This window comes from Buteo buteo, chromosome 8 (assembly GCF_964188355.1).
Source record: "Buteo buteo chromosome 8, bButBut1.hap1.1, whole genome shotgun sequence".
Lineage (NCBI taxonomy): Eukaryota > Metazoa > Chordata > Aves > Accipitriformes > Accipitridae > Buteo > Buteo buteo.
In genome coordinates, this window is record NC_134178.1 from 8,882,681 (window position 1) to 9,022,684 (window position 140,004).

At 55.3% G+C, this 140,004-nt stretch overlaps 2 protein-coding genes and 2 long non-coding RNA genes across 12 annotated transcripts; 2 read left to right on the forward strand and 2 right to left on the reverse strand.

Annotated features, from left to right (window-relative positions):
* Positions 1-14,423: 14,423 nt before the first annotated feature.
* On the reverse strand, positions 14,424-72,843 carry BCOR (BCL6 corepressor). Of its 6 annotated transcripts, none has more exons than XM_075033564.1 (15): positions 72,781-72,842; positions 53,104-53,234; positions 51,503-51,581; positions 47,859-50,687; positions 47,106-47,159; positions 46,480-46,663; positions 38,197-38,478; positions 37,444-37,695; positions 31,635-31,963; positions 31,035-31,304; positions 25,277-25,443; positions 18,324-18,469; positions 17,050-17,127; positions 16,690-16,840; positions 14,424-15,543 (listed from the first exon to the last, which is right to left on the reverse strand). In XM_075033564.1, exons 2-15 carry the CDS (start codon positions 53,187-53,189, stop codon positions 15,249-15,251), a joined length of 5,202 nt encoding a protein of 1,733 aa, XP_074889665.1. In that variant the 5' UTR covers positions 53,190-53,234; positions 72,781-72,842; the 3' UTR covers positions 14,424-15,248. The 6 variants fall into 6 exon arrangements, with proteins under 6 accessions (XP_074889665.1, XP_074889662.1, XP_074889663.1 ...); XM_075033561.1 differs by having other exon boundaries at positions 37,444-37,797; positions 72,781-72,839; XM_075033562.1 differs by lacking the exon at positions 72,781-72,842 and adding an exon at positions 72,138-72,294 and having other exon boundaries at positions 37,444-37,797.
* Positions 72,844-81,155: 8,312 nt separating this feature from the next.
* On the forward strand, positions 81,156-92,229 carry LOC142033571 (uncharacterized). Of its 2 annotated transcripts, none has more exons than XR_012651251.1 (3): positions 81,156-81,503; positions 87,352-87,545; positions 91,985-92,229. It is a non-coding gene; the product is annotated as an uncharacterized LOC142033571 (long non-coding RNA). The 2 variants fall into 2 exon arrangements; XR_012651252.1 differs by lacking the exon at positions 81,156-81,503 and adding an exon at positions 82,275-82,309.
* Positions 92,230-101,658: 9,429 nt separating this feature from the next.
* On the reverse strand, positions 101,659-104,402 carry LOC142033572 (uncharacterized). Its single transcript, XR_012651253.1, has 3 exons — positions 104,318-104,402; positions 103,679-103,717; positions 101,659-102,739 (listed from the first exon to the last, which is right to left on the reverse strand). It is a non-coding gene; the product is annotated as an uncharacterized LOC142033572 (long non-coding RNA).
* Positions 104,403-105,250: 848 nt separating this feature from the next.
* Positions 105,251-125,872, forward strand: LOC142033570 (uncharacterized). 3 transcript variants are annotated; one of them, XR_012651250.1, is made up of 3 exons: positions 106,245-106,319; positions 117,753-117,808; positions 120,950-123,642. XR_012651250.1 is itself a non-coding variant. In XM_075033567.1 (2 exons), exons 1-2 carry the CDS (start codon positions 105,251-105,253, stop codon positions 125,410-125,412), a joined length of 1,221 nt encoding a protein of 406 aa, XP_074889668.1. In that variant the 3' UTR covers positions 125,413-125,872. The 3 variants fall into 3 exon arrangements, 2 of the variants coding, with proteins under 2 accessions (XP_074889668.1, XP_074889669.1); XM_075033567.1 differs by lacking the exons at positions 117,753-117,808; positions 120,950-123,642 and adding an exon at positions 125,261-125,872 and having other exon boundaries at positions 105,251-106,319; XM_075033568.1 differs by lacking the exons at positions 117,753-117,808; positions 120,950-123,642 and adding an exon at positions 114,576-115,406 and having other exon boundaries at positions 105,251-106,319.
* The last annotated feature ends 14,132 nt before the right edge of the window (positions 125,873-140,004 follow it).

Genomic DNA, 140,004 nt, shown 5'->3' on the forward strand with positions numbered 1-140,004 from the left:
TGTGGTTAAAGGCCGTCCGTACACAAAAGTTACCATCTGGCTTGTAAACCACAGCCCCCAGGATCAGAAGGGGACTTCCCTTGCAGCTTTTTTCAGAGCTCCAAGACGCCTTCCTCTGGACTGGGTCACAACTCTGAGCTGTTGTAATGTCATTACACATCTTTGTGCATTTCAGTAAAAATGACCAAAAGTTCACATCTTGGTCAAGAAAAGAAAGCAGCCGTTACAGTGTATCAACATAAGCAGATTACTTCTGTTGCATTGAGAGTGGTGTGACCAGCATGCATGTTATGTACATGAATGAAATGTTATACACGTGAAAGGATGTTCAACCACAGGCAGGAAAAATAAAAGTTCAAAAGAAATGCAAGATGTAGGCAGAGCAGGGTCCACAGAAGTGGACGATCAGAGATGGACAGCAGGTGAGAAGCAGGGATGACTCTGTGGGAAGTCCAAGAGTGTGCCAGGTTCTGTCCCTTTCATTGTAATTGTAATTTGCTCATGTGACAGGTCCCCTGGAGGAGGGGAAGTGACAAGAAAAATGGCTACATTCATTTTCACGGGTTTGGGCACTGAAAGGCGGAATCCAAATTTGCAGAATAGTTGCTGTCTTGTGGTATTTCATAGCGTAGGGCCGTCAGTAGGAATTTTTACTCCTTATCATCTTCAACATGAGGTGGACTCACCAGAAAATACCAGAGCGTGACTAGTACCAGAGGTGGACAAAGTGGTTACATTTTAGAAAACATGTCTTATTTGTGCTGCCGTGTACCTTGTCTGTCATCAGTCTGAGAGTTCGAGAGGGAGAGATGTACACGAATGCTCTTGACTAGTGGGTTGGTTCTGGACATACGTTTCTGGCCGTGCTTGTAACACAGGCTCATCGCTCCACGCTGCGTGTGTTGTTGCCTGGTCAGTCTCACACTGGACAACTGAACACTGACAAGTGAATTTTGGTCATTGGACAGGGCAAGATCCTAAACCACTGGTCTGTCTTCAGCGCCTCTCTTAGCAAGACCTACATTTCAAGCAGCAAGAGAAGCAAAATGTTTTTACACGGAGTGCACGTACAGAGTTCAGCTTTGCTTGTCAACCGATTGTGGCTATCTTAAACAATGCAATCACAGTCCCACTAGCAGCATTAATGGGAAAATGCTCCTGCAATCAGCTTTCTGAAGGTTACACTGGTAATCTTCCATCTTCTACCCAGCTATAGGTAAGCTGTGAGAGGGTGGGGGTCTATGTGTGCTGTGTGTATTTGCACCTGGGGACAGGGCTCTCCTTTAGCTTTTCTTCCTCAAGTACTCCCTTTTGGACATGAAGAATGTAATCAGAATCCTTTCCAGAGAAAAATTTTATTTATTTCTGGTGTCATAATGAAGTCATGAGGGAAAGCGTCTTCACCCCCACCTGCCAGTGCAGACAACACTCACAGATTGCTAGAAATAGCAATCCCTCCAATAATCCCTGGTGTTAAAATGTTACATAAAGCGCAATGATTGGCAGGATCCTCTCTTTGTGTTCCCCTTCTGCCTTTTCTTCCTGGTCTTCAGTTTCAGCTCTATCTCCATGGCGCTGCTCCAGCCCTTTGTGATTTTATTTTATCCTCTTTGCACAAAGACTGTTTTCTTTTAGGACTTGTCCCTGTTCCCTGAACTATTTTTACGAGTTCCACCTCAGTCTCTCCCCCCTCTGACTCACTGCTGGGAATCCTCTCTTGGATCATTCCTCCTTCCCTTGTCCCCACAGCGTCACTCCTCCTCTGCTAGAGGTCAGAGCACACTTCTTGATTCCTGGCCATAAAAAAAGGGACATCTTGGAAATCCAATGCCTGGGGGCGGATCGGTAGTTGCTCCTTCCAAAAGCAGAGCAAACAGGCTTCCCTGGCTTTCACAGGGCTTAGCCAAAGTTCCCATCACTCATGAGGTTTCTACACTGCGAGGGGAAGTGTCCTTAGTGTTTCTGCTTGGTCCCTCTGCACTGTCCTTCGGAATCCAGGCATCTGCCAAAAGGGACTGGGCACAGAGTGGAAGCTGGCATTCTGTTGACCCCTGCATGGTCAGAGACAGATTCTCCCTGGAGTCGACTGTGTTGAGAGGCAAAACTCTGTTTCTCGCCCCTGCCTCCTGGCCTTGCTCATGCAGAAAGTTGTTCTCCTTGTCCTGTTAATAAATTTTTTAAAGGCAATAAATCTCCACTTCTTTTAATAATTCATTTTCATCTGACCAATTCCAGGTGGGTGTTTAGGCTCACACTTTCTCCTGGGACTTGGTGGATGACAAGGAGCCGGTAAACCGCACCAGTTAAAAATACCCGTGCTCACACACCTGCCCTCAGCATCCCTCGCTGCCCGGGAATTGCTCCTTTGGCTGGCTGGCTCAGGCTGCCTGTCAGCAGAGGCGCTCGGTGAAGCTACGTCTTTAAGAGCTGCATCCTTTCCCAATGCCATGCCTTTGGGGTTGTGCTCTCCCTCCCCCAGACCTTAGATTCCCTCTCTGCAGGATGTCAGCTGTCCTCCTTGTCCCCTCCCTTCAGTGGGGTGGCTTCCTCTGCTCTTACTGTGATAAGAGTTTTTCTTTTCCAACATACCCTGGGCTACTGCCGCTCTCTGCATTTTTCTGCTTTGATACCTGCATTTATGTTCTGATTTCTCTCTCTCTCTCCTGGGGCCATACTGCTTTTCTTTTCTCACCCAAAGCAGCTCTGCCGTAAAGACAGGTATAACTAATAGCACTGGGCTTCATCAATGAAGCAGAGTTCAATTTACCCTTTGCAGACATCGTACGGAATCAGGCACAGGCAAGAAACATCGGGCTAAGATTTATATGGGACCGTTTGTCTAAATGGGTTCCCTACTTCCTTATTTCCATGGAGCGAGGAAGCTGCCGACATCTGCTCTGTGCCTGATACCGCCTCCGATTCCACTGGTAGAAAATTCTCCCAAGAGACAGGAGCAGGTAATTTCCCAGGCTGGCAGGGGTTTTTGTATCAAGGGCTCCATTTCCACTATGGAGATAGATAGGTGCGGAGTGTGGGTTTGCTCAGCAGCTCCTGGCCGTGTACAGCCTACATGAGCAGTGGAAATCCCTTGCTCCGGACCGCTTGTACACCACTTGCTCTCCGAAGGAAAAGGGAGACACGCAGCCTGAGGTCAGCCCTCTTAGAGCCTGCCTGCCCTGGGCATGAGGGCAGAGGAACTCTTGCTTTGCTCAGGCACCCTGCATTTCAGCGTGCCCCGTCCTCTCCAGAGAGAAACCCCGCTCTTGTTTCCACTGCTACCGTTGCGCGGGTCTGATGTGAGTTCTGATGCTTGTCCTGCCCGAGCTGCGGCAGCCCTGTCTCCTGCGGGACAGAGAACCAGCAGCAGGTCCAGGGCAGGCTGCCTGCCGCTGGGCACTCCCTGCCTTTGGGGCTGAAGGAAGACTCCAGTGAGCCAGAGACCCACAGAGACTCTTCTACACCCAGGCTTAAACCAGAGGGAAATTTGGGGTTATGCCTAAAAGTTACGTGTTTTATGGCTTTTGAAATGTGTGCTAAAGCTCTTATGTGTCGCATGTGGCCCCCTGCGCAGCTGTGCAAGCGTCCCGGGATTTTACTGCGCAGATCCTCCTGCCTTCAGATGGAAGGGGATGTTGAAACTAATGAAAAATAGGCTGACTTTATACTAGCCCTGTAACAAAATAAATTGAGGGGAATGTGTTAACTTTTGTTTTATTTAACTTTGCCAACTTTCAAGTCAGCTCTCAAGCACCCAGAAGGTTTTAGAAAATGTTTAATCTAGCTCAGACAATTTCCTGAACTCCCTAACTGGACCACCCCATTTCCTGAAACACTGCCAAAAGGCCTTAGTTACTCGCGGGCTCCGGCGTGCTGCTCTTTCACAACTTCTCGCTGTCCCCTCACCCCCACCCTCAAGCCGTTGTGAGCGCCTTAATATAGCCTGGAAAGAGGAACCTCCTAGACCTCGCTGTCAGTGCCTGATGAAGCAAGCCCTGCCGACAGCCACCGACGTGCCTGGCAAGCGACCGCCCCGGCGCGCTTCGAGGCCGTGCGCGGTGGGAGCGTGAGCGTGGAGCCTGCCTGCGGTAGCCTGCCTGCTCCAGGTGTGCCTTGCCCACCCTCCCAGCTCCCCCTGCCCGTGGCGTGAACCTCTGAGCTCGGCTCCTGTCCCTAGAGAGCCCGGGAACGCTCCCTGGCGTGGATGTACTGGAGAGTGGTGTAGTCTTTCTTCAACCTGGCTCATATGACCGGTTTGCTGTCCTGATGCCCCCGATGCCCTGTCGAGCAGCCACTGCCTGCGTTTAGCAAAAAGCAGCAGGGGCTGTATCGCAGGGTCAGGGGACAGCGAGTGTCACCTCTCTTCTCTCGCCTCCTTCACCACTGCGCGCTGTCTGTGCAGCTGTCCCAGGGCAGGGAGCAAGGAGGGGCACGCATGGCACACAAGGATGCCGTGCTGATGTCAGAGCCCTCAAAGGTGCATCTTTCAGACCTTAAAAATTATTTATTTTTCCAGCAGAGCTGGAGCGTAGCACAGTTTTAACAGAGGTGCAGCTTGCTGGGGGTTTTGTCACTCTCCCACTGGGCGATGCTTGCTGTTTGGGGGGTTATCACCGGGTGATAAAAGTTTCCTCCTGAAACTTCGTTTCCTGCTCTTCTCCTGTGCTTCCCTCTGTTGACCACCCACGGTGCTGGCTCCTAATAAGGGCAGCGAGCTCCCTAGAGCTCTCCACCACCTACTCATCACCCTGCTGTCCTTCCTCCCCTGCCCGCTTGCCCTGTCCCCTCTTGGTCACAGAGGAGGCGGGAGGAGGGGAAAAACCGGCTGGGCTTTTCCAGGGATTTCTGAAGGGATTTGCTGTCTTTCTCTCCCTGGACCTGGACCTGACTGGCCCATTTTTAGGATTTTTACTGGAAGAGATGTCATTCAGCCACAAACCCAAATGAAATAAGTTGGGGGGGGGAGAGGATAAAGAGAGCAGTAAGAAAAATGATTAATTAAACTGCTAGTGTCACACATCTGTCTGCAGCGTCCTGCTGGCTAAAACTGGCAGAGCTCATCAGAAGCCATCCGAAGCCCGTGGGGTCAGAGCTAGCCCTGCAGCACAGCCCTGCCATGGGATGCTCAGTCCCAGCATGTGGAGGAAAGGGGGGCTGGCGTTCCCATCTCCCCAGGCAGGGCTGGGGGGAGCGATGAAACCTCCAGGTTGCAGGGCTTTCCTCTCCTCTCCCCCAGAATGCAGCTTTGCTGCAGGGGAGATACTGCCGGTAGGGAACAGCAGTTTTCTCAAGGCAAACTTTTGCCAAGGGCAAGGGCTTTCCAGGGGGGAGAGCCATCCAGGACTGGCAGGGCTGGGTTTCATGTCCTCAAGGTGGCTGGCTTTCCTTGGGTCTTGTAGGTGTCATGCTGCTCTTAGGAGGTTAAACCTCCTGCTTCCACTTGCTGGAAGTCTCTGCCTTGAGCATGATGGCACGCAGGGTCTTCCACAGCTTCAGAGTCAAGGAATTATTGCTCAGATATAATTTCCCTATCCTTCACAGAATTATTGCAGGAGGGAGAGGATTAACGGGTATGCAAATCACAGTGGGTGGGGGAGGGAGGGAGGGCTATGCTAAAAAATTAATAAATGCCACGGTGGTATTGCTGTTCAAGCTCTCCGGTGCCTTTTTAGGAAAACTAATGTGTTTGCAGGGTGACTGCAGGCCTGACGGGAAGAGGGAGCCAACCTTGCCCCTCCCGGCTCCTGCGCTGGGTCAGATAACAGGATCTCCTGCACAGCTGGGGACAAGCGGCCAGAACCCCCCCTGCACGCACACGCCGTGCAGAACTGCAGTATCTCCCCGCATCGGATGCGTGGGGCTGCTGCACGCTGAGGAGAGGAGATGGCAGGAGCCCAGCAAAGGCTCCCTGTTCAGCCAGCGTCCGAGCGAGCGAGGGAAGGGACTCCCCGGCATGTCCGTCGCTGCTGGGACTGACTGTGATCCCTGATCCGCTGGGCTGCACTGAGACCTCATGTCATGCCGCAGCCACGCTGCACGCCGGCTCCTGCCGTCTGGCTGTCATCTGTCAGTGGCCAGCGCCAGGCAGCAACGCCGGGTGAGCGGGCAGCTCAGTCCCTCCTTCACCCTGGGGACCTCCCCAGTGGCCCCGTCCCAGCTCTCAGCCCCCTGCCCAGGTCTGATTGAAACGTGAAGCAGCTCATCTGCCCCCCCACCTCCCCTAACCCAAGAGAGTACGCACTGTTGGGGGGGAGTGGGTAGTGGCAAGCTAGAGGGATTTAAGTCCCTTAGTGCCTGATCTCAACTTCTAAATAAATCTGCTTTAAATTACATTGATTTTTGATTCACGTATTTTTATTTGATCAGTCAGCGGTACTCCAAAACCTTCAGGCACTTAAGGTGTTTCTAATCTCCCCATTCTGTCGATGGAGGCACCACTTGCAAAAGGCTTGGTTTTAACCCCTGAATCCACCAGCCACTCAGCCAGGACCGGCCAGAAGCCTGTCTCCTGCCCTCTTACTGAGGCCGTCTCTTTTCCTGGCTCTTGTATATCATGGTGGCCCAGTGTGATCACCGTGTAGATTACCCAGCATCTCCGGGGTCCCCAGCTGTCATGCCGGGACACTTAACGTGAATCCAGGTTGAGGATATTTTGGACACTGGCTGTGACAGTACACATCTCTGGGAGTTTACATTTTAACATTTGTACCAGGAAATCAGCTCTCTCAGTGTCACAGGGTTAGACAAATACCTGATAAAGAAATAAACCTGTCAAATAAATTTACTTTACAAAAAGACCAAGCCCTACAGAAGTCTCCGTTGTGTATTTTTAAAAATGCCTTACGCCTTCACAAACAGACTGCCTGGGATACAGCATTCCTCCGCGCTTGGGAGCCGCTGGCAGCAGAAGAGGGGTGCACGTACGGGAAAGTCCTTGGGGCTGTTCTGCTGCGATTTGGCACCAGCTGCCGAGCAGACTTGCTGTCCTCCTCCTTCTTCTCCGGGGCTGCCTCACCTTGCTCTGGCTCCAAAGCAATGCCGAGGGCCCCGCTGAGCACCGAGAGTTACCACAGGTGAAGTTAAGGCAAACACTGAGCGGGAAAGACTGTGACGTTGTCAGAAACTTAGCTGGATGTTTCAAGCCCTGGCAGGTCAAGCATGGGCTGAGCGCAAGGCTGCGTTTTCGAGATGACCTGTGGCTGTAGAAATAAACCTGGGAAGGGGCTTTCTGGATTTCTCCAGCCTGCGCTGCCCCTGCCACGGCTCCTGCTGTGCTCACAGAACAGCCCAAGCCCGAGTGCCTGGGCAGCAGTGGGTTGCTTTCCTCCTGACAGCACTTGTTTACTATTAAATAACCTTGAAGGTAGAGACGCTGCTTTGTGTCCGCAGAGCCACGAGCTGGTCTGAGCCACTGGTTTCTCCAGAATAACACACCCTCCCTTCTCTAATGTTTCCCAACAGCAAGAGCTGTTGCTTGCTACCCCGGGCATTGACTCCCAGACTAACAAGGCACCTTTTCGCTGCAGCGTATTTGCATCTCTTTGTTGACTTTGCTAATCAAGTTCACTCCTGAGCCTTTGAAAACGGGAATAGGTTCTTCGGGCATGGCAGCCATTTCAGGAGAGGTAACCCCCTGAGGACCAGGCACTTTTGGTCACTAGACTGTTAACGGCTTAGGGAGCTGGTGGATGTGCTGAGCATCCAGGCTCCCGAGGCTCACGCTCACCCATCTTTCTGAGCCAAGGTAATGCCACACTGCCACCAAAAGGGCAACGCTTCGTTGCCCATCCCTGACCCCTTGCCCTGCTCCCACGGCCAGGCAGCACAGCCTTGCAGGGGGCTGGGGTGCTCTCCCACCCTGTATCCCCCCCACCCCGAGGGTCTTCTGGGTCTGGTTTCTGCTGGTTTAGTGAGTGCAACCAGCCCATGGGAGGAGCAGGGGACGTTCCCAGAGGGGACCACCCCATCCAGCAGCAGGGATCCCTGAGCCGGACCCCGCTCTATCACGTAGCTGTCTGAGCTGGCCCTGCAGCAAGATGTCCCAAATCCCCAGGTGCTGGCAGCAGCCGGTGGGTAGCACAGGTAGGGAGGGTCCCTGGGCTGGGGAAGCCGAGTCGGCCAGGGCAGCCAGGCAGCTACAAAGTCACCGTCGGGACATGGAGCTGGGGGCAGAAGGATGAAATCCACTCTGCACCCAGCTCCCATCCTGTGCTTAACTCTGCCCATGGGCTGGCCCAATTCAGAAAGGAGATTTTTTTTTTTTTTTTTTTTTGTAGGCCGGCATAGCACAACGATACTTAAAAATGCTCTTTCCCCGAAGAGGTCACGGCGGGGAGGTAAGATATCCAGCTTCAAACTATTTGTTTCAGTTCCCTCGGTGCTTTATGCCACCAGTTTCAGCATCTCAGCAAGGGAGCCCGAGCCTGGCCCCACCGAGCGGTCAGGCACCAAACGCCCATTAGATTCCTGTGGTGGTGGAAGAACTTCTCCTCAACGAGCACCCACAGACCACTGACCTAACACGTGGCAGTCGCAGCCCAGGTCTCCCCGCTCCCAGCGCTGGGCTCTGTGATTAACAGCGGCGGTTTGAGAGCAGCCAGGCCAGGCTGTTAGAGAAGAGTCCCTTCGGCACATGTTGGCTCCAGTGCTAAATTTGCATACTGTATTTGCCAAGGGTTATTAGTGTTGATCAGCTGTTAAATAATCTGCCCTTTTCATTTCAGGAGACCTGTCAGGACTTGCCTTCTCATAGGCTTTGCTTAAACAGGAGTTTTATGCCATATCAGAAAAGGATTTTCTTTACAGAGCCTTTTCCTTGAAATTTCGACAGCTACAAATACTAAACACTGTCTCTGACATCATGAGCGTCTGGCACGTGTTGCCTAACCTTCTACGCCCTCAGCACGTGGAAATGGCTGCAGCCACGGAGCAATGGAAATCAGGCTACGGCCCTGCTGGCACCCCTCATTGTGCCAGGCAAGGACCCGAGAGAGGGGACGAAGGTAAGGACAGATCCCACATCAGAAAATGTAATTATTCCCTGTTGGAGAAGGGCACTGGGAGGTTGCTGTATACAGGTTTTAAAAAACAGCCTCACCCTGCGCTGCACCCGGAGGGATATCGTCTTTGGGGTGACTTACGGCTGTGTTGCACCATCCTCAGTTTGACCTGTGACTCTTCAGGGCCGTACACCCTTTGCAATTAGACAGCAACAGAAGCTCCTGAGCCTGGGGAGGCTGGGAGCACGGGCCAGCGGTTCAAAGGAGGTGGCTTGTGACTCATAAGGAAACAGCAGGATGGGGTAAGAACCGCATTTGGCCTCATGGTTAGGCAACGCCGTCAAAGGCCTCTGGAAAGTCAAGCCAGGAAAAAAAATAACTTGAGGACTGAGGGGAACTTTGCAATAACCAGCTGGTTCCCACACGTGTAATTATGCCCAGTACCCCACAAATTGTTAAAAGAGCCAGAAAGGAATGAAAAATATGGATGCAGCAGGGAGCCAAAGAGGGTTTTGATATGCATGCCAGCTAAGCTTGAATAGCCTGACAGAAAAAAGTTATGCTACTTTGTGGGCAAAGGACCTCACCGTTACCAGCAAGTGAACTAAAATACCTGCCTGCAGGACAGCCCCGCGCTCCGCATCTCCCATTCCTCCTACCTGCAGCTTTTGGGTGGCTGTTGAACCCCAAGGGCTTTTCCCCCCAGTTTCTTCAGCACAGGGATCCACCTTCCCCACCGTGCCGGGTGGGAGCGCGCTGCCCACCTCCTGCCTGCCATGCTGGAGGCCATCCTCCTCCTCCTCCTCCTCGGGGCTGAGCCGTAGCTGGTACCAAGGTGGTACCCGTGGGGATCACCTGCCAGCGGAGATAAGGGGGAGCGGTGGGGGGCTCCACGGAGCCGCGATGGCCACGTTTCCCTCAGCCGTGCCGGAGAGGTGCAAATAAGACAAGAGCTGCAGCTGGTACCGCACTGGGCACCGTCTTCGCTTTCTCTCCCACCACTCCTCTGGGGGCAGGGGAGAGAAACAAAAGCAAAGAAAACCAAACAATTTGACTGTAACGAACCATAAAACACGGAATCAGCTGTCTGCCCCTCGCTCACCTCGCGGGTACAGCAGCTCAGTTGTGCCTTGCTGGTACTGCCCGCGTTACGGTCATCAGGCGACAAAGCCAGCAGTTAGAATTGATTAATTGATTCGTACATTAAATAGGTATTCCCACTCAATTATTGGCAGGTTTGCTAATGGATTACTATTTAAACGATTCTGATATTTTAAATTACATGTTATTTTATAGATGCACATTTACTTAAAAAAAGAGCACCCCTTGCATCTATTAACATATTAAAGAGAAAATAAAACATCCAGGCTGATATAATGCACAATGTGGCATTACTCTGGGTGCTTCCTAAGGTAGGGAAATCTTATTTGTTTAATAATAAGTTGGTCATGAATATGCAAATCTGCATCAGTGCAGTACCTCACTGCTGTCACTATTAATGAGTTGCAAATTAATGTGACAACAAAAGGAAAATCTATTTAGTGGCAGATTTGTGGTTCATACCTGGCTCAAGAGAGCAACCATCTACAGTCACATCGGTCTGCTGGAGCAAAATGCGCTCATGGTGTGGACAAGGTTTGCTTCGGGGCTGGCAAGCCAGAAACAAGCAACGTGCTGCCTTCACCCCCAAGGGTAGAAGGCAGCGTTGCTCCTAATGATCCATCACGCTTAACTTGCAGGAAAACACAATCTCTTCACTCTGCAATCACAGTGAGCCCATACAAAGCACACTAACAGGTGAAACGCAGAACTAGCAAGAGCATCATAGGTGCAAAGACGGTGTGGACATCTAGACATGGTAGTTAAAGAGAACTTCATCTTCTTCAGATCTGTTTGGGGATTTTTTATTTTCCCCTGACAATGCTACAAGCTCACAAAGCGAAACTTGTTGGATTCCAGTCGCTTTCTTCTCCTCCCCCTCCTTCTAGCAGAAATGCGATGGTGAATAAGCACATTGAGAAAAGACCTAATACGTGTCTTCACGACTGTGGCATTCAACTCTTCTGTCTTGTGTAGTGGTGCCAAGCCCTCTCCTACCAACACTGGACCCATACTGAAGTGAAAATACGATGTTCTGCAAACAATTTTTTTTTTCAGTTAGCTTGCATCTGTACAAGTTTAAAGTAGCAATGTGTGCCTTTTTCCTGTATGAACTGAAGAAATGATGCTGAATATTTACCAGCAGCTCCGCAAAGCATGGGAATGGCAGCTTCCTGCATTTACCACTCCCTGACACCTTGTTCATATTAATGCACAAATGATGGGTCTCATCTATAGTTTTGTTATTTAGCACAGAAATGGAGGGAGGAGTCAGCTTCTAACTCTTTGATTCATGGAGTAAGCTTGGCCCCTGGGAGCAGTTTTTAAGACAATTTCCATTCTGCTCCTGTGATCCTGCAAACTAGAAGCCAGCTCGGCCTTCCCGTGGGCATCTGGGCTCTCCCTTTAGCAGATTGCTCCCCAAAAAGCACAAACAAGGACCAAACGCCTCTGGCTCTTGCTTGCCACTCACTGTATCAGTGTCTTTGGCTCAAGTCTCCAGCTAGGCCACCAGAGCAAAAGGGGGAGACAACAGCAAAGCAGAGGAAACGAGAAGAACATCTGGAGGGAGAAATCACCCAAATGGGAAACTCCCAGGGCTGACCCCACTGTGCAGAACCCAGTCCTTTTGGATAAGGCAAGAAGGCAAAGGAGTTGTTCAGTGTTTTGCAGACCTTAGCAGCATCACTTATCTCAGGGCAAACCTCCCAGCACTGCCAGCAGCCAGCCTGGAGTCCGGGATTTCCTGGGATTTCCCAGCCAGCACCAAGTAAAAGTTTGACAAAGGAAACTGCCTTCAGCGAGGCTCATCTGCCTGCTCTAGCTAGAGACATCGTTTTTCCCTATTGCACCAGTGGTTCTCCAACACCTCCACGGGGCAGCACAACCTCCCAGCCAGGCAAAGCCAAGTGATAAGCAGGGGAAATGCAAGGAAACACCTTGGCTTGGGCCCCAACAGCATCAACGCTGCACTTTCACCTTGCAAAAGGCAGGACACGGGACCAGCAGGGTTTTACCATCCCCAAAGGCTGCGTTTCTGTTTCCTTATTTTTTTATTAACCTGGAGCAATGCCAGCAGTGTGAAGCGAGTCTCTTTTGGCCCACGGAGGACGCACAGGAAAGTGCTTTAAAGGAGAGCAGCGCGAGTCCAGAAGCTGAAATGCTGAACATCAAGCCTGCCCTTCCGCGCTGGTTGGAGCTAGCTCAGTCCCCGGCTCTGCGCCGTGCAGGATCCAGCCAGTCCCGATGCTGGCAAGGCAGCCGGCGTTTTGACTCCCTGCCTACACTCGCTGTCACCGAGTTTGCTCCCTGCCGGCACGCTGCCATCTCTCCTCTCCCCAAGGTAACTATCCCCTGGGCTTGCCTACTGCAAAACTACGCGCGCAGCCAGCCTCTCCCGTGACAGCCTCTGCCAAACTGCCCAGGATAGGGTCAGCCAAGCCAGCCTCGCGCCCCCAGCAGCACGGGATGCTGCCCTCCTCCTTCGCCGAACCCTCCGTGCTCTCTCAAGCACCCTCGCGCAGCGAAGACCCTTTAAAAGAGCACATCCTCGAAGATAAAACGGTTGCGTTATGTCAAGAGGCAGCACTGCGATCAGGTGTTCCCCACCACGGCCCTATTTTTAGAGCGCAGACGGGCCCCGGGACAGGCACGCGCTTGCATTAGCACAGCATGAGGCTGTTACTGTATTTGAGCACAGATGCGAGCGCCAGCATGGAGAAGGCCCAACTGTACTCGGTGGAGATAGTGGAAAGCTGACTCAGCGGAGATGTTTGGGGAGCACATGCTCAGGACCATTTGAGGAGGAGCTGGCCAAAAGAGGAATCCACGTCAATCTTCTGTTTTGCCTGCAGGGCACGGCCAGAAGTGAGGTGTGTGCCATGCACCCCTGGAAGTGGTACAAAGCTGATTTATGCTCAGCTCAAACCATCCAAGCATTACGCAGCTGATCAGATAAAGGTGTCTGTAACAACTGCTTTTAACATTCTCCCTTGCCTTAGTTTTTCTGGCCCACCTCTGCTTTCCGGGAAAATCGGGGGTAAAAGCAGCCGGCACTGGAGAGGAGGGATGTCTCCGTTTCAGTTCCTTGCAAAGCTGGAGGCTGGCTTAAAAGGAAACCCAGGGTGTGCGCTTAAGCCGTACAGGAGAGACCATCATTGTCCTCATCCAAAGTCTGGAGAAAGATAGTGGTGGTTGTACTAGGACTAAAAATTTCCTGTCCCGTGCAGAAATGGGACTTCAGCTGCCAGCAGCAGACAGCTGTCGGGCTCCTCTCTCGCCTCTTGGCTCAGCTACAAAACCACCTTACCCCCAGAAGCAGCCCCACTGTAAGCCACACAATACAAACATCTGGCAAAAGACTAGATGGCAACACACCACGAGAGACATCAGCTCTGCTGTCTTTCCCTCTGGGACACCTTCAGGAATGAGGCATCATTCTCCCTTACCTTCAGGGCGAGGGTGATTCACTTCACACCCTTTCTTAAGCTCCTGCAAGAGCAAAGATTTAACCTGCGGCACACTGTCCATTGATCACAGCCTCTGAGCCTCACTGCTCCAGACAGAGAAACTTTTTCCCAGATGCTTTTCTCAGATGGACCAGGTGCTCTGCTCGAGACCCTTTTGGTGGGTGTCCTGGCCCCCCTCAGAAGAGCAGCGCCATTTAAACATGTCAGCTGAAGCATTTGGCTAGCATCGCAGGACATGCAACTGTTAAGAACAGCCCCAAAGCAAAACTCAAGAGTTTGGGTTCACAGCAAGAACTTCTTTCCCCAAGGGGAAGAGCAGACCCAGACCCTTAAGAGAGGGCCTGCCCAAGCCCAGGGCGCCTAGCCTTTTAGATGCAAGTTCCCAAGCTGTGTAAAAGTGACATTCTGGTCACCGTCCCTTTAGATCCCCCCCAAAGTGCGCGCCTAGCTTTAATGCTCCACATTAAAACTAAAGCATTTACCATGGTACTATTTTCCTCCCCTCTGCAGACACCACTGAAAAGAGAATTCAGTCAATTCAACTTAAAACGATGACAAAGGAGGGAAAATAATTGAACCTATTCACAATTCTTTAACTAAAAGGCGATGCAGAAAGTATTGTGAATACCGCTTTGAAACCTCTGTCCTACAAAAGGCGCCCGCCCGATGTTTTCTTGTAACTTTGAATTTAGAAAGCCAATGCAGATTCTACCTCAGACTTCATCAGCTGCTCGCCGGCACCTGTGCCAGCTCTGCTCCGCTTCAGGAACCGCACGCGGAGCCTCCTTTCATAAACGCTAATGAGTCGGAGCTCATTTCGCAACCAGGCACGGAATTAATGGGAGTCACTTTAGCCCCTTCATTTCTCAACAGTTTTATTGCCTTTAAGAAAATTTTTGTAAAATATAAATACAAAGGCAGGAGATTTACTTACAAAGTTAAAACACAGATCTCAAACATAAACACACAATTCAGAAAATTTAGTTTATGTACAGTTTCAAGCAACTTCAACATATGTTAGTTTTTCAATATTTTACAAGGTACAGAAAAAATAGTTCAAAGTCTTCTTTAAATAAAGAGCATAAAATGTTTAAACATATATAAACAATCCGGTTTGATGTGTGAAAACTAAATTTCACAGCTTTTAAATTAGGATATAAAAGTTCTTACAATTAGTTGATGCGTATGGATATGGTTTAATTTATATTACAAACTATTGAATTATATTCAATAGTGCTTACCTGGCCAAAGCAGGTAATTCTGTAAACAAAAAAACAAAAATAATATCACCAAGTGCCTTACCGAATTCTATCTCCCAAACAAGCCACACGACTTTGATCACATCACCTAGAAAAAGTATGTTCTGTGTAATCAGTGCTTTGTATGAAACAAAGTCAATGTGTGGGTGTGTTCTTTAAAAAAAAAATGTGTTCCGAGTAATAACAAACTTATCCCAAAGCCTGTGTGCATTTAAAGAAACATTATATAACAATTTTGTAAAAACTGATTGAAGTTAAAAAAAAATTCTTCCAAAATCCATCCAACTGGAATTCAGATCTCTTATATAAAGGAAAGATATTTTCATATTTAATAGTGTCCTTTCTTTACAGAAACAATTGCATTTGAACACATATACATAAAGAAGTAACTGTATAGAGCACTGTACATTAAACGGCCTGATGGTTCACCAGAGGATGTCGAAGGGAGGATCCTCGTGTGGATGCAACCAGTGAAACGAGGAGCCGAGCAAAGTCTTGAGTTCACTTGTAAACTCTACCAAGTCCAACAGCTCTTTGCTCTCCGGGTTAAAAGCTTCAAGGTCCGTAGCGCAAGAGAACAACTGGCTGAGGGAAGTCTGTTTGTAAAACTCTGCCTCCGTGATGGTGACAACCTCCAGATTGGGGAAGTTGCAGCGGAAGATGCGAGATGACATTTTTAGCCTCTTCACCACGTCGGAGAGCAAAAGCCAGTTTCGTGGTCTGTGGAAGCGAAGAAGAAAGAGGCTCCAATAACCGACATTAAGTCAACGGGCTTCTTGCCTCTCCACTCTATCGCTGTGCGACAAACCCTCCCTAGCCGTACCCGCGCAAACAACCCCCCCGAAATCAAGGCCATACCCCGGGGGTCAAACATAGCAGATGTGCAGGTGCGTACGTATTTACTCATAGTACCGCTGCCCGCAGCTTTGGGGAAGGAGGGGGACCAGGCATGGAGGGGCACTGGAGCCTATGGCCGCTCACACGGTTCAAGGTTCGCCTGGCTGAGCCCAACTCCCATTCAGCAAGTTAGGAAATGGCCTAGAGTTATAGTCAGAAATTTCAGCACCTCTGACTTCCAGAGATGCCAATACTAAATACAAGTCAACAGGGTTTTTTTTCTCAGATTAAGAATACGATTTTTTAATTCAATCTTTGTACTTGTCCACTTCAGAGAACTTAAGTTATATCCATCACCTAAATAATAAAAAACATGCTAAAACCCACACTCCCGCATGATTAATATTTAAAACTATTTTTCCCATGGCTGTCATCAAAACTGGTGCAAATGACGAACAGTAGCTCTTTATGAAGCTAATTTATATCTTGAACATAAGAGATGATAGAATTTTCCAGGTCTTTCTTTATTATTAACTATCATAGTACCTTCTGCAAGGTGTTTATTTGTTTGATATGAGTCAGGGCTTTAAACCAGTTTTGCTGCAAAGTCTAGAACAGTAGTAACGGTGTCATTTCATCATTCACAAAAGCCCGCCCACTCAGCAAAAGCAGACAAGCCCACTAAATAAAATCAAGAACGCCTTACAAACATGATATCCAAATTTAAGTGCTAGAAGCACTTGTGTTTTGGGATGTTATACCAAGATGCCTGGGATGAGGGCAGGAATCTGCGTTCAAATGTCACTCGTTCAGCTCAGGAGTACAGCACTCAAAACACAGCCCCGACAAGTCAGCCTTTCCCCCTCTCACCTCCTATTAGCTTATTTCTAAAAAGCCTGGCAGTTAACGGTATTGCTCTTTCATTTACGTTAGATAAATGCAAATGTATTTCCCCACAGACACAAACTGCTGCCATCCCAAGCAGATCGTCTCAGCTATTTTTACCCCGAGCTCTGTATTTGTTCTTACCCCTGAGAGAGACACACTTGAATGTTGTAACACGGCAAGGGAGGCTCATCCGAAAATTCGAATTCAAGCACATCGCTAAAGCCATCTTCATCTTCATCACCTGGGCCAGGAGGATTTGCCAAGATGTCAAATCCAGATTCATCTTTTGGATCTAAATAAAATTGAATAAAGGTGCCAAGTCAGCATTGAAGAGACTGTTGCAGGTCTTGCTTTTTCTTCCAATAACGTGATCTGCAAATAAAATCAGTTTGCTTCCTTCCTAGCTTCCTCTACCACAAAAACAAAACAGCCCCCACCCCCACGTGCCGCATGTTTTGAAAGTCTCCACATACAAAGAAATAAAGGGTAACATTTGCTCACCGCACACAGAGCTGCCATAGAAATCCCAGTACAAACCAGGGTCATCAACACTTCGACCTTGCAGGTCAGTTAAATACTCTGGAGAGGAAAAAACAACAACAAAAACATACTGATGAGAATAAAAAGCTGGCAAGTTTAGCAGACCATGTGTCATACAGTCTCACTATGCATCCTCCATACCTTCCACCAAAAAAACCCACACCGTATTCCCGATGCACATGCTACAAACAACAGCATATACACACCATTCTCGCAAGTATTTCTGGAATTTGCTTTTCTCCCGCATCCTCTCTCCCATCAACTCAAGTAATGACCCACCGCATCAAATAATCACCCAAGGTCTAACAGGGACAGACCCCACCTTAAGCTTCAGAAACTGAGAGCGGCATTTTATTTTTGTGAAAGATAGGCATGTACCACACTTTTTAGCCTGCACAGTTATTCTGGACACCAACCAGAGGGTGAAACAGTGGCCCCAAAGAAACTGATACAAAAGGTTTTTCCACACAGATATGTTCAGAAGATTTAACTCTTTTCTACAGAATCATTTGGGAGATCTGCTAGTTGAGTTGATGAAAAGATACCGGGATTCAAGATGTTAAGAAGTCCAAGATACTGGACTTTACTGGAATCCCGATACACCTATGCACTTTCTACACTGCACCATTTAAACAGGTAAGTGGATGAGTACATAAACTCATTGACTATGAACACTGCAAACATTTTCGGAGGTTAAGTTATTAGGGAATGCAAGTGTCTTTACCCAAAACTAACAGGAAAAAAAAACTAAAACCATGTTAGAACATGGATGTGTTTAAAGACAAGAGCCTTTAATACAGTTTTAGAGCATTTCAGATATAAAACGAGGCAGAACTTCCAAAAAGCCAAGTACTAGAAGGACAAAAAGCAAGACCATGGGAAAACATGATTATGTTTAACAGCTATTCGATTTGGCAAGTTTCTTATTTTCATTTCAAGCAGAAAACTGAAGGCACCGCAACAGCCCACTGACCTCCCACCTACCTATCAAATCTGATAGTGGCATAATCTCTACGACTTATTAAGAGTTTCAATTAGAAGGAGTCCCCACGCATGGCTATGCTTCCCACCTGCAGCCGCTGGGTTTTTGCAGGCAGAGAGGGAGCTCCTGCAGCCTACCCTAAGGCTCCTTGGCGTGGAGCCATCCCTGCCAGTCAGCAGGGACTTTGGGGGGCCAGGGAACGTCCCCCCATTTGCCACGACCGGCAAAAGCCCCACACAACGTGGCCACAGACCTGTGAGGAAGGTCTCCATGAGCTCGCTGTGGGTCATTTTCACAATGGTCCTCCCAGAGTAGGTCGCAAGCGTTGGATCAGCACCGTAAGACAGTAACAGGCGGACAATTTCCAAGTGATCGTTTTCAACCGCGTCGTGGATTGGTCTAGGGAGAAATAAAAAAGATCACGGTGTTACATTTTGACTCAATCGTATTCAACAAATGTGTTTGAAAAGAAACTTCTGACTTCAGATCAAAGTTATTTATAGCAAATAACACTATTAATACAGCTGCCAATCATCTCATTGTCAGTTTTACTTGCACATCATCCCCTCCCCTCTTGTCTTTTCACAGTCAGACTGCTCGGGGCAGATATTTCTGTTACGTCTATTCATTGCTGTACATATTTCGAGGGCCAGTAAAATAATTACACCGCCGTAACAGAAAGCAGGAGTTTGCATGAAGCCTCACAAACATCATTTTGCTGCAAGTCACTCTACCGTTCCAAATCTCTGCCAATTTAACAGCGTGTTGTGGAGTAAGGGCTCATTCAGCCTGCCTCTGGGCAAGCACGGAAATCAGTTACCCAAAGCTCCTAAATTATGTACACAGAAATAAGTTATGAAAATTTGCTGGGAATTAAACTTCTGCACCATATCCTCTTTAAGTAGTACTTGCGAATATATTTGCAGCACAATTCAACCCTTCTACTCGGAGAATAGAAAACCATGTTATTTTAAGTTTAGTCCACCCAGAAGTTAACGCATTTTACGCAGCATGAGCAATCTATACAACCTCAGACATAGATTTTGTGAGCCTACAGAAGGATTATTCATTAATACACATGCCTGCAATTCCAGGTCTAGAATTCCTTATCGCTAATTATAAATCGCATTAACTTTTGCCTTTAAAATTGATTATACGTAACGGGGAGTTGTCTGGAAGTAGAACATATTACCCCTCAGACTAAAGAAGATGTGTTAAAATCCCATCTTTTCCTCAGACGGCGATGAGCAGATGAACTGCCAGTGATCGTTGCAGTTGCAACTCAACTCTACACACCTCCTCCTTTAGGCTGTCAACACCGCTGCCCCCCAACAACGCCTTCGAGCTCTCAAACAGATGTATTAAAAGGCAAGAGAAGGAAGGACTTTAACTAGGATCACGTACGGCCTTCCTGGAAAGCTTTCAGAATGACGTTACGAGGAGAAGTCACCTGGAAGCAGAGACAAGCAATCCCCTCAACTCCGTCTACCCATCTCCCAAGCGACGCTCGGCTAACAACCACGGCTGAAACTCCCTCTGCCAGGAGGCCACGTCCCACCACTCCTTCTGGCACACGCGGCAACGTCCCCTCTATGTCCCCACCGCTTTGGGACGGGCTGGCACCCACGTGAGCTCAGGGCAGAGGAGAGGCAGATCAAACCAGCCAGGAGAGGAAGGCACGCCACCGTTTCCCCATCCATCACGCAGCGCGGCTGGTGAGAGCAGGACGCTGACCCATCTCAAAAAGAAGTATGTTCCCGCTGTGTTTACTCCGAGTACTTTCCAGTAGGCTGTGATTTAGGGCGATTAACATCCGCCACACGTGAAGCACTCTGGCTCGCCCCCGTCTTGCTGGAAAGCTGTACGCAGGTTTGGTTTTGGCGTATGTGTGCTATACTGACAGGAGGAGGTGCACTTGGGAGAGTTTGCGGCTCGTTCCCTACGGAGAGAGGGCTCACCCGGCGCTGCCTGCCTCCTGCACACCCCAAGCCACCAACACAGCCAACAAGCAGGTGATCCCCGAGCTGCTGAGCACCGTCCTCGACCCACCTCGTGCCACCCCTCAGACCCTTGGCACCAGAGAGAGCAAGACGCGCACACCTCCAAATCACTTGCAAAGGGTCAGGATATCCCTTCTCCATTTCTCAGGGAAGTCTCTAACATAACACTGAAACCATCTGATGCCCTTGGGTCCCCCGCAAGCCTCAGCCTCCCACCTCCACCTCCAACGCAGTTCTGCACAGCACCGCGTGCCTACGCAGCACCCAGCGCATCCAGGATGTGGCCAGCGGGAAACATCCCAGGCGATACAACACAGGAGGGAACAAATAATAGGGGTGCTGACACGGAGGCTGAAGAAGTATCGGGTGTTTCTGGCTGTCAGCGTGCATCTGAGGTCTGAGCTGTCGGGTCACGACACTCTGAGCATCTACAGCGGGAAAGGTCAGCCTTGCTGCAAACCCTCCTGTCCCCCACCGGGCATGAAGCATCCTTGGCTGAAAGTCTGGCAACAGGCACCGGGAGCAGATGAGAGTTACGGCTGCCGCCAAATGCTGGGGATGCTTTTTCTCCTCCACTGCCTCATTTTACTGGAGTCTTTAATTTGAACTGTTTTCCATTTTATTTTAAAATTAGGATTTTCTGATTTTGGAGGGGGGGGGGCGTGGAGAGTGTTGTGGGTTTATTGGTTTGTGGGTTTTCTTGTTTGTTTTTTTTTTTTTAAACTGACTTACCTAAGTGGCTTTTGAAGCAGTAATGAATTCAAGATGATCCCTTAACTTATTAAAAACAGCATCTAAATCACCGCCCAGTGTTTCAATCAATTTAACAACACACAGACGAGTTTATTAAAGGGCGCCTGGGTATTCCCCAGGAAGGAAAAATAGCGGCGCATGGGCTGTAACCCCGGGATGGGACCCCTCTCCTTTTCTACGGGTCACCCACCCCGGCGCAGTGGTGCAGAGAGGGGCAGAGGCAGCGGAGCAGGCAGGGGAGCAGGCAGGGGAGCAGGCAGACCCATCTCTGATGCCTGCCAGAGCACACAGAGGCCGCCCAGAGCCCGAGAGGGGATTTTATAGAGGCAAGGGGAAGGAAAGGCGCAGTAAAGCCGTGTGGAAGAACAATAAATAGAAGGAAGCGAAGGAAGGAAAAAAAAACAGTGGTGGGGAGGGGGGAAAAAAGGAGATTCCCCATAGATAAGGCAGGGGGAAAAAGGCAGTAACGGAGCACTGACAGACTCTTTTACTGGCTAGCACAGCTTCTTGGCAAGCTCGCGAGCGGGACCATGCAAAGGCACAGCTACTCGTTTGCTTCTCCCACCAGGGCCAGCAGAAGAGGGAGTATTTTTCAGTCTTGGCAGAGTTTAGCCATCCTCTTTGTAGGATGTAAAAGTGACTACTGGAGTCGGCAACTTTTTCAGATGTGAAAATAAGATTCTTGGGAGTCCTCTCCTGGGCTGCTTTGCCCACATCATCTTTTCCGCCCTGAACATCATGGAAATAAAACACTCTCTATCCCTAATGGTACAGTTAATGGTAGTATAGCTTGTTTCTAAAACAAACTCTTCGAAATGCCCCAGAAGGATCTGGGGACATTCGAGAGCTGCAATATCCTACAGAAGACACACATCTCAACCCTCTCTTGTGTACTGTCGAATTCTTCCTACTATTTTTACTGCTACTAGAGTTACAAAAACATTTCACTGGGGGTTTATCATTCCACCACCAAAATTATAAACTATTTAGACCAGTCAGGGTTTGCTCTCAGCCTTTCAGGCACCTCAGAACTTTCCTTGCTGCAATGAGAGGTCTCATAACTCACAAAGCAATACCGTATCTTGGCATTTTATTTATACTTCCATCTACTCTATTATGCAATGCTGCCCCACGGAAGAGGCAAAGCACAAGTTGCAGGAGGGCAGCTACGCTGGCTGCCTCTTCTTTAACGCAATTAGCTGCTGGAGGGTATCGCTCTGCCAAGACCAGCTGAAAGGACACAGGAAGAGAGCCATCTTGGCATGGTCCTCCCAGGGAAAAAATAAAAAAAGGCTGAGCTCATCAGCTGCCAGCGAGAAGCATAAAGCAAAACTGGCTGCGGAGAGCGAATCTAGCGAGCGAACTCTGAAGCAACGGAGAGGTCTCGCTAACAGGCGGGAGATGCCTGTATTTTTGGCATGCGGCTTTGTTTTTAAAGCGATGCCGGTTCAGCTAGGTCGTGCTGCGGAGGTAAGAAAAGGAACAAGGAGATAAGGCCAAATACACCGGCAACTATCCTTGCTCATGTCAGGCACCGGTCGTGGAATGCCCCTTGTTCAGCTACTGCACTTACTGGGGTCCTGTCAGGGAAGGAAAGCGCTCACCTCTTAAGCACGGTCTATTATTATTTATAGGTAAGACGATTAAGAGCCCTTAGTGACTGTGGCACCTCTGAGACAGGTCTTAAAAGATCTCGCCCCTTTCTACAATAATCTTTGATTAGCCACTAATTCGGCAGCGGAGTGCTTGTGTATTCAGGGTCTGCAGGCGCTGCATTTGGAGAGCCACGATCAGCATAGAGTTTAAGGGGAAAAACACAGAAGACCACCGTAGTTAGCAGCCAGATGTGCTGTGAATAGGGCAGACAGAGGGACATCGTGTGCTGCAGGCAGCAGCAGGCCACTACAGTCCGGCGGCACTTCGTTTGTTTTTGGCTTCACCGAGATTTCTGATAGCATCAGGAACCAGCGGCTGAAAGCCCACCTTATCTACCGAACTCACGACAGACTGGCTGTGTAGGTACATAAAAGGCAACACCAAAGCAAGAGGCTCAGGTTTTTGCTTCGCTTTGAGAATTAAACGCACACATGCAAAACCACCCCATTGACCGGAGCGCCTGCAGCACTTCGGATAGGACTGACAAGACAGATGCACGGACTTTGCAGAACTCTCCTACATCCTTCAGGTTCATACGGACATTTTGTTCAGACTGAAGCCGTATCGACTTTTCAGAATATCCTCCAAAAAGCTGACCACCGAGGCAGCAAGCAGCAAGTAACGCAGACCGAAGCTTCAGGCAGCTGGGATCCAAGCGACACGCCAGGCTGCCACACGAACAAACGCAGCGTACGCGGTTACACCACAGCTCGTGCGGTTACATCACTCCTCCATGCAGATTTACGTTAACTGGCTGAACAGAACTAAACACATCCACTGTTACTGCCTGGAGACTTGGGAGCTTCCTGCATGACCCAAAATATCTTTGGCTAGTGGGCTTGTGAGGTGGTGGAGGGGGCAATAAGGCAAATTCGGTGTAGTTAAAAAAGCAGAGGAGGGGAGAAGTCTTTGATGGTGGGTTTGTTTGGAGGTTTTGGGGTTTAATATTTTAGTATCTTTCCAAGCAACACAGTTGAGGAAGACTGACGCTTCTTTCCTCGTAAAGTTAAAGGAGAAAAACTCACTGAGGCTTCAAGAGAGAAATGGGATTTGTCCTATGAATACCTGGCCCTACTAAAAGGCGGTGGATAACACTGATCAGAAGTTCCTTGCAGAAGCTTCTGCTCTCTGCCCTGCCCAACTCAGGGCAGCTAGACCATGTTTCATCTGTATATTAGATGCGTTTTGGATTCACACTGTCTGTTCGACAGCTTTTCAAACAAAACATAAGTCTGTCATCAGGAAAGAAAGGGAACCGCAAGCTGAGTTCTGACATTACCGTCTATGATCAGATTATTATTATGTTCATTTCTAAAATGTTCACTCCCCAAAACAACTTTTCAGGGTACACAAGCCCAGTTTTTTTCTTGAAAATCAGCTCCATCTGTGAACCAAAATCAAAGGTGGACTCTGAAGTGGTGGGTGATTAAGACTGGTCAGAAACTTGCTGGGGTTGATTTTCTGTATAGGTTATTCCAGCAAGCGAGACAAAAATAATTTAGGATTCTTTTTATGGCAATTCGCCACTGTTGCATAGGTCACGTACTAAAGCTGGAGACAGCAGAAAATGCGGGGCTGTTTGTCAGCCTGGAGAGCTCAGACTTCTTACAAAGAAGTGGGAGATGGAGAAGGAATCCGACAATCCAGCCAGCGTTTCAATGTTTCTCCAGAAACGTTTCCTTTGGGCCCTGATGGGCCAATAACGACTCACCATCATTAACTTCTAATGGACCATCCTAACCAGACCTCTCGGGACTTTTGTCTTCCTGACTCCTCCCTTCCCAAGTTAATAAATAAAGGGCTTAAAAACAAAAGAAGCAGACTCTTAGTTATGCTAATTTTACCTCCCTGGCTATTTGGAAGGTGATAGTGAATTCGATAAACCATTTAAGATAAGAAGCTGCAGGAGCTTCAAAGAATACAAAGCAACCTGTCGCCAAAATGCATAGACTGGAGAGTGCTCTGCATACGCTGAGAAGTTACCCCAAGGTCAGCCCAGCAGAGGTGGTCAAAGAGGTACTTTAGGAGATGCACAAGAAACTTAAAAAAGGTGCGGAGTAGCATTGCTATCTCCATAAAGCAAAAAAGAAAAGCTCACTATCTATTCTGCGAGCACAGGAACTAAGCATCCCTACTATTCTGTGAAGGAAACTCAAAAAGGCTAATTCGGGATTAAAAAAAAATCCAAAATATCAAATGAGCAGATAGTTTTAACAGTTCAGCAAAACAACATTGTGATATAGCCTATATAGGACTCACAGACCCAATCACGGCAAAAGCCTGAAGTGCTCTTAAAAGTAACCCTGCAAACAAGGCAAAGCCCACTCCTGGCACAACTCAAAGGACCCGGAGCGCACACGAACAAGGCTGCAGCTCAAGTATCACTCCTTCCTGCCCTGCAGCTGGCAATTTCACAAACTCTTTAAAAAAAAAAAAAAAAAACAAACAACAAAGCCCAACTTATTAAAATTCCCAGAAGGAGGAAAAAAAAAAAATTTACACTGAACTCGAGTCACACCAAAAGCGTGCCCCCACCAATTTATTAACCGGAGAGCGGAGGAGGTCACCGAGTCCTGCACGTTCCTGCCTGAGGACCAGCAAAATACGGAGGACACCGCGCAGCGGGACCTCGGCAGCAGCGTTGCCGGCTTTGGGGGGTTCATGCCGGATGAGGAGGGGGAACAAGGGGAAGGTAAAGGAGAGGCATAAAGACGGAGGGAAGGGGTGCTTCCTCCCACCACCGTGGCCAAAGAAACCACCGCCCAGTCGGTGGTGGGGACCAGCCGGTGCCGCTAACCTGGTTCCATCCTGCGCGCTGCAGTTGACGTCAGCGCCGTACTCGAGGAGATGCCGCACGATGCTCAGCCAGCCCCTGGCACAGGCCTCGTGCAGGGCGCAGTAACCCGCGTTGTCACGATGATTCACATCACACACTTTGTTTTCCAGACAATACAGAACCACTTCCTGGAAAAGAGGAGGAAAAACAGATACATCGAGTTATTTCTTGCTGCGGAGATGCACAGATTTCTCTTCCCGAAGGAGAAGCAGGGGGGGGAAAGGGCTAAACACAAAACCTCTACGACATGTCTAAGTTACCCTCTTCGAGACGGGTCACTCAAAAGGAAAAGAAAAGGGAGAGCCGCTGCAACTTGGGTTTATTCAGGAGAGACAGCAGAGACCACGACTTCCCACTAGCAGACTGGCTTGGGCAAAGCAGCACCGAGAGCTCTGCGCCCCGCGGGGACCTTCCCGCAGCCCCCAACGTCAGGAACGGTCGCAGAGGGGGAACGTGCAAGTTTCGCAGACAAAACTCACAGCTTTCCACTTCTCAAAACTTCCACGCATAAAGCTAGCAGGAAGGTTTTTACTCTTACATCTGCGTTTTTTAGCAGAAAATTCTGCAAGCGCAACAGCAGCACAGCCGACGTCAGTTTGATTTTAAAAAGAAAAAGCGCATGACCCGAAACAAAACACATTTAAGACACACAAAGGACGGTTTGCTATCTGCAAACAAAAAAAAAAGCCCGGCTCTATCAAGATCGGGGAAATCCCATTTTCACCCACCCTGGTTTTCTGCACGCAGAACTAAAGCCAGGCGCCAGGTTCCAATAACGAGCCCAGCGCCGTGGGAAGCCATGTGAATTTAACACAATTCATCTTGCAGTCAAATATACCACGGTCGAGAGCCTAGGCCAGACTCGGCTCTACGTTGTTGTGAGGCCTTGAAACAATGACTGCTCCATCACTCAACCAAAAATTTAGGATGGTGCGAGTCTTCCTCAATTTGTGTCAGATGCAAAAGAAAAAAAACCCCACACATTTCTAAGTGATGCTGTATGTATAAAATAGCCCCCATATTCCCAGATTAGTGGCAAGCCATTAATTTTGCATTTGCTCCTCTCGAAGGCTGAGTGACATCGTTCGCAAAGCCAGACACGGCGCGGAGGGGGCACGTGTTTGCTTTGCCAAAACAAGAAAATAAAAACAACCGCCAGGTGCGATGCATTTATTCTTCCCGTTTCAAAATCTACCAGAAAGCCTGCAATAATCTGTGTTCTGGGTATACCTGACCCGAGAGCTGGTATCCAGGATACAGCATGAAGCTGCTCTTTTAGCAGGCCCTCACTAACCAGGCTAAAGCGGGGAGCTAACGAGCCGCCCGTCCCAGGCACCAGAGCATCCCCATCATCTGCCGCCGGGACGGAGCGGTCCACCACCTACGCCTGATGCAACCACCGGTTTAACCTGGGATCCCCCCCACAGTCCCACCTCTCGCCGAACAGGGGCTCTTAATGTTCCTGCTCATCAGCCCAAACGCCAAAAACCGGTCCAGAACGGATGCTCTTTACCCTGCACTCGCTCAAGCCCGTAAGAAAGGGCTGTGCAAAATTATACCATGGAGGTATGAATTTTCCTTCAAAACCAGACCACCCAGCCAGGCAAATTAGCAGATGGATATAGGTAGGAGAAGCAGCTGCCGTATTCGGCTCCACTTTTAGCATGCAGTTACCATTTAAAATAGATTCTGCAACTCAAAATAAAAGACCTTTCATCTATTTTTGTAAAAAGGAAAGGCTCGTCCTAGGGCGGAATACCTACTACTGGACGAAAAGGCTAATTTTGTCGGGCAATTCTGTGTTAAGAGGCTATAAGAAGAATGTCATTAACCACAAAATGTAACCATAAAGACCATAAAACTCTACATTGTTAATTAATTAAATGCCTCATTAACTTTTTTTAACATGATTTATTCAATTTACAAAAAAATTAGCCATCACTGCCGAATACAGGAACATGTGGTGCCACAAACACACTTTTGGTTTCATAAGCATCTCTCACAAACGTCAGAGAAAGGCTGTGAAAGTGCCACGGGGCAATTTAATGTCTGTTCAGGCGCTCTATTTAAACCAGCAATCTGAAAATCACTCGCAGTTAATCCAAAGAGTCAAGCTAGCATGTCACCGGCAAGATCCGTGCCGCTGCCGCTCCTGCTGCCTGCAGTTTCGTTAGCCAAATCGCAAACAGCAACGTTAAAAGGTGCATGCAAATAGGCACGCTCCATCCTCGCCTTCAGAAAGGTGCCCTTCGCTCTAGTCTCTCCCACCTTCTTCTCCTCTCCAGCAGCTCCTGCCCCTTTTCCAAGGGAAGGGGTCAGCATCCCCCCGTGCATCCCCCCGTGCCCACGCTGCCACCGAGAAGCACTATTCCCCTCCATCCAACCTCAAAACGGGGCCCGTGGGCGAGGTGTTATCAGCTGTAATGCTTCCCCGCAGCACCGTGCCAAACCCCAGAAGTGATGCTCGTCCCCCGTGGGGTGTGGGACCCCCAGGGGAGCTGTGCCAGGGACCCTCGTGTGAGGCAGCCCCAGGGCAAACCCTCTCCCCTTGGCTGGATGAGCCCCGTCTGCATGAGTGTTTAAACCCCCTGGAAACAAAAACCATCTTTCCCCCACCCCTATCACACACCACACTTTCCTCTAATTTCACTGTCTTCCCAGGCAGGATTTAATCCCAAATTCACCAGAGAACTTTCCAACTCCAGACACACACCAAAAAGCAACAAGCAGCACAAAGACAACCCGTGTTTCCTCTCCCATCAAATTCATTACGCAAGCCTTTTGTAATTTTTTTCCCAAAAAGACTTTACGCTCCCTATAATTCCCCCTTCACAAAAAGTAAATTACAGTTTTAAGACTACTATTATCTCAAGTCATTTGTTTCAAATGGGGAAAACAGCATGGATTCGAGAGCATCCATACACTGGGATGGGTTGCTAACATCCTGATGAAGCGAGGCCGGGTGCAGAAGCCTCGCGAAGAAAAGGCAAAGCTTCCCACCAGCTTCGGCAGGGTTTGGCTTAGGATTTTGCTCTGGATTTCCAGAGCCAGAGACCATTTGCCACACTGTCTTTAAGTAGCCTTGCTGGCTGCTGCCCTGCAATTTATCTGACCAGACGTAAGCCGCGTTTGCCCTTCAACGTTTCACTCCCATGTCAGCTTTCACACCCAAAATCATAACCGCGTGCGCGTCCCCCTCCCCGCAACCATCTGGGGCACATCCATACTGTGTAATCGAGAGCGGAGCACAGGCACCCCAGCTAGCAGCATTCGGGTTCCCTGTGGGTCCAGGAGCGATATATACAGCTCACCAGCATCTCTGCGTGCCAAAGGTGCCAGCGCTGCCTCTGGGTTTGGGGTGGCATCTCCCCACGGCCGCAGGGCATCCCTGCTGCAAAGGCAGGCAGGCTGCCAAGGGCAGGCAGGAGCTCGCTGGGTCTCGGGGCAGAGCTGTTGGTGCTGTTCTACCCCCGTACAGCATCCCCGACGGTGCCCTGCGGTACCAGCCACTTCCAGCTCCAAGTCCCGCGCCGGCACTCGGCGTCCCTTTTTTGCAAGCCACGGCCCCGGCGGCGCAGGCTCGATTCGCCTCCGCTGCCGTCGGGCTGGCGAGGGGCCACGGGGGCTGCCGGCTGCCACCGCAGCAGCTCCGAGAAGCCTCCACGTGCCCCGCGAGCTTCCAGAGCTTCCACTTCAGCATCAACCCCCGGCCGCCGCGCGGCGGCCACCAAAAGCTGCTGCCCTGCTAATGGGGACGGCGGAAAACAGACGTGTGCAGCTGCCACAGGTCACAGACCAGCAAATTACCTTGACCCATCGAGATTTGATTTTTTTTTTTTTTTTTTTTTTTTTTTTTGGTAGTAAATAGAGGGATTTTTAACTTCTTGACCACTCTAATTTTTCTGGAGACAGAGGAAATTCAGCTCTCTACTAACTGCAGCAGTCTGGTCGCTAGCAAGAAAAACACCACAGCGACAGAGCTTCCACGGCTGACCAAACTCAGCTCACCACAGCCCAAACGAAGCCCCAACACGCCGGCACAGCCACCCACCGCTCCGAGCCTTGACAGACACAGACGATGCTGGATCCTGCGCTCCGCCAACAACGGGACCCTGCGCTGTCAACGCCGGCCAAACAACCGAGTCAAATGATCGGAATATTTAAGCCTGTTAAAAACGTGGTGTTCACTTGAACTTTTGGGGTGAATTCAAGTCAGGAAATCAAATCCCCGAGGATGGGAAGGCATGGTGAGCACACAAGGTTGCCCCAGGACCCTCACCTTGGTGAGCCTGAGCATCCCCACTTTCTGCGACCACCCCACTAAGGACCAATGCTGCAGAGAGCTCCCACTATCAGCAAAGCAAACGGAGAGTCCTCGGTCCCTGCTTGAGCAAGACCTCAGCCCATCAGGAAGTTTCGGAGCCGCTCTCATCGAGCTGCGCTCCGCGGAGCGCACCGGGCACAGAAAGCAAAGTGCCCAAGCGTTCTCACCCAGACACCGCACAGGAAGAGAATACACAGGGATAGCTTGGAGCACATGCTACAACCCATTTTGATACTGGTTCCATCGGAAATTTTAAGTCCGTAGGAAATTAAATCATTTAAATTGCGAGGATTACCATAGCAACGTTGTAACAACCACTTCTCCTCCTCCTAGCTAGAGCTGAAGTGCCCTGGGTTAGAAGAAGCCTTTGTCTAGGGTAAACAAAACCTTTCCAACAAACCCTGCCTTCCAGAGCTGTAGAAGGCCTCTCTCCGCACAAAGCTCTCCAGCTATACAAAAGGCATTTCGAGGTCTCAGCAAACCCCTGAAGCTGGGCAGGCTCCACCTGGGCCGGGGCTGATGCCACCTTCCAGCGCGGGGCTCGAGCCCACCTCCGAGGTCCAAGCGGTTTTCTCGCCGCCGAAGCCGCGCCGAAGGCAGCGATCGCTCTCCGCAACGGAACACCTCTTCGCGAGACCCGAGGCTGAGCGACGACGGCGCTCGTGCCTACGTGCCCGTATTTCCCCAATAAAAGCGCGCTTCAAAACAGCAGAGCTAGGGGGATTCATCGGTTTCTGATTTTTGTAACAGCGGGGGGGCTGTTTCATTAGACAACATTGTTCCAGCTACGCCGAGCAGCTCCAGACTCCGAGCATAAAGCATGCAAAGTGCTCCTACGATGCATCTGATCGTGCAAGAGGACACTCCAAGCGCTACATCCTGTGTCACATACCAGATACTCCTTGGAGAAAAGAACAAAACAAAAAAAAACCACCCTTCTCCTAAACTACCCACTCTCCACAAATAACAAAAGCAAAAATCGTACAGCTCATTAAAGATCACCATAAAGACTACTTTAAAAAAAAAAAGGCATTCTTTCTGTTTGCAGATGGTTTATATTTAAACGGAAGCGAGGGTTACCAATAAAACTTTACCCTTTGCTCGTTCCCGCAGGATGCCGCTCACCCTGCGTCCTCGCCAGCCGACCCAGCAGCGGTGGGCACTCGTCCCCGCAGCGACCTGCCCCCAGACCCCACGCACCGAGGAAGGGAACGCGAGCAGGGGAAGGGGGAGGGCTGCAAATTTCAATGACCAAACTCAAAGCTGCTGCTTCACAAAATTTCCATCTACGAAACTGGAAAGAGGGTTTTAACTTCCGAAATAATAAAAAAAAAAATAAAAATAAAAATAAATAAAGAAAAAAAAAGCATCACGGGGCACTGAGGGACCCCTTACCTCGTAGCCCAGGCGCGCCGCCCGCTGCAGCAGCGTTTCCCCCGCGTTCTTATTGACAATAAGCCTCCGCGCTTCGGGCGGCATGGGCCGGCTCGGGGTGGTCTCCGGAGGGGGGCTCGCGATCGGCAGCTGCGAGGGCTGTGAGACGGGTAGTAATGAGGGAGTCTGCTGCAGGCGATCGTACAGCTTCTGCTCGTACGACTTGGCTGGCGAGGAGTCGCAGTCTGAAGTGGGTTCTGGTCGCTTCCTGACTTTCCTCGTTACCGTGACCTGTCAAAACCATTGTTGTGGGGCTTTTTAGTCCTCGTTCTCACAATACAGCGATGGAATTATATTTTGCCAGCGAAGAATGACACTTTTCTACTCCTGTTTAGTTTTTTAAGAAAGACCCGCTACAGCTTTTAAATGCGAGGTGCCTCGCCCCCCGCAATAGCGCCTTTAACTCAGGTTAAGAAAAGCAAATACAGAACGTGCAAAGCATCCACAGACGAACGTGAATGCAATCCCCGCTACCCTGCATGCGTGACAGCGCATTAGTTTTAAGCAGGCTGGCTCTGCCTTCTGAGAGGCTGGTGGACAATTAAGTCTAAATAAAGATACCTTATCTTCAGCATTTTCGATATCTGTGGTGTCATCCCCTGTCAGAGATGACCTCCTTCTCCTCTCCTGCAGTGCCAAGTGTTTTGTTTTACACTGACGTTTCCCTGATGGCTTCTCACACTCGCTGTATTTCTGCAGCAGAGATGCATGTTGGAAATCCTCCTCTTCGTCTGTGTACAGCCCATCTGTCTTCCGGCTTTCTTTAATTTTCTGCTGTTTGGCAGCCAACCTCGAGGCTGGAGTACAGCTTGGCTGAGCCTGCCTTTTGCTGTTTGCATTGGTGGATGAAAGGCTCTTCATGTGCGGAGACACTGGGAATACGGGCAAGCCTAAATGGGAAGGAAAAGGCATTACACGTTGCATGGTGTGTTAAAAGGAAAACACATTGCTAGCACTTAACACGAGCTCCTCGACTGCTTAAGAGATCTACCAATTACATTTCCAAACCATTAATATTTTAAGCGTTCCACGTTCAAATTGTAAATAGCATCTTGCCAGTTAACGTTACGCTCGCAGTTATAACGCCCTGATAAAAATCGCTAAACGAAACGCCCCGCGCCGGCTGCCGGGGCACGGCGAAGGCCGTACGGTGCCGTGCCGTGCCGTGCCGTGCCGTGCCGTGCCGGCTCGGCGCTGCCGCAGCCCAGCCGCCGCTGCGCTGCCTCGCTGCGGGGGGGGGGGATTGGAAAAAATCTCGCCTCCTTACCTGGAACTGCTTTATCTGAAGGGGAACCAACTCCTCCGGCAGCCTGGGCCCGGCCGGGCTTGTCCGCCTGCGGCTCGGTGTGGTCGCAGGGCAGAGAGAGGGATGGCGGGGAGGAGGGAAAAGCCAAGAGAGGAGGGGGCATGGATGGGGTCCTAACGGGACAGCATGAGGGGAACGCCGAGGTTAGCCCCAGGATGGCAATAAGATGGGCAACATCCCCTGGGCAGCATTTTTACTTAAAAGACGGACCAAGAGAAGAAAGGCGACTCAAGGAGCCGTCCCTACAGAAGCGCTGTGCAAAGTCTCTTATCCAAAAGCGCAGGGAAAGCCATCAGCTGTGTTCTCCCGAGGACTCCGTCCAGAAGCGAGTCTTTCTGCCAGACCAGAAAGCCCTGGGACATTGGGGAACTAAGGCCAGTGCTCTGCCGCCCGTGGCAGGATACCGGCAGGGCCGGGTTTTCTCCGGGGATTAGCTCTAACAAGCTGGATACCACAATCTGGGCCACATGCAAAACGCATGGTTACTTTTTTTTTTTTTTCCCAGAGCACAAGCAGGTTTACAACAAAACAAGGACAGGAAAGTTGACTTTTTATAGTCTGAATTTCCCTTGGGAAGAGAATTGAGGTGACCTCAGAACCAACTCCTCTGCAGAAAAATTAAAGGTTGCTGGAAAGGAAGGGACACTTCAGCCAAACAATACCACACCGCTGAGGGAAGGTGCGGAAAAAACCCTGAGCACTTCAAAGAGGCTCCTTTGCTCCAAGAAGTCTCTGAAGTGATGCTACTTTCAGAACAGAAGAGATGGCAGGAGCAAATAAGGCAGCTGCTCAGAGAAGAGAGGCCTTTATTTAAAGAGACCCGATCCAGAGCCAGTCGGGAAAAAAGAAAATAAAATCTAGAATCCTCTTGGTGGGCAGCTTCACACTTTTGTCTTCCTTTAAATAGATCCGTGAAAGCAACTTGCAGAAGGCTTTCTAGATTAAAGATGAAAACAGAAATCCCTCAGTTCTTTCGAGCCACTTTCTAGAAAAAGATGCATACCGCAGCTTGCCAAGCAGATGTCAGGGAATTTACGGGACACACGATGTGCAGATTGTTCAGCAAAAATCCAGTAAGTTTTTTAGGCTCTGCAATCCTGAAGGAAGGCGCCTAGTTGTAGGCTGAGCCTACGGATGCAAGGCTGTCCTTCCAGCTCTGCAGACAGCACGAAGTAAGGAGTGTTTAATTCTCCTGTTCCCAACTAACCTAATTGGAGTAGCACGTGAAAAGCCCAATTCCAATACAGAAGTATCACCATTATCTGCTTAATCACTTACTAAAAAAATTGTGAAGATGGAAAGCAGCAGTGATGAGGTCTGGTGAGTGCAAAGTAAGAAACTGCTGCATGTAGAAAAACCAGAATAGAAAGAAAAAAACCTCACAGGTCTGGAGAAGGACAGAAATACCAAAAGGATGGAGGAAAAAAAAACACAGGAAGAGAAGCCTATCTCAAAGAACTGCAGGCTTTCCCATGCAGGCATGCTGAGGCATTAAAAGCAGAAGTTCAATGACCACAAAAAATGTACACTCCAGCCTGCAAGCTCCACGTAAACTCTGCGCTCCACTTCGACCCTCCACAGCGGTGACAGCAGGCACCGGGCTAAACGCTGAGAGATGGAGAGTAGCAACGCTATGCCCAGGAGCTTCGGGATCAATAACGTTGCAAGAGGCCAGCGCTACCCAGAAAAAGCCAAGCGTCAGCTTGCGAAATGCAAGACACGCGGGCAGAAAAAAAAAAGGCGAGCGATTAATCCTGGAATCCCACCCCATCTTTCTGACCGCTGCACGCGTGAAGGGAGAAATAAAGCAAGAGTGAGCAGGAACATCCCCAAATATCCATGAAGAAAAACAAACAAACAACAGCAACAAAAAAAACTAAACCAAAAGCCCCAAAAAACCCCAGGCCTCCGACTGATGTGGGTTGTGGCAAGTCTGACTCAGAGCAGGACCTGCCTCCCTTCCCGCAGGAGCGGGCTGCGGAGAGGTCCACGCGGAAAAGCAGCTGCTGCCGCGGCACCTGAACGCTCGCTTCGTTCATCTCCCACCCCGGCAGCTGCCTTCCCTGCCTGCCAAACCAGCGGCCGCCGCGCTGCCTGCAACCCCAGGCTGCTCCTCGGGGCCGGCAGCGGCTTTCCCTCCTGCTTCTTTCTCCTCAGGGATTTTCTCTCCTCGCCGCCCGGGTTTTCTCTCCTCGCGGCTGCGGCTCCCGGGGGGACTGTCGGAAAAGCTGGGTATCGCACCGCCGGCAGCGCCGGGAGGTTATTGCTCAGCTGGGACCCCGGCAGAGAGCGTGGCTCCCGCCTCGGCCGCGGGTCCGGGCGAGCGGTACGATGCCCTGAGGTTACGGGCATCCCCACGGTCACGGACCTGCTGCGCCCCGGAGAGCCAGCACCGGCAACGTCACCGCACGAGCAGGATGAGGCAGGGCCACGAAATTATTTCGGGCGAGCCACATCCTGGCTCTGACGGTTCTGACCCGCAAGTCAGGCTGCAAGGAGGTGACAGGCAGAATAGTCACCGGGGGAACATTTCCAGCGGCCACCCGGCCAGCAGGCACTGACCGGGGGACAGAGGGGTGACAGCCCGGCGGTGGCTTGCAACGCAACGCGTGACTCTCCCACGCTAAAATCCCGGGTTGAACACGACTGGAGCAACGAGGCCAGAAGTCGGCACCCTCCGTCTTCCCGGAGATTTGCAGGCACAGGCGGCAAATCATCCTGCTGTTGGACTAAGGCTTCACGGGCGCAGGGGCAGACCTCGATGCCCCCTTACAGCCCCCTTCTTGGGATACAACCAGCTTCCCAGCAGCGGAGGCTGCCACGTTCGCAGGCAGTGCTTGGGCACCAGGAACAGCTGTTCCCAGCCCCAGAGGAAAAAAAAAGCTGCAAGCGACACCGTATATTCTCATATTCACAGTAGCTGCTTGTTTAAGAAAAGTTTGAGGACTAGTCCCGGGCAAGAAAGACAAGCTGGAAGTCTCCACCCCATGCAACTGTCACGCAGAGGATGCTCTGCCGCACAATGGGGAAAAATGTCCTTGTCCTAGTGAACTAAGAAGAAGGAGATTTAAAGGTTTACACTTCAATGGGGCTGGAGGAGCGTCAGCGAAGTGATCTGAACAATCTCCAGTGCCTCTGCACAATGAATGGCGAGGCATAATCTAGTCAGGTTTATGGTTTTATAGTAGCTTCCAAAACCAAGAGGTTTTTCATAGCCATGGGGCGACTGAATCTGAATGCCTTTGGGAACGGTGCATAAATCGGGAGCCACCTCTTTTTCTTTCCCAAGGTCATGCGTTAGAGAAGCCTGTCGCTGCCACGGGAGGCATTGCAGGGGAAAGCTAGAGCATCCTTATACAATGCGGCTTCTTGTTAGTGACCCTCGTTTAATCTCTACAAGGTATCTCTTTCTGAAAGTACAAAGGGGAGCAGGTGATGGGCAGGGATGTTTGAGACGATACCATGCTCGCCAAGGCAGCACATAAAGCAAGGGAGTAGGAGTCAAAGCTCCTTTTAAAAATTAAGTTTTGATCTCCTGCTCCACGAATCCTTTTGGAGAACCTTCCCCATCAATAAGCATCAAAGTTTGGGGTTTCTGCTCTCAGATAATCCTACCAAGGTGAAAGATGGGTGAGGAGCTTGAGGACAGAAGGCAAGCCGATACTTTTGCCTGTGACCGTTTCGGAGATGCTACCCAGGAAAACTCTCACTGGTGCGCAGGATGACCTGGACTTGGTCCTTTCCGTGGCATGGGACAAGAGGATCCACTCTCCTCGCGTTTCTCTCTTTTGAGGGGATCTCAGCTAAACTACAGGTTAGGCCAGCCGGAGGGTGAATGTCAACCAGCTTGATGAAGCTCCCAGGCCTGTGAAGAAGGAGCCCAAACGTCCAACTCGGAGCTCCCTCTCCCAGAAAGAGCCTTTCCTCAAAATCAGGCAGAGGACTTGAAGGGGTAAGAGGAGGAGAGGAAGGAAGAAAAGTATTTGCAACCTTCTACCTGAAAAACCGAAAGAGGAGACGAGGGCTCCCTGCCGTGCCCAGAGGAGATGGGGATTCACGACGAGGTGCAGGGGACGCGCGAGGGGGGTCGGCCACGTGGGCCGCGCGCTGCCGTTCCCCACCGGTCCCCCAACCAAGCTACGGCAGCAAACGTCGCAGAGAAGGGGAAAAGCAACGGAGCAGACGAGGTGCCCGGGGGCTGAAGACAGCGGGGACCCGAGAGTGACCTGTCCGTCTGAAGGAAAATTTAGCCGATTGCCTCCACGGGCTCTCCCCCAGGATAGGCAATGGGCACAAAAGAGGGAGAGGATGGGGAAAAGGAGGAAGCGGAGCAAGAGGAAAAGAAGCAGCGAGAAACAAGTCAAGGAAAAGCTGATGTGCTTTGAGGAAGCGACCCCTTAGGAGAGAGCCGCTGGGAAGATCTCTGCCAAGGGGCCAGGAGTGGGGCCACGGGGGTTTGCAGGACATGCGTGGGACAAACCCGCAAGGCATCCTCTTGGGGAGGAGGATGAGCTTTGCTCTTGAGCGTATGCCCTGGGAAAGGCAGGGAAACCCAGCAGTGCTGAGGGTGCTGGAGGCGTTGGGTTCCCGGCATTAAGAGCTGCTAGCTGTGCTGACGCTGTTCCAGAGGGTCACAGCCCCTCAAATCCTACGTGTGGTTAAATGCTCTCACACCGACTAGCGGCCCGTTTGCTCCCTCCCTCGCCCAGAAGCATGCCCGTGTTGTATGCCCCCCCAGCTCTCCTCTAGAGACACAAACTTCATCTTCACATTATCTATGAAAGAGTATTTTAAAGCCAAAACGCGCACACACACACATGCACAAACACATAGTTACGCACACATACACAAACACGTTTTCTTGTCTGCCAAGTATCAGCTACAGTGCCATTCTTAAAGAGGAGGTGTCAGTCCTTAGACAAATGGACATCTACAGAAATATATATAATTTAAAAAAAAAGAAAAAGAAAAAAAAAAAGCTCTTGACAATTCCTTAACATCGGTGGCAGCATGCGTCACTGTAAATGCTAAAGCCGGCTGGTTTCCCTAGTAGTCTCTGCATACCTTGTTCATTGTCACTTGTTTTGAGGGACTCTTCAGACCAACTTCTATTGCTTTTGGCCTCTGACCTTTTCTTGGTGTGCCTTTCTTCTGTGAAGTCTTTGACCTTTGCAGTGGCCTCTGGCTGAACAGCCTCAGCTAAATCTTTCCTGCTTTGCCGGCCCAACTTGCCGGACGGGGATCTCTCTGGTGACACCTGCTGCTCCCAAAGTTCCCTAAGATGCTGCAGGTGACGCTGCTTTTTGGGATGGAGCCCTGTTAATTCAATGCACACCTTCAGGTTGGTCACCTCATTACAATTGGGCTCTTCTAAGTGGTTAGAGGAATTGTTTGTCATTTCCCTCTCAGGCCAGTCATCTAATGGAAAAATAACTAAAAATTAATCAAAAGGCCCCCTCAACTTAAAACAAAAGCTACATTTCACTTTCGGGGCATATAGTCTCAGCTTTACCACCACACTATGCATTTTAAAGGTTCGCTCATTAAGGGTTACATGCACTACAGTAACTTGCACTGCTGTGGCTACAGCGTCCAACAACTAGTGCTTTACCCTTATATACCAAGCTTTTTTATATATACATATATATATATACACATATATATACATACATATATATACATATATATAATTTTAAGTGAAATGACAGTGCTCACATTAGTAACTATCAAGTTCAAAAATGGAAACACATTAAGCCAAAGGGACGTTCCTTTCACAAGACATTCCTTGAGAAAGACCAAAGCAAAATGCTGTCTTACCTTTGGAGTTCTTCTTCTTTTTTGCTTTTGATATAAGTTCATCCTGCAGTTCATCCACAAAGTTTTCATTTTGGCTGCCATCATTTTGCACTCTCTCACCAGAGTGTTTACGCTTCCTGTCCAGACGTGGACATGGATGTTGGCCAATATCTTCTGTTGGCTGATCTTCTGCTTTTTCATATATAGAATGTCTCTCTAAATAACATTTCTCATTTGAGAGATCTTTTTCCTCTGGAGTTTCAAGAAAGTGACCTTGATTGGTTTCTGTACTAGTAAAGTTACCTAAAAATTTAAAAAAAAAAAAACAACAACACAAGACCTAATAAATACAAAACAATTCATTGTGAGAAAGCTGTGCTTTCTGATCTCTTCAGTGTCATCTCCATCATGACTTATGGCGCATGAAGCATGCAAATAAACACCAAACTGTACTTCAGAACAAGTCTCCTCTGGTCAGCCTAAGGCTGACCAGTTTTCTCAACAGTTAAGTACAAAACCCCCAAAAGCGCGATACTTTGTGTTGTTTTTACATCAATTTAAGAAGTACAATATTCACAATACTTGTATCCATAGAAACATCACAATACGCTTTTTTAAATAAAGAAACGTCTTTAGATATTGGAAGCACAGACCCTTTTCAGAAAGCAACTTCCCCCTCCCAAAACCGTGGTAAGTAATAATCCAAGCTCCACTTTGCAATTCCTTTGTTTTCAAAAATATCTTCTGATGATAATAAAGTATTAGTCTTTTGCTAATTCCTAATCCTTCCCTAACTTCTCACATCAAATTGCAGAGTCTGACTTAAAAGCATTTGTCCCTTCTTCTGGAGATATAAATGGGATATGGAGCATGCACACACGTACACGGGAATACCACTAAGAATAGCTGTGATATTTTGCAAAAAGCACTACTTGAATCCAAGGTTATAAAAAGGCTTCCTCACTTCAAGTAACCAGCCAGTCACTGTGCATCACATGATCTTTGTCACCTGCTTTTAAAAAAGGCTTCACTTTTTTTTCAGGGAATATTTCCAGCAGCAGCGAGCAGGTGAGGTTTGAAAAGCTCACCAGAAACTAGTCTGACAAATTAGCCACAAAAACACCCACGTTGCAATGCTTGCCCTAACTTCAGCTTCCCCTCTCCGATACTGTTCCCCCAAATTTAGAGACACCTTAAGCAACCTTAAATGGATGCTTGACTTAAAATGACACTTAATCATCATCTTGAATAGGCTTTTTTTCTGGGGTTTAACCAAACTAGCTGAGGCACGATTAGGCAGACATGCGGTACAGACTGCAACACGGTTAATCAGCTTCCTATTTACAATTCTCACAAACAAACAAGCTGGTTTTCCCACACATTTTAGCCCTCCTGGCTGACCAATACTCTTTCTGCAGATCTGCTGCTGTTTGGCAAACTGTCCGTACGCTCCGTCCTACTTCCCCATGGCTCACTGTCCCTCTTCCTCTTCCTCCTCCTTGCCCTTCCTCCTTCTCCCACTTCCCTTCCTGCAAACCCATCTGCTGGTTTCCCACCTGGACTCGGGACAGCTCCACTTCCCTTCCCTCCCCCTGATCCTCTCCATCCTCACTCAGCCTTCTCCCCAGTACAGCCTGGCCTTCAACTTCTGCTCTTCCTCCTCACCAGGGCAGAAAATCGCTCCCTTGCAGCCCCCCCTCGCCGCCCGTCCCCTCTGCGACCCACCACACCAGCATCCACGCACTGGCAGCCCCTGGATGCAGCCCAGCTCCATCCCACCTTCTCTTGAGAGCACCTTCCTACAGCTCTGCCAACACCTCATTTCACGACTGTCCTTGAAATACCTGTTGTCAGCAACGGGAGGCTGAGGGGGAAAAAATAACCAAACTTCTCTGATGAGATTTTTCTTCACCGCGACTTGGAAATGGCTCCAAGTAGCCCCTAGGGTTCTGCAGATGTTTGCGGGCACCAGAAGACACCCCAGCATCATTTTTACGCTGCTTGGGAAGCTGCCTGCAGGGCTGCTTTATAAAACAGCAGAAGATATTTGGCCAAGAAAAATCAAAACAAAAGTTGACTTTTTCCAGGCAAGCGGTACGCTCGGGCCATTCTGCTATTTGGCGATGCTCCTCTCCGCAAGGCCGTCTGGCCAACACCTGCTCCCTTCAAGACTTTAAAACACAGTTTGTCACACTTCTTCCAGCCAGCAATGCCGACGTGTTCCAGAAAACAGGTATCTCGGCTTACTGCGACTGTGCCTCTAAATCGCCAGTGTCCCCCCGAACCAGAATGAATCTGGCAACACCCCATCCTTGCACATCTGGTAACACCCCATGCTTGCACATCTGGTACGAAGATGCTGCCCAACAGCTGTACCCTATAACCACACCAACCGCACCGGCAGTCCCGTTTCACACAGAATAAAAGAAGCCGGACCAGCCACGTTTTAAGTATCACTTTAGAAATGCCTCTCTCGGGTTTCATTTTACATTTTTAATGCAATCTGCTATTTTTCCCCCTTCCATAAGGAAACATTATACTTATATGCTCAGTTTCCCCGAACAGATCGGCTAAGGGCACTCTCTGCCAGGCTCCCGCTGTTGAGAGCCTTCCCGTCTCCAGCAGTACCAGCAGCTCCACGCCACGGTTCACACGGAGAGTCCCTACATCGGGACAGCTTTCCTGCTCCTAACGCTGTCTGGCCTGAGAAAAGGCAGGCACATCCTGACCAATTCCCAGAGAAGCTTTCGCAGGGTCAGAGGAAGTAGCAGGCTGTAGAGCGGGGGGGGGTTTCACCGTCTTAATCTTTGGGGCTTGCAGGAAACAGCCAAGCTAATTCCAGCCTGCCACCACCGCAAGCGACCTGCTGCAGATTAATTCCTTCTCTATCTGCAAGAGGACTCGGCGCAGGGATGCTGAGCGCCGCTCGCTCAGACCGTCCGTGCTAAAAAAAATAAAAAGGAGGGGAGAGACGTTTGCTGTAACCTCGCTCGTCACTGTCGGCGTTTCTCCAGGGCTCCACGCGCCAAGGAGAACAGCACACGCCTATTGAAGTTTATCCAAAAAGCCCTGGCTGCCAGAGGCTCTGTGACACCTTTGCCTCTGCTCCCCGGTCACATCCGAGGAAGACCCCTCAGGCGACCAGAGCTACATCTCCTTGGCCACCGAGCCAGAAATCCCTCTCGAGGACTGCCCGCTGCACACGCGTCCCTGAAATCCGTCCCGCTAGACGCGGTTAGGACCATTAGAGGAGCCACCTCTCCGCACATTAATCCGGGTTGTGTAATCATCCTGCATCGACACGGGAGGACAGCGATGGCAAAGCCGGGGAGCCGTGCGGGACGCATCCTCGCCTATCTGCTCCGTCACCGATGCTCTCCGCCTCTTCTACAGGCGGATTTTCACCGCGAAAGAACAAAGGTCGGTCGCTGTTCGGGACGCTGCAGAACCCACAGGCTGTCAGGCTCTCTACGCAGCTTGCACGGACATGTCGCGCGCCCAGAGGTTTTTTCCCCTTGGCACAGCGGCGACCGCCTCACGGAGCGCAGGCTCTATTAATATTTTACCACCGGATTCCACTCTGTCCTCAAATTGTTTTTCAAGCAACCCGGATCGGACGCAGTGTCTCCCCAAATTAAGATATAAATGTCAACATGAGGCACAGCAACATAAGCATATCGTGCATGCCCAACAAGGACAAGAATTTATTTGCTTTTGTCCCCATCATCTGTCGTCCCCCCCCGCCACCATGTATCTACAACATCTTTTTCTCCGCCTGAGGAAGAAAACAACAACAAAATACTTGGGAGTTTTCATATCATCATTATTCAAACAGTGACGAGGTAGCCAGAAACACAGGATAAATGCTGAGTTCTCATAGCAACACACCTCTATGAGTAAGGAGATTAAACTCTTAAACGTGTTCTTTCCTCAAGCCTCCAGCATTTTGCCAGTCTCACACCGGCTGTGAGAACCAGCACCAACAACTCAAGCCATTTCTCACTGTCCTACCAAACTAGAAACAAGAAAGAATTAAGAAGATGCTTCTTCACATATGGTTTCTGCCTGAAGCAGTATCTCCTTAGTGCATGGGTTACAATCTCACGAGAAACAGTTACACGCACGCATGCACAAACACGCTACCCAGAAGAACTTTCCTTCATTTTTCCATCTTCCTGTTGCGATCAGCTGCTTGAGACCAGGCCCTCCCATGCGATGCAAACAAGGAAACACATCTCAGTGTTTAAGCTGCGATTCTTTTGTTCAAATAACATGGCAGCTAAAAACAGCCTTTCCTCTTCCCTGGAGCAACCTCTCATTGCGCTCACTTATGCAAGGCACCCTTTATTCATCTGAGGACGGTAATGACTACCCAAACGCCAAAACCCAGTATTCAGCACGGAGATCACAACAACAGTAAGAAATTCCGTAAGTCACCTTCAGCATCCAATTCTGAGTATCCCATGGGGCAGAGGGAACCAGCTGATTTTATTTTCCCTCCAAGTACCTCTGCTTGGGAACTTTCCACATTTTCTTTCCTTCTGCCCAAGCCTATCGCGCTGCACAAACAAGCAGCCGCCATTCTCCCTGCACAGACTTTTGGTTTTTCCCCCCTTTTTTTTTTGCACTATGTCCCATGGCACGAAGGTAATAACTGACCAGGACAAAGGACATGTTTACTGTCTCCATCTTTCATTTATTCAGGTATACACACAGCCCAGCAAGAAAAGAAAAGCAGGGGATTACCATGCAAAAAGACACTGGCACCTCGCTCCGATGCTGAAGATCACCTCTAAAGGCTTTGGCATATTACACCGTTTACTTCCAGACATAGAAACTGCTTTAACTTTTTGCCCATGACCTCACGCCCTAAGATCAGGCTTTTAACGTATCAAGTTTTATTTTTCCCAGCTAAGGCTTAAATGGGCAGTGTCCTCCTCCTACAAAATTAGATAAATGGATAAAATCACACTCCCCGATCAAGAAATTCACAGCTTGTAGAATTTACTCAATCTTTCACACCCGGGTATGATTTTCAATACCGCTAGAAGAGCTTTGTTATGAACTGACATGCGATCATCACATGCCCGTATTGATGCGTGTGTCCGTGCCAATAGCTTAAATCACTTGATCTCTGAACAATCCTATGACTCATGACATATGCATCCCATAATTTATCATGTTTGTGCTATGGAAATGCACTGGAGCAGCATCGCCTCAGCAACATTTACAAGTCACCTTGGCAACAAAGCAGCTTCGCGGCTGCTTTCAGAATGCCCGGCAAAACCTAAACGAGATGGGAGAGAATTAAAGCACTTCTACTTTACTCCTTGGCTTAAATAGCTCATTAATTAGCTAACACAGCTACCTCCTTTAAATCGGGGTTGTTTTTTTTTTAAAAAAAAAAACACCCACCTTTTTTACCCTTCTCCAGAAGGCACAATGAAGCTTAAGAAGACTCTCGGTAGGGTAAAGCCATGCACCGCCAAGTCAGAGGAAAAGTTTAAGGAATCAGATATTGCGCCTTCATTTGCTTCCCAAAAAAAGTCCGCACACGTGCTATACAGCTAGGAAAACGAGCAAGTCCCAGAGCAAGCTAAAAAAAGGAGTTTCCATCCCATCAGATGCCTCCGTAAGCATCACCTGCCCGTGTTATTTAGCCTTTTGTTGTTGTTGTTGCCGTCGCACCGGTAGATTTAGAGGAGCCGAGGGGGCGAGCAGCTGCTGGGGCAGCTCCACGCCAGGCACGGCCGCAGCCACGCCGAGCAGGAGCCCCGCGAGCCGGCTCCGCGCCACGATCACAGTTTCGGTTGCGGTTCTCTTCTCCCCCGCCAACACTGGGCAGGTGAAGTGCTCGCCGCGGGGGTCACACCTAACAGCTTGCCAGTTTTGCTCCTAAATCCCCCGCTCACACACGTAAAGACGCGCCGCTTTGCTTTTAGCCAGCACCGGACGAACGCTACGTAAAACGAGGTGGAACATCTTTTCAGCAGCAAGACCGCTTGCAGGAGGCAGAAAGGAAAACGGAAGAGGTTGCAAACCGTTCAGCTAGTTCCCGTTCGAGAGCTTTAAAGCCGAACGCACCAACGGCGTGGTTAGAAATTGGATGGAAAGGGAAGGCGAGAGATGAGCAGCTCTCGCTCTCGCTGGTGATAAACGAAGGCGAAGAGCAGGCAGATTGCCCCTGTGCCAGTCGCTCGGCAAGAGATGCGTCAAGACTGCAGCCCAAGCCACTACACTAGAGGCATTCAAGAAGTGTGAAAATCGGCTTTCTGATTTATCAGCTGCTATCCCGAGGGGCAGGAGGTGAACCACCACGATAAAAAACTTTTAGTGAGACTTGAATCTGTACCGGTAAGTATTTGCTGCTGTACAGGCGGGCATACAGAAGAGGAGCTTCCTCAGCAGAACAGATCTGCGCTTTTAGGGGTTTAGACATTCGGCCAAACTCTGAAATAGCCCGTTAAGTCAGAGCTAATTAGTAGAGGAGAGGAACGAACTAACGTAAGACTGAACATACTTTCCCTGCTTTGAACAGTTACTTAATAGTCTCGAACACACTTTAGCCAGTGCCGGAGACCTCACCAAATGATGAATTTAAGGACGCACTGTATCATCAGCCTTTTGCAAGGATGGGAGGGGAGGTGTTTCAGCAAGCAGCGATGCTCTAACGCTCTTTCCCCCGCAGCCCTCCCCTGTCCCCCCCCAGCAGCATGCCCCATGCCCCCGGCCAAGCTCTCCCTCCCTCCCCTGCGCCCACCCCTGACCCCGCAGCCCACCGTCCCCCTCTCCCCAGCGGGACCCCTCTTGCCCCGCAGCCAGAACAAGCTGGCAGGACCCCGCTGCTGCAGCTCTTGATGCTTTCCAGCACACCCGGGGTGGGATTTAGCAGAGGACATCACCAGGGCACCCTGAGCTCTCGGCTTTGGCTCGGGGACCGCAAAAGGCAGCAGCGCTTTCCTCCCCGAAGCTGCCTCGGTATAGCGTGGAGAAGGGAAAGCCCGCTCGGCTTCCAGGGGCTCAGCCTGCCTCTCCCCACCCTGGTACCTTCTGCACTTCCACAATTAAAACTTCCCCTTGCTATTCTGCCAGGCGATTGTTGTTGAGGCTGTTATTTCAGTGACAGCAATACCACAGTAACTTGATTTAGGTGAGTAACCGAGCAAGTACGATTGACCAGCATGCTCTCTGCCAAAACCATTAACCAAAGACCAGAACAATAATTCAAAGTTATTAAATTGCCTGAATAAAATTTTCTACTAGCCCTACTCATGAATCTCCACCTACAGAAGTGCACACTTAAGCACCGAGTTACACAGTGCACGCGCACGCACACACGCACAATGCAGTCTGCAGTGTGTTTCCTCTTGTTTTGCAATGCTTTCAGCATAGATTGTTTTTTTCTGAGTTGTTCAAAACAAAGTAGCAGCAGAAGGAACCGATCCGTTCCTTGATTATATAGGTAAAAGAAAAAAACTTGGGAAACTGATGTAAGCCACATGTTTACCAAGAGTTACCAAAAAAAAAGTGATTTTTCTTGCATACAGTAAAAAAATCCCCCAATACCATTTATTTACTTCTTTTTACATTTTTCTCATTTTTAGGACAATGTTGCTAGCACACATTTCCCATAGTCCTCTGACACCTTGCCACAGCCGCGAGGGAGCAGCCAGCCCCATAGGGAATTTCACAGCCCCCCGCCTGCCCCCGAGGACCCCGAGCCACACACACACACACACCCCCCAGCCCCTGCAGCAAGAAGTTGCCCAGTCACTTCTCACTGTTTAGAGTTTTACAGCCAGCTTTTATGGATAAGGCAGCCTGGCAGATCATGTCCTTTCCCGTTCCCCATCACCCTTCTGTCCTCCATCCTTGCTTTGCCCGAAAGCTGCAGCGTTGGCATCTCCCAACACTACGACAAGTTGAGGAAGCTGAACAGACTCCTTCTTGCCTCTCTCTCTTCCCCCGCCTCCTTTCTGCATTTAAAATATAACCTTGGACCCGTGCTTTCAGCGGTTGATGTGGTACCCCATCAATTAAAAGGACGACCTCTTTACGACAGTCACTTCGGTGACAGTAAACTGTCTCCTGAAGAGCAGGTACAACTGTAACCACTACCTTGCAGACCCCCAAAAACAAGCACAGAGAGCACCAGCCGCGGCAGCTCCGCACCTGCAGAGGCCAGTGACTTCAACCAGCGACACCGCGAGAACACGAAGATTACGCCGCCTGCGCAGCTTTGCTGCAAGCCGCCGCGGCACAGAGACACGTACGCGCTTCGGAAAGCCATCTAAATTTGCTTACATCTGTCATTGTCATTTTGGTCAGCAATGGCATCTTCCAGAGCGACAGACTTTGGCTTCTTTTCACTGTTTCCTTTCAAGTTTTCCCAGTCTGCCTGGCTGAATCTGCAGACCTCTGAGTCTTTGGTAGCTGTTTGGCCTTCTCTCTCTTTCATCTCCAACTCTGAGAAGCGCATCATTGCACGCTAGAAAGAGAATTGATATGAAAAAAAAAGTCTTGCGATAAAAGCTACTTCATTTACCTTACCTTATATGAAAGCATTTCCAAAGAAACATCGGCTCAAAACCAAGGTTTCAGATGGATAGCTAGGGTAGGAGTTTAACACACCTGACTTGTAAAACAGTGTTCTAGCATCTATATGCAAATAGCCACAGAATTCTTTCATATATAAGAGTGTGTGTATATATATACAAAAGATATATATATAAGTGTATACTGTATATAAAACAAAAACATTCCATTTTGGAGGTAAAAAGAGACAAAAACAAAAAGAAAAAAAAACAACACAAAACCGTACAATGAATAAAGACGACCATGGCCCACAAACTTCCCTTTGTGTATTTGGAAATGAAATTTAACTCAAAGGTTTATGTAAGAGTCTAGTAATAAAAATTTGAAGAACTGACCTCACAGTAAGCAGCAGGTAGACATAAAATACTGTCCTCTTGTAATCCTTCCATCTATGTAATTAAAATGGGCACTCAATGGATCATTTAGATAATTTCATCCATTTTTATAAGCATAAACCAATTCTTTTCTTAACAATGCAAAACAATTTGGCTTAACTCATCCCTTCATTAAAAGTAAAATACCTTAAGGATACTCCTATACAATATCTGTCCGTCATCCCTCAGCATCAACCTCAACACCGCTCCTACTCTGTCCTACGCGTTCGCCTGGCGCAAACGTTGCCTGAGACCCGCTAATACATGGCTGCGACTCCTCTCCGTCACATGGCACGTTTGGCATGCTAATCACAACTTCTGGGTACGCTTTGCTAGCTGGCACTACAGGCCAGCTGAGAAATTACAGCCATCGCTAGCGCCAAGGTAACATGCATGCCTGTCCGACTCCCCTCCGTAACTGCGCAAACATTTCATACGTACATTAACATTTTTATCCGATCTTAGTAAAAGCCCTTTAAAGCTTACTAGCGCGTACATACGTAACAGCCATACATACTATTCTTTACATCGCCTCGCTCTCTTTAACGAACTTACTTGGCTATTTAAAACCGTTTCTGGCGAGTACGCCCCTAACAAAAAAAATTTCTGATTTCCCCACCTGCGTTGCTTCTCTCAACTTTAATACTCGACTGTGACTTGCAACAGAGAAATAACAACAAAAAGCGCGGCGGCCGTTGGACCGCGCGGACTCACCTGCAACGCCCGCTGCTCCCGGCTGAGCTGGCTGGAGTCCGCGTACAGTTCGGTCGTCACACACTTGAATCGATCACCTACATAACCGGCAGAGTTTGCGATCCTCTTGGCCAACTTAGACGGCTTGGGCTTCAGGATTTTGCCATCGCCAGATTCCGCGTCCTCGGCTCCGTCTTTGGTATAGGTCTGGCTGGCGTCGATGCTCGGCGGCGCGGTCCCCATGCAGAATGGCTTTGCGTCCTCCTGCACCTTGCCAAAAGCCAGAGCCGGAGCATCGCTCTCGTGAGCGCTTTCCAAGAAAGCGGGCGAAGGCTGGACCGTCACTCTCTCTTTCGGCTGGCTCACAGATAAATCTTCTTTCCTTAAGCCGAAAACCGACGAACTCTGGGCTTGCTTGAAATTATAGGTTTCGTGAAGATCATTATTTCTTCCAAACTCCTCTCTCATTACAATAAAATCTCTGTGCTGCGACGCCTGCTCTACCTTGTGCTTTGTAGGGTCATTAGCCTGATTACCGCTTTCCGTAGCAAAGCTGGCTTTCGCTACGTTCGCTTCGCTTTTCGCCTCTTGCTCATCTCGCAGAAGGTCCGGGAAGAGGTGTTTGTCGCTTTTGGCCGAGTTTTTACTGTGGCCAGAGCTCTGGTGCAATTTCACGCTCTTGTCACCGGGTACTTCGAAATGCATCTTCCCGCCGCTCTCCAGGAGCTCCGGCAACCGGCCCCGCAGAGCCGGGTCCTCGTAGCGGACCCTCTCGTGAGACCGCGACCTCCTCTCCGCCTTCTCCTCCTTATTGATCTCCAAAGCCGAATGCTGCAGCAGCATGGGGTGCACCATCCCCATCCCCAGCGCGTCCTGGTAGGTCATGAATTCCCCCCGCCCCGCCGGCAGGCTGTAGGGGAGGCCGGGTTTGGGAGCCAAGTGGCCGGGGTAGAGGCTGCCGTTGGGCAGCAAGACGGGGTGCGGATACACGTGTCCTTTCCCATGGAGGGAGAGAGGGCTGATGGCGATCCCCTCCGGCACCGGGTACGGGAGGTAACTCCGGGGGTAGGGCAGCGGCGGGGAGCGAAACGCCTCGTTGGGCGGCAGGAAGATGGGGCTGGAGGCCAGGGCGGTCTCGCTCGCCTTGAAGTTGGCTTCCTGGCCGCAGGATTTGGCCACCTTATTGCCGTGTTTCGCAGGGGCGGCGACGGGCTGCCCGACGTGCTGGATGACCGAGGCGGCGCTCTCCGCAGAGCTCCTGGCCGTCTTGGCGCAATCGGCGTTGGCGTTGGGAGCCGGCGACGCCGACGCCGGTCGCCCCCCCGCCGACACCGTCCCCGAGACGCTGCCGACGACCGCCTCCGTGCCACCCATCCTGGGGCAGGAGGAGCTCCGCTGCTGCGGGATCACCCAGTCCAGCGCCTTGTTTTTCAGCTGGACGCTCTTCCCGCTCTCCTCGCCGGGGCTGGGACCGGGAACGATCCAGGAGGACGGTGCCGTGCTGATAATGTCGGGCCTGTAGATGGGGCAGCCGTTCCCGGGAGAAATGGTTTCCTTCTGAACGATGTCGCCGCCGGGCAAGTGCGTCCCCCCTCCCGCCCTGCCGTGCACCAGCACCGTCGGCGTCATTTTCTTACCGTGGTCCGACTTGCCGGCGGTTTCCGCGTCGACGACTTTGGCCGACAAGTCCAGCGGTTTGTCGGTGACGTCTTTGGTCGGGGTCTGCTTTTCCAGGAGCGGGGGGGACCTGCCGTCTTTCCGGTCGTGGCCGCCTTTCCGCGCGTGGGGGGCGGCCGGCGGGGGAGCCTCCCCGGCGTCGCTGCCTTTGGGAATCTTCCCGTTGGAGAGGCGGGAGGGTGGGAATTCGCCGCCGACGTTCACGTAGGGCTTCGGGAGGGTGACGGCGGAGGAGAGAGAGGTGGTGATCCTGGGGAAGTGTTTGTGGAAATCGGCGTAGGCGTCCCCCACCTGGGCGGGCAGGGGGAGGCGGGGGGACGGCCGGGGCGAGTGCGGCAGCAGGAGCGCGGGGTCCGCCGGCATGTTGGCGGGGGCCGGCTTGGCGGCGGGGACCCGGGGCTGCTTGCTGCTCTGGATGTGGGGGTAGGCGTGCGTGTCGACGGGGTTGCCGGGGCTGACGCCCATCTTCCACGACAAGCTCTTATCCGGACAATGCACCAAAGGCGGGATGGCCGGCGAAGCCGAAGCGGTCGAGAGCCTCATGGGCGACGCCAGCGACGAAGGGATGTGGGGGGCAACGTAGTGGGAGGGAGGCAGGTATAAAAAACGTTCACCGTTCGTACATACGGGCGAGTAAGCCAGGTGCTGCGGTAAGCTGTAGGTGGACTGCTGAGGTAGCAATGCCTTGTACATGTTCAATGAATACTTATTTGGTGAGTCAAGGAAAGGGTATATGGTGGGCGTCGCGCCCTCCATATAGGGGTTTACCCAGGGGAGCCTTAGGTAACTAGCACCATTGACACCGAGGGGACTCTGCTTGTCACCCGCAGCTCGGTCCAAACCCAGCGTCTCCCCCGTGGGGACAGAGTTTTTTTGTATTCCAGGTGGTGTTTTGTATATAGCGCTGAAGCCGTTCGGGGCTTTTCCAGAGACGGCTGCGTTTTCTACCGCTTCGGGGGGATTAGACTTAAACTGCATCTCTGGATTTCTTTCGGGAGTAAATCCGAGCCCAGCTATCGAACTCGTAGCATCCCGTGATTTTTCCGAGCCGAGTCCACACAAGCTGGAATAGACAATACTACTGGGGACTCTGAGTCCTTCTCGCATGAGTCCAGACCTGTCCATACTCAGAGCTGCGAGACTGTCAATGCGATGTGCTGTAGTCGCATCCACCTTTACAGAACAAGAAGTATGTTACTTTCACATTTCACTAACGTGACTACCGCTCAAGCTACAGATACACCAGCATTTTGAAAGAGAAACAATACTAATGCAAACACACTGTGCGTCATGAAAACATACAGAGGCTGATCTTCCTGGAAAAGGGGAGAACAGGAACCTTCAGAGCAATATAGATCACCGCAAACGTCAATACAAATCTCTCCGCACCCAAAATTCATGGGCTAGAAACAAAGGCGTGAGGACCCACAGCCCAAGCAGCCAGAAGTGGCCCAGAGACGATGCTCAGCGGCACCGCTCCTGTGCGGCAACCGGCTCCTCAGCCCCAGCCCTGCCAGAGCAAGAGGATGCGGGCTGTGACATGGAGAATGGGAAGAGAAGGATGGAGAGCCTCTCCTCCTCCTCCTCCAGGACCTCTCCCCCTCCGCCGCAGCTCTGCTCCGGGGCTCGCCACCGCCACACCATTCATGGGGCGAGGCGTTTGAGGACACAGCACGAAGAAAGGTCTGTCATCAAATTTCTGCCCCGCTCGCCACTCCCCGCGTCCACTCAAAGAAGGAGAAAACCACCAACTTTGCTAAAACATTGATGTACTTAACGCTTACATGAACTGCATGACGTTATTCATAACAGAGCTAAAGGAAGGACATGACATCATACAACAACACACACCACAAAGTCAGCGTCAAGAGATTAACGAGATAAATAAACAAAACCCCATTTCACTGTTTCAAGAAACAACTCGCATATGTCAAGGTGGGGAGGACAGGCACAGATTCAGCTGCAGCATGAAGCTGTTAACTTCTTACCACGCTGTGATTCAGGTGATTTTCTTCCCTCAACTCCAGTCTGCTTTTCGGTGCATCGCCATCGTTAACGGGAATTTTCCTATTAAAAAACAGAAGCTTACTAGTTGAAAACATCCTACGCATCTCAGATCAGTCCAAGATTATATCACCTCCATATTTTGATTCCCCTAGAGAAGTCCCATATGATACCGTATTTATCCTTCTGCGTACCCATGCGCAGCCACTACTTTAGAAAGCAAGGACTGTTCGAAAATAAGCATAAAGGGTTTTGACACCAAGAACACACCAAGCACATCTCAGAGTAGCCTCTTTCAACGCAAGTGATTTTTGCCAAGGTCTTCTCTTTTGCCCCTTGCCCTTTTCTTTTTCCAAGGAGAGAATATCCCATTTTAAACATACGCTGTTCAGGTACCATCCATAAATGCTGCCGAGGAGAAAATGAACACACACACATGCTAATATCATACGAACATCAGCTGTTCCATGCTAAAGAGGGAGCTGCACATCTGTGCCATACCAGTGCTGCAGCGCTGGGACTTGTTACCACAGAAAGCACCGATAAAGAATATACCTTAGTGCCAAATTTCAAATCCTGGGGATAAAAATCATTGACATGCAGCAGAAGGAAATTTTCAGCATTACCCAAAAGAACTCCTTTCAAAGTGCTTAAAGGCACATGATCACCTTAAAGCTGAAATGCGATTTTAATGTATTTGTTTTTAAGCGATTCACCTTTCCTGCAAGTAGTACGTAAAATTATTATCCCTAAATAACTGGGAGGAAAGTGAGGAGGGAGGGCGTGAAAGGAAAATGAGACGTTTGGCCGTTTTCCTTCAGCTTATGTTTGCAAATAGCACTCCCTGCAAGGACCAAAAACTTCCCCCAGCTTCTCAGAGGCTTTTCACACAAGAGTAAGAACATGGGCTCAAAGAGAAGACAGAAAAACACTAAAACCACACAAAATTGGCACAGAGAAGTGCAGGCACACCTGCAGCTTCTGTTCAGCGTTGTTTCGCTTTTTAAAAAGTGGGGCTTCAGGGGAGAGGACACCGACCAGTGCCTGCATCACCCCACTGAAAATTATTAAAGACTGTAATTTTAATTATCGAATGAAAGATATTCAGCAGGAAAAAAGGTGGGGAGCAAGAGAAATTCACTTGTGGGAGACAGAAAAGCCGCTGTTCCTATTTCACAGGCCAAGTTGTTGGTCCGAAGGCAGGGAACGCCAAATCGCAGGCAGGAGCCCCTCTGCCATAGAGTCACCGCAAGAACACGTGCGCTATTTGGTTTAATTCCCCTTCACAAATACGAAATAATAAAGTAATTGTAAAAGCGCGTTTAAAGGCTGCTTTGGGGAGTAATCTCTTTAAAGGGCGTCCCCGCTTCACTGACCCAGGTTGCCTGTTAAATAGTAAATCAGCGGCTGCTCTACCGCTCTCAGGCACGTCTTGTTTCTCCCCCCCTGCCCTCCCTCCAAGCTGGGCTGATCTCGATGCAAGGCAGCAGCTATCTGCTCCAGTATTAGGGAAGCGAGCAAACTCCGAGACCTCACGCTGCAGAATTACAGTGTGGTTTAACTTGCCAGAAGCTTAAATATTTACCTGTCTTCATTAATTCCACACATGCGGACCCTTTCATTGCTCATCCAGCTATGAACGTTGCCATACAGGGGAGTTGCAGAAAGCATGACGTCTTCTTAAAAATCGCCGCTTTTTCTTCACGGTTTTATATTCTATTAAAAAAAAAAAGAAAAGGAAAAGAAAAAAAAAGTTGAGCAGATTTGTCTAGGAGGAAGTGCAAACATCACGGCGGAGCAGCCAGCCTCCCTCCGGGTAATTAATAATGAATGCAGGATTGGTGCGGGGAGTGAGCTGCCTACGTTAACCGCTAAGGGAGATACCCTGCAATAAAGGAGCAAATTGAGGGCATTTATAGGTCAGAGGAGATGGATCTTTTCCCCAGCGCACATCCAGAAAATTAAGAATCATTCCAGGCTATCGACAAATAAAAGTTTCTCCACCGCATTTCATTTCCACAAGAAATGACTCAGCCGGCCAAGTACACACCAGTCCCCAACCCTTCATCTCACGTAGGCTGAACCAAGGAGGGAGACCCCACGGGCTGGGGGAACGCGCGAAACTACCCACAGGCGCTCACAAAAGCCCCGCATTAGGAACGCGCAGGAGTGCATCGCAAGAACAGCCACATACCGTGTGTATTAGCTACGCTGATTGCTGATAGAGCTTTCACGCGAGGACTTAAAACTGAAGAGACGCTGCTACAGAAGGGATCTAAATAAAAACCTTCCCTTTAGCGTCTGCACATGACTAACTTGGAGAAAGGGGTTAAAAATAGTAAGTGGGTTGGCGAGCTCCCCACCCCTTGATTTGATTAAGCACCAAGCCCTGGTGGCTTCTGCATTGGAGCTGCTGCTGCTGCTGCTGCTGCTGCTGCTGCTGCTGCTGCTGCTGCGAGTGCTTTCAGTAATTCAATGATGCCTGCTCACTCCAGGGAAAGAAATCATTAGCGGGCTCGCTGGAGAAGTATTAGCAGTCCAAGAGGATCGGCGCTGTGTGCAGCCAGAGAGGCAGGTGAAAGGTAACCGCATTTTCGCGTCCAGCAGCGGAGAGGGAACGGCTTTTTCCTCCCCTCTACCTTGCCTAACGCCACCTCCGCTCGCATTAAATTCTAGTTTGCTGCATGAGCGAAGTGTCAGGACAAGCTGCGTTTTATTAACAGGATTATCGCGGCGCATGATTTATTCCAGTGCAAGATTTTAATTGCTCTTTGGAGGTTGAGTCGTTTCTTTTGACTGAGCTTCAGCCTGCATCCTGCTGCTAAATGCTGGGTTAATAAGTAGGGGGAGCCTTTAATGCACAGGATATCCCTCAGCTCTTCCTCTCTCACAAAAATAGAAGCCTTTAAGCGGGAGGCATGATACTCCTTTTACACACACACACACACAAGCCAGTAACGGGCGATTGACCACTGGGAGTTTAATGCCTAACGTCTCCCAAAGCATCCATGCTTCCCCAGCAAACTCATTTCCTTTGTCAGGCTACAAAATATGCAAATGATCACTTTGGCATTTAATGGGGAAGAAGCCCAGATCGGGCCTTTAACACAATACTTCACACAGGTTCAGAGAGGTTTAAGAACTGAAACGGCAGGAAAGCCTTGTTCCCCAACACTTTTTTCTCCCCTCAGAGAGGCCTTTTGTGCAAAACTCCACGTCTGGAACAAATGTATATTAATGAAACGGCGTGTTGACCCTCCTCTCTCCAGAACGGTTAGCCTTCCCTAATGAAGTCCGCAAAAATCGCTGCGAGGAAACAAAAATCCGCGGAGATTAGATACCGCGCTATCATTCAAAAGGAGTTATTTCACTGGAAAGACGGTTTCTGGACAGATTTACTGGTTTCCAGATGCGCCGCTCGTAATGTTTTCAATAGAGGCAGCAGCAGCATGGAGAGAGTGATTTAGGGTTTTACATAAGGTTAGTAGCCGCCCCGTGCGCTGCCTCATCCGTGAGGGATGGACGCCGGCTCGGAGGAGACGGGGGCCTTGGCGGTACACGGCCCCGCTCCCCGCTCTCCTTTGGGGGTACACGAGGCCAACCCGCGCCGCTCCTCGCAGGGGCCGCCTGCGCCCGCCTGGTTTCCTCGGTGGAAGTGTATCATTAAGATAAGGCGCAGGGCCTGAATTAGAACCCGTCAATCCCCTGACCCGCGCAGACAGCGGAACGCTGAAGTCGCACGGGCGGCCGAGAGCTTCCCCCAGCCATGTCCCACCACCACCGCTGCCACCAGAGCAGGGCAAAGCGCGCCAGGGCGCAGGACGCGGGGAGGCGGTGGGATGTCCCCAGGGCCCACCCGGGTGGGTCAGAACCCACGCCCCGACGGCTGCCAGCCCCTTGCCCAAAGCCGCCCCGGTTGCCTGCGTGTGTGCCGTTCTAATCGCCGCCCTGATGAACTTCTTGTGAACTGTTTAAAAGTGGAGGTCTGCCGAACGAGCAGCGGCGCCACTGCCAGCCATAATTTCATTGCAACAAGCAGCAGACTTTTAACTCTTCGCACGCCCCGTCCCTCCTCTTCCTCCTCCTCCTCTCTCCCGCCGTCGGGGCTCGCAGGGGACTCCAGCCGCTCGGCCAAACACCAGCAGCTCCACAAGCCCTCAGCGCTACGGGGATGGGGGGGGGGGGGGGCGACTCGGGGGTGTGGGGGGCACCGCTCCTATTTATACCCAAGCTTCCGCGGGGGCGGGCGCAGCCGGCCCCGTTATGCAACCCCGACGGGCGGCGGAGCGTCCCAGCGCACGGTGGAAACCGAGGACATGTCTCTCCCTCCTCCTCCTCCTCCTCCTCGCAGGCTCCCCGCCGCTGTCAGCGCGCCCCAGGGCGCCGCAGCCCCCCCCCCCCCCCCCCCCGCCGCGCTGCGCGGCAGGGCGCGGAGCGGGGCTCGGCCGCCGGAGAGCGCACGGCATTTCCTCCGGGAGGTGTCTGGCCGATAAAGCCATTTGCGGCTAAATATAGACGGTGAGGCACGGAGGAGGGAGGGAGGGAAGGAGGGAGGGAAGGCGGGGGGGGGGGGGGGGCGAGACGCGCAACGCACACGCGGTTCCGCAGCGATGCCGCCGTGTGAAACCAGTTGTGAAAAGCGCCTGCAAGCACTAACCTGCTGCCGAGCGGGGCCCCGGCGTGCCGAGCCGTGCCGTGCCGAGCCGTGCCGTACCGGGAACACCCACCCACCCGCCCCGGCGCTGCCCGCGCCCCGCCGGCCCCGCGCCGCAGAGGCAGGCAGAGACACACACCGCGCCGTTCGGGCGGCTGATTAAAAAGGGAAGCGTTCGGGTCTCCCTCGCAACGTCAACAGACTTTTGGCAGCCATCGACGCCAGCAGCAGCAAAGTTTTTGTTAACACGCTCCTGGCGTGGAAACGAGAAAAACCCGATGCCCGCGGGGAGGGGGGAAGGAGGAGGAGGAGGAGGAGGAGGAAGACGCCGCTTCTCCGTGCCTCCGGGGGAAAGAGGAGAGCAGGGCAGGGCAGCCCGGGCCGGGGCAGCCTCCTCTCGCCCCCCCCCCCCCCCCCCGCCCCTCACTGTACGAGGTGAAATTCTCGGCTCTAGGAGGGGGGGGGGGAATGGAATGGAGGAAGCCCGGCGGTGCCGGCGGCTGCAGCGAAGCCAGGAAGCGGGGCGGGAGGAGAATTGCAGCGGCGCACGAGTTCCCTTTTGGCGCCTTTACTCTTTTCCACCTCCGAGCTCCGCCTGGCAGCCCGCCAGTTTCCACTGCACAAGCCACAAGAGCCAGCAGCAGCAGCGGCAGCAGCAGCGCAAACGGCAGCCGGCGGGGAGGGCTGCGCGGGGTATTAAAAAAAAAAAAAAAAAAAAGAAAAAAAAAAGTCTGCGAGCGCCCGTGGCACCGACGGAGCGGCAGGCGCTTCGGCAAACAACCCGGCCTTTCGGAAATTAAAAGCGAGGCAATGAATTATCCGGCTCTGATTCCCCCCCCCCATCATCCCCCACACACACCCCCCCCCCATCGCCGCCCGGTTCCAGGCCACTGAAAGGATCATTTCTAGATTTGTGAAAATCCCTGCGAGAGGAGTGAAAAGCAATCGGGGACTCGTAGCGATCTACTTCGATTAGCCCTCAACCCGCTCATCTGGAGCTTGATTTAAAGGGCAGCGCTCGTACGGTATTTATAAGCTTAAATACGGGCAGCTGCTTATGAATGTGTTTAGGTACCTCGTTTATCTTGTACCTCCGACGTACATATTTACGAGTTATAAAAAACAACGACCTGTGCCATGGGTAGAAAGGAGACTTTAAAGACACTGTATTGCTGCACCGTTTACAATGCGCCGTATAAAGCTCTGGCAGCAGCCAGCGATCTAATATTAGGCAAGTGTTTAAAGAACAGGGGTGGCTGCGCTTTTAAAAAAAAAAAAAAAATACCGTGGGTTATTTTTTGCAATCTCCACACGGCATCACCGCTAGTGACACGTTTTGTAAACCAGAGGAGGAAGCTGCAGACTAAGTAGCCGCCGCACGGATCCGCGGATTAGAGAAGAAGTTTGACCTTTACCCGGGACGTGTGGCATTTCATTTAACCATAAAGCTAAGCACAATGCGCCAGCGAGATCGCTAAACCGATTTAAAATACATATTGAGTCATGCACGACAGTAGTGCATTTCGATTTAGGCAACGTGCAGGCACCGCAAGGGGGTCGGCGTCTATTTTAAGGCTCCTGCCGCAGCCGTCGTCGTCGTGCCCCCCCCTCCCGCCCCGTCGTGTCCCCGTCCCCCCCCATCGCGGCTCCCACACCGTCACGTGTCGGACGGCGACCGGGACTTTCTGCCGTGTAAACACGGCACGGCGGAGCCGTCCCGAGGACAACCGGAGCCGCCGAAGCCAGCACCGGCGGGGCATCCTCCTCCCCGCCGCCGGGCACCGCCGCGCTGCGCCTGGCTCCGGCCCGGTGGGGAGACACCCCCCACCCCCCCCCGGTCCTCCGTCCTCCTCCTCCTCCGCCCGCAGCGGGGCTCCAGCGGGGCCCCCCCCCCGGCACAGGCGGCCCGAGGGAGAGGCGGCCCCGGCCCCCGCGCCCCCCCCCCCGCGCCGTCTGTCACGCCTTGGCCCCTGCACAGACAGTCGCTGCGCTGGAGCGGCAGCGGCGCTTTTCCCCCTTTCCCATATGCTGCGAGGCGAATCATTGCATCGCGCTCAGCGCCGGCGGCAGCCAAAAAAAAAAAAAAAAAAAAAAAGAAAAGGGGGGGGGGGGGAGAGAGGAAAAAAAAAAGTTTTCAATTAATAATAAGCCTAGGAACTGGGGAAGGGGGCGGGGGAGGAGGCCAATAAGGGAAAGTTAAAATGGCTGGCGATCCTTCAAATAACCCTGGCCGCCTTCCCCCGGAGCCCACACGGCACTGCCTGCCGCGGAGCCCCGGGGGAAACCCCGGACCCCCAGACACACGCGGCCTTGGGGCGGCCCCGGGGGGGGGGGGGGGGGCGGCAAGGCTGCCCCCGCCACACGGCGATGCCCACACCTGAAGGTTACGGGACATTTGCAGGGCGGGGGCTTTCGCTCCCATTCCCCCCCTCCAGTAAAATCGCATCGAGGGGGTGCGATAGTGAGGCTGCCAAGGCTCCCACACACACACCGGGGCGGGGGGGGGGGCTGGTACCCAACTTCGAGGCATCGCTGCATGAAGGATTTCCCGGGGATCCGCGGGAAACACCGACCCCGTCCGCCGCACCGGCAGCCCCGCACCGCCGCTACGGCGGCCGCCCCTCCCCCGGCCCCCCCGGCGCGGACGATGCCTCCGCAGCGGCGGCGGGCGGGCAGGCTGCTCTCTTCGGAGCTGGCTGGGGCGGGGGGGGGGGAACGGACCGGGGGTTTCCTCCCCTGCAAGCCGAGCCGGGCAGCCCGGCGGTTCAGCCCGCCGCCGCTGTGAAGGAGACTACCGGAGGAGGAGGAGAGAGCCGCAAACCGGCTCTGCCGCAGAAAGCCCCGGGCCCCCGCTCAGACGGGGGCCCCCCGGCGAGAGCCCGGCCTCCCTCCCTCGCCCACCCGCCGCGGCATCTCCCTACCCAGGCCGTCCGCGCCATTTTAGAGACACACACACTCACTCACACACACACACACACACACGCACGCACGGGAGCGAGGTTTCCGCTGCTGCTGCCAGAGACAACAGGCAGCAGCCGAGCCCGGGCTGCGAAGGAGGAGCAGCGGCAGAGGGACACACACGCACACACACACACGCACACCCACGCACCGCGGGCCGGGCAGAAATGTGCATTTCAGGTAATTTAAGGCCGCATTCCCGGGCGCGGGGAAGGGGAGAGCAGAGCGCAAGGCCCTGCGCGCTCCCACCCCATTAACCCGCCGCGCACTCGGCATCCCGGGAGCCCCTTCATTGTTTGCCTTTATTCCGTATGGCTTTTGCTTTTCAGGAGGGGGATAGAAAGAAAAGAGAGAGGGGAGAGGGGGGGGGAAAGGAGAAAAAAAAAAAAGAAAAATACCACCAAGCCAGCCCCTTCCCCCCGCCCGTCCCCCATTGTTCGGCCGCGGGAGGCTGGGCGAGCGCAGCGCCGCGGGCTCGCCATTCACCGGGCTCCGCCGTGCCCCCCCCTCCTCTGATAGCTCGGGAAACTTATGGGGCTTGGGGGGGGGGGGGAAGACACATACAACTCCCCCCCAATACAAAAGTCCCAGCGCTCCTGCGAGAGAGAGAGTTGGGCGAAAGCCTGCGCTCACTTCCGCAACGTTATCCTTGCAGAAATACCGGAGCACGGCCCCCGTTTCCTTCCCCCCAGCCCCCGCCGCACCCCCGGGGAGGGGGGAACGGGGGGGGGGGGCGGAGTGATTAATGGGACGGACGCCCTTGGTTTCCCTCCGGCCACCCCGGCGCACCGCTCCCCAGCGCGGAGCCGCCGCGGCACGCCGGGCGGGGGCGGCCCCCCCCCCCCCCCCGCATCCGTCGGGGACGTTGGGAGATATTGATCACGGACGACTTCATTTTGCATAATTGCGGCTGACAGGGCCTGTGGTTCCCTCATTTACGGAGCAACAGCTTCGAGGGGCTGATGGATGGGGAGCGGCTCCCTCCGCTCCCCCTCTAACTCCCCCCCCCTTTCCCCGCGTGTGTCCCCCCCCCACGGCAGCCCCGCCGGGGGACGGCGGCGTCTCATGCAGCAAATGGCCGGCGCACAACGACGAAATATTAAACTTAGGTGCCTCCGTCTCTCGTTTTACCTAGCGCGGCCGGCCTGAAAACCGCCCGCTCCCCGCAGGGCTTTGTCTACACAGCCGGCCCCCGGTGCACCGGGGGGACCTTCGGTGGCCACACGTAAGAAAAAGTGCTTGGGAAGTTGGGGCTTTTTCCTCCTTCCCCCCCCCTCCCTCCTCCTCCCAACAACAAACAAATAAACAGCTCGGTTTCTGCTACACAAAGCATCAAAAATTAGCCTCGCCCCAAAGTTTATGTCGGGTTTTTACACGGCGCTAACGTTTCTCCTTGGTGGGGAACGCTTTCCCGAGCACTTCTGGAAAGCGCTGGCCAGCCCTCGGTTACGAAAGCAGCATTGCAAGCACCTCGACAAACGTCTCCGCAACTCCGTGTCCCAACCTCACATCACCTTCTCCAGACCTTCAAAAGAAACGCACGTCCAGGGCGAGCACAGCCAGCGCCGCACGCCGCCCGTGTCGGCGTGCGGAAAACACGGGGGGGGGGGAATAGGAAACCCAGCAACAACGCTCGCTTTTTCCGGGGAAAAAAAAAAACAAAACAACAAGGAAAAAAAAATGAGGAAGGAAAAAGGAAATAAAGTTGCCGGTGGCAGCGATGCCCCGACGGAGAGGAGGGCAGCGCGGAGGCCGCCACCGGCCCTGCCTTCCCATCCCGGCGCTCCGCACCGAAACAAAGCAGCGAATCAACTGCGATGCAGATGGGCGGCTATGAATTTTTTGCTGCTGCTTAGAGCTTTAATTACTCGTTCTTGATCCGTGGGACTACGACACGACACCGCCAAGGTTAAAATGCCCTGAACAGCTCTGAGCAGATGTGAACGAGTTGGCAGACGCGCAAATGAGGTCTGCCTCTAAGCATGATAACAAGTGACTAATACATTGCATATCGCTGAAAGAAAATTATTTTTCTCTAATTTGCATTAGCTTTTCTTTTTTTCTTTTTTTCTTTTTTTTTTTTAACGCCAGCGACATTCGCTCCTCAGAGGCAGCAGCATAATCCTGAAAATATTACTCCGTGACTTTAAAAGATTTGGAAGGAGGCAGAGATTGCCAGTGTTTTGGCTATGCAGCCTTGTTTATCTTTCCGCCTTTGCTCCAAGGCGAAACTAGTTTCGCAAGCAGTATTCTTGCAGAAAAATGGCACATGTCATATAAAACACCAGTTTATAGGAACTGATGCTAAAATTGTTGAATGACTACTGGCGCACTCTCGCCACTAATAGCACAGCGTAATCCATAAAGGACCAAGGGGACAGTCAAGGCCAAAAGAGAAAAAAATAAATAGATTGACTGGAGAGAAATAGATAAAGGCAACCCATCGACCAAAATTACACGGGGGGGGGGGGGGAAATAAGCATCTCCCCTTCCTACCTGCTTTCCACCCCAGAGCCGCCTCCTCAAAAAGACAATAGTACGTGGAGGTCACTTACTATATAAAACACAGCGATTCTCGTAGGTAGCAAAACTATGTCAGGTACAAATATAGGCCGGAACCCAGTTCTCTGAGTTCCCTCGACTTTCCAGAGGCTCTTCTGAAAGGGCCGGGAGATCACTTTGGGTACTGGCGCAAACTTCAAGAACAGGCAGCATTTTATATCCTATGCTCAAAAGGCAAACCGAGGGGCTTAGGCTTTGAGGAGAAAACAGCCGCTCGGGCTATTTACGCAGGAGGAGCTTTTCACCGCGGACCTACTCCAGGGCTGCCTGCACGTCCAGGTGATCGGGGCTTGCGTGCTGCCATCCCGAGAGAGAACAACTTCTCCTCCGCCAACACGTGCTCGGGGGGGCGAACACGCACCGCCACCGCACCCTGCCCTGCCCCACGCCAGCACCGGCTCCGAGCGGGGCTGCCCTCTCCTCCCGCGGGGTTCCCGGGACGCTTGGCCCGCCTCTCCCGCAAAGTCCCCCCGGGGGCCGGCTCAAACCCGGCGCCGGGAAAGGTTTTTCCCAGCGCCGAAGCCTCTGCCGGGGTCGGGCCCGGAGCGGGCCGCTCCTCCCGCAGCCTCCCTGCGCTTGTAAATCAAGCCGGAGGAGGAGAGAAGCGGGGGGGGGGGGGGACGGGGGACGGGGACGGCTTCTCCCCGCCTACCGCCGTTCGCTTAAGCGACGCCGGCGGCGGCGGCAGGGGAGCGAGTGCTCGGCGCCCCGCCGCCGCCCGGGATGCCCGGCGGGCCCCGCAACGGCGGGCGGTGTCTCCGGCAGCGACGGGGCGGCCCCGGGGGCTGCTCCGGCCGCAGCGAGAGCTTTTGTGTACGAGTGCCGGCGAGGCGCGGGCTCTTCGCGCTCCAACAGCTGTCACATTATTTGCACTGGCTGTAAACAGCCTTCGCCTTACCACCACCACCACCCCCCCCCCCGCCACCGAGTTAAATCCAGACTAACAATCCCCAGTTAGAGATCAAACCAACAACAGCAGCATTGTGTCTGCCTTCATTGCTTTACCATCAACTACTGCAGCTGGTTTACTCGAAACAAGGAACACCCTCTACCCCACCTCCCCCGCCCCGGGGCCAGAAACGTGCTTGTTCCCGGCGGCTGGTCAGGCGGAGCCGCGCTGCCCCCGGGGGGGGCTTCTGCGGGCCGGGGCCGGGCCCGGGGGCTGCCTCCCACCAGCGGGGTCCCGAGCGCTGCTGGCCTCTGTCCCCCCCCCCCCAACAGCGGAGAGGGGTTTCCAACCCGCCCTCCCCGCCGAAAAGCCTTTATGAGAAGTCGAGCGCCGCTCTCGGTTTGGCTTTTGGGAAGGGCGAGGGGAAGCCCCGCCGCCGCGGGGAAAGCCGCGCCTGCAGCTGCGCGGCGGCACACGGCGAGCTCGCCCCCGCGGCGAGGCGCGCCCCCGAGCAGCCCTTCCCCGGTAAGGCCGGGCTCCGCGCCCCCCCCGCACCCCCTGCCCCGCCGCCTCGCACCGCGATGGCAGCAAACCTCGGGCCGAGGGGTCCCCCCTCCGTCCCCGCCGGCCTTGCCCCGGGCGATGACCCCGGCCCGGCCCGGCGGAGACGCGTTTCCACCTTCAGCCCTTCTCGTAAGGAAAAAAAAAAAAAGAAAAGAACGAAAAACCCCAATAACCTAAAACGCGAGCGCAACTTCGCTCGCGGTACAACCACCTGGCAGCAAAGGAGTGGTGCTGCGCGCTCTCGGCGGGCCTTTTGTTGGGCACAGCTGGAATTGGAGTGTAAATCCCCGTACCTCCTTCCCTGGCCTTGCTTATTTTTGCATCAGCGGCAAAGTTAGAGGAGAGGTGGAATTTACTGAACGGAAGCGAGGGAGAAGTAAATCCACTCGCGGAAACCTTTCCTCGCCCAGTTTGACTGCTAGCATTGCCCAGATCGTGCATCTCTAAGGGAAAACCACGACACGGCCACCGTCTCTGAAATTTGTGTACCGCACAAACTCTCGAAGAGGCCACGGGAGCTGGAAGCGCACTTTCTAGGCGCTTATATGCAGTTTGGGAGCAGGCACCAGCAAGGGAAAAGAGCTGGTTTTAGGTTTTATTGGAAGCCCATCTCCATCTCAGCCTGACTCCTGCCAAAGGGCAGCGCTCCCCAGGCAGGTAAGGTGCTTCGCACCAACGTGATACATCTCCAATTGACTTCCGAATCGGATTCACCGACAAATGATGCCAGTACGTACTCGCAGGTCAGTATCATCGACTATTCATTGCCTATACGTAGCTAGAAATCTGCTGGCCTGGTAAAAATCACTGCTAACAAAACAATGTCAGCAAAGGCTGCAACACACTCTTGTGAGAGACCGGCGATTCGTGCCTACTGAGGCTCTTTCAGCACAAAGGCTTTTAGAGGAAGAAGAGAGAGAAGGGGGAAAAAAAGGAGGGAGGGCTCTCGTGTTTCAGGGCTGCTGTCCCCTGGGAACCAAGAACCAAGTGTAGCTTCAATCAAATGCTGACTTCTCCTCCGGGAGCTCAGTAGGAAACCTGATCTCACTAGCTCATGCCTGCCTCCATGCATATAGGCTGGGTTTTCTTTCATACCAGCAATTTGTATAAAGAGGAGAGCCAATACAGTTTATTGCAAACGAGATCTCGCAGTAACGGATCTAGAGAGATATTTCTGTAGCTAAAATAAGACAACCTTCAGCCGCCTGCTCAGGGCAGGCCGCGTCGCAGCCGCCCCCGGCTCCGCACGCACGGCTCCGCCGTGGGCGCCCCTGGCACGGCACGGCACGGCACGGCCTCCCACGCATCTCCGCCAGCCCTGCATCCTCCCCAGCTGGCAGCAGCCGCCCTGGGTTGGGTTTTTGTGCAATGCCAGGTTACACTTCCATTAAAACGTTTACCCCGGGAGATCACTTCCTGCTTGGAAGTATTGTTCCGGCTTCCCCTGCCGCTCGCAACTTTAGCCGGAGCTATTTTTCTCCTCGCCCACTGTGGCACGGAGAGCCCGGGAAGCATCCAGCCCTGCCCGCTGGCCCTGGGCTGCCCTGGCACGGCAAAGCACGGCACGGCACGGGAGGTCTGCGGGGGGGGGAAGGCAGGCGAGTCCTCCAGGCGGAGCTCGGCATAACTTCGCACCGGGCTGCTTAATTCTGCACGGGGCTTTGCTAATCCACTTTGTGCTTGACTACTGAAACGGGAGGAAAGGAAAACACCGCACGGGGAGCAGGACCAGGCCGCAGCAAGGTAAGCCGAGGGGGGACCGCAGCCTGTGGGAAGGGCTTCCCCCAACGCCCAGCTCAGCCTCCTACCGCTGTGGGCAAGCCAGAGAGGCTTAGAGCACAACCCAGCACGCCGGGGCGTGGAAGCAAAGGGGATTGCTCAGGGATCAGGGATCCCTGTAGGATCTCTCCATAGCCAGGGGCTTTCACACGGAGAAAGTTTGGCTCAGGGAGGGAATTTACACTTAGAAAGAAGAGGAGCTCAGCCCATCCCTTCTCGTGCCATTAGCAAGTTCTCTCTGAATTTCAAGGAGAGCCGAGAATACGCCCCTCCAGCTTTGATTTCACTTCTCTGTCCCTACCTGCCACCATGCGCAAATGCCATACTCCCGCCGTGGCTAAATGAGCCCCGGCAAGCTCTCCCTCCCTCTCCAAGAGACCCCCGGCTGCAATGCCGCCCCGCTCCTGGGGAGCGCGGGGGAAACGCAGCAGCGGGCGAGGGACAGGCAGCCCCACAGCACCCGCTCCACGTCAGCACAGGGACAGCCGTCGGGCTGCCCCAGGCGTGGGGTCTGCTGCCCGTGGAAGTACGGGCGTGCTTCTCTCTGCTGTCGACCGTGCCAGGCACAAGCCACTCTGATAATCCCGTGGAGGAGGAGATCTGACTTTTATAACTGAGGATACAGGCCCGAATGTTTTGTAATATGCAAATACTGAAAGACGCACAAGGCCCCTAGGTGAGGTATTCCCGAGCTTTAAATGAACACCTGGGGTAAGAGCAAGCGCTACTCCAGCTGAAAAGGAAAAGCAAAGCACGCTCTGAGAAAGAACGGGCAGGCTGGCAGCGCCGGCGTACTGCAACCCACCGCGGGCCGTACGGAGGTGCACGGGGAACGACCCCGCCGCGGGGCTGCAGCTCCCGGCCATGGGAGATTGCTTCGAGGGCAGCGGGAGCCGCGGAAAGGAGAGCGTGTTTGGCTGGGAGCGTTCTCGCCCCTCCTGGCCGAGGAGCAGGCAGAGGAAGCACAATGCCAGGCTTTCCCGGTGCGGGCTCGGCCGCGGAGCGCAGCCCCGAGCCTCCCCCTTTCCCCAGCGCTCTATTGAACACACTCGGCTCTTTATACGAGCCATTCCCAGTGTGGCTGGTGGATTCTGCGCTTTCCACTTTAATTGTCTTATCCAAATAAAGCTTTGTTTTCCTTTGCACGACAATCCCAACATTCAGGCCGAGATTTTCATTGGACAGAGGAGATATTTTATTCTCCGATTGTTTAGAGAGTCGGGGCTTACACGGAACAGCCCCGGCTTGTGTGCCTCCGCTCACAATGGGGTCTTTGCAGCCCCGGTCTCCACCATCTAGATTCATTTTCTGGAGCGATCGGGACGAGAATCATTTTTCTCTGAATTTCGTAGCTTTCCAAGTCTACCGTAGACTTTAACAAGTCTTTTAGTTTGCACCTAGACAATAAATTTAGTTTAATTTAGCTTCCGGTCTTTAATTTTAGCAGGTCGTCTTTTTGCATGCAAATCAATATGGCAATTACCATCTAAAAGCTCGCCCAGCCCCAGGTCAATGTAAATTGATCATTGTCCGCCTTCTACAAAATAACACCGGGAGTCTGTGGTGCATAATGAGATTATACTGGAAACTGTCTTTCAGATCACAAATTATATTTCATGCTGTCAGGATCTTCTCCAAGCGGACTTCCTTGCATGTCTAATCACACAGCACCGAATCCATTAGCTCACGAGGTAGGTTTGGGGTGCAAGGAGCACTTGCGTGTGGAGGGAGAGTCCCAAATAATTCAGACGACAGTTTAGGAGAACAGGCGGGCAGGTACTGAAGCGTGCTCTCACTCGCTAACTTTTCCAGCAGTGGAAGAGAGGAAGGGAAAAAAAAAAATCTCTGCTCGGCCAAGAACTGCTGTCCAGCAAACAAGGAAAAATGAATTCCCTGCTGGAAAGCAGCAGAACTTTCCTAAATCCGCATTTGCAACGAGTTCTCGGCCTCCTCCTTTCCGTCCCCACCTCGTCTGCCCGGCCATTCAAAGGAGCGCTGCCCGCCCGCTCCGGAAAACCCTCCCACGAGAGACGCGCTCCCCCGGGGCAGGGGGGACACACACGAGACACCCCTGCCCACCGCAGCCTCGGGACCCGAGCGGGTCGGATCGGAGGGAAAGGTCTCTCCGGAGCAGCGACTGCCGTAAGCCGGTTCCCCGAAAGGACACGAGGATTAACGGGAGCTGCTCACGGCCAAGGGAACTCCCCCTGCCTGCAGCCCGGGCCTCCGCTCTGCCTCCCGCACGCACGCAGGCAGCCGGAGCCGCTCGGCGTAGCGAGCAGGGGTTAGCCCGGCAATCCCCAGCCAGCTCCGCTTATCGCAAAACCAAGGAAGAAGGGAGCAGGCCCGCTCCGGCCATCAATTCTTCCTGAAGCGACGCCAGCCTAAGGAGGGAGTACTCGGCTCGGCTTCGCGCCGCTCTTTCCAAGCCCGCGCTAAAACGTGATCTATCGCGGTGTTCGGGGGAACGATAGCGTATCGCCTATCGCCTGTGCAACCCAACTAGGCTGCAGGGTCCCGGCGAGAGCCCACGCCTTTGTCGAGACGCGCAGAAATCGGAGCCCGCTTCCCCTCCGTGCCGAGGGCGAATTTACTCCGAGCCACGTTTACTCCCGGGGCAATGTGGCTGCCAGAGCTATGACCTGAGCTGGAGCAGGCCTTTCGCTCGTCTTTGCAGGGGCCGCTCACCGGTCAAAGTTGAGAGACCTTTTAAACGACAGCCACAGATTGCTAAGACTACTTTGGTATGCGCAGCACTCATTATTTTGGGCTGTGGTGGCCCGGGTCCATTTTCTCCGCAAACGGAGACCCGAAAGCATGTCAACAACTTTGTGCGGTCTCGCAGCTGCACAGATCCACAAAGTTCGCTCGCGCGGACTGTACAGGAGCCCCCGGAGCTCAGTCGCCTTGCCGCCGGCATCCCTGTTAGGGGACCCTGGCTTCTTTATCAGCCTTAAAAAAAGTGAATTATCATGGGGCGGGGGAAGAAGAGGGCACAGGGACAACAGTTTCGAACGGCCTCAAAAGCTGCAGCTCTCGGCACAGCCTGGTAAAGGCAGATACAGTGCGTGACACGGAGCCTGGATTGTCCACCAGCGCAGGAATAAAGCCAAGGCACCAGTATTGTTTCAAGACCCAGTCCATATTTGGGCATTCAGTTCACACATCCTAAGTATTGCTTTAAATATTAGAATAGAGACATTCGCCAATGTGGTTCATAACGCACTCAAATGGGAGAAGTCATTGCCATTCGGTCTCAGATTACTCGCTTGGTCTTCCTGGTCTTTTGGGGGGGGGGGGGGGAGAAGAGAAGGAAACCCTGCTGAGTCTGTTTGCACTGGTCTCTATTAGATATGCAACAAATCTGCCATTTCCGGCGTTGCTTCTATCTAATTAGAGATGTATTTAGATGTGACGTGTAAATAAGCGCTGAGCTGCCTGCTGCCCTGGCTGCGCGGACTGCTCGGGAGCATTTCCAATAAGGCTGTAGCGCCCGGAACCAGGGCTCAGACAAAGAGGAATGGGAATGGTCTGCGCTGCAGGCGAATCCAACAAAACCAGCTTTTATCTATCGCTCTAAAGCCTTAACTGCTTTTAATCTGTACCGCCCGGGCTTGCACGCCACGATCGCATCTCATCCACCGAGGATGTCTCCGTACAAAAGGAAGCACACACACACACACACACGCACGCAGGAGCTGCAAATAACCCCCGACCCACCCAAGCCCCAACGCAGACCCTGCTCTCCGCCTGCCCCTTGCGCTCCACGAGGCGTGCGAGCCCCCCGTGGGCTTCCAAACGCCCCGAGGCAGGTACGCCCGGCTTCTGCCTGCACAGACACGTGCCAAGGGCTGCCCCGCGCTGTGAGCGCACACGCAGCCCCGTGGGGCGAAGGGCGTCGAGCTGCCGCCGGGGGAGAAGTTGACGGCACCCGAAGGCGGCCACGGAAACTCGCTCCCCCCCACGGGGCTGGGAACCTCCACCGCGGGCTTTCCATCATCAACCCACGGGAATGGGGCAGGCGGGGGGCACGGTGGGGCCGGGGGAGGCAGAGAGCTGCCGGGGACACCCCGCTGCCGGGGCTTGCCCGCCTGGCCACTCCCGGGGTCCTGCCGCCCCCGAGCCCAAGGGGCTGCGGTGGCTTCCCCGGCCCCACGGCCACCCGACCCCAGTTCCAAGCGCTCCTCAGAGTTTCCAGAGAGAGGAGACTCCTGGGAACAAAATAATCTGGCGCTCGCCTCATGAACTCTTTTCCTGTTGTGGGAAACAGCTCTTATAAAACCATTAAACGGACGGGGCAGCGCCGGGGGCCTGAAGCACGCTTGCCCCGTCCCCCCCGCTCCGGCAGCATCCCTGCAACCGCTGCTGCTCCCGCATCCTTCCAGGCCAGAGCAGCCGGCCCCGATCCCCTCTCGGCTTTAAGGGTTAACAACTATTGCCACCAAAAAAAAAAAAAAAAAAAAAGAAAGAAAAAAGAGGAAAAAAAAAGAAAAAAATATCGCGGTGACCTTTTCCTCTCCGACTCCCCCACTCTCCCTTTCAGGCTCCGGTTCCTGAGCTCGCAGGGAGCCTGAGCGGCTGTCTAGACCGATCTATCACAGACGGACAAACAATACCAGGAGAAGCCCCTGCCCGGTCCCTCAGCCTCCGCCACTCACCTTAGAAATGGCGAAGAACAGAAAAGTGACCGCGATACAATCCTCCCCGGTATATTTATAGCCTGCCACACAGCCCACCTTCATGCCTGACAAATGAGATTTTGTCTGCTCTCTCAGCGTACGCTCCAATAAACACACACACACTTTTTTTTTTTTTTTTTTTTTTTTTTTGGTGCCTGTTTGTTTTTGGTAACATTCCGGGCTAGTCCCTCCGACCTCGGGGTGGGTGAGAGCCCACCACGCCCGTGCGGGGAGGCAGGTTTGATAACCGGGGCGGGAGGGGCTGCGGGGGGGGGACGGGGGACGGACACACTAAAAGGGGACCCGTCCGCTCGTCTACACGCAACCTCCCAACCTGGAAACTTCAATGTCCGTATTCATCACGCCCCTTCGCACCCAGCCCCCCTCACCCGAAGTGCTCCCTGGTCCCTGCCAGCCCTCCGGGTTGCGTATTAAAGAGGTATACGAGGCGAGGAGCCGGAGGTCCAACGCTGCAAAAGGCTGGGGAATAACTAATGAGCTGTGCAGCCCATTGATCCGGTGCATACTTCCTAATTAACTCTGAGTCACCTATTTGTGACAGCAATTCAAAGAACTGCACCAGGGATAAACTGCAACCCCGGCGCGCGAAGGCAACCCGGGGAGGGGGGGGGGGAGGCGGCGGGGGAGGCGGGGGGGGGGGGAGAGGAATTTGCTCCTAATCCTCCTAAAAGCAATTAGGGTGAGCGCTGCGCTGGCTACCTCTCGGGAAGGAAAAAAAAAAAAAGAAGAAAAAAAAAAAAAAGAAAAAAAAAACCACCCAGCGGCTCCGACAGCAGAACCGAAAGGAAACGCATCGGTGTGTCGCAAGCGCGACGGCACCGGGCTCCAGACCGACAGGCAAGCACCGGCGTCTGGGGGACGAAAGTAGGCGAGAGCGGCGGCAGGAGGAAGCGGTACGGCGGGACCTGCGGGGAGGGGGCGGCGGAACCACCGGCGGGAGCTGCCCCCGGGGGCCGAGACCCCCGCACCGCCCGCCCGCTCTCGCCCTCAGCTTTGTTCCCAAGCGGCCCTGGCGGGGTACGGCTCTCCCCGGCCGCCCCCCGCGGTAGGGCCACGGGGAGGAAGCGGGAAAGGGAGAGGGAAAAAAAAACAAAAAGTTAATAGAAACCTTTGGAAAATCCGGGCTTTGCTACGGGGCTACGTGGTGCGGGCTGGGCTCCCCCCGCCCCCCCCCCCTTTTTTTAATACAAACAGGAATACAAAAGCTGCAGGCTCCAAAGAGCAGATGAAAGCAATGAACGGAGTTTCTGGAAAAGATTCATTAGTGGGAATTAATGCTGCGAGGAGCTCCGAGGCGATACCATTAAAGCCAGTCCCCACACTTTGTCAGTTTTTACATCGCTCACCGCGGTCGGGCCGCTTTTTTTTTTTTTTTTTTTTTTTTGGGTCGGGGGAGAGGGGGAGGTGCTCTTCGCCTCCCCCCTCGCCCCCTCCGCGATCACCAAACCCGGGATCCGACAGACATCGCGGAAACGAGGGAGAGGGAGGAAAGGGGGGAGAGAAAAAAAAAAAAAAAAAACACCACACACAACACACACACATCGAGAAAGAAAGAGGAACGTGAACGCTCCGCAGCCCTCGCCCCCGGACTCGCTCCGCGAACATCAAATGCATGCCTCATATGCTGCGCAGAGCCGCCCCACTTGGCCCCGGCTTCACAAAGCAGCCTCCGCTGCCTCCCTGCCTGGCCGTCCCCCCCTCCGGCCGGCCCTTTGATGGCAAGCCCCGAGCCTCCCTCCGGCTCGTCCTCCCCAACTCCAAACTACATTTTAGGGCTGACTAAACTTCCCGTGTCACGCCGGACCTCACGCCAGCAAAGCTCCGCGCACGGGAAAGCCCCGGGCCGCCCTGCCCCACGTGCGCGGCGGCGCCCGCCCCGCCGGGGCGGAGGGAACCGGGGGGGGGTGTTGGGGTTGAGGGGGGGCGCAGAGCGCTTCCCCGGGTTCTCCCGGCGAGGAGAAGGCAGCCCGCAGCGGGCTCTCCCCCCCGCTCACCTGCCCGCTGCCCCCGCACCGCCCGGCTCGGCCGCCGCGGGAGCCGTTCCTTTCCCCGCGGGTGGGTAGCGCCGCTCCTCGCTCGCCCCGGCCACCGGGAACCCCCGCACCGCCGCTTGCCCCGCAGCTTTCCCGATCGCAAAGTGCGAGACGACGGGAACACCACCACCACCCCCCCACACACAAGCGCACCGGAGCCGACAGAGCGACCGCCACCTTCCACCCCCCCACACCCCGCTCCGCCGCCCCAAACGGGCATCTTCCCAACCAACTGCCTCCAAACTTCCCCTCCGCCACCGCAGCCCCGGAGGCGCACCGGGAGACCCCCCTCTCCCCCCCCTGCCGCCCCCCCCCCCCCCCGCTGCCCCGCGCCCTAACTTTCGGCCGCGGCGCCGCCGCCGCTGCGCTGCCGTCCCCGCGGCGGGGCGAGGGGAGCCCCGCGGCCGCCCCGTCACCGCGGGACCCGGCGGCGGCGGCGGCGCTTCCGTACGGGAGCTGTTCGCGGAACGGAGCACTGACCTTCCTGCCGCGCCGCGGGGCTGCGGCGTGCGCGGGTCCCCCACACCGTCGCCTCGCCCTGCTGCTCTCCCGGGAAGGGCAGCCCCGTCGGGGGCCGGAGGGGTGGCGGGGGGGGAAGAGGCGAAAAAAGTTTCCCGATTCCCCCCCCCCTCCTCCCCCCTCTCCGTGGGTGCGTGTGCCGCGGCTTGCCCCGGCGCGGGCGGGCCGGGGAAGGGGTGCGGGAAGGCAGGGAGCTGCGGGGGGGGGGGGGGCGGGAGGGGAAGGGGGGGGCAGGAGCGTGGCCGCCGCCTGCGCCGACGGGGCAGGTGCCCGCGGGAAGGGCTTTGGTTCTCGGCTCGGCTTGGGCTCAGCGGCGGGAGCGGGAGCGGCAGCCCGCGATGCTCATTCCGGCTGCCGGCTCTGGTTTGGCAGCGCCATGTTGCTGGCTTGCTCCGGGCGAAGTTCCTGCGCTGGCGAGCGCGGCGCTCCCCACATCTCGCCCGCGCCGCCGTCTCCCGTGCCCTGGCCGCCGCGGCTTTGTGTGTGTGTGGCTGGGGATTTAATTCTCCTCCTCCTCTTCTCCTCCTCTCTCTCTCTCTCTTTTTCTTCCTCTCTCCCCCCCCCCTCCCCTCTTTAGTCCGCCGGGAAAGCCGCTCTTCCTCACCTTGCCGCTGGGAGACCGGGCTCCGTCTGCTGCACGCTGCGCTCCCCTCGCATCCCCCCTCCCTCTCTCCCTCCTCCTCCTCCTCCTCCTCCTCCTCCTCCTCCTCCAGCCGCCGCCTCCCCTCCCTTCCCCTCCCCCCGGGCAGGCGCTGCACCGAGGGAGCCGCCGCCAGCAGCAGCGGCGGCAGCAGCAGCAGCAGCAGCGCCGCCACCGCTTTTTCCCTCTGCAAGTTTCCCCCTCCCCTGGCTGCGTTTCCCTGCCCAGGCAGGGCTCGCCCGGCCGCTCGCCCGCTTCCACCTCCCCCCCCCCCACCTTGCCCTGACTAATTGATTTACCCCCCCCCCGCCGCGCCGCCGGCCCCTCGCCTCGCCTGCTCTCCCCCCCCCCCCGCCCCCCGGCTGGCACAGGTCGCTGCCAAGCTGCGGCGCCCCGGGGGGGGACTCCGCGTTCCCCCGGCCGGCAGGGAGAGGAAAGCCACCCCCCCCCAACTCCCCCCCCCGCCCCGCCGATACTCCCCTCGCTCGCTACCCAGAAGGCCAGTGGAGAACCGCAATTACCATAAAGCTCCGCTCACTCCGCTCCGCCAAGCTGTCAAAAACCCCGGCGGCGGCGGCGCTGCCAGACATCGCTGCGAGGCTCCGCGGCGGGTCGCGCCGCGCTGCCATTCCCCCCCCCCCCCCCCCCAGCCGCCCCGCTCGCCCCCGGCCCCTCCGACGGACGCCCCCGGCCCTCCCGCCCCGCTTTCCCCAGCGCGCTCCGCCGCACCGGGGCGGACGGGGTCCGGGTGTCGTGTCGTGTGTCCCCCCCCCCGGGCGGTGCAGCCCGCGCCCCCACCCAGACCCGCTGGCTCCGGGTTCCCCCCCCGTCGCGCAAGGGCATCCCCGCCGCCCCGGGACCCGCCGAGAGCTCGCAGCCGTCCTGACCCCCCGCAGGGGTCACAGCGCGCACGGACCCTTTCGTCCGCAGCTTCCCACTCGTGGAAGGGTTCGTGTCCCCCCACCCCACCCCGGCCCCGGGGCCCCGCTCTGGTCCCACCCGCCGCCCCCAACTTCGCGTGGTCCGCGGCTCGGCCGCGTTGATTTCCGCGCTTCCCCCCCGGTCCGCTTCTCCGAGCTCCGAATATCGGGATGGAAAAAAAAGCCACTCGTTTGTCAACGTCTGCATTGCGCGGGGCGGGGGGGCGGGGGGGGAACCTTATTAAAGCGCGTTTTCGCCTGATCCGGCTTTGGCAGCCCTTAACGCGTTTTTTTTTCCGCGTGTGAGCGGTGTGGCAACCCGGGGTGGGGTGGCGACTGAAGCGTCGTTTCCCTCGCTGGCATTTCTACGGCTGCTTTAAGATTTCTGCCCGGGTTGTGGAGCCCTTTAATCTCCGGGTTGGTAGTTATCGGCTGCATCTATTTACTTTGGCAAGGCAACTTTTGGCTCGGCGAGCTCGACTCGTAAATTTCACGTTCGTAACGCCCATCCCCGCCGATACTTCCAGGTTCGGTCCCGCGGAGCCCGCGGCGCGGAGGCACCCGGGGCAGCCCCGGGGCGGTCCCGGCTTCAGGGCCAGGCGGGCCCTCGGTCCCGCAGCTCCCCCGCACCTCCCGGCGCCTTCCCGGGGAAGCGGGAGTTTTGCCACCTCAGCGCAGCCGGCGCCGCATCGAGCCCTTCTCGCCGCCGCTCCGTGTGGGAGCGACTGCCAGCCAAACGCCAGGCGATTAACGCGGACAGTTCGCCCCGGGGGAGGCGGGGGGCGGGCGGGGGGGGGGGGGGGATTTTTAATCGCCACGTCCAAGACCCTGCGCGAAAAGGCTGCGGAGACGCTGCGAGCTGCAAAAGCTTTTTCCTCGCTGAGAGCGCACAAGCAGCGAGCAGGGCGGTGAGGATTCAGCGGCAGAGCAGGACTGCCGGGACTGCCTGCCTGCTTGCCGCCGCTGCTGCTTATCTCCGAAGATGGAAAAGCAGGAGTTCCCGAAAGTGGTCCCTACCAAAGCGCCCCCCCTTCCAAAAAAAAATTTTTAAAAAACCCAGAAGTTTTTAATCGAGAATCTAAGCCACGTCTGGCAAAAACGCGGGGGTTGCCAGAGGCTCGGGAGGGGGACGCAGAGTGCGCACACACAGACACACGCAGCAGGGTCACGGTCAGAGGCTTGGCATTTCATGAAACTGCCATCACGGAGCTTTGGGTTCTCGCTACGTCTCTCTCTCTCAAAAAAAAAAAAACAACACTCGCCTGCCTCAAAGCAGAAGTGAAATATCCACCGTCTGAAACCCGAAACTCCAGCCGCACTGCTCGGCTTCCTCGCAGGGGAGCCCGGGGAGCCGCCGAGCGCGGCGGCCGGGGCTGCGGTCCCCCCGTCCCGGCCGGTGGGGCACACAGCCCCGGGCAGCGGCCGGGTTTGATCCCGGTGCGGCGGGCCACGCATCTGAAAAGGCTCCCACACGTTTTTTTAATCTCCGATAACAAGCAGAAGGACACCTGGCCTATTACGCTGTAAAGCTATTTTTTATAAAGATGTTTTAGGGCTAGACATTAAAAGTTATTAGACTGAACACACGTGAGTTACAGGCACACAGCTGGAGGAAAGGCCTCTTGGTTTTTTTTTTCTTTTCCCTTTTCCTAGGGAAAACCTCGTTAAAATTGCTTCTTTCAGTAGGAAAGCAGAACTAGCGCGTCTCCGGGCGAGGTGGCCGCAGCCGCGGCTTCCCGGCTGCATTGACCTGGGCTTTGTCTCTCCCCACAGGTCTGGCTGCACGGTGCCATCGGCCCGCACTCGCATCACAAAACTCGCCCGCTTCCCTTCCCCCGGGCTGCAAACTCCGGATCACATGTGTGAGCCTACATCGTGGGGCTGGGTGGTTGGGGCTTGGGTTGGTTTTGGGTTTTTTTTTTCCTCCTTTAACTAATGACTTCAAGTTATCTCGGGGTAAACTCGCTCCACTTTTATTTTTAACCGTAGTTAAACTTTCTTTCTTTGTGAACGCAGTTTCCTCCGTGGCGGGGAGGAACAGACCGGCGCTTGTTCGCCTCTGTGCCTTTTTTGTTCCCCCGGTCCCCGAGCTTTGCAGCGGGAGGCTGACGGCTCCCGGCGAAGACATTGGGGCTTCAGTTCGCTCCTCCCGCGGCCTGGCTCGGCCCGGCTGCGCGCCGCGCCGCCTTCCCCTGCCGCGGGTACGGCGGGCACCGCCGAGCTAACCCCGGAAAATTCAGAGCATGCTCTCGCCTGGCGGATTACCGGGCCGCCTCTCCCCACCACCACCAAAGCCCCGGAGGGAGCTGACCCCCGGGTCAGGCCGCTGCACACTGCTTTCTCCCCGGGAGCGGAGCCGGGGGGGGGGGGTGTCCTCCGCGCACAGATGCTCGGGGCTCCGCGATGATGCTGCTGCTGCTGCGGCTGCGCCTGCTGCCGCCGCGGAGCCCGGCGAGGATGCGCTCGCAAAAACGGCTGCTCCGATAATGCTAAGTACTTAACCTCCTCGTAAAGACAAATCCATTGTTAATGGCAGAATGGGCTTCTCGCAGGAGGCTTCCAAGTGGGATGGCTTTACGCCGGCTCTCATTTACCTCCCAGCGCCGCCTCTAATTGGAAACCTCCCCCCACCCACCCCCCCCCCCCAGGCCCGCGCACCTCCGAAAGTTGGGGGGTTAAACCGGAGGAGCGGGGAGGCCGGGCCCCCGGCCCCCTCCACGCCCCGCTCCCCTGCACACCGACCGGCAACCGGAGCAGGCGGGTCTCCCAGGCACGGGAAATGAGCAAGAGGGGAGACGGGCGCTGCGAAGGTAAAATGAATTAATGCGAGCGAGGTGCTCAGACAGCCTGGTGATGAGTGCTAGGAAAAGCCTATAAATAACAGATCACTGTCCTAAGCTCTGAATTGCCCTGCTTGAGTGTGTCTTAAATCAGACCTTTATCATTGCTTATTGTAAGGCTGTTTTTAATGGAAGTGTGGAAATCTGAATAACAAAACAAGACAAGCCTCAATTGGCGTTATACAGGGTCTGCAGCGCTTTCAGACCTGACACGGTGCCAGCATATTGTTACACCACCACGCAAACTCCCTGTGCAATCAAGGGGGTTTTGCATAGCAGAAGTACTATAATTTTACTTCGTAGTTCAGGGCTACTCTGTTGACAGGAGATCCATTATTTTCTCTCCCTCTCCCCAGAAGAGCCCGAGACGCGCTCGGTTCACGGACTAAGCGCCGCTATCTTTCTTATAAAGGCGAATGACAAATCTCTCCGGTTTGTGTTTGCTTTGCTCCGCAAAAGAGCGGAGATGCCCGCGGTCCTCCGGGCCCCGTTTGCCACTCGGAGCAGACAGCAGGACAGTGGGAAGGACAGGCAGACAACCACACGCTCCTCCCGGGCCAGCCTCCAGCGGAGAAGCCCGGCCTGCCGCCCGGGAACCGGGCAGAGCTCGGTGGGGCAGGCGCAGCGCCGAGCCCACCGGGGCGGCCGCGGGGGGACGGGCTGGAAGCACGGTCCCTGCCCCGGGCTGGCGAAGTGGGGAATCCGGGGGGGCGACAGCCCCGCTGCAGGAGGAGGGCAGCGAGCTGCCCCTTCCACCTCTCCCACTTGCATACCTCGGCCATTTTGTCTGCTTGCGGCGCGCCTGTGTCCCGTGTCGTCCGTTCCCCGTGTGTGTCCCCCCCCCACGCCGCCCCGTCCCCGTCCCCTCGGGCTGCAGCGGGGCGCTGCCCCAGGCGCAAGGGCCGGGACCTGCCGGTGGTGGTAGGGCGGGCAGGAGGGCCGGCCGGGCAGGAGAAGGTGAAAAGAGGGCCGCCGGCAGCCCCGGCCGCTCCTGGCAGCGGGGAGATGCAGCCGCTAGGCAAGGCCCTGCAGGGGAGGGGGCGTGCGGCGCACAAGTCTAGAGAGGAGTAAAAATAGCGGCGGCGAGGTTGTCGCTTCTCCTCGCCTCCCCCCCAGCCCGGCGGGGGGCTCGGCGGGGAGGGCGCCGGGGGGGGAGAGGACAGGAGCCGAAGGCAGACAAAACCCCGTCCCCGGCCGGAGAGCGGTGCGGGCGAGGTTGAGGCTTCGCCCTTTGCAGGCGATGCGCGGGGAGCCGGGGGCTGCACCCCCTTTTCCCGGTGGGGTCCCTCAGGGCCGCGGGCTGCGCCCCCCGGCCGCGGCCCGGGAGGAGCGGCAGCGAGCGGCGGCTCGGCGGAGGCACGGCAGCCACCACGCTCCCGAGTTTAAATATAATACGGCGGCCGGGGGAACCGCCATGGTTTGAAGGTGTGTTTGTGCAGACTACAGCTTGTATGTTAATAATTGGATACAGTCGATGAATCACCTCCGTCCTCCTTCTGGTTTTGTTTTTGTGTTGTGTTTTGTTTCGGAGGGGGTGGGGAGAGAAAAGCGAGGAGACGATGCCGTGGCTCGGCGCTGAATACCAATTCCGCGCCCGGGTTCATAAACACTGGGGTTATTCACTCCGCCCCAGAGGTGACAGCGGAGGCCTCCGCCGCCCCTCCGCGCCCGCGCCCCGCGGCGCGGCCCCCGGGCTCGCCGGCGTGCGGAGCGGGATTTGCGCCCCGGCTGGAAGCCCGGCAGCGGCGGGTGGCTCGCCGGGGTGCATACATATGAAATGAGAGCCTGCAACATCAAAGCGGCAGCGGAGCGGGGGCAGGGAGGGGCTCTCGGTGCGTACACGTGTGTACTTTTCCAGAGAAAAGCCCCTAATTTTTCAAATCGGATCTTTTTTCTTTTTTTTTTTTTCTCTCCCCTTCGCTCGCATGGCAGACACGCGGAGAGATTCTTTAGTCCTGTACTTAACACTTCACAGTGTTTTTAGCAATTAAGGCGAGAGGGGGGTGGGTATAAAGATAAGCCACTTTTTCGCCCTGCAAGTGTGAAAGATAAGATAACAGTAAGCTGGGGCAAAACGTCTGCTTACAACCTCCCCCCAGCGATTCTGATCGGTCACCTCTTATCGCAGAAAATGTTCATTTCGAAAGCAGCTTCAAAAAGCCAAGGGAAAATAAAAGTCTTTTCCGTTCAGAAATGCCATTTAAAAACCCCGTCCTCACTTCGGCTCCCTACGTCGTCGTCGTCGTCGTCGTCCCCGCCGGCGCGGTACCCAAAGCAGGGCAGCAGCCGCTTCCCATCGCGCCTCTCAGAAGCCAAATCACGCAGGTAATCGGAGGACCGAAACCTGCCAGGCGCCGAGATTAGCAGCGCGCCCCGTTCCCCGGCGATCCCCGGCCCTGCCCGCCCGCCTCCCCCGTCGCAGCCGGGGAACGCGGCCCGCCTTACCGGCCCCTCGCTGCCGGTAAAAACGGGCAGGGAGCTGCGCCGGGGAGAACCCCACGCCGACACCGGGTGAGGCAGAACGAGAGCAAGCCTGCCCTTTCCAGGCCGTTTCGCTGCAGCACCTCCGACGGCATCGGGGCGGTGGGGAAGGGGAGGGGGAGGCGGCGATGCCCTGTTCCCCCCCCCGGGCCTGCCCCCAGCCAAGCTGCAGGATCCGCTGTCGGCGGCCGCGTTCGGTGTCGAGTCGCTTCTGCTTCCTCCCCCCCCCGCTCCCCCCCCGGCCGCTTCCTACCCCGCGGCCGCCCCCGCGCCCCGCCGCCCGGCAGACACACGCGGAGGCCGCGGGTGGGCACGGCTCCCGGCGCACACACGGCGGTGGCCCTGCCTTCCGTGGCACCGGGCAAGGCCCCGCCGCGCCCGCCCCGGGGCCCGCGGGCAGGATGCGGCCGCAGCTCCTCCCCGGCCGCCGGGCAGCGGGGCTCGGCGCGCCCACGGCCCCGGGCTACGCGCTGCTTCCCCGTTCCCGGGGGGGGGGGCCCCGGAGTTTCCCCCTCCCGTCCTTGAGCCGTCGCCACCTGCGATAAGGCGAGATGCCGAGTAGAAAAGGCTTCCCGACACCTCCCCGAGGGCGAGGCGCGGCAGCGCCGTGTCCTCGCTGCCCCGGGAAACCTCCCCACGGGCCTCCACGCGAGGCAGCGGAGTGTGTGTGGCGTGGGCGGGCGGGCGTCCCCTCCTCCCCTGGCAAAACCACATCCGGGGCCCCGCACGGGAGCCGGGATAGCGGGGACCCCGCGCAGCCCCGACGTGCTCGGGGCCGGTGCGGAGCCGGGAGGGCTCGGCGGGGAGCCGAGGTGGTGGGGGGCGGGGGGGGCTTCCCCGGGCTCGCCGCATCCCCCGTCTCCTCCCGCCGCCCTTCTCAGAAACCCGTCGGTGCCGTGCTCTCGAAGTGAGTGGGTCAGCAGCTGATGACAAGGGGGAAAAAAAAAGAGAGCGAGCGAGCGAAGAAAAAGAAAAAAAAAACCACCACACACACACACAAAAAAACCACCCTCCCAAACCCTAGCCTGGCGCGATTACTCATCCCCAGAGTTCCCCTAAGTCAGAGAAACTTGGCGGAGTCCCAAGGCCGAGCCGTTAGCACGGTCTGAGGCTCCCCGGGCACCTTCCGCCGCGGGGCCGAGGGCGCGGGGCACGGCGGGGGCGGAGGGCCGGGGCCGGGGCCGGGGCCGGGGGCCGGGGCCGGCGGGGAGTGCGCGTCCCCATCCCCGGCGCTCTTCGCGCTCGAGTTATTGTGGAGCGTTTTATCTTCACAGTCACATCGGCAGCTAACGAAGCTCGGCGGCTGCAGCCCACACGACTTTGGTTCTCTGCATTTATCCTTCAATAAAAGCCGATTCCTTTATTAGAAACAGGAGACGTGTCTCCTACCGCCCCTATCAAATCCCAACTGGCAAGGCGCAGCCGACACCTCCCCCTCAGCCCCCCCAGCCCGAGAGGGGGCAGGCGGCACCACCCCACGGCCTACGCCCCCCCCCTCCCCTCCGGACCCCCCACCGCGAGCATCCCGCTCTCGCCCTCTCCAGCCCCCCCACGAACAGGGGCAGCCCTCGCCCCCTTCCACCGGGGCGGCCAACGCCCCCTCCCCGCGCTCCCCCCCGGGCAGAAGCAGCCGAGGCCAGCCGGCCCCTCGCCTATGCGCGCCCCCCCCCTCCCTCCTCCGCCAAATCAATCGCCCCCACCAGGCGCACCCACACGACTTTCGTTCCCCTGCATTTATCGTTCAATAAAAGTCGTTTCCTTTATTAGAAACAGAGGAGACGCTTCTCCCACCGCCCTCACCTCATGCCCCCTCCGCGGGCACAGCCGGCGGGCCCCCCCCTTTCCCCATCGCCCCTCGCCGAGCGCGGCCCACTCCACCGCCCCCCCCTCGCTCCCACCACCGCCGCCCCCTAAAAATAACAATAACAGTAATAACAATAATAACAGCCGCCGTCCCCAGCAGTCGCGGCAGCCGGCCCCCCCCTCCACCGAGCCCAGCTACCCCCTCCCCTTCCCTCTCAAATCCCCCATCGCTAGGCGCAGCCAACCCCCCCCCCCCCGCCCGCCTTTCCCCAGGCGCAACCAACGACCCAGCAAATCCCCTCGCCAGGCACGGCTCGGCCCCCGCCCGCCTCGCAGCCGCCCCCGGGCACCGAGCAGGTCTGCGCGGCGGCTGCTTGTGCGACTCCGATCGGAGCTGCCGCCGTCGCCGCCGCTGCTACCGGGCGGGGAAGGTTTCCCCGGGCGCCGCCGGGAGAGCCGGTGCTCGCTCGGAGGATGCCAGCCCGCCTCGCCGTGCCGTTCCGTGCCGTGCCGTTCCGTGCCCCTCCTCCGCGCCGCGGCTGCGGGGAGAGCGCCCGGCGGAGATCTCCCCACCGAGGAGGGGCCGGGACGGAACCCGCTCTTGTATCGCATTAAATTAATCGCCCGGCTCCGGAGGAGGCAGGTGATTCTGCCAAACACAATGAGGGGGGTTTTGAGCGCTGCGGAATAAAGCGCCCTTCATGGGGGGCCGGTGGGCGGCCGTGCCCGGGCTCCGCCGTGGGATCGCCGGCTCCCGGAGGATCCCGGTGCGGGGAGCTCCGGCTCGGCGCACCCCACCCTTACCCTCGGGATGAATAAAACCGGGGCGCGGGGGAGCAGCAGCCCCCCAGGGGCGGGAGACGGGGGCTGGGGGGGGGGGCCGGGAAAGCTGCAGCCAGCCCTGGCCCCCTGGGATACGGGGGGGGGGGGTGAGCATCAGCCCCCCGCGGGGAGGCAGGGGCCGAGCGGCAGGGCCAGGCCGGGCGGGGAGCGCGGGGCCCCCCCGGGGCGGGCGGTGCGGGGCGGGCGGCGGTGCCCGGGTTCAGGCGGTGGCAGGCGTTGTTTTTCCTCGGGAGAGCGGAGGAGGAGGAGGAAATCTCCGGGTTTTTAATGAGGGGGTGCAGCAGGGCTGAGCGCTGGGGATTACACGGCGCGGAGACAGAGCTGCGGGCTGTGTGTGCGCGCAGGGCTGGTAGTCTCCGCCCGTCTGCCTGCTAATCGCACGTTTTCCGCTGTTAAAAAGAAACCGAGACGCTGTGGCCGAGCCCAGCGCTGTCTCTGTGACTGTGACATGAAAAGATGGCGCTCTCTCCCCTCCCCCAGCCTCCCTCTCGGCTTACACTTCCTCCCCAACAGCTTTTGCCTTCCAGTTTTTTAAAGCCCTCTTTTCTCCCTTCCTTCCCCCCCCCCCCTCCCCCGGCCGGATACCACCAGCTTCCCAGCCGATCGGTGGGTCCCTCGCTTGCGACGTTGTTTTTTTGTTTTTTTTTTTTTTATCTCTACCTCGCTATTTTCGCCTCTCCCTTTTCTCGGAAACCTCGATCTCCCCTCTCTTTATGTCTCGCTCTTTTGTGAACTTCTGCGGCTAATGGGAGGCAGTTTGCAGGAGGCGGGGGGGGGGCGGGCGGGATGTGAGGAAAAGCGGGGAGGGGGTTACCCAGCCGTTTCCCCCCCCCCTTCCATCTATTTCCTCCCTCACCCCCCGAGGCAGCGGGGGCAGGGAAACGAACCCGATCGAGGTGTGTGCGTGGCGGGGGGGGGGAGCAGGAAAGAGGCACCGGCGACCTGGGTCGCGCTGCGGATGCCCCCGCCGCCGCGGGAGCGACCGCCGGGGCGAGGGGGGGGGGGTAGGCCGGGGGGGGGAGCCGCGCTGGGGCGGTGCAGCGGGAGGCATTCCCGTCGGAGGAGTTTACCTGTCTAGAAATGTTTTACGATGCTGAGCGCAACTAAGGGGGTCCCGGCTCCCGGGACTGGCCGCGGCCCCTCTCCGAGGCAGGCGGGATGCTCCGCTGCCTTCCACCTCACTCCCCACGTTCATCACCAGACCGTTTCGAGAGCTAAGCAGTTGGGTTTTTTTTTCCTGTTTTTTTTTTTTTTAAGCCTGCAAATTAAATTCAGCGCCGCTCTCTCCTATTTTAGTGTCTGTTATGTTAATTGCACTTAGCGCTGGGGCGCTGCTCGCCAGGGATGCATGAAGGCCTCGGAGATTAACCGCAGGCTCCTGCTCGGACTTTTCTCAGCCAGCAGCGAGTTGGCGAGGGGCTGCCGAGGAGTTTACACGAGCCCGTGTGTTTTCGGGGCGTGCTGTGGCCGGCCGGCCACTCTGAATCCAGGGCCAGCGACTCTTGGCTGGCAGGTCAGGGTGGCAGCGGCTCCCTGTGCGCCCGCAGATCTATTTGCGTAAGGATTTGCATTGCGGGAGGACAGGTATTTTTTCCTCCCCGTGGATGGTAAAAATGCAAAATTAGCGCGACTGTTTCTAGGCAGAGACGCCACGATTACGTGATCTCGCTGAACCTGTCGGTTGTGCTTTCTGGAGCAGCAGGGAAACCGGACACCTTTATCAATGACTCCTGGAGCCGTTCTCCCGGCCGCTCGCCGTATTTATCACCATCTAACCCCAGGCAGGCCGCGAGTGGCGTGTCGCAGCCCCCTGCCCTGCCCAGGGCACATCTGTCCGGCCAGCTGTGCCCCATGGAATTACCCAGCCTCGCTGCGAAGGAGTGGGCATGTGTGGCCTTCCCAGACGCGTCCTTTCTCCAGCGCCTACTTCATCTATTCGTTATCAGGGGACGGCGTGTGGAGTGACTGAGCCTAATAAGTTGTCCACTTGTTCATTTCAGGAGCATTGATTTCTGGTTCCAAGGCACTCTGTTCTAGCACTGGCTACAGCTGCGGGGCATTTCGCAGCTGGTCCTTCGCCTAGACAAATATCAGCGAGAATGTGAGCGTTATTAGCCACATAAATAAATCATTAACGTCCACACAAATGTTATTTTAGCGTAACTTCCAAGGAGAAAACAGCCCGGCGGGGCAAGACAGAGAGGCGGGTTGCGCTGGACCGGCCTTCGCGCAGCCTGGCCGGCAGCGGCGGGCGGGGGTCCGCATCCCCCCCCCCCGCCGGCTCCGGCGTGGGATCCGGGAGGAGAGGCACGGCGCTCCCCCGCTCCCGATTGAACATTAACAGGGCCGGCCCGCCGTGGCACGGCCGCGGGGCCTTGCCTCGCAGACCTTTGTCTGCTCTCCTGAGGCCGGGCGGGGACAGCCGGGCGGTTTTTTTCTCCCCAAACGCGACGGCGCTAATGAGATTACCGGCCGGCTTGGCCGCAGCTGATGCTTGCGAAGCACCGAACCCGCGGGCAGAGCCCGGCTCAGCCCAGCCGCTGCGCCTCGTTAACGCGGAACCCACGGCAAAAACGACGTTTGCTTTTGGCCTCCCGCGAAGGGCTGCCGGCTCCCCCCCGTGCCCGGGGAGCGGGGAGCGGCAGCCGCCGCCGCCGCCCGGGCCGCGCTCGCCCTGCCCCGCGGAATCCCGCGGGTGCCAGTAAAGCCCTGCCTGGGAGCCCTGCCAAGGCGCTCTCGCTTTGATAATTCCGCGCCACGGCCGCTCCTCCGCTTGCTCCTAATCACGCAAATGGGAGCTTGCTCCGGCACTCGCCGTAATAAACAGGGAGAGCGTTTCGCCGGGCACCCAAAGTCAATAGCGTAGCGGGGAAGCGCTGGAAAGCTGAAATCTTTCACTTTTTTTCGCACGTAGCAACCGACCGGAGCGTTGTGCGCTCCCTCCCCGAGCCAGGCTCGGTGTGATTTACTTTCTGGTTGCGATGCAGATATTCACTTGTCAGTTCAAGGGCAGGACAGAAACTGTGCAAGCGGAGTCTTGTGAACGGAAATCTCCCATTTACGAGGTTCTGCTCTACCACCAAAAGCCACCCTCCAGCACCTTTGTTCTGCATGCAGCTGCTTTTATCCCCCCTCCCCGCCACATCTCCATCCGACCCTTCTTCCCACGTCTCCCTCCTCAGATGGATTCCCAGTCTTTTCCCGACTGACCCTGGGGGAGGCGGCGGGGAGGGGGGGGGGGGGGAGAGGACGACGACAAGGGGGAGGGATACCGGGGAGAGGTTGATGATGAATGACAAGGCAAATGATAAGAGCCGAAGCGACAGCAAAAGCAAACAGAAGTGGTCTCTGCTCTCTCGCAGGGCCCAGCCCCGGCCGCAGCCCCGGGAGTTGTGCCTATGCCATGAAAGCAAGGTTGGCCTCCGCAGGCAGCCCGGCTTCTCCGGGGCGAGATAAACACATTTCGGTCACGTGGCGAGCCTATACGGTGCCATGCTCCTATTTGCCTTCCCCGCTCGCTTTTCACAATAACATGCCATCCGCCAGCCGGCTCCGAAGGCTAAACCTCACCTCCCCTGGCGCCCGGCCAGCCCGCCCGGGTCCGGCCATACGGGGAGTCACCCACGGCTTCCCCGGGGAGGTTGCACCCCGGCCTGGGGCTGGCTGCAACGCCGACCCGGGGCTGGGGTCGGCAGCATCCCCGGTTTGGGGTTAGGGAGGAGGAGGGGGAGTTCCGAGGGGAGAACCCGAGGGGGAGCAGGGGCCGGAGCTGGCCGCATCCCGGCGATGGGGCGTGGGGGGGAGAACGCGATGTGTGTCCCCCCCTGAGGGTCGCGGGTGGGGTTTCACCCGAGGACCGCAGGTGCGGGGTGTGTGCGGGTGGTGTCGGCTTCGGGGACGGGGGGAGCCCCGTATCTCCGGGAACGACGGCCGGGCGCGGGGAGGAAGGGGTAGGGGGGCCGCCAGCTTCGCCGCTTTAAAATGGCTGAAAAGGGTGTCCCCGGGCATCCCGTCCCCGGTAGCAGCAGCGGCGAGCCCCGTCGCCCCGAGCACGGCGGCCGCCTGCGGCAGCCCCGGCTGGGGACGGGAACAATGAGGCACCGCGGGCGCGCCCGGTGCCTCCCCGCTGCCGGGGCTCGGCCGGGGGCAAGAGCCGCGGGGCCGGGGGGTGCAGGCGGAGGCGGGGGGGGGGGGGGGGAAGGCTGGAGCCGGCCAAGTCCCGTCCCACACACAACCCACCCCCCCCCTCCCCGGCCGGCGGAGCGAGCGTGCCGTTTAATCCCTTTATCCCCGCTCGCTGGTGGCGGTGCGAGCCGCCGGGCCGGGAGCCACCCGCCAGCCGCCCGGGGAGGCGACGTGGTGGCTTCGCGGCGCAGATGTCGCCGGGTGGGAGTAGGGAGACGAGCCCCACCGGCACCATCTTCCCAACGGTAGCAACGGGGGAGGGTTGGGGGGGGGTAAAGGGCGGCCCCCGGGGACCCCGCTTAGCCGCGCACCGGGGGGTTCTCGCCCTTCGGAGCCCCCGAGGGCTCCCTGCCGTCGGGCACCGGAGCCGTGGGCCAGCACCCCCCACCCGGGGCCCCGCGGCCTTCGTATCCACGCTCCCGGGGCAGGCCTCGCCGTCTCCCCGCGGGGACACGGTCCGCAGCCTCCCTTCTCTCCGGGCCTCCCCCGGGCGAGGCGAGGAGCAGCCCCCGGTGCGTTGCCCAGGTCGGGCAGCCACCGCTCGGCTGCCCGTGCTCCGAAATCCGGCAATTATGCAAATACCCGGGATGCTTCTCCCCTTTGATCTGAACTTCCTCGGAATGATCCCCCTTCTCATTACGGAGCATGAAAATGCCTCTCGGACGCGTCAAGTGAACTCCAGAGCTCCTTTCATCCCCTTTTGTTACCCGCACCGGGCTCGTCTCTCCAACCCCGCATTCCCCAAACGCCGGCAAAAAGGGGACGGAAAGGGGCTCCCGGGGGGAGGCGGCGGGACGTGGGAGCAGCCCGGGCCGCCGGTTGTCATGGCGAGGCCGAGCGTCTTCCCAAGTTATGTGCGACTAATGGGTTTGTGCCCCGCTCGCCTCCGGGTTCACCTTCCCCCCCCCCCCCCGCTGCTCGGCTCCCCGCCGACCTCCCCGCCCGCGCCCCGGGAGGCACCGGCGCCCCCCGGCCCAGCCCCGCCGAGCCCCCGGTGCCTCGTCCCCCCGAGTCACTGCCCGGGCTTGAGAAGCGGAGCCGGAGAGGCGGGGGAGAGGGCTCCCGCCGACGGGAGCGCGGTCCCCGGGCGGCTTTTCAACTCCATCTTTTGCTGCGCTCCTCGCCACCTCTCGCTTCGGTTTTGATAACTGAGAGTAACGAGGCACTGAATGTATCATAGGTTTAGTATGTCCACGCAACCGTGGATATGATTTTCAAGGCTCCCGAGAGCCACGGCTGGGATTTTTTGTTATCTTCTTTTTTTTTTTTTCCCCCCCCTTTCGAGGAGATATTAGGAAAGTTTGTGCTGTCTTGAAAACTATTCCTCCCGTGTAAGAAAAACATTCTGACCATTTGCTGGAGGCCATTTTATGCAACCTCAAGGAGGTTAATAGCTTGCATAATTTCAGCAATACCAGGTGTCTCCTTAATACCTTTTTTCCCTTTCCCTGCCATTCATTCAGGCAAGCCAGGAGCTCTGTAGGCTAAGCGCTCCTGTGCCAGACAATGAATTCCCACCTGAGGGGCCTGCACTAGAACATGGATGGACTTCTTCCCTGCTCTGCTCATGCATTCGTGGAGAGAAAGCCTGCACCGGATCTGTGAAACGAAGGGATGCATGTGAAGGAGGGCATGGACTAAGGGGGGGCTACCCTAAGTACGTAGGTTGCTTTTTTTATTTTGCTGGAATTTGCAATTTCGTCTAGAGAAACAGTGGCAGATACGGCACTAATGAAATTGTGCCGCTGCAAAACAAAGCTGAGCAAACGGGAGAAGGAGAATTATTTGAATTGTTTTTAAAATGTTGTCATGTTTGTTAACAGCTGCTTAACTCTGGTGCCTAGCAAGCTTTTGGAAAAGAAGTTTTATTAATTAAAAAAAAAACCACAACACAATCCCCCTGCTTGCTTACAATTAAATGATGACAGCTTATAACGCATTCCTTCAAGACCTCCAGTAATATCGGGGCTCAGGGGTCTTGAAATACCTAATTCATAGTTTTTTTAAACCAAGAACGGACCGTTATGATCAGCTGGTCTGACCTGCTACATATCATGGGCCAGTGAATTTCAGCCAGACGTTCTTGTATCAGACTCATAAATTCTGGCTGAGCTTTTAGCCTGGCATCCAATCTTGCTCTGAAGACTTTTAAGTAACAGAAAACCCACTGCTTGCCTCAGTTGTTCCAGTGGTTATGTCCCCTCACCGGTTTTTAAAAAAAATGCACCTATTTCTGCTCAGAATTCATAGAGCTTCATTTTCCAACATAGGATCTCATTATGCCTTTGTCTGCCACATTAAAGAGATCTCTACTATCAGAAATCTCCCCATAGAGACACTTAGGGCACTTAAAGACTATGATCAAACCAAGTCATAGCCTCCTCTTGGATAAATTAATAGATGGGATTTCTTTAGTCTTTTGCAATAAGATGCGATTCCCAGACCTTGAATCACTCTTGTAGTTCTTTTCTGATCCCATATTAATTTGCCAATGCACTTTTAACATGCAAACCCCACAACAGAGCCGGACACGGTATTCCAGCAACGGTCTCATTCATGTCGGAAGCATTAATGGCATCATTAAGTTTACTTGTTTAAAACCCTATGCAGATTACCTTTATAGATAGCCTTGGCAATACTGACTTTATTAAAACCCCATTTAAAAAGTCTCCTGTCTTCATGCAGACTAGTGTTGTTCATCAAATTCACAACGCTGAGCATCACTTGACCAAACTGCAGAGCTAGCTTAGTTTTTCTAGCTGGGGCTTTTTCAGTGCTCCATCAGCCCTAGCCTTCAGTAGGGCTTCATAATTTTTTTTCTTTTGTATGTAAGAAGCAACTGCTGCATATTCTCGTAATGGCACTAGCCCTGGCTGTGCACTAACAGCGAAGCGCGTAGACAGAGCTCCACTACACCATTCCCTCTTTTCCCTCTTCCTCTCTTGCAGTGCCGAAGCCCCAGTTAAGTTCCAGCAAGACTCAGGGTAGTTCAGTCCTTTCAGTGGCCGTGGTGGAGCTCAGTTTTGAGACACTCCTCCCCAGGTAGTTCACTGACAGCTTCTTCAACCACAGCAAACGGTCTACTTTCACACCCGAGCCCATTCCCCCTCCACCTTCACATCAACATCTGCTCCGAAAGACAGACATTAAGCAGGTTGGGGCTCTCCCACTAGATACCAGATGAGACATGTCCTCTGATAAAGAAATAGGCGATGCCCTTCCTCTGCCCATCCTGGTGGTGCCCATCCATTTTGCAGTCTATCTCAGCTTCTGATAGCCTTGCTGTGCAATAGCAGCATGGAATGGCAGGATCTCGGAGGACCAAGGTCCATGTGTTACACAAGCATTAACTGCACCGCTCCAGTAGCTTCGCAATCTCTGATCTTCTCGAGCTACACCGGGAAACGCTGCATGCAGCGAGTGCCATTGCACCGGGGGCTGCAAGCCTGGACTCTGTTCCGCGTGAGAGAGGGCCTGAGCTGTAGCTGGATTATCTGGGTGAGACTGGCTCCCAAAAGCCTCAACTGTAGCTAGGACTGCATTGTGCTGGGCCTCATATAACAAGGGTGAAACAGTCTGTGCCCCAAAGATCTCTTCCCGTATCATTTGTACCCTCAAAAGCAGAAAATCATATAGGACAGAAACAGTCTTGGAAATGGCTGGGCCTCAGCTTCAGACACGATCCCTGTGCTTCCTAGCAGGACTCATACTTGAGCAACGCTCCTTTATTTATTTTCCTCCCAAATGATAGGTCTTTTTCCATAGTCCCAGTTGGAGATTCACGTTAATCATGACGTCGCGGTCGTGTATCAGACCAAAGGCGCTTTTCCCACCAAAGGCCATCAGACTGGCCCGCGGCGTCTTCTAGCTCGCTCAGCTCCCCAGGCTGTTCCCACTGACATCTCTGCCCTAACAGAGGTCGCGGCACACACTGGAGACGGGGTGAGCATAGCGGGCCTGCGCCGTGGGCACCTTCTGGTGGGAAAGCAGCTACGACCCGCCCAGGAAAGCTGGTCCCCATGTAGGAGTGATTCTCCATCTGCACAGAGCTGATTAAGGGACTCGTACACCACTTATTCTGCTACTGCCTCCAGGGACATGGTGCCAATACAGCGTAAAGCCTGTGTAGCTATGCTTTTTACCCTGGGGTGAACTATGATGAAGTTCACATTATGTTAGAGGACCCTGAAGCTGCTGCTGCAACACCCAGAGAGGGCCAGCCTGCATAAACCAACACCAAGATGAGGGCAGCACAGGATTAAGGGTTAAGTTGCTTTTGTGTATATGCTCCACCTCATGTTCTGTGCCACACAGTTGCACCACAACTGCCCCTTTAAGCTTAAATTATCCACAATAAAATTATTTTTCCCATGACACATGGCAGAGCCTTCATGTCCTACTAGTAGCAGCCCTCCCCTCGTTTATACTTTCCACGTGCCCTCATTTTACTATGAGTCAGACACACTTGCCCTCTCTTCCTATGACTTACACTTTCCTACCTCAGAGGACACGTATATGAGAAGATAAATCTGATGGCCCAGTTTATGGGCATCTTCTCGTACAATTGGCATCACTCCTTTCCAAAACCACTGCTAGATAGGCATTGGGTTCAAATCAAATTCTCTGTTAGCCCCGACCATGAAAAAGCGAGCACAGAGAAGTCACCTTTGTTATAACAAAACACCCCTGAGTTGCACTTAATTCTAGCAAGCAGCACATTACCCTCACTTGCTGTACCAAAATGCAATTTATAATTTTAAAAAGCAATAATCATTCAAACCATCAGACCTGCAGCTTTGAAGCACGGCGTATCGCCGGATGGGATTGCTTCTCTTCTTTCTAATTTACCTGCAAGCGCACATCGCCCAGCCGCTCGTACAACCTGCTCTTTCTTCCTTCCAGGCTGCTGCACCCAACAGCATTTGGGTCTGAGCGACTGTTTTGGGGTCTGCTCTCCTCTCACCCTCCAAGGGGTTTGTCATTAGTTTTCATGGAGAGCAGAACTAGGCTGTATGTGGAAAACCAATATTGACATTTCCTTGTTTAAATATCATACATCAGAGGGGGGTCACGGGAGCCAAGGCCACCAGAAAGGGTTCCCCCACAAGCTATTATTTCCTTTTAAAAAGCACCAGGGACCCAGCAGTCTCCCCTGGGCCTCACACCCTCATGTCTGCTCTCCTCAGCGAGCTGGCTGACTGCTGCCAGTGCCACTTAGCAAATACAGATGTTCAGGTCTTTTTCTTTCACCACGGGTCTCGCTCATCCCCGTGCCGAGGCCGGGTACTAAATGAATGCCTCGTTTAAGCCCTCTTCTCAAGGCTGTGCGAAATACATACCCCATCTGCGCTTCACCTTGGTCTTTGCTTGCAAAAATCTACAGCGCTTTCCTATCAAATTTGAAACAAATGGCATTCAAACTTATTTTAAAAATTAATTGAACCAATACATCAACAACTTCCATGTTTTCAGAGCCTGCACAGCCCTCGCCTGGGAAATTAGAACTGCGGGAGGGTAATTTTGCATTTAAATCAATGGAGCTCTCTTTCCCGACAAGATTGCCTTCACACTTTGTAAAGCCAAGCAGTCCTACCACGGTTCAGAAGAAAGCCTGTTAGGTGTCCTGCCCCCAATCTCCCTGCCGGGGGGGCTTCCGGGGGGGGCTGTGGGGGTGTAACCCCCCCCCCATTAGCACCACCCAGTGCAACGCTGTTGGGGGGTACTTCTACACCCTACACCCCGGTTCCCTTCTCCTCCTGTTCATCCGAGCACCTCGCCTGCTGTGCCTTGTTCCTTGCGTTTTCCCCTACTCCCCGTGTGAGAGCGTTTCACCCTGAGAGCGGGCAGGCTCTCAAGGTGAGATCGGATGCTGAGCTAGGAAAAAGGGTGTTTGGGGAGCGCTCGGAAAAAGGAGCAGAGAAAGCGACAGAAGACAAGCCCTTTACCAGGGAGGGAACGGCTGCAGGATTTCTCTTTTTATCTAAACCCCTGAACGGATTTGCCGCTAAAAAAAAGGTAATCCACATTATGTAGAAACAAAATTACATTCACATGAACACACGCATACAAACGCACACTGTTCTCTTCTAACTGCAGGACACAGGCTTTGGGAGTGGTGGCCTCGGAGAGACGTGGCAAAGGAGCCCGCGGCTGAAGCCTGGAGCTCGCCTGCCTCCCTGTACCATTGGCATCGCCGTCCTGGTCATCTGCTGTGGTAGTTTTTACAGTTTTGCTTCCGTTTTTTTGGGCAGACAGAAACAATCTGCCTTCTGTGCCTACAGAGTGCCCAGCATGCTAAAGCTGCTGTCAGGTAACACAATACTTGTGAACCTGGAAAGATAAAATAGCACTGAAATTTAGTGCATGTCGATCCCCCTATTTATCCCTCTGCATCCTGAACCTTACCCTAGTCCAAAACTTCTCCCTGCTGTTTTGTGTTTAGATGATAGCCACAGTCCATTAGGCGATGCAAGGCAGAGTCATACCCCGAAGAGTTTACAAATCTAAACAGAGCCCAGACAGGCAGCATAAACAGAGTTTATAAGAATATGAAGACATCGTTGAGGTGGTCACGTAGAGGTCTTTAAGAGGTTTTGGTGACAGGACTTGTGAAATCATTTTTCTCCTTCTCGGGAGCATTCCGGAGGCAGCGAGTTGTTAGGAAGTGGTGAAAAAGAGAGACGTTGCGCCTTGATAACTGTTACTGGGCAAGCGTCAAAGGTGTAAGCCCGGTTGCAAGAAGGCCTGCAGGCTGGGGAGGACGGGGCACCTGCAGCCTGCTACTGCTGGCCGGGGAGGGCTGGGGCTATGAGAGGAGCCTGGGGTACGCCTGTGCTCCAAACTGAAGCAGCTTTCATACTTTTCGGTGTCCCTGCCAACTGCACCACGCCATCGGGGTTTGCTCGTCCTGCTTTAGTAGTGTTCTCCACTGCTTTGTTTCTGAGGCTTAGCCATCGCCACATAAGAGCACTTCCAAGGAGATATTAAAATGCCTTCGGGGCAGCAAGGGACAGCAGCAGGAGGACTATCCGAACCACTTTGGTCTGAGACATTTGGACTTAGATCCATCCAGGCGTTAATTCAGTGAAAGCCAGACAGGATCAGGCTGAAACTGGCATTATGCGCTGTTGGAAGCAAATCCAATTCACATAGTTTTAAGCACACGCAAACCGTTTTCTATGGGGACCTGGAGTGCTTTACAAGAGCGCTCGAGGGACCAGGTGACTTTTAGCATGGTGAATTTCAGCAGTGTAACCAAGGCTTAACATTATGGCCATAGCCCTCCCTGACGTAGGGATGACTGCCAAGGCCAAGCCAACAAGTTGGAAAGGTTTTTTTTTCTTTTTCCATTGCCACTGTCTCTTTTCCAGCTTTTTGTTACGTATACTGCTTGGAGAGAAAAGCACTGTATCGTATCATCACGACACAAGCCTGTGGTTTTCTCTTCCTGCTAAAATGCTGGGGGTACCTAGCGAGAGAACAGCTCTGTGCAGAACCTACAGGGAGGTGCAGAGACCCTGGGGCCATTTTTGCCTACTGCTCTTCAGGTTGCTCAAAAGTTTCAGTCCTACTTTCAGTCAGTGAACGAGGCCCAGGGCCAGAAACAGCCGTGGCTGTATAATACCTAGGCAATACCTCTCCTGTCACAAGGCAGGGACCCGTCAACTACACCCAAACCCCATCAGGCCCCTGGGAAATGGGTTCCAGCGCTGGTTTGCCACAAATCTTGCCCCAAATACGGAAGAAGGACCTCGTCTCAAGCCAACCTGAAACGGTTGCGTAGACACACAAACACATATCCGCTGTCGTCTCGTTCTTGCCCTCTTCCTTCAGGTGCTTCCTTGCCATGGGAGGGGGTGTCCCCAAGCCCTCACTCGCATGTACCTACAGGACCGCTTCCCAGCCACAGCTTATATTCAGCTTTCCCCAGACAAGAGTCGCTCTGACATCTTCACACACGCACACACATAGGGATCTTTCTGAATGCCGTGTTCACGCTCTTTTGCGCTCCCGCTCCCCGGCAGACCGGGGCTCAGCCTGCCCAGACATGTGCCACCCCACACCTCGTCCCCACGCTCTGCCCAGACTCCGTCCCCATCTCCCGCTCCTCCCGCAGCTCCGACACCAGCCGCGTCTTGCAGCACCAGAGCAACCGCTTGAGGTGCAACAAGGGCACATGAGTCATTTACCTCCTAGCCAGCCCTGCCTGCTGTGCTCCAGCGGGAGTGACACAGTGCTCTTGCTCCTGGTTCTTAACCGGCGCTCAGAGGTACAGGGCAGGTTACAGATTTTTGCCTTTCTCTGGCTTTCGGGCTTAGCAGCAGTGCTTTGTATTCGGCAGGCCTCGCGGTCTGCTCGGCTGCACAGGCTGCTGGCTTGCTGCTTTCCCCCTTCGCTTCCTCTGCCGTCCCCGATGCATTAAAAACTCCTCCAAGGGCCAAGCTGGGGGGGGGGAGGCGGGGGACGGGGTGAAGGGAGAAGGCAGATTCCATGGGGCACCGGGGCTGGGAATTGCTCCAGGGTGCTGGTGACAAGCATGAAAGTAGCTGGCCTGCTCTGCAAACGCAGGGCAGTCGGGAGCAGGGGGTCGCAGGCAGGGAGGTGTCGCTTGCATGACCCGGGACCGGGGCCACCACCGGCTCGGGGGGGGGACACAAACCACCTTGGCTGGCTCCGGTCAGGCTCCCGCGGTGCTGGGACATCGCTCCCAGCCACACACCGTGCTTCATGGCCTCCTCGGCGACCCAGGCACGTCTCTACCGGCCCCACAGTCCTCTCGGCGAGCTGGTCCCGTGGGACACGGGGTGCAGGCCTGCCCCGCTGCTACCAGTCCTGGTCCCGGTCCCGGTCCCGGCCCCAGCCTTCCTCCCGTAGGGCTGGCCCCGAGCAGCGGGACATGGCCTAAATCGTCCCAAGCCACAACCCTGACGGTGACTGCACCGTGTCGTGGGGGGACGCCACGATGTCCCGCCGGGCTGAGGATATGGGGCGGGGGGGGGGGCTCCAGAAAATCCCGAGTGCGTGCTTGGACTGCATCAAAGGTATTTATTTGGATTGTCCCTTGGCTATAACTTCCATCGTTCCCCCTTTGTTTTATAGCTGCTCAAGTTTACTTGCAGAATTAAGACAGATTTTGGGGGGAGGGGGAGGAAGGGGGGAGGAAGCCTTTGTTCTCCGGAGTGTGCTTGTCTTACTTTTGCATCATGTGGCCTGAGCGGCACCCCCCCCCCCTCCCCGACCGTATTTACTCTATCTCGAGTGAGTCCTTTGAAGGAGAGGGCAGAGTCGTCGTTAACCCTCTGCGTGCCTGCTGGGCCCTCCGCCGGCAGAGCCCGCCTTGGGGACGCAGCAGCTCCTTGAAGCCCAGGGTATCGGTTTGACGGACGGCATCGGTGTGTCGTGTGTGTCCTCGTTCCCCCCCCCCCAAAAAAAAAAAAAAACAAAACCAACTCACAGCGCCCATCCCGCGGCTGGTCTCCGCAGCAGCCGTGCGCACAGGGAGCCGGCGGTGGTGGGCCTCTCGGAGAGAGCCCGGGGATACCCCCTTGATCACTAGCAGGCTAGCCTGCTTAACACGAGGTTGGAGGTGCCTACAAACTCGAAACAGCTGCCGGGCTTTGCTCTGGCCTGCCTGCTAAAATACGCCGATCTCCTTTTAATCTGTTTCATATTCACAAATTAAGCACTTAGCCTAGGTAATAAATCATGGAGCAGTTTACGAGGCTAGCAGGAGACAAACAAGTGGAAAGGGAAAACAATCGCCGAAAAGTGCTCCATTCAATGGAACTGGAAAGACGCGCTCGGATAACCCACCCCGCGCTCCCCGGGGCAGCGGCAGCACCCCCCGGCCCAGCCCCGGGGAGGGAGGGGGGGTCCGAGCCCAACCGAGCCGGCAGCCCCCGCACTTGTCCACGCCGCGGGGCTCCGGACGCAGCCCGGGCTCCCGCCTTTGTCTCCCCCGGTACCGGCCGCCCGCACCGGCTCCACCTGGGGAGAGACTCCCGCGGCAGCCGGCCTGGAAAGAATGACTCGGGTTGGCGATAACCTCGTCTCGCACACACACACACACAAACAGACCGGCTCGGCCTCAGCCCGGGGGGGGGGGTGGTGAGGAAGAGGATGCTGGAAAAAAATAAAGTGCCCCCTCGCAAGGGGCCCGTGGGGGACGTGGCGCTCCCCGGTGTCCCGGGGGAAGGGAGTGCACACGTCTGCTCGCTTCGCCCCGGTGCTGCCGGGCGCGGGGGGGGGGGAGCTGCAAAGTAGCGCTTTGGTTGCCGGAGTTACCCCCCCGGCCCACTTTCCGCGATGGCCGGTGGAGTGACTGGCGAGGGACCCCCCCACACACCTTGGGCCACTGTCACGCTGAGGGACGGCGCGGGCAGGACGGGGCTCCGGAGGGCCGGGCTCACAGCCCGAGCCCCTCGGCTCCTGCGGCCGGAGAGGGGAACCGGCAGGCGGGCGAGCCTGCAGAAGTGCCGCCCGGGCGCTGGTAGCGGGGGGCCGGGACTCTGGTGCCCGCGGCGGCTGCAGCCCGGGACGCCCCGGTGCTTTCCCCGGAGGCTCTTCCCGGGAGAGCCGCCAGCCACCCCGGGGGACGCAGGCGAAGGCCCCAAGACAAAAGACCCGGCGCTAAGACCCCTCCTGGCAAAGGCGCAGCCTGCCGAAAGTATTTCAGCAGAGACTTTTCTCTTCCCCCCCCACCCCGCCTCCCGCCTCCCTTCCCCGGCGGGGCTCCGCGCCGTGCCGAGCCGTGGCAGCGGGGCCGCGGCCGGCTGCGGGAAAGGGGAACGGGGAGGGGACGGTGTGCGGGGCCGGGGCGGGGGGGGGGGGGAAGATCGGCAGCATCCCCCGGGAGAAGGCGGAGGGGGGGGGGGGCAGCGGTGATTTAAAGGGACTCCCGCGAAAGGGAGCGACACAGACCTGAGGCCGTCCGCCGAGTGCAATCTGCCGAGCTGTGGGTGCGAAGAGACGCTGTCAGGGGTTATTTAGGTCTCGCCGGAGCGGCGGCTCCGGTCCCCGCATCGCCCGCCGGTAACAATGGCAGCGGCCGGCGGCTCTCCACGCGCCTGGGCGGCGGGCTGGATGGCGGAAGATGCCGCCGCGCTCCGCTCAGACGGGCTCGCTCACGCATCCCTCTCGGGCCGGAGCCTCCCGCTTAACTGCCGCTCCGCCGAGAGCTCCGGCCCGCTTCACCCACCCCATCCCACACACCACCCCCCAACACCCCCCCCCCCCCCCTCTCCGCACCGCCCGCCCTTCCCCAATTTTCCATTTTCAGGACTTTGGCGCCGAGCCAGAAATGTCAGGGGGGGGGGGGGGATGAAACTTGACACAGAGATCTCAACCCAGAGCGATTTCCTCCTCCCCCCCCACCCCCTCCCCACCCCAACCTCCCCCGCCTCCGTCCCCCAGCCCCTAAGTTAAACTTGAAGATAAGTTTGGCCATATTTCAGTTTGAAAAGAAGGGGAAATTGCAGGTCACTGGTGCACGGTCGGGCCGGGTGCATTTTTTTTTTTTTTTTTTTTTAATTTAAAACGGTAGACACCGAGGCCTGAAAAGCATCTGCAGCCCGTGCACTTTAACTGCTCCTCCCGGCCGCGGCGCGGTTAACCCCTGGGTGCCTCGGCTGCCCGCCCAGCGCCATCCCCTGCCCGGGGGGGGGGGCTTCGGGGCTTCCCCCCCCTCGCTTCGCCACCAAACTTCGGGGCTGGGTCGTAACCGCCGGCAGGATGAGGCCCCCGGTGCGGAAGGGCGACTGAACGACAAGCGGCTCGTTGAGGGGAGACACCCCCCACCCCCCCCCCCGGCGTTCCCCGCGGAGCCCCCGCGGGGCAGCGCCGGGGATTTGGGCACCGGGAGGGATGCTCGGTTACTCTCTCCGCCCCCAGCCCGATCTCCCCCCTCGGTCCGGGACCCCCCCCCTCGGCAGCGCTCCCCTCGCCAGCTGGGCGTGCTGATAAGGGGGGGGGGGGGGGCAGCCGGGGTGCGGGAGGGGAAAGCTCCCGAAACGAGGAGCGCAGGGAGCGGAGCCCGAGCTAACTCCGGGGAGGATGCCTCAGCACTTTCTCTATTATGCATTTCCAGCACAAGGAAAGCTAATTCCTCCGCTGAGGGCCTCAATCAGGCATTTATTTGACACTCATGATGCATGAACGGCTAAACACTAGTCTAAGCGGAGGATCAGCCGCTAGTTTATAGCTCGCGAGGTTTTTTTGGTGCAGGTGAATTATGCTGATCTCTGAATGCCTCGTATTCCTGGGGGGGGCGGGGGGGTGGGGAGAAAGAAAACAAGAAGGGAGGGGAGCGTGGGGGAGATTAACTTCTTCAAGCTCTTCTCCCGCACACCCGCGAAACTCTCTGGCCGGGAGTTTTGGCTGGCACCCCTCCCCACGGCCCTCTCCTGACCCCCAGTCTTCCCCTGCTGTCCCCCGTGTCGTGTCCCCCCCTCGCCCCTCCGTGCTGCCTGCTGGCCCGGCAAGCATCCCGCCCGGGTAACGGACCGCGCTGCGGGGGCCCCTCCACGTCCGCGGCGGGGAAACGCTCCCCCCGGGGCCGGAGGCGTAACATGGAGCGGGGAGAGTCACGGAGACAACATGGAAGAGGGGGGGGTGAAGAGGAGGAGGGGAGAAACCACATGGAGCAGGAGGGAGAGAGGCGACGCGCAGGGAGCCAGCCGGGAGAGCAGGGGAAGGAGAGGGGAACCGGGCGGCCGCCGCGGCCCGGGGGGGCTGGGGCCGGCGGGGGTGACCCCCGCGGCCTACGGGGGGCATGGGGGGTGGGGACACGGGGACGGGGAGGGCAGCCGGGCCCTGCTGCCCGCGCTGCCGAAGGGCTGAGCTTTCTCCCCATCTCCCTCGGGCTTTCCCGGGCACTGCCCTTTATTCCTCCCGTGGAGAATTTATTTTTAATTTTTTTTTTTTTTCTTCCCCGTCCAGCTGGCCTCTTTCCAACTGTTGTTCCAGGACCGAAAAAAAAAATAACAATTAAGTAGGAGTCATGTCTTGTGACTTGCACAATCTCTTCTAACGCCTGAGTTCAATTTTACACAACATTTAATACAAATATTAAAAATCAATATATCAAGGGGGTTGTTAATGAAATGTTACAGTGAGTGTGTGTCACCAGATAGAATTTCGGTGGGAAACGTGTCTGATTTAGCAAAAGCTGAATGCGGTTGTATTCTTTATCCTCCTGCTAAAAAACAAAAGATAAAGGTGTTCATTAAATCATATCAAATCGAATTAAGCTCTATTGGCGGGTCCCTCCAGCAGAACAGAAGTCTGAAAAGCAGGGGATGGCAAATGAATCTCAATGCATCTCTTGATAACGGAACAGGAATCGGAACGCATTAAAAATAAATCAGAGCGCTGCTGTAGGTCACAACACAAGGATTAGACTGTACTGAAATAATGGGACGGGAGACAGAAAGGCAGAGACTACCCTGCAGGTACACCCTGGCACTTAGAAGGGGAAGCCAGATTTTTGAAGCGATAGGTCACGCCAGGTCTGTAAGAGACAGTTTTTGCCCCATTCACGCTGCTTCTTCATCGCCCCTTCCCTGGCTCTCGGGACTGCAGTACTCCCCAGCTTCTCGGCATGCTGCCAACTCAGCATTTCGCAGGCTGGTGGCTTTGCCTGCCCCTTCTTCCCCCCACCCCCCCCCCGGCTCTTTTGCACCTCTCCCTTTCCTCCACCCCAGCCGGTCCCCGCTCTCCCGTTAGCCCGGCCTCTCGCACTATTCAGCTATTCCCCATGACCCCTCTCAGCCCTTGCAGGAGTCCTTGGGAGACGTTTGCAGAGCGATCTGCCAAAGAGCTGGCAGCCGCCCGGGCGGCGAGGAGCGGGAGCACCGCTGACAGCCGCCGCCGCCCTGCCCGGCGCCCGGCCCGGTCGCAGCCCCCGTTGTCTCCGCGCCCAGCTGCGAGCCCTGCGCTGGGGGGGGGGGGGGCGGCGGGGGACGGAGGCGGTGGGGGGGGCTCTGCCCTCTGCTGCGGTATGGCCGGGAGATGCTGGTGACGGTGGAGCGGCGCTGGGAGCCCAGGCCCCGTGGGAACTTGGGGTGCGCCGCTCGCCCCCGTGCCTTCTCCCGGAGTACCGGGGCCCCAGCCCGGGCCGTGCTCCTGGGGGGGGACACACGACCCGAGGGCAGCGGTGAAAAGGTGCTCCGCTGCCACCGCCGCGCCGGGAAAGGGCTTTGACCGCCAGGGCGGGGGCCGCCGGCCTCTCCCCGAGCTCTCGTCCAGCTTCCCCAGGCTTGGACTTCGCTCTCGGCTCCCTTCGCCCTCCTCTCCTGAGGGCACGCCGGGCCAGCCTCTCTCCCTTCCCCCTGCGGACGGCGGGGCTTCTGCGGCCCGGTTGGTCGGTGGGTGCTAAAAAGACGGCCGTGCCCGCCGAGTCCTCCTCGGGCAGAGGGGCCACACAGCCCCCTGCTCAGGTGGGAGCCGCCTCTCGCCCCGCGTGGGCCTGCAGGGACGGCGCTGCAGAGGGGCCAGTCCGCAGCTCGGGAAGGGAGCTGGGATGCTGGCAAGAAGAAGAACAGACACACACCCCCCCCCCCGGCCCTCCTCACACCCACCCATACCCCCCCCGAGGACGCACGGCGGGCAGTGCCGCTGGGGAGACCGCGGGATCCGCGCTGCCCTGCCGCCCGCAGAGCCGGCAGTGAGCGAGGCGGCGGCGGGAGGCAGCGGGGAGGCTGACGAGCGGCAGCCGGGAGTGCTCGGCACCGAGCCCGGAACGCGCGGCGAGAGCGGGAGCGCGGTGAACCCCCCCCCCCCCGCGGTGCGGCCAGCGGGGACGGCACCGCCGAGCCCTGCCGAAACCCGGCGGCGGAGCGGGGAGCCCCGCGGGCAACGCTGGAAACCCTCCGGCAGACGCCGTCCCGCCGCTTCGCGATCGGGCGGCACCGTTTCCCCCCTCTCTCCATTTCTCCCTCCCCGGGGCCGGCCGTGGTTACGCGTGCGGCACCGCCGGAGAGCGATAAAGAAGGGCGGCCAGCTGCCCTCCCCGCCCGCTGCCAGCCCGGCGGCACCGCGCCCGGTAGCGAAGGGCGGCAGCTTCTCCCCCCCACCCCCCTCGGCCCGCTCCTGTCCCGGGGCCGCGGGGAGCCGGCGAGCCTCCCCCGGAGCCGCGGAGCGGGGCGAGGTGGGGGGGCCGGGGGGGTGCCCGGAGCTGCTCGCCGCGGCGGCTCCGTGCTCGCCCCGCGGACCGTGCCGCGGGCTCCTCTCGCCCCGGGAGCGCAACTTCTGCTCCGACCTGAAGTCGCAGCTCCTCTGTTTGTTTATTTCCCCGGCCGCGGTGGCCGGCTGCCAAGCACGCCGACCTTGCCTATTAAAAACCCATTTTTCTTGCCCTGCGCGGAGCAGCAGTTTGCTCGCTGCGCTCCGTTGTTCCGTTGAAATAAAGCGCTGCAAAGTCTGCTCGGGGGTGCCGGGGGGGGGGGGGGGTGTGTGTATGCGGTGATGGGGGCGGCGGTGGAGCGGTGCCCGCCTCACGCGTCCCACCCGGGGGCCGGCGCGGTCTCCCGGGTCCCCTCCCGGCTCAGCCCTCTCCCGCCCCGGCCGCCACCGTGCCCCGGGATCGCGGCGGGGCGGGGTGACCGCCCTGGCTCCCCCGCCAAGCCATTTCCTGCCCTCCGGAGCCGCGGCCCCTCGCCGGCGGCCAAGCGGTAGCTGGGTCTGGCTGGGGGGGGGGGGGACACGACGACGACGGCGGGGCCGGGGGACGGCGGGCAGCGGGGCCGGGCGGAGAGGCGGCGGCGGCGGCGGGCTGGAAATATCAACACGAGGCGGCGGAGGGCAGCGGCTGATCCCATTAGCCGCGCCGAGCCGGAGCCGGGCTGAGCCGGAACAGCGGGGTCACCGCTGCCCGGGGCGGCGGGCGGGCGATGCTCTCCCACCCTCCGCCCGGCCCCCCTCCTCCTCGGCCCCCGGTGTCCGCCCCGGGGCCCCCTTTCCCTTATCGGTCGCGTCAGCCGAGGAGGGCGGCGGAGGCGACGTCGCTGCCCACCCCCGGGGGCGGGAGCCCGACGGCTTTGTGCCGCTGGGCGAGGGGGGCCGTTTCGCCTCGCCGCTTTGTTCGGCGGCGGCGGCGGCGGTGCCCGCCGGGACGCGCTCCGGTCAGGCCGCCCCGGCCGGGCCCCGGCTCTCAGCTCTCTCACCCTTGGCACTGCCCCTGGGCTCCGAGCCTCCTCCGACACCCGAGGGCGGCCTCTTTCCCCTTCTCCTCTAGGACGATCGAGAAGTCGTCCGAAGCAAACTGCTTTTAGTGCAGATACAACAATAAAGTATATTGAAATAAGTCTGCGGTTGGTGAGTTTCCAGCGATACTTAATGGCACTCGCGGTAAACAGTCCCTCTCTGTGCTAGCGGGGAAAATCATCCAGACACAAGCACATTCCACCCTCTTTAGGGCTCCCTGGCTGTTATTATAGTTATTGCATTACTCTGGTGTAAGCCTTTTGTAACTAAGCTTCTATAAAGCCCCGCTTACAAGCACCCTGATTAGAATTTTCCTTGCCAGTAACCAAAGGCCACCCGCTTTCCAGTGCTATACAGAGGGAGCCGTCAACAGCCACCCCTCTGAATGTACGCTTTGTTCCTGGCAACAAGGAAACGAGTGGGCTTCTATTGGGGAGAATGCAACCCTTCTTTTAAATATCACACAGCGAGAGCTGATGGGGCACCGGGCTCCGGAGGGGCCGCGATGGAGGGAGAGAGACGCGGCGGGGTCACGGGAGCGCGGAGTGGCCGAGGCCTAATGCTACCCACGAAGCGGCTGCCACTCAGCCGACGGCCGGAGGATCATCTGGCTGATCCCGGCTCAGGGGCGGGCGGGGATGGAGCCGGGGCCTGGATGGAGAAGAAAAGGAGGACGCCGGATCATGGTTTCCCAGCAGCGGACACCTCTCCGGCAGCCTGGCTTCAAGCTCCCCGGGAGTGGGGCGGACAGCGGGTTTGCAGGCCCGGGGGGGGGGGGGAAGGCCGGGTCCCAGGGACGGACGCGACCCTCCTCGGGGGACCCGCCTGGCCCACCAGCATCCCCACTCCCCCTGTCCCACCGCCCCTAGGTGCCCTAAGAAAGCAAATGCTGGGCGGGCTAGGACATGGCCGTTTCTGCAAACACGGCTTGGCTGCCCGGCACCCCACATCTCCAGGGTCGAGGAATCCCCCCAGGTGGCGGGGAAGGAGCTCAGCTCCCCCTGGGCAGCTGCAGCCCAGCCGGACTCGCCCTGGTGGGCTCCAGCTATTGTGAGCGCCCGAGAGAGCCCTTCTCGCCGGGTGTAAGTAATTACTGAGATACGTCCAACGTGTATGTTAGTGACATTAGGAAGGAGGTGAGAGCTTGGCGCTCAGAGGGCCGAAATGCTGGGCTTTCGCTTTCATTCAGGATGTGTGTAACGCAGAGTCTTTTCTCAGCTCGCCTGATTTTTAACTTCCTCTAAACCTCTCTCTCTCTCTCTCTTTTCCTTTGCTCGGAGAGCAGCAACGAGAGACCGAGAGGAAACACGCTGCTGCTGTGCAAAATGTGGACCATGTGTGGGAACTATTTACTCAGAGTGCAACTGCAGGCACCAGGCGAGGGGCTGGCAGAGCCGGGGGGCGGTGGAGAGAGAGGCTACGTCTCTCTCTTGCTTTCCCCCCCCCCCTCGTCTTCCCTAAAGCCAAACCACGTCGCTGTGTGTGTAACGGTGCGTTTTACTGACTTCTCGCTGGGCGCGTGTTGGGTTGGTTGTTTTTTTTTTTTTTTCCAGTTCAAGGCTTTCGCGATCTGCTTTTGTGCTTACCCACCTCAAGCCTCCGCGGGCAAAGGGTTAAATCTTCGGAGCCCTGCAAGGAAGCAGCTGAGTTTCAACAAAAAAAAAAAAGAAGAAAAAAAGAAAGAAAAAATGGGGGGGGGGGAAAGGAGTGGGAGCGTGAAGAAGCGGGCAGAGAGTGCTGCACGGTCCCCTGATCGTCCCTTTGGCTGCTGTAGAATAATAAAAATAATTAATACAATAATAATCCCAGCTTTTCTTTTATATTTGGCTGTATCAGGAAGTGCCTCTGGCCTTGAAGCTCCCTATTACCTCTCTTCCTCCCCCCTCCCCGTCCTTTCCCTGGGAAGTGAGAAGAAAAAGGTCTGCAGCTGACAAATATTATCCATCCTTTTCATCGATCGGAGCATATACAGATGTGATAGCTTGATGTACACTGCAAACCGGCTGATCCATCGCTTTCTCCCTCTCTCGCTGGCTCTGGTTCGGCCCCCTCCTCCTCCTCCCCCTTTGTTCTCCCCCCCCCCCCCCGCCTTTCCCTCTCTTTAAATAGATTTCAAGGCGCTGCCTGTTGGAGAGCAGCTCTCTAGAGAGAGAGAGCTATTGCTTCCCTGCCGATAGCCTCCCCCCTTCTCCGGTTTCCAAACAGAAAACAATCCCCGGGCCGAAGAACCTGTGCTGGGGCTGCAGGAAGGAGTTAAACCAGCAGCGAAGAGCGAGATAAGGAGGCAGCTCCCAGCACCATCTCTTTTGAGTCCTGTGTAAAAAAAAGAAAAGAAAAAAAAATAAAAGGAAAGATAAATAAAAATGCAACCCGGGGCTCCCCGTCGTGCACCATCCCGTGGGGAAGGGGCAGTTTGTCCCGGGCCAGCGCCCGACCTGGCTCCTGGCCCCCGCGGGAGCTGCCCCGAACCCCGGGGCCGGCTCGGCTCGGCTCGGCTCGGAGCGGGCGGGCGGCTGGGAGGCGGCTAGCAGCGCGGAGCGAAAGGGTTAAACCTCCCCTCCACCGCCCTCCTCTCTCGCCAGAGAATAAGCGCTCGCACGAAGCGTTTCTGGGGAGGCAGGCTGCGAGCAGGCCTGTCGCCGTGGATCCATGGCTACCTCGCTGTCCGTCAGTGAAATGATGACCCCCCCACACCCCCCCGGTGCCCCGTGCGGCCCGCACGGGCTGTTAAGAGGCACTTGCGATCAGTTTTTTCGAAAGGTTAGCCAAGGTCCCCGGTTCTTGCAGAGGGGAGGCATTACGAAACCGCCTTTGTAGCTGCATGCACTTAGATTAAAAAAAAAAAAGGCGAGGAGGAGGCGAGGGGGAGAGAGCAGCCCTCCCCGGGTGGGGAACGTGCCGGGGCGGTGGGCTGGGGGCTCTCCCCCGGGTGGGCGTGGGGACCCCCACGGGCATCTCCCTCCACGGAGGCACCGCGCCGCCCGGCAGGCAGCTCGCCCGTGGAAGAGCTGGGCTGGCCCTCGCCCCGCCAGTCCCCCCCCCCGCCCCGAGCCCTGCCCGGTGCCCGCCCGGTGCTGGAGAGAGCCAGCCGGCGGCGGGGCTGCCGAGGCGAAAATGGAGTGGGAGGAGGGAAAAGTGCTACCCGGAGAGCTGTTGTGACAGATGCTAAGCTTTGCCCTACGCGTGCTGGTGAGAGAAGGAGTTAAAAGCAAGCTGCTTTTTCGATCGAGCTGCTTCCCCGAGCGTCGGAAGGAGCGGCTTGCTAGAAAGCCGTCCATCAGCAACCAGTCCAACCTGCCCGTGATAATATGCGATCAACACCAAATCACCCCCGCTAGGCACGATCCATCATCGCTACGATGCAATGGGCCCTTGTATGGATGTGTCTACACGGGGGGCGGGCGGGGAGAGAAGGGGAGGGAGCGGAAAAGAGAGAAGGGAGAGCGCGTGTGGATGTGTGTGCGAGGAGGGGGCCGCATCATCCACCGGAATGGGAATCGCCGCCTCCCCCGGCTCTCGGCGAGCGGAGCTGGCCGAGCCAGCGGAGCCGAAACTTGCTGGGCCGGGGCTGAGCGGGGAGCCTGGCACACGGCCCCGCCGCCGCCTCCGACTGACATCAGCCTCCCCTCCCCCGCTCCTCGCTCCTCCTGGGCAAGCTCGACTGGCGTAAAATTAATAATTAATAGGGTGAAATTGATTAAAGGGCTGGGCGCGCGAGGGGGGCGCTCGGAGAGCTCTTCCCCTTTCCCGGCCGCTCCGCATCCGCCTCCCCGCCGGCAGCGGCCCGGGAGCGGGGACCGGCCGCCGCCACCGAACCGGGGGAGCTCCGGGGCAGCCCAGCCCGAGCAGGAAGGAAAAGGGCGGCGGGGGACCGGGGAGGGGGGGAGGAAGGCGGCGGCTGCAGCAGCAAACCCCGCTGGGTGGCTGACTGGAACCGAGAGCGGCCGCGCTAGCGGCGGCGGCGGCGGCAGGCGGGGGCTGGCCCCGGGGCTGGCTCGGCTCGGCGCAGCTGGGTGTGTGTGTGCGTGTGTGTGTGTGTGTATGTGCGTGTGTACAAAGCCGGGTCCCGGGAGCTGCCCGAGGGCGGTGCTCGGCACCACAAGGCCAGCCTTCCCCCCCCCCCCCCCCCCCGCTCTTCCCCTACCGCGATCAGCCTCTGCCACGGAGGGAGTGGGGAACCGCAGGGGACGCGGCCGGGCCAGCGCACGCCTCAGCCTCCAGCCCCGTGGAGGTGGGAAAGGGTTAAACGTTGGAGGGGGGGGGGGGGGGGGCCGGGGGGGGCGACGGGGGATGGGGAGCGAGGGGAGGGGGGCTGCCGAGCGCAGCGCTGAGCGCAGGGAAACCACAGCGCACCTGGGCTCGGCTCGGGAGCCGGAACGAGCCGCCGCCTCCTCCTCCCTCTTTCCCTCCCTCCCTCCCGCCCTTCCTCCAGCTCGGTGCCTGCCTGGCCCGTATCGCGGCTCTATCTCTGCAGCAGCGGGAGCTCAGCTCCTCTGTTCCTATCAGCTGCTCCCTCTAACCCCAGTGACCCAGATAAGCGCGGCAGCCTCCCCCGCCCCGTCCCCGTCCGTCCGTCCCCCCCCGCCAGCACGCCGGGGGCCCCGGCCCGGCTTCCCACCAACCCTCCCTGCCCGCCGCGCCGCCTCCCCCTGCCTCCCCGCGGGGCTGCGGGGCCGCCTCCCGGTCGCCCCCGGGCCGGCCCGCCGCCTGCAGCCCCAGCGGGCTCCTCCCGGCCCCGAGCTCCGGCGGGAGCAGGAAACCTGGCCCCGCGCCCGCCTCCTCGCTGGGCTCTTCCCCCCCCCCCCACACACACACCCGGTGCCCCCCCTCGGACGGCTTGGGGTCATTGTTTGCCTGCGCTGCGCCAGCCCGCCGTCAAAATAATAATTAAAAGCAAAACAAACACGCCGATCCGGTCTTTCCTGGACACGCGGGTCGAAGCCACCGCAGCCCAAGTGTTGTTATTCCCGGGCTGGAAATAGCCCTGGCTCCGCCCTGGACAATCGCCTGTCAGAGGCCTCTTCTCTCCCCTCCCCGGAGGCCCTTCCCTGCCCTGCTTTATTTACTTTTGAAGTGTCTGGATTGATGGAGAACTGCGGACGGCACTTTCTTTCCCCTGGCTCCCTCCTGCACCAGGGCTCCGCCGGAGCCTCTTTACCGCACCCGGCGCTCCGCGCCAGCTCCGCATGACCCAAGATAACCCGGCCCCGGGGAGGCCGGGGCGAGCGGGGGAGGGCGCTTAACCAAACCAAACAGATCGATCCGTCCTCGGCCGGGGCCGCGGGAGCCCTGGGGGGGAGGTCGGGGGCGCCCCTCACCGTGGCGTCTGGGGGGGGACAGGGACGGAGGGAGCCGCCGTCCCCGCAGCCCCGGAGCGGCTCGGCTCGCCCCCCCACCGGGGGGGGAAGGGAGATCGCGGCCGGGCCCGTAACGACACAAGGGATAAACACCAAAGTTATCACCAGCCGTGACCAAAATAAATGCCTGTGATAAAAAAGCACTGACAGGATGATCCATTACGCGGGTGTCACTGCCTACAACGAGGTTCAATCAGATACGCCGGTTGCCGTGGACAACGGGGGAAGCGGCGGTACCGGGCTGACGACTTTTCTGGAGAGGCGGGTGGTGGTTGCCATCAGGGAGGTGACACGGCGCGATCTGCACAAGGGTGGCCCGCCGTCGCGGGAAGGGACAGACCGCGGCCCCTCCGACCGCCTGCCCGCCCGGGAGGCGGCCCCGAGCCCACCGGCACCGTCTTCGGGGAGGGGAGCGACCTCCCCCACAGGCGGCCCCGGGGCTGTGCGCCCCGGGGGAGCAACACCCTCCCGTCTGGGATGCCGTCGGGTACCTCCCCGGTTCGTGCCCCCCGTCCCCCGAGCTCGCCTTCCCCGCGGCGCTGCCCGCTCCCCGGGCGCCCCGCGTCCCTCCGCAGCCCGGCGGTGGAAATCAATGAGCGTTTGTTCCGTGCGGCGCGACCGTCTTTCTGAGCGATGCCCTGTTATTAGCGGGGAAAGGGGAAGGGGGAGGGAAGAAAGGCTCTCTGCGGGCTCGGTGCTGCACGTCCTCGCCTCCGGCGGAGCCGCCTGCAGGTACCGGAGCGGGGGCAGCGGGGGCCGGGGCTGGCTGGCAGCGCCGCCGGGGAGAGCCGTACCCCGGGGCGTCGGGCTAATCGCTTGGCAGGTCAACTCGGCGGGACGCCCGGGCCCCGGGCGGTGCGATTAACGAAGGCTCCGAGGCAGCGGGGACGGGCTTGCGGGCCGATCCCCCTTGCGCCACATTCCTCCGGATCGGGCCGGGCCGGGACTCGCCCCTCACCGGGGGAGGGAGGGGGGGCGGCGGGGACAAGGTCCCCGAGCAGGACGGGGTACCGGCCTCTCTTCCCCGCCCCCCCCAACCCTCCCGGGAGCTAGCAGCCTTTGGGAAAGGCCGTGCCCGAGGTGGGGGGCAGCGGGGCAGAAGGGACGGTGCCCCCTCCGCCCGCGGGAGGAGCGCTGCCGGGGCCGTCCCCGCCGGTGCCCCGGTGCGTGACACGCCAGCCCCGTGCCTCTTCGGGGTGAGAAACTTCCCGGCTGCCAGCGACGGGTGGCTGCGCCGCCGCAACGCATCCCCCGGTCCCGAGCCTTCCCCCCCCCCCCCCCCCCCCTCCGAGCGTAAACGCATCCCGCCGCCCCCTTCCCGTCACGATTTAATGCTTTTCATGTTCTTCGGCAACTGCGTTTCCGCAGAGAAACCCCGGCGCGCTCCCAGCTCGGCTGCTCAGCTGTATTGTGGCGAGCTCAGGCACAGCCGGAGTGAATCCATTACGCCTCGATCCTACAATACAGGTTTATGCGGATACCCTCTGATTTACATTTAAAACAGTGCACGGGCATTGTCTGCTAGCCTGGAAAGAAAACACAGCCCCGTAACTTCAAATGACCTTCAAAGCAATGCAATTAACTCTCGTAATTATCAGTACACGCCTTTTAAAAAAAGACACAGGTGCTCGCCTCGGTGCTGTTCCACCTGGTTAAGCAGCCTCGTCCTACCAGGGAATGAACTCCTTCCCCCACTCCCCCCCTCCCCCCGCCCTTTGCAGTCCCCAAATCTGGGACTCGCTCCGCCGTTCCTACATTTCGAAATCTCCCTTCATCCTCCCCTTCCCCCGCCCGGGCTGAGGGACAGCTTGCTCAGCGCGGCGAGGCTTTGTCACACCGCCACACACACCACCACGTCGCTGGCTGGTGCCGGCGGCGGGCGGCGTGTTTGCTTTCCCGGCTCCCACAAAGCCCTCCCCTCCCGCCGGCCCCCGGACCGCAGGCCACGCAGAGCCGAAATTTAGGTTAATAGGATGGGCTTTGATCCGTGGTCCCCTTCGCCCTCCCCTCACCCCGAACGACATCGATCCGCTGCATTTACTCCCGCGCCGATCGGCCCTCGGCGCTCCCGCAGTCACGCTCTGCGCGACCGGAGAGAATAAAATAAATATTCCCCGAAATACCCAGGCGGTGGCGGTCCCCGGCCCTGCCCTCCCCACGGCCCCACGGCCGCGGAGGTACGGACGAGTGGCCCGGTCGCCGGCGGCTGAATGTGCAATGTCATGATGGCTCCCACGGCCCGCGGGCAGCACCGGGGGCGGCATCGGGGGGGGCCGGCGGGGCCGCGGGCAGCTCGGGGAGGGCTGCCGGCCCCGCAGGAACCGCTGCTGCCCCCCCCCCCTTTTGCACACACACACGCACGCACACACAAAATAAATAAATAACGAGGCGGCTGGAGCCATCTGGGGTTGGATGGCTTCTCATCTCATTACAGAGCATTAGGAGAAACAGGCAAATATACAGCTATTAAAATTAATCGCCTCGCGCTGTCAGCTGAACATAATGGAAATTATTTATAGGCTGCCTACGATGCCTTTCTCGTCACGGAGGCTTGGTGCGGAGAGGCGCACTCGCGGCTCCCAGCACGGAGAGGCGGTGCGGGGCCGTGCGGGGGCTGCCGGGCACGGCTCGGCCCCGGCCAGCGAAGTTTGGGAGCTCGGTACGGCGAGGGAGGGGGGAAAGGGAGAGGAAAAGCAAGCGGCAGTGGCCGATTTTCAGGTGACTGGAGGGGAAAGAGCAAACGGGGCGAACCGCGGTGCTGGGGGGGGTCTCCCCGGACTGCTCTGGCGGAGTCTCCCCGGGTCGGGCTCTTCCAGAAAGCGAACCCCCTCGGCAAACGGCGCTGCGTGTTTAGCAGCCACCGTGCGATGCGGCGAGGGCACGCCGCGGGTGGGAGGAGGCGGGAGGGGGGGGCGATGCGCTTTCCCGAGCGATCTGCCTGCAGATCTCCGCTACCAGATGAAATGTTAATTGTCAGCCCTTCCGCTTCTGCTTGGGGTTTCGGAGCTGTTTGCTTCTGCTCCGGGGGAGACGGGGGTCTCTTCCGCTTGGGGGGGACGACGCACACACCAAAAACAAACCCCAAACTAAACCCGATCGGCTATGCCAAGCAGAGCTGGCCTGTTTTTCCGGCCGAGAAAGAGAGCGCGTTTGGGAAACGCTGCCCGTCCATTTCCTCGCTCCGTCCGGGGCTCTTTCGGCCAAGAGAACCGCTCCCGGCTCGGCCGGGGCGAGCCGCCTTCCTTCCCCCCGCAGCTGTGGGGCTCAGCGCCGTGCTCTGATGGCGTGAGGACCGAAAGGCTCCTCCGCAGGGGCCGGAGGAGCCAAAGTACAGCTGCCACGGGCAGCGGCAGCCGCCGAGCAGCCCGGGTGGCACCGGCTGGGATGGGGGGGGAAAGGTGCGAGAAAGCCCGAGCTCCAGAGGCTGGAAGCGCAGCTCCGCCAGGCTTGAGAGGTTAATAAATACACCCGTCCCCTCTCCCCAGCCCGCCTGAGGCTAAGAGTCGCAGCTCAGCGGGTAATTGACAGTCTCAATCCAAAATTGAAACATGTGTTAACAACAACGCCACGCATCCTAGGAGCTACCCGGGAGATCGCCACCTCACGGTCTTTATATATTATTTGAATCCACCGGAGGAAAGTGTCACGAGGTTTTCCGAGCACGTTTCACCCCTACCTGTAAATCAGCTCTTATCACTGCTGGCTGCTCAGACAGCGCCAGCCTCTGTTTTATAGCGCAGGAGGAGGAGAGCCATTGCTCCCTCGCAGCGCCGTTTCCGTGCCGCCTCCAGCCGAAGCCCGCCGGCACCCCCCGCCCGACCCGGCCGCTTCCCGAGGGACCCCCGTGTCCCCCCCCCGTCGTGACCCTCACGGCGGGGCAGCGCCGGCTCTCCTGTGTCCGGGAGCGGGCGAGGACGGGCAGATCTGAGACCCAGACGCCGCCGGGTCTGCGCGGCTCCTCGGCGCTGCCGCACGGGGCTGGGGGGCTCTGGGGGGAGCGTGGCCGCACCACGGCCCGGCCCGCATCCCGCATCATCCCGCATCTCGCGTCCGACCCCCACCCCCCCGGCAGCCCTCCTTCTTGCGAGGCTGAGCAGGACCAGTGTCCGTGTCCCACCGCCCTCGGGGGGAACCGGGGACGAGCCGAGGGCCTTTCTCCTGGCACTGCTCCAACAGCAGCAGCGGGGTCGCCTACTCCCTGCGGAGCAAGGAAGCTGGGGATCCCCCCCCCCCCCCCAGCTCCCTGAAACCCCTTTAACTGAAACCCTTTTAAGGGCCTACGCTGTCCCCGGCAGGAGGGATCGGGCCGGGGCAGGGAAAGAGCAAACTTGTGCCGAAGTAGTTGGACGTGCAGAGGCAGGACAACACTGGCAGGGTTCCCCGGGAAGGGCAGGTCTCCAGGGCCTCCCACCGCCAGCTCCATCCCCCCCCCGCCGTTGCCATCGTCCCCGTTTCACACCGGCAGCCTTGTGCGAGGAGCAGCCTCCTCCACCGGCGAGGGGGGCGGCAGCTCCCGCTGCCCCCGCAGCCCGACCCCCGCTCAGGAGGGCCGCTGCCTGCGAGCCCTTGCGCGGAGGTCACGACCAGCGGGAGCAGGCAGATGGAAAAATCCCAGTTCCTGCCGCACATAAACAAGGTGGGGACGGGCAGAGCGGCCCTCGGCGCTGCGCGGGAGGGGAAGGGCGTGGGGTCCCTCCTCCATGGCCCGCTGCCCGCCCGCCCAAGCCACGACTCTTGCCCCGGGAGCTCCCTCCCCCGGCGGGCGCCGGCCGCCCTGCACTGCGCGGAGGCGGCTGGGGCCGGGAGCCGCGGCCGGCGAAGGGAAGCGGCCTCCGGCGGGCGCTCCCGGGAGCGGGGGCCGCCCGGGCAGGACGCCGGCACGGCAGCGGGGCAGAGTTTCTGCCCGGCGCCCTCGGCCCCGCGGCGCTCCCGCCTCCCGCGCCGCTCGGCAGCTCTCGCCCACGCGTGCACTCACACGCACGCACGCTGAGTCACACGGGCACGCCGCCTCTCGCACACCGTGTCACGCATACGCTCCGTGTGGCACACACACACACGCGCTGCCTCTTCTCGCTTGCGCCGTGTCACGCACACGTTCCGTGTCACACGCACATTGATTCCCACGCACTCTCGCACGGGCACTGCCTCCCCCGGGGAAGCACGCCAGCTCTCACACACTCGCCGCCTCCCTCACCCGGGACACACGCCGAGGAGCTCGCACACAGCCACACGTTCCCTCTCTCACACCCGGGCTCTTGCCACGCACGCTCACGCTGACCCCCCCCCCCCGCCATCGCACACGCTCGGGGTTTCCCACGCAGGCACTCGCACCACGCTCCCGGTCCCCCCACGCCCATCGTCTCGCAGGCACTCGCCGCCGCACACTTCCACACACGGAGCCGCACGCCGTCCCCGGCTGCTCCCCGGGCACGTCGCCACCCGCACACGCCCCCCCCCCCCCCGCACAACCTCCGCCGCTCACGCCCGGGGCGGCGGGCAGCCCCCCCCCCCCCGGGGGACGGCCCCCAGCGCCGTGCCCGAGCGCCCGCGTGTGTGTGTGTGCGCTTGCGGGAAACCCGAGGACCTTCCCCGCGGCCCCTTTGGCAGCGCTCCGCCGCCACCGCCGGGCCAGCTGCGCGGCTCCGGTCCGGAACAGCTTGTGTTTGTTCCCACCAGACGGCCGTGGCGGGCGGGGGGGGGGGGGGAGAAGGGTCAGCCGGCCCCGCGCCGAGCAGCCCGGGGCAAGGGGGCACCGCGGGGCGCGGAGCCCGAGGGGCGGCGGGGGCTCCACCTGCCGCCGGGCATCCCCGCCCCGGGGACACCCCCGTCCCGCTCCCATCTCCCCCCCTCCCTCTCCCGCCCTCCGTCCCAAGGCTGATGCTGCGGCAGCGCTCGGGTCCCCGGGCGGGTGGCCCCGGCGGAGGCAGCGCCGTGCGCTCGGCGGCCGCGATGCGCGGCGCTGCCAGAGCCGGCCGGGGAAAGGCCAACAGCGCCCGAGGCGCGGGCAGAGGTAGCGGCTGATCTCTTGGCAGATCCGAGAGCGATTTGGCCGCCAAGAGCCGGGAGGCCGGCCCGGATTATTCATCACGGGCGGACGAACACAATCCCTCCCCCCCCCTCCCCCCTCCGCCAGCCCTGGATATTTTGTCCCGGCCGTGCAAACAATATTCAACTTGTATCCTCTTCCGTGAAGGCACCGGGAAGCCGGCGGCTGCCAGGAACAGGCTCCCGTGCAGCGCAACGGCAGCGGGATCCTGTTTCGCTCGCAGCCGGCGGAGAGCGGCAGCTCCGCGGGAAGCGGGCGCTTTCCGCCCCCGCCCGGCGCACGGCGGCGGCCCCCGGGGGCCCCTGCCAGGCGTTCCCCGGGCTGGGGGGGGGGTGGGTTGGCCGCCGCCCGGCTCCCGGCTCCTCCCGCCCGCAGGCGAGGGCCCCCGGCGTGCAGCCGCTGCTTTGCCAACCGCACGATCGCGGCTCTCGGAGGGCGGCGCGGAGCTGGCAGCCGGCTCTGCCTGCCCGTGCCAAAGCCGCGGGCACAGCGGGGCCCGGCGGCCCCGGGCTCAGCAGCGCTCCGCTCGCCAGCCAAAGCCGAAAGAAAAGCCAAACGCCCCCCCGGGGTTTGCCGGGCGCCGGTTTCCCCTTTTCCTCCCCGCAGCCGCCGGGGAAGGAGGGCGGGCCACTCCCCAGCGAGCGCGGGGGGGAGGCGAGCTCCCCCCGGACCCCCCCTCGCCAGCCCCGCTCCCGCGGGGGCTCCCAGCGCGGCCGCGGAGGCGAGCGGCAGCCGGGCTTCCCTCGCCCCCTGTTGGAAACGGCCGCGCAGTGCGGGGTCGCGGCGCCGGTGGGGGGGGGGTGTCCCTACACCCTCCCCCCTCCGACCGGGCCGCCGCCTCCGGGCGCAGGAAACGTCCCCGCCGCGGGGGCGGCAGAGCCCGAGCGGGGCCCGGCGGCCGCGGGCGTCCTTCCCCTTCCCTTCCTCTTCCTTCCCCCCTTTCCATCCCATCCCTTCCCTTTCCCCTTCCTCCCCCCCCACCCCCCCCGGGGGCCACCCCGAGAGCGCACTCGGCCCACTGCATCTCGCTCTTAAATCAAGCCTGGATATTTAAAGCTTAACTCCCAGTTTATTTTCGTCCTAGACCAAAGGCGCTCGCTACTTACTCGGGAAGCTATTTAAATGCCTCCCCCGACCTCCCCTCGAGGTTACAAACGTTTTGCTACTAGAGAATTTCACCAGGGGGTTTGGTACCGTCGCCCCCGCTGACCGGTCCACGCCGCGGGAGCCGGGGAGCATTGCCGAGGGCGAGGGACACCCCCCCCCCCACGTGTTTTGGGGCGCCGAAGGGAAAAGACCTCTTTTCAGCCAGGGAATCGTGGTGCTTCACACTCACTTCGTCGTTTATTACTACAGGAGGAATCTGTTTATAGTCAAACCGTATTACATTGGGCCGTATCGATTTTCCAGCAGTACTCCCCACCGATTTAATTGTTTTTAGGAATGTCAATTGCAGCTCTCATGTTCCCTGAATTCATCAGTGTTCAAATGATAAACCTCATCATCGCTCTAAATCATACGGGAATCTGCTCGTTACTTGCTGCGTGTGCCGTGTCCCGGCCCCCCCCGGCCCCCCACGGCGACCGGACCGTACGTGGCTCAGGGTGTATTAAACTTCATTAAATCCCAGCAGTGTGCTCCCACTCTCTCCGATTCATAGCCCCTCCACTCCATCTTTTAAGTTTTACTGTCCTAAAATGAACGCGCTGAAGAAATACACCCCTAAATTAGTCACGGTTCCTGGTTTCGGGTTCTACAGCTCAAAATCCCCATTGCAGCGCAGAGCAGACAAAAACAGAAAAAAAAAAAAGCAACCCAAACCCAACCAACCAACAAGAAAAAAAAACCACCACCCAAAAAAAACCAACCCACAGAGAGAAGTCATCGACTCTTTAAAAAATAATTAGGAAGAAAAACAAGCTGAAACTGCGGACAAGGCGCTGGAAGCTCCACGCTGCTGCTGCTCGTGGCTGCGCTAATCCCTGCAGGCGAGAGCAAATAAATGCCTAAATGCCTTGCCCACCGCCCTGCCCTCTGACTCCGCACCCGGCCGCCACGCCTGATGGCGCGTACACGCGTGGGCAGCCGCGGGGGATCCCGCCAGTCCCCGGTCAAGGTCACCGGGCTCTAAGCGGCGCTGCGGTTACCCCCAAGGGACACCGGAGGGTGGGGGTGGGACGGACACGGACACCCGCGGCAGGGATGGGCTGCCGAGGGCCAGCGTGGGGACCGTCCCGGGGAGGGCGAGCGCTGCCCGCGGAAGGCGAGGGTCGCGGCCAGTCCCCGCGGGAGGGCACGGGTGTCGCCGAGCGTCGCTTCGCGCAATTATTTCGGCAGCTTTTCCTCCTCCTGCTGCTGCTCGGGTTCCACTTCTCCCCGTCGCGGCTCAGCCCCCACGGCGGTTTCCCTCCGCGACCACCTTTAAGTGGGCTCCTTCCCTAATGCCCTCGGCGCGTTAGTTCCCAGAAATGGAGCGAGGAGCCTTAATGGAGAGCAGTTTAATTCGTGCTACAAAGTTAGCTGCTGTCGCTTGGGGCGGCCGGCGGGGGTGTGGGGGTGTGGGGGGGTTGTTGCGTGGGTGGGAAGCGAGGTGGGAATGCGAGGCCGGCTGGGAGCCCCACGGCACCCGTGGTTAGGGGGATCGGGGCCGAGCGGGCGACCCGCGGGCGGGAGGCAGCTTCTCCCCGCGGACTTTGGGATCCTGCAGGACGTTTCAGGCGACGGCAGCGACCGCCCTTGAAGGCAAGAGTTCCCCTGCAAACTCAAGTAAGACCCCCCCCCGGACTAATAAAATGTGTGGGCAGCGCTGCCACCGTCCCCCCCCAAAACTTTCCGCGCAGCGGGGGGACCCAAGCACCCTAAAACCATCACCCGCGCGTAGCTCCGGGGGGAAGCCCAGGGTCTGACCCTTCGCTCCGCTCAGGACCCCCAGGACTTGATCTCGGTTTTGCTTTCAGCCATCCCCTTTGCACGGCATCCCCCCCCCCTCTCCTCCGGGGGAAGGGCAGGGAAAGCCTTGCTACCCGCGCAAGTTGCGCCCCCGCGGTGTGCCAGCGTGGGGAAGCGGGGTACCGGGGTGCACGGGGGGGCATTTCGCACCTCGCTTTCCCCCCCCCCCTTCCCCGGGCCGGAGCCGAGGAAAGTCGCGATGGGCTACACGCCGGGCATCCATCACCTTGCTCTGCCGTCTCCCGCGGGCAGCCCTCGGCTGCTGTTTATTTTGTTATCAAATCAATTAAGCTGCCGCTCTCGTATAAAACGGGGGCGGGAGGGGAAGGAGGAGGAGGGGGTTTGGAGGAAAACCGTGGCGACGCCTTTGACATCGTCTCACCAAAGCAAAGAGCTCCTCCTGTTGGAGAAATGTTTTCCTGCCGGATGGGAAACCCTCCCAGCGCGCAAACCATTTCATTTTATTTATTTTATTTTGCATTACGTAGCTTTATGTTATTCCATGTTATTGTTTTATTTTACTTTATTTTATTCTACTTTATCTGTCGGCTGACCCTGCACCAGCAACTATGCCAGGCACCTGGTTCAAATGCTCTCGGGGTGGTCTGCTTCTCTATCGCCGTCATGTCTGGCCACTGATGCAATTGGGAGGCCCGGTCAAACACTGACCCCAAAACGGTGGAGCCTTCCTGTGCCATGCGTAGGGACCCAGCCCCCGTAACACCAACGGTGCCCCGACAATACTTGGCACCTTGTAAGTAACACTTAGCAGATGCAGGATTTCTTGGCTTGCTCCAAAGTCTCCCACAATCTGCAGAAATCAGCGTCCTGGTCACTGGAAAAATTTACGTTGCCTCTTGGAGGCTATCAGGTCAGCTCTTACACAGGGTAGTTCCTAACCTGTCCGCTAAGTTCATGTCCAGGATTACCTTAAAGTTTTTTTTAGATTTGCGTTTTCTGTTAAATGAGCTAAGCTGGACTGGGTAACCAGTGTAATCACAAGCGGTATCTTTTGGGGAAACCTTGGCAGAAGAGCCAAGTATTTGATGAGCAAAGAGATTCTCTTGGAGCCTTGCGATTTGCCGGGAAGCGTTCCTCTGAACGCGGTGTCTGGCTGGAAGAACGCATTGATCTGCCTGCCAGAGGAGCTCCTGGCCAGCCCGCCCTGCAATGAGCGGGGCCACCGGATTTCAAGCAGGGGCTTTTGCTCCTTCTGTTTAAATGAGCTCTGCTCTTACCTCTCTAGTTGCTGCCAATGATTTAAGACTGTACCCTACTACATAGTGATATATCATATTTGATTCTTTTATAGCAGTGCGAAGAGGATCACAATCTCCCACTCTCAGAATGCTATGGGTGGAAAAGGAGGTACTTACCCATTTTGCTCTCTCCTAGCTGATTTGATCTCACCAGGGGGACCAAGCCCTGTAACTGGGCTACTTTAATCCCAAGGTATATTGCAAGAGGGACCCTGGCTTCTCTTCCTACCCTGCCTTTCCCCAAGGTATAGGACTGCTTACCCCAACAGCCTCCCCCGCTTCTTTCACTCATTTGCTTCCTGGGAGCCACAGACACTGCGTCTCTTGGGGATCCCTTCTGCTTTGGCATGCCACTGGAGGAAGGAAGAGTTGTATGGAGGGTGCAGAGCTCCTGCAGCTCCCTGCTACTCAGGCGGGGAAGGTATCCTGCAGGTCCGAGGGAAAGAGTGGGATCGTGGTGGTGGGAGTTTGGGGAAGGCGGAGGAGAGGTGGAGGTGCAGCAGGGCTGGGCATTGCAGAGCAAGGCGAGGCGACAGGGCAGCTCCCAGCGGGTGTAAGACGAGTATCGCTCATGCCTGTTATCGCACCAAGTGGCACCTAGTGATCAGGGGTCGTGCACATTTTGAGCTGTGATACCACTGGGATAGCAATGCCCATTACAGATACTGACATCAGGAGAAAAATGGTGCTCTTGCTCCCTCCCCATGTCGTAAGTACTCTGAGGACAGAGTCCAGTGCACTGGATAGGTATCTTACGGGAGACGCTTTCTGAAATAGCCAGTGATGATGGAAGCCTTAATTTCTGGGCACTCAGCTACACCCCGTATGCAAAAGTGGGTGCACTTGCAATCAGTGACTATTAAAAAAAATAAATCCTAGCTTAGTACTCATTGGCCAAAAATACATAAAAATGAGAAGACATGCAGGCTAGGTGCAGTAGTGTTGGAGGATGGTGAAAACTGTGAGCAGAGGGTGCACTTTAAGATATTTTCTACTGCTTCTGCACAACGAGTTTACCCCTTTTTGAATAATTTACCTTGCTACCTTTGCTAAGTACGGTTGATTTCTGTTGTTTAACCAACAACTGCACTCTCAGGCCATCTGCTCCTCCTACCCAATCCTGCAGCAGCCCAGAGCTTCGTGAGGTGTGAGGGCCATGTCCTAGCCAACACACAGTGTAATGGCAAAAAAGCGCTCTTGCATATTCACACCAACATGGGGAGAGAAGTGGGAGGGGGGAAAAACTTAGTGAAGTCAATAGTCGTGACCTTAAGGCGTCAATAAAACAACACTTTGGAAAGAATGACAACAAAATATTATTTTGTTATGTTTTTGTGGTCACTCCTTACTGCCAACTCTTGTCTTCTCTCAAAATTTACTGAAAAGAGAAAAAAAAAGTCTCACTTACGCCAGGCACTACCAGAGCCATATAAATAATCAATGACTTTGCCCGTGTAGTCCTTAGCCAGCTCTCGCAAACTGCAAGCGTGATTTCACCTTCTCCACATTACGTCACCCACATCCACCACCCACAACCCGCACGCCTCCTCCCTCCGTCCCCACACAAGCTGCGTAACCGTAAGCTCAAACCGTGCGGTGTGGTTTGCAAGAGGAGCAACTGTGTGGATCGGCAGTGTCCTGTGAAGCAGCTGGGGTTCCGAGTACATGGATTTAGCTGCGGGTGGAAGGGCGCTATGCAAGAGGACTGTGGGTGATGCAAGTCATTCGTTTGCTTGTAAGTGGGAAATGATCGTAGGAGAGTTCGTGATTTTGAGAAGTTCTCATCTGCTCCCTGTGCTAATGTGTGAGTTAGGCGGTGCACCGAGGAAGTATAGTGTTGCATTTTGTTTTCTCGGCAGGAGAGGTTTGGGTGCAGGGTTCAGGTTAAAGGTTTCGAGTGGGGAGGGAGGGAGGAAGCCTGTGGCTTCTAGAAGTTGGTGGGGTGACGTGCGGAAGGTGATACTGTGGTTAAGGGCTTCAAAACCCGAGCGAAGGCTTGGCTAGGGACTTCATGGCTTTCTAATGTTTTTGTTGGTGGGATGTGCCATGAGCAACTTTAACGGATTTTTTAACAATATTTTTGGTTTGGTGGGATTTCTATGCAAACATTGACAGATGGCATGGGTAGCTCATGTATTTTCATCTCTATTCCTCCCGTAGTGTCTTGCAAAGCCCTAAATCTTCACATATCACCTCACTTTTGGTATGACCTCTTTACTTGACTGCCCTTCTCTGTCTCCTTTTCCAGACCATGTCCTGGATTAATTCTACATGCTGTTGTTCCTAGAGCCCAGACTAACCCTTTTCTCCTGTTTTCTGACGGTCAGCTCTTCCACTGCTCATTTATACAGAATCAGTGGACACAGCCATAAGAGTTGATATATTATGGGCACCCAGAAAAAAATAAAGGTGGCAAGAGAGCAGGGAAGGAGAAAGGGGATACGTACGGAATAGTAAGGAGGGCAGCATGACGAGGGGTGGTAAAGACATTGAAGTGTAGGTGGGGGCTTGTCTGTAAGGTGCTCTGTGGGTTTGCAGGACTGACAGGCTCCAAGGGGGAGGGAGGTGTGAGAAAACTGGCTCTGTAGCAAATCTGGGCCTGAGCAGGGAGAAACAGAGGAACTGTGTGTTGGCAAAGCCTGGGCAGCCCCTCTACCATGAAGATCTCTCATGTAAGCTCTCCCTCCCCTTCCATACTGCCCCACACAACCCTACTGCTGCATCTGCGCCGTATCCCCTCTGCCCCTGCTAGCCCAGCTGACAGCGGTGCGGCGAACCAATATGCTGGGGGGAGAGACCAAGGGACCAGAAACAGGGCTGGGTTCCTGGGGGGGTGCGGGTAAAAACCCAGGAGCCTATACGCCCATGAGGGCAGCCCTCAGAGGGAACCCCTCGCTCTTGCCTCAGATTTGTGGTGCAGTCAGGGCTGCTGCGCACCGGCACGGAGATGCAGCTCCTTTGGCACGAGCTGAGCGCAGAAGAGCGGAAGGTGACGCGGGCGAGATATCCGCAAGGAGAGCTACTCAAGCGCTGCTGATCTGGTGCAGTACCTCAGGGCCCGGGGCCAGGCTTAGTCCTTTCCTCTCTACTGCAGAGACGCCGGAGCACTTGGGGCTTAGCAGGGCTTAACCACTTACATCCAGTGCTCAGCCACTTGCTTGTCACATCATGTGCGTACGCACACACGCGTATCCCACTCATCTCACTCCCCTGTTACCTTGAAAACCACCTCCGTAATTTCTATTATCAGGTGAGCAGTGCAAGAGGTGGAAGGCTTTTAACCCCAAATTGCTGGCAAACCCAACTAGTCCCGTTGGCTAAACTCAGCGTAACTCGGATCTGCCGCCTGGAGCGGGAGGAATGATTTGTGGTGCCTGAAGTTCCCAAGGGACAAAGCAACAGAAACCTTGAGGTGCCATCAGATCTTCCATCTGTAAAGTTGGGTATTTTACAATTATTCAGAAATAAATGTGAAAGAAAACGAGCAACATTTAGAAATTTGCAGATATGCCAGAAAACAATGTGTTAACCCCTCCCTGCCTTATGCAAGAGCTAGTGTATAAAACCTGGAGATTAAATTAAATCATGAAAGTTTGATACAGAGGGATTTGATTCCTGTTTTGGCTGCAAATACCAAACCAGCTTTAACTATGGCCTCAATACTGACATCCTCCCTTTTATTAGATTGAGCACAGTTTATTTTAGCTAGTATGCACACCAGCTTCCCCTGATATGAATCCCTGCCGTAAGAAATCACTGACATCCCTTCGAAATGCCACGGAAAGCGTTTGGTCACCTCTTGAGAGCAGACAAGGTATTTCAAATGGAGAACATGACTGAAAGCAGGACGTGGAAAAGGAAGGATTTAATGGTCAAACCAGGTTCTGAATTCCCCCAATTACAGAGGTGCCGGGAGTGAGATTTGGCCCTTGCTCGGCACTGTCATACGCACCTCTGGAACTGCCATGTCTTTTTTGTGGTGGAAGCCAGAAGAGGAACTGATCCCAGCTTTCGAGCAACAGGCTGCACCTTATCAGCATCACAGGGTGGCCGGTATGTTTATATAGCTCCTAAGGGAGGTGATGGATTAGCACCTCTTTTTGCACCCTTCTGATGCTAAAAATGTTTCTGGCCTCACCTTGAAGGAAGAAACTGTGTATTTGCCTCCATCTTCAGTGTTTTGAACAACATGGCCAGAGCTGGACAGAACACAGGTGTAAGCCGAACTGCAAGAATGTAAACATTTATGACAAATCATTCCAGTAGCCTTTCTTCCTCTCTCTTGACTGCTTAATGTTGCTATAGACCTTAGCCTGTACGGGAGACGTAAGAAGACTGGCAGGGCTTAGTTAAGCATCATTTTAAATGCCAGATTAAAAAAAATGTGAAATTTCACTAGGTTGTGGAAGACTGGGCTCCCCTTTGTCAGCGATTCTTACTGAAGACAAACTTTAATGGTATTCATGTCTAAAAATACTTAAACCCCTGCTTCTTGTGGAAGAATATAGACTCCAGGTGCCTGACCACAACAGTAAATTGCTGTCAGTGACGCAGCCTCTGCATATTTAGGGGACCGAGCGTTTCCTTCTCCTTGACAGGATAGTGGGTTGCCTTGGGGTTCATCTGCTTGTATCACTGTCATCTGTCATGACATATTCATATGGGACCCAGCTGCTGAAGCTTACACTAAGAAAGAAAAAAACATAAAAATAATTGGTTGATGTTTATGTCGTTCCTTAGGCTACACCTGCACAGTCCTTTTCAGGGCTCGCTATTTGAAGAATCATTAACCTTACACATATATACTGTCCTATATCTTAAGTAATATGCCCTTCTACTGTTAACCTTTAAATAATGCAAGTGCAGAAAAAGCCTTGTCACTACCCAGCACCTCCCAGTAAAATTTGGCTGCAGTTTAATGTCAATACTAAAAGCATCATAACATTTTAGTAAACTCGCTTCTGAGGTGAGATTGATGCTCTTAGATTTGCTGGGAGATTAGACATCTTTTCAACTCGAGAATTTTAGAAACGCTCGTTGTTGGAGCCAGCAGTCTGAAGATGATGAAAGCTTTCATACCAGGGCTGAGCTTGTTCTGGGCCTGTCGCAAACTACCCAAGACAAAATTGTGTCCCACCACAGGCATCTGCCTCAGACTCACTCCCTGCAACAGAGGCAGTTAGGATCTCCTGGCAATGCAGCCGTTGTCACGGTGGGTCCTGCCTCCTCCAGTGCTGGGGGGGAGAGATGACACCCCGGTCCTGCCCTAGCTCCCCATGAAGTCTAAGGGCTCAGACGTCAGCAAGGAGCAGTGAGGATGTTGGTACTACACTGTGTATAGGAGTCATCCTGGAGAAAAGAGCGGAGCACAGACTGGGTAAAGCATATGGCAGTGGCCGCTTCCCTCTGAAGTGCTCTCCCAAAAGGATTCAGGATGAGCGATGCCAGATCATTGAGGTAACGGCAATAACAAAGCAATGATCATTGATTTGAGTATCCCCAACACAGTGCTGGGTCTTAAATATTATCATTAACCTGGCTGATACAGTTATAGGGAAAATGAAGTGTGTACCCGCTGTCTTTCATTTAAGAGATCGATTAAACTGAAATGGGTAGCTATGGAAATAGGTAGAAGAGAATGCCTGTCCGTATGATAGGTAAGAGAAACCACATGGACTGCTTCAGGAAAGTCAGCGAGCAAGCAGTAAGCATAGCACCACTTGCAGCAGGACTGAGAAAATGCTCAGAGAAAGTGCTCTGGGGTTAAAGTGCTTCCAGAAAAAAACTGAAGCTGTAGGCAAAGAAATTGCCTCCTCTTGCTTGATTCTTCCTGCATTCTAGGAATCAGGCGTTTGCAAATAAACTGGGCTGCACCAAGGAAATAACTCACTGTTTCCAATTTCTAATAGAAATGAATGCTCCATTTTAACCATGCCACCCATCAAAAAGGGCAACTATGTTTTGAAAAAGATGCAAAAATATAAACACATTTTCAAGGAATGAAACTTGTCTGTGTTCCTTTTTGATAACTCCCAAGTTGTGTTTCCTGTGATACCTCGCCTCTGGTTCTGCGAGGAAAGAGCAGTAGAAAAACCTTGCACAGCAGCGATATAGCAAAACGCCCTTATTTATGGTCTTTGAGGCTTGCAAATGCCGAGTCCCTGTCTATTTTAGAGAAGTGGCCTCAGAGCACCGCTACCACCGGGTCACTCTGAGCCAGCGTAAGCTCCCGTGCACGCAGGGCTGTGGCTGCTGCTGGCCGTGCTCGGCACTGCCTTGGCTCCCAGCGGAGTCAGCACTGTCAGCAGCGCTGGCAGAGCCTCACCTTGGGTTGTGTGCTCAGGCGATATATTCTGTATATAGCAATATGCTATAGGTGTATGGTGTTTGCTCAGGCGGTACCTTGGGAAAGGTTTAAGCGGGGGTGTGGGGGTGTGGGGGGGGAAAGCACGGCCCCTTAACATAGAGAGTCACACAGCAAAGGCTCTATAAAGGAGAGCCCTATATCCCCGAAACACAATTTCAGATCTATTGTTAGAGAGTAAAGAGGCAGTAATTACGATTGGAGACCAATTGCGCTCTATTGCCAGGGAAGATAATTCTCACCACAGATACACAGCTAGCTCTATTTTTATTCTATCATTTCTTTTTTCAGTATGCTGAAAAACTCAGAGAACGAGTGACAAACAGAATTCAGAGGTGTCCAAGTAAGGTTACTTTTGAGCAAAACGTAATCCATCGGGATACCATATACAGTGTCTATTTTAGTAAAAGCCCCCAAACCACAGTTCTTTGGAATTAAAATAAATATTAATATAACGCGTAATCTAGGCAGCTGGTTTCTGGATTGTACTACATTCTGCTGCAGCTACTTATGTTTTATACCAAGTTGTTTGTTTGTTTTTAACCATATTGTGTTAGGTGGAGAACACAAACTGACTGTCAAAGGGTGAAGTCACATATACATCTTTTACTACCGCTAGCCTGAACGACTCCTTGTGTGAAATTGTGTTAGATCAGATCGTATTGTGCTTGGTGCATGTCATCAGTGCCTACAAAACCAAGGCAGGCCATGACCTGGCACTGGGATTTGCTGAAGTGTGGTGCCAGAGGCTGCAGGGGTAACATGGCCATTTGGGAGTCCTGACCCATTTGTTGCTGCACATCGACCAGGCAGCTCCAGTCCAGCGCCTGCCTGACTGCCACACGAGTTCAGTGACATGCTCAAGTTGCATTGCATTCGTTACCCTGGCTCATACATTAGTAGGCTCTTTGGACTTGCCTTGGTGTACCTAGATGTGCTCTCCTTGAAACAAAATGCAGAATAGGGTCACCCTAAACACTTCCAAACATTATTTTTGGCCCAAGTGAAAATTCTCAGTGTACAAAAAAGAAGCATCACAATGCCGAAGGGCTTAGGAAAAGAGATGAACCAGAAATACATTTGTTAGGTGAGCTGAAACTTGTGGTTGTGTCATCTGAGCTATCGTTTGTTTTAGAATACAATAACCCATGATCCCAGCCCAGAAATGAAGAATATCAAAGTTTGTGCTCTCCACAGGTATATTTCTGTATATCCTGGCTGCTACCTGTAGCTTCCTATGGTGGAGCAGAGAAAACAAAAGACCTGTTCAGAGGGAGCCCTGGTTTCCTCCAGTGTCAGCGTCTGGAGGGTACAGCCAGAGCAAGCCACATCAGGACCAGCATTGGTGAGGCTCAGTGACATCTTCAGAGAGATGGGGAGCAGCTTCAGAGAGCTGCACGATCAGCAGGAGACCTCCAGAAACCAGAACGGTACGTGAGAGACCCTGGAGGCAGGTTTAGGTAGTTGGGGATACCCAAGAACTGACAAGCATCTTGAAGGAGTCTTCTGTGCCACACTTCCCATTTGGGAAACAAGCTTTCTTCAGGACAATAACTGCAAGGGCACCTTCACAGACCCCTAAAGACTGCTTTGCTTCTCTGGGTTAGAGAAATAACATCACTCTTACTTCACTTTTTTTTTTTTTTTTGAGAGAGAGAGATGTGGAACATGTTTCTTCCTTTCCTGTCTTGTAGAGAAAGACCGTTTTCTCTTCTAATCACCATTTGACAAAAAAAATGGAAAAGCAAACGACCTCCGTTTTTTCCACTGTGATGTTCTTTGCTTCCTTTTATACCTTTCTCTCTGAAAAGCGTCCATATCCCCCTGCCCCCAATTTCCCAAGGTTTTCCTGACGATTGTGTGTTTATGTGCGGATTATGCAGGGGAAACTTGAAAGCAGCGAGAGAAGCCTGCAGGCTCTGTCGGGTATGAGGGATGGGCTGTTATCCCTCACACCTCCTTGTTGCAAATCCCATTTGGCGGTGTGCTAGTGAAAAGAAAAGCTGCCCTTTGCAAGCGTTTGGATCAGTACGGGGAGAAAAGAGCCCGTTGTCAGGGTTGGTTTTAGCAATAGAAGGGACTGACTTTGCTCCCGCGCCAGGCAGCTCCCTCCTCCGGCTGGTGAGAGCCTCCCGGAGAGCCCTCGCTGCTGCTTTGTCCTGCTCTGGGCTTGGCTTTCCTATCCACAGCATCTTTCGTGCCAGGGAAAGGGCCTGGGCTGGGCACCCTGCTCCCACCCTTGGTGCTGCTGCCCGGTGAGGCAGGAGCTGTGGGAGCGCAAGGTCTCGGCAGAGGCAGCCGGACCCAGGCTGAAAACCGGAATGCTGCCGGGAAGGAAACAGGCAGCGATCCTCTACTGTGAAAAATCTCCCCGTTGGGTCCCATCCTGCCTCTGCCACCATCAGTGGGAGCTTGGCCTTTCATTTGGGTGAGCCTACAATTTTCTGAGCTCCTTCTATTAAGTTCAGGCTAGTTAGGAATAGTCCGATCCATTGTAATAGTCCGTCCCTGCTCACGGACTACGCAGGAGCAGGTTTCCCCTTGTACAGGCTTGTGATTTACAACTCTTCAAGGCGACTTAGTACCAGTGCTCTTTAGCAAATTAATTTTTTTCCCACAAGCCAGTCGCTAAGGGCATTTACTACTTGCTATTCACGCCACATGGTTGGTCACTGAATCCCAAGGTATTGTCCCTGTTCCAGGACCAGCCCCACCTCAGCTCTATAAACCGGAACCCCCTCTCTGCTCGCAGATTGTCCACAAACATATTGGATTGTTCCTTGGATCCATTGTGCTCACCAGGAAAAAAAAACAAAAGGGAGATTTCCAAAACAGCTGCAGAACCGCTTCCGATACAAAGGCTCTCACGGGCACGTGGTCATGCCAGTGCATTTTATTTCCTACAAGCACTCTGCAGAATAAAAAACTGGTGTACCTGGGCACCAGCGAATAATATATATATAAATCACTAATAAATATAATAATAATATAAAATAAATAAATATAAAATAAAAGAGAAGGCAAATAACAAAAAAGCTAACAAGGAGGCTGATTCCTAGGACTGAAGTGAAAGCTTTTCTGTAGCATTCACCTTGCTGACATAGGAGTAGTGCTAGAAACCAAACCTCCTTCCCAGCCAGCACAAACGGTTTAATAATATGTTACGTAGACTTCCTGAAATAGCTGCCCCCTGATTCCTCAGCCGTGCTCGGGGAGGAGGTGGGAGGGAGTACATACGGATGGTAAATGCCACCGCAGGCTCCCCTACGCAGGCACCCCCATCGATGCCAATTTTTGATCCAGCAGCACAGGGCGGATTAGCAGCGGAAGATTAATTCCTTCCTGTCATCTCCCCGGGGAGGTTAAATGATCTCAGGAGCAATTTCTCTTGCTAGGAACACTGTAATCCCGAAGCAGACTGCTAACCGCTACAGTTTATGTGGGGCTGTAATGATGGCAAGGAGCTTCCAAGTTTGGAGAAGGGTCATCGGCCAAAGAGATGTTTATTTAATTAAATGGAGGTTTCTTGCAACCCTCCTCTCGTGTGAAACCTGTAGCTCGGAGGAACTGTTTGGGTCATTTTTAAAACATCTGAAGGAGAAAAACCTTCATTAACTAAAAAGGGAGTCCTACCGAGTAGGAGCAGTTAAACATGGTCCACGGACTTGGTCTTAGCCATGCGTGCTACCCATCTGCATCCTTGCCCCACTTACCCAACACAGCTACTTGAAAACGAAACTCTGGTTTAAGCTTTTTGGCTCGGTCGTACAGTCTCTCTGCACCCACAGCTTCCCGTCAGTATGCTCCTCTGTAGCCTGTCACACCAAACTGCTCTGAGCCTGGTCCCCAACCCGTGCTAGAAGGTGGCCCAGAGGAAAGCAGAGCCGCTGAGACTTGCAGGCAGCTGCGTGACACCTCTGCTCCTGTTCGCCCTTACTCTCCACGCAGGAGGCTGCCTCACCGGTGGGAAGAAGACGTGAGAGTATTCTCAGCTGCAGAACCAGGGATAATAGTTAAAAGTTCATCCCGGCACTGTCCTGTCTGCCTTCAGACGATGAGGTGCCCTTTTCTCCAGGCCACTTCTGCACGGCAAGGAGCACGCCCTCACATCATTTCTGCAGCGCAGCGAGTACACGTGGGGCTTCCCTGCCCCAGAGCACGCACTCGCAGACAAAAATAAAATGCCGACCAAGAAGTGAACAGTAAGGAAGAGCTGAAGAGAGACGAGACGAGAGGAAGGCTTCTGGTAATCATGGGTTTGAGAGGGAGTCTCAGATAGAGACGGTTCTTGGCAGCAGGAAACAGAAGACAGCTCTAAGTGGGGAGAGCCACGTGAGTGACATACAAATGGGAGCGTGGGAGCAGCCAGCCCCTGCGGCTGGAGCAGCACCGGGAAGGGGAGGGGGAGCCGCAGGAAGGGCAAGCGGAGCCATGGGTGGGCTTCGGATATGCCTGGCGCTGGAGGAGAGAAAGAAGAAGGTGAACTGGGGTCTGTGGGCACTTACATCGTGAGATGTACCGGCGTGTGGATCTGCAGCACGTCAGCCGGTCTAGTACAACGCCTGTGTGCCCGCTTTCACCTTCGAGATGTGCGAAGCAGGGCTGGCAGAGACACGGGGTGCAAATTACCCCGACGCAGCTGACGCTCGGTAGCTCTTTACCCCCCCCCCAACAACCTGTCCCTCTGTTGGAGTTCTTATTCAAGGGGCCAACTTCAATTTCAATCTGGCTTCTAGGGGTTTCATGTGCACTTGCAAATTACTGGCTATTTAAGACTTGTCCCTACACAGAATTTGTATCACTTTAATTTAAATCAGATGAAAAAACTAGTGGGGACCTCCCTGTAGGTACAGCATTCAAGTAGATCCCAGGGGTTTATTTTGCCCTGTATGTTTTCAGGTATAGCATAAACTTGTATATACACTTCAACCTATATGGTGCCTATTTGTAGAAATGGACTGTTCTTACTGAACCGCCTCACCATCCTGCATTTGGAGAAATTGTGGCAGGGAACATCAGAACAATAAGGATGGAGGAGGGGGAGGCAGACAAGGATATTTTGAAGTGAAAAGCAGAATGAGAGATGGGATGGGGATTACAGAGATGAAAAGCAGACCATTAAAACCAGGGGTCTGATCCTGCTCCCTGCGAGGAATTAATAGCAGTAGTTACAGGTACGGGAGGGTATGGAATTGCATCTGCATTGCAAAGGATGAATTTGGGGATAATAACCAGCAGCAAAGGCAAGAACTCAGAGGGCTTCTTTGCTGACCGTGTCTTCAGTTCCAGTCACTTTATGTGCTAATCCAGTCAAATAGATGCTTAGCTGTAAGCACGTGAACAGTTTCACTGATTGCAAAGGCACTACTTAGTTGTTTTAAAGGTAAGCGTAAGCTTGAGTGCTTTGCTTGTTTCATCAGGCTTTCTAAGAGCTGGGTACACAGCCTCTAAATCAGCACCTTAAACGATACCCCGACACTGAAATGCAGTCACTGAGAATTAGAATAGAGGGAAATCGGAGACATACAGGATGGAACGTTTTTAAATAAATTGAATAGGCTGAAGGTGAACTCCCTGTGTATTAACAGTTTATTGCAATGGTTTATGTGTGGATTGCGCCTGTAAAGTTGCAAGATTGCTGCTATTCTCTTAAGGTAACAAATCACTAGTGGCACCCAGTGGCTAGAAGGGTTAATAAAAAAATTTACCTTTGTCCCTTATGATTCCCCTCACACAAAAGTTAGCGTTTAAATGCAAACACCACTGTCTTGGTATTACATGTATTAAATCCAGACATAGCTATTCCTGAGTGAGGTTTCAGCTGGAATGTATCTGCTGAGTAATGATTGCAATTTTTGTTCACGGAGGCATTTAGCCTGCAAGGTAAAATGCTTAGGCTTCTAGTACAGCACACGGCAGGCTACAAACCCACTGCATTTTGGCGCGGTTGTGGGATAGTTAATGCTTATTTATTCTGTGAGAGCACTAAACCTGCACAAATGAAAATTATGCCTGTTGTAAGAGTTCCAGGACTTTCCTCCAGAGAACACTTTCCAAAATTTGCTGACTTTCAGTACTTATGGAATTTCAAGAGCCAAGTGATCCATAAGAAAGTTAAAACCCAGCTAGTAAATGAAACGAGCAATTAACCAAACTGATGAGAGGGAACGCCAAAACTCCATAGCCATGGTTTCTGGATCTTTAGCCTCTACTTGGTGCATATATAATGAAAAAATGTGTCTTCTAAAAGACAAGTAAAAATGACCTAGTTTATTACTGAACGATACATTAAATTGGCTTAAAGTACATGCCCGATCCTGCAGGCTGCAGGATTTCAGTAGGATGAATCGTGTGACGTGAGTTTGTAGGGTTTTATGTGTTACAAGGTCAGGGTGCAGGCAGAGGCAGAGGTTTGTTATCCCCACTCACTCCACGGGCCGTGCCAAGGCAAAGCCCCTTCACACCGAGTTGTGCCCCTCTGCCACCCTCTCCTCCAGCCGGTGGCTCGCAGCACGTCAGAGCCACCTCGTCCCTACCTGACGCTTCTGCTATCAGGCTGATGACAATTTCTATCAAAACTCACAGCTCTATTCGTACACCATTTTCTACTCCCCCACCTCCCTGCCTGTCAAAAGCTGGCGTAGCAAGAGAGGGAGAAGATGCTAATCTCATCCTTGCTCCGTTTTAGAGACAGGAATCCTGTGTGTGGCAGGAGGATAATGCCAGGGGCCTCAGTTATTGGGTTTGCTGTGGCTCCTCACGGTGCCGCAGGAGCAGAGAGAGGCAGCGAAGCCATTTCGCCAGGGTCTTGAGGAATGGAGCGGCTGAGCAGGAATCACATACTCGTATCCTCCAAGCCCCCCCGTGGCATCCGAACAAGGGCCGTGGGGTGGAATAACAGGCCACGGCCAGGACATTGCTGCAACCTTGTTGTCCCCAGCTGCCAGAGCAGCCTTTTGGGGCCGAGGGACGGTGCGCCCAAGCCCGAGCGGTCCCGCAGCAGCCACTTTTTGGAAGTCAGCTGCCAAACACGAGATGGAGAGCGATGCTCCCTTTCTTCTGACACCAGACAGGTGGTTTCTGTCGGGGTCTCCTGGGCCAGTAACAGCTGGTTTTGCCTGTGGTGTGATGTTGTGTGGGCTGCTACGGCTTCGGGGAAGCATGGATTTAATTCCCTGTGCTCTCCATGTAGGACACCTCTGGAAAGTTTTACTTGCAGTATTCAGACCTCACTGGACCAGGAGTAATAGGCTAGTAGCAGTCTTCATTTCTGTTTCAGCCATTTTGTGCATTGCCTGCCATCACAAGGACCTAGACCACCAGTCATGCCCTTTCCAGCTTCTTCATACGGACTATAACATTTATGGGGCAGGTCATTTACTACACTTTGTGATGGCTTGCAGGGAAGTGTTGGTGACCCATGTGTGTGGGGTGGATGTTTTGCAGGTCCTTCATATGTCTCTATTCCTGGCTTTTCCAGTACTGTAGAAGTGTAAGTCTTTGGGCAAGAACCTCCTGACCATCAAGGTCAGATCTCTGCAATCACAGGTGTTATCTGTCTTTCCCTAATGTAAGTTGACTTCTCCTTGCAGAAACTGGATAACCTCTCTGTGCCTCAGTGTCCCTGCCCATAAAATAGGTACGTCATCAGATGGGAGTTTGGTAATGGGAGGGCAGCGCTGTGGGATTACACTGCTTGCCAAGCCCTTCGCGATCCTCCACTGGGACGTACTAGGAAAGTGCACGTTAGCTTTTAAATCTTACGTACCCTTCCGAATGGTCTCCTTGAAAAGTTTTTACCATTACCGTCACCGCTCTCATCTCTCAGCACATTCCTTAACTGAACTGTGTGGCGTTGCCTCCATTCATCCCCTCGCCCCCCCACCCTTCCCTGCCTTCTCCCAAGGCGGGTGTGAAGTGTGTGTGCAGCAGAGTGCTCTGCCACGGTTCATTGATTTCTCTTGTTTGTTGCTTTCTTTTCTTTGGTTGCTTTCTTTTCTTTCTCCCCAAAGAAAGAAGAGAGTGGAAATGCAATAGGTGATGTAAAATTTGCAAGCCAAAGAGAGCATACATTCATTCCCATGTGTGCTGCTTAACAGGAGGCTGAAAACTGTTCGCTGGCTTTTCTTGTCCGTGCAAGAAGAGCTCCTCGCCTGGCTGGTGAGTACGGAGTTTAGCCCATGTGGGCATACCGGTATAACAGGGTTCAAATGTCCTTTCTGGCATGTCAGCACGTCCTACCTCAGCCTCAATTATATACTTTCCAGCTTTTCATTAAGAAGTCACAGTTCTGTGTGATGTCTCGTGTTTGGAGGTGGCTACAAAAACCTGTCGGGCACTGGCTGCTTTCTTAATACAGTAATCAAACGCAGAAGTGCTAAACCATTAATTCTAGAGAGAAACGTTTTTTTTTTTCTTTTTTTTTTCTTTTTAAGCCCCAAGAGTATAAAATCCAAAGAAGACTTAATACAATTATTCCTAGGGGATGGTGTTCATAAGTGTTGTGACCATCTGGGCATACAGCTGGCTAAACATAGCCTCTACTACATCTCCTCCAGGAGGGATCCTTAGAAGGGGCAGAAAAGGGCTAAGACATTACAAAAGCTGACCTCTTTTCAGTAAGAGCATCCTCCCTGTTTTGGAAGTGTTGATCGTTTGGCCTCCCCCAGCCACTGAGGCTGCTTTATTGTGTATTTATTACTCAGATGAAGGCTGGAGCCAGAGTTCCTTGGCCCATTTATAAAGCAATTTAAATGAGACGGCCGCTCTGGGTGGCAGTGCTTGGGACCAGGCTGAGCCGCCGCAGCAGGCGTGCCAGCGGGAACTGCCCTCAGCCTTCGGAGCGGGGATTTACGGTTCACAGGCAGTTCAAGCACGGCTCCCGCCCTGGGATTATCTACGTGGCCAGCGACGGGGCATGCGAGACAGGCTGCTGGGCAGTCCTGAATCCCGCAGCCAGCGAGGGCGGCTGCTGGCACCAGGCTCCTGCGTGCCCATGGACCTTGTTGCCCATGCAGCAGGGAGCCCCGGCAGGTCCCGCTTCGTCTCCCCAACCCTCGGCTCTCCTCGCTCCATCCCTGGTGGCTGTTGGCTCTCGGGATCTGCCGCTGCGTGCTGGCAGGGCTGACCGGCCCCCCGCAGCCCCGGCGGGGAGGGAGCGCCGTTTCGGAAGAGGACCGTGGTTTGGTAGCCAAGCGGCGTGAAGGGACTTGCACCCTCCTCGATGCTGCTGCTCTCCTGCTAGAGACAACCAGGCGATGCCAGCTTTTCGGGCGGCCGCCTCTAACCCCGGGGTTTCACCGCTGCAGCACGCAGCGTCGCAGGTGGGGCAGAAGCCCCGATGGGACCGGTGCTGGCCGTTCTCCCCGCTGTCCCAGCCGGTCCCAACCCCAGGACCAGGCAGCCGTTCCGTCCCATCCATCGCCACACCTCAGCTACGGTGTTTCGGCACGGGGCCTTCGGCCTCCGGCTGCGGCTGCCTGAGGAATGGCTGTATTCCAGCAAATCCCACAGCCTGCCAGGTCTCACCGCCAGCTCGACACAGCCCTGGGGGGAAGTATAACTCGAGCCATAAACAAGTTAGTGAGGAACAAAAGGATATGTGCACGGACCATCGGTGGGCCTAAATCATCAGCTGAGACTCATTTACACCACAGAAAGATTGACATATATGTTCAAGCCAGGAAAGCCCAATTATTAAAAAAAAAATAAAAAAAATCCAATCTGTTCCAGCTTACAGAAACACCTTTCTTATCAGGGCAATCCTTCAAAATCTAGCAATCACCAGCAAAGCCCAAATTCACTATCGATCCACCTTCAGCTCTCGCATACCTTCTACACCGACATCATGCTGCCTTCAAAGCCCCCTGACCGTCTCTTCCCCAGCCTTGCTTCCAGCACCTGCAGCCTGGCGTGAAACCCACCCTCCCGCTCACTCTGATCTCCACCGGCACGGCCACGCAGGCAGCCTCCTGGCACGCCGGGCTGCAGCGGTATGCTCGCTGTGTTTTTCCCAGGTAGGAGTTTAGGACATTTCACAGCTTCCCAATGCAATTAAAAAGCACTGGGCGGGCACCTTGTGTGCTGTAATATGCCTAAACAGAGAGGACTAGGTTTTACAGATAACGTATGAGAAAATAAGACCTGCTGTGTCAGGTCAGATCAAAGATCCATCTGAATTGGTCAGGCAGTTGGACTAGATGATCATGGTAGGTCTCTTCCAACTGAAATATTCTATTATATTGTACTTTATTGTATTGTACTCTATTCTGTTCTGTTCTGTTCTGTTCTATTCTGTTCTGTTCTATTCTATTCTATCCCATCATCTTGCCTCCCTCAGCAGCTGGCCACAGCTGCACAGGGAGGAGTGCAAGCACAGGACACGCACACAGTGATCGCACTCAGAAATACCTGCTCAGCCTCAGCAAACTGGCTCAACAGCTCCTGCCTTACAGGTATTGTCTTGGCACATCTGGCTTTCGGCTACAGAAGAGAGAGGTGTCGTGGCAAATGGAGGATAAGAGTCAGGGACTGTTACGGAAGAAAAAGGTCATATTTATCTTAAACAAAAGAGCCCAATGGTAGCCAAACTCACCTCCACTGCAGAGGCCACTGCTAAGGATGCCAGCCCCGCGGTGCTGCCAGAGCAGTGAGCCACGGTTACACATCAGAGTCCTGCTTTCCTGGCCGTGCTGCCACACCCCTGGGTTTTGGGGCATTCAGGCCACGATTGGTTTCGGAAGCACTCCATACCTTGGCTCCATGTGCAGAAGGTGGCTTTCGTATCCTTTTGCAATAAAGCCTGGTTACTCTCACCATTCATTAGAGTCCTCTTTCCTCCTTCCTCCTTCTTCTTCCTTTTCCCTTCTTCTTCCTTTTCCCCTCCCTGCCCTGCCCTGCCAAACACTATGTCAATAGAGTCACTAGGCTCACACAATTAACTTGCAAACTTTAAGCCAGAAAACACAAGAGTTAAGGCCCTAGGACAATGTTATCTTGGCCACGGGCACACCTGTAGTGCTTTATTATTTACACCTTTTGGGTCTGAAGGTCTCCAGACCAGCCAGGCTGCCTGAGCATCCCCCTGAGCTCCTGCACAAGGCAGGGCAGAGAGCAGCACCCCACCGGTGCTGTTTGCCTTTAAGAACACCGCCTGCTTCCACACATTTCTGCTGATATCGGTAACAGAAAAGAAATACAAGACCCAAATCAATGTTTCTTTCATTTTATATATAGCCTAACCTTTTAAAACTATGCCACCTCAAAATTTCAATTTAGGGCTTTTATTTTGTTGCTTGTTTGTGCTAGAGGGAGAGAAGGAGGGCAAAAATCTCCCCTTTTTTTTTCTTGAGAAGGGTTACTGGGGGAGCAGCTGAATGCTGCCCTGGGGGTCCTACCTGGCAGGCAGTGGCCTGGGGAAGTGTTTGTCTGGGAACACCTCTCAGCAGCATTGGGTCAGCAGGGCAATGGCATCCCTGTCTGCAATGAAACAGCTCGGTTCCTCTCATGGAATAAGACAAAACCCCTCCCCACATTTTCTTCTTATTAAAAAAGAAGGAAGGAAAAAGCTTCAAGCTCCGAGAATATTTACAAATAGTGCTGACAGACCCTAACGTAAAGGTGTTTTTTTTCTTCTGCATACCTTATTTTCCCCCTTCTCTGGGAAGGAAATAGTCTTATTTGCTTTTTTTCCCCTTCCCTTCCCCTGAGGCAGAGAGGACCAGGGAGAGTTACAGAAGTTTCTTGCTTTGTTTTGCTGAGAGACTTGCAATGCCTCCCAGGTAAATTGTCTCATCATCAGTCAGGCTGAGCAGAGGAGTTTGTTATTAACACAAAAATGTGAGGAAAGTAATTTTTCATTTTTACTGAACGTAGAAGTGGTTGAACAAGATCTCTTCATATTTTTCCTTTCAAACTTTGCTGAAACACAATGTTTAAACGCCAGCATAAAAGTGCCATGCTGAAGAAAGTTAGGCACGCTGGAAAAGAATAGCTGTAATGGAAATGACAGCCTGAACAGTCGTGACAAGTAGGATAAATCTTCTAGTCTGCGGATGATTTGTTAAGCATTTTGCAAATATATATACATATTGCAGATATATGTTATGTGTGCGTGTGTATGTATAATCAATAAAGTGTGTGTACGACAGATGGACGGATTAGACAGATAATTATGTGATTGCGGGTCTCCCGTTATATTTATGTTCACCCATTAAAGCCACTTGTGAGTTATCCCTCCTCTCCTTGCTCCTGGAGATAAAGGTCATTAATGCCATCAGCCGTCAGGTATGCTTCACACCCAGGACAGCCACGGAGGCAGCAAGCCGGAGATCCCGACGCCTGCTTTGGCAGCACAGCGCACCTCAGTCTCCTTCATTTTTGAGGAAAATGTAAGCTGGGGAAAAAAAGCCTAATTTTTTTCACTGCCCGCTGCAGCGGCCTGAGGTGGGAGAGTTGTTGTTGGTGCTATTTGTGAGGAAGCAGAAAGGTGTCTGCGTCACCCAGAGGGTGACCTTGCGTAGAGAGGAGGGGAGGGATGCCCACCCGCTCCGGGTGGGTCGAAGGCTCGGCTGGGCTGTGCCGGTGGGTACGGAGCCGCGGCGGATGCCAGGAGCCGCTCGGACTCTGCTGATGGCCTCAGCCCCACAAACGCTGGAGGGTCCTTGATGGACTCGGCCGGAAAACCCGACCTCTAGGTGACGGGAGGAGAGCCGGGATGGAGCAGGCACAAGAAACCCCCCGCGACGTGTCACCGCCTGGCAGGGGACTGGCAGCCTTCCCCCATCCCGGCCGCCCGCCAGCCTCCTTGGAGCCCGGCAGACTCACCGGGAAGAAGATTTCGGTCCACACCCATTTAGTCACCAGCGTCTGACTTGGAAGTCTCTGACTAATTAGGGGTTGGAGGTAACGTAACCCAGATATAGGCTGCATTCCTGCCACCCCAGCCTTTCCCCGCACAAATACCTCGAGTCCACGCAGCAGGGTGAGGGTCCAGCAGAGAGGGGGGACGAGCCATATCTGGGTCTAAGCCAGGACTGCAGACAATATCCTGGCCCCTACCTACACCAGCTGGCCACACTGCTGCAGCCGCCTACCCCTACACGGCTCACCTGGGACACAGGGGATGGAGGGGAAGCCCTCCCTGTCTCCAGGGCCAGTGTCACCAGCCCCCTGCCCCTGGCAGCACAGACCTTTCTGGGCAGGCACAGTGCACTAAGAAAGAGTGGAAAGGGACCAGCAAGCCCCAGCAGTGCGCTGATCCCTTGGGGTCACTCTAAACAGCACCATTTAACACTTCATTTTTGACTCTTTAAAGCCATTTCTGGATCTGGCTCAGCCCCTGCCTGACCTCAGATTAAGGGAAGAAGAAATGGGGCACAGAGCAATGTTCTCTGAATTCTAGAAAGGACCTTACTTCTGAAAAAAAACCTGGTTGTGGACCATCTTTTTTCCCATTTTGCCAACAGAGAGAGTGAGAAGGATAACTCCAGTACTCAGCACTGGAGTAAATAAACTGATGAGGTGGGTCCTGGCCCCCTACCTCCAACCCAAAGTCTCCAGTGGAGTTGTCTTGCTGGAATGGAAGTCAGCATTTTAGATGTAGACTAGACTTTAGATTTCTAATTAATGGGTTTTGAGTTCAAATATTGAAAATAAAATATGTGACCTCAGGCTCACATCCTGCTATACCACCAGCGGGAAGAGATGGATTTGGGAACCAGCAGTTGCTTTGATGGCCGTGGTCCTATCAATCCATGTGCAACAGATGAAACAACATCGGCCGAAGTCATTTTACCTCCTGCCTCTCTGCGAGCTGCAGCTCAGCTGGGCCCATGGGTATACCCCCCTGCATCCCGCCCCCCAAAGAAAATACAAAGATTGGTGATCTCTCTGCCCCTGGTCTGTTGATGGACACAAATGACCAGTTTAGCACTTTCATTTCCACACTGGGAATAGGGGGATTAAAACGCCACTATCTCCTGATTGTAATGCTTTTTATGCAGGCCCTAGGTAAATACTACACTAGCCAACAAACCACTGTTAATAAAAATTGCTAATTAAATGAGGGCCAGTGGCTTGCTTTATTGACATAAGTATTTATAGGCTTTTTCTGCTTTCTTGTATTTTCCAAGGCTCTGTATGGTTTGCATTTGCTTTTGCTCTCTGCTCCTGCTTGTCCTTCTAATTATTTCTTTATAGGGGTTTTTTGTTGTTGTTTTAACCACCCTGAGTCAGACATAAGGATCTGCCTTATATTAAGCCTGTTCTTTTCTCAAAAGAACTTCTCTAACACAATACAACACAACATTTTGGAGTTTATAAGGAATACCATATATTTCTTAGATCTAGCTTTTGTAGTGTGTTACTAGCCAAGATAGCTTATACTTTGGGATAAGCTTTTCTTGGGATAACTTTGGCTTTTTAGTACACATTTGTCTACCTCCTCAAGAAATGGGGCCTTAAACCCTGAGTGAAAGGAATTTTTATTCAGTTGAGCTTATCTGTGTTAATTCAGGATGTGCAGTTGACTACCAGATAAAGGCAGGCACCCAAACTGCAGCTCAGCAAGGGACTCCAGTGTATTCATTCAGTCATCCTTCTGCCGAACATGCAGACCATCATTCTTTAATTATTAGCATGTGCTATGAATTCTGTGCAAACCCAGACTGGACAGGGCACGCAGGACTGAAATGGCACACAAAAGCAGAAGGATGGCGATGTCAAGTAGGAGTGCCACGCTGCTTTATCCCTCAGAAGACTCCTGTGTGATAGTGAGGTCTGAGCATCACGTCAGCAGAAGAAGATTCCTTGGCAGAACATACCCCAAGGACGTGACACTGCTGCCGGTTGCCGTGGAAGCTAGACTTGCACTAAATCAACTTCTTCAGGTCTCCCATATGCTGCTATGTGCTATCCAGCCTGCCTTTCTGCTCAGATACGCTGAGAGGCTGACACGTCCCGTGGCTTCTGCCTGGGCAAGGTTTTATTCTAGGAGGCACCAAAGCCTGTTACCACCTTCACATCATGGCCCTTTGTGGACTACAAATGGGAAACCCAACTTGTCATCAGATGTGCTTTGCAGACTGATCTCGAGTAAGCACTGGACGGGAATATAGCGATATCATTGAGCCAACACTGTTGAGAACGTAAACAAAATTGAATGGAAGTGAATATGATGTAGAGCTTGTGTCCTTGAAAGCTAATTTAAGCTCTCTTGGTTCTGGCTAAGTTTTAAACATTTCTGGTGGGATGAGGGAGACAAGCAGCTGCAATACAAAAGATAAGGGCTGGAGCCTGATTAATATTGGTGTTTTGAAGGAAGAGTTTTCACAGCCCATCTGGAAGTGATTTATCCCCACTCGGAGATACCACCAAACACAGAGACATTCCAGAAATGAGCAGCCCCAAAAATGATAGTCCTCAAACTGTGGTGAAGAGAGGGGCAAGTGCTAAGGATGTTCTGAAATAATCACTCCAGTCAGCAGGTGAATAACAAGAAAGCCAGTTAATTAAACGTAGCAGGAACTGCAATTCTGACTTTATTCTTAAAAATAAATAACAATAAAAGGGCATTAAAAAGAGGTAAACAGCATCTGACTGCTAGGCAGAAAGTCTGGCACACTCCAAAACATAGCAGAGCATCTTTCAGTCCCAAGGGAGATTGTGGGTTTGAACACATGAAGAACTTACTGCTGGGTAACGAATTATCAGGTGTCTGCTGATCCATGGCAACTATCCCTACTGATTTGCACAGTGGCATGTGTGGGATAATTTGAGATCTCTGCATCCTCCATGGAAGATGAGAGAGGTCTATGCTAATATGAACAACCTCACATTTGCTGCAGCCTAAGAGTAGTCGTGCAGACAGTTGTCTTCTACCAGTTGGCTGGTGGCAACTGGTTCTCCTGTTGTTTCTTGTTTCTGTGGCTGAGCCTGGATGA

Excerpts from the sequence above, each read along its gene's own strand:
- BCOR (XM_075033561.1), bottom strand. The coding sequence starts at position 53,189 with ATGCTTTCTGCAACTCCCCTGTATGGCAACGTTCATAGCTGGATGAGC. Across the intron at positions 51,582-53,103 it reads TGTGGAATTAATGAAGACAG|GAAAATTCCCGTTAACGATG; the intron begins GTAAATATTTAA and ends GTTTTTTAATAG. Across the intron at positions 16,841-17,049 it reads CTATGGCAGCTCTGTGTGCG|ATCCAAAAGATGAATCTGGA; the intron begins GTGAGCAAATGT and ends AATTTTATTTAG.
- LOC142033570 (XM_075033567.1), top strand. The coding sequence starts at position 105,251 with ATGCTAAGCTTTGCCCTACGCGTGCTGGTGAGAGAAGGAGTTAAAAGC. Across the intron at positions 106,320-125,260 it reads CAGCCTCCAGCCCCGTGGAG|GTATATTTCTGTATATCCTG; the intron begins GTGGGAAAGGGT and ends TGCTCTCCACAG.